Raw genomic sequence first — 144,179 nt, forward strand, 5'->3', positions numbered from 1 at the left:
GAAGCTTTTAAGTCAACTGTTTGACCACGCACATCGTTACCTTATGTACACTTCTGTGGCCCAATATAGGAGTTACATGTGTTCACAACAGCTGTGCATTCCCACGCTTGTGTAGGCTTTGTGACGTCATACGAAGTCCACGTACATAAAGCTGATTATGCTCAGCGCTTCCACTTTGGTGGTAATTACCACAATTGTGGAATTTTCATCATGCTTGTGGTAAAAATGTGGTAATATGGAAATTTTGTGTGGAAATGTTGCCAAAATGTGGAATTATAAAATTTGACATAAAACAGTATTAATAAATAAGAGCATTTAAACTGTTGTCTTTCGAAATCGAATAGATAATGCAAAAAACTACTTATAACAGCATGCAACTAACATGTTCCGCTGTTTTCGGTTTGATTTTAGAAGGCGTCCTGACTTTTGGCTTTGAACGTAGGCCGTAGGGTGATCATGTGATCATATTCATAGTCAAGACGTCACAATATTGAGAATGATGCTTTCAGTCTAAAAAAATTGCCTAATTTTAAACAAAATTGCATTAAAAGAGCAAGTTTTGCCAATGCCAAACATCTCAGCCAGGAATTAGCAACAAGAAAACGTAGAGACTTAGCTTTATTTCCGAAAAATGCCAAAGAAAACATGATCTTATCCTTTTGCTATGCCACCAGACGCCACCATTTTACAGAAATATTCGTAACCACATTTTTGTTGAAAATGCTCTCATAATGCACCAAATTCAAAGTAATTTTTCAAAATTTTCTGGGGGACGCCCCCCAGGCCCCCGCCGCTGGGTCGTCAAAACCCCCCCGTTCAAAATTCCTGGCTACGCTACTGGTCCGAGGCTGGTGAGGTTGACCTGTACTGAATACTGAGTGGAACTTTTTTGTAGAAATACTTAGAGGGGTCCTATAGGAACAATTTTAGAGATGTTGCCACGTTCCAAACCCTGGGCAACATCCGGATTTAGTTCGGTTTCCAAAGTCCGTAAATAAAATTTGGAAAAAATCTCAATTGGTCCAAACACAGGCATGTTATATATCATTTTAAAGGATTTTTTGTCCAGATTAATAATATTGAGGTCTTAAGTTATTCACAAAAAACTCTGATCACTTTATCACATTTTCTTCCATTAGTACTTGTTCATTTTGTTGGCAAATTGTGTAAAAATAGAACATGAAGACATGATATTGCATTGTGAAGTTCATTCTAAACTTCTATGGCATGTTTTCATCACTCTTGTTAGGAATATTTGCATTGAGTTTGCTTTCTCAATTTATTTATTTTCGTTTTTTCAGAAAATAAAAAGTACTTTGTCTAAATAATAATAATATGCAGAGCATGGAATCCCTTTGTATGTTTTAAAGTATATTGGATTGTTCTGATACGCATAAGCTAGTGGAGGCACAATTGACATTGACATGTAAAGAAAAAGTAAAACAAAGCAGCGAAAGAAGAGGTGATCACTTTTATGAACAATTCGATTCAAGCAATGCCTTATATTACCATCAAAACTGTTATCTTACTTATACGTCAAACAATCATATCGGGAGATATCTGAAAAGGAAGAACAAAAAGCAAGGTACGTCATATGTGAAACGTAGCAAACGATCTTCAAGTACATTTTTTTATTTCAAGAAAAATTGTCTAATGTGTGGGGAAGCATGTGACATTGAGAAGGATAAAAAGCATCCAGAAAGATGGGAAAAGAACAAAAGCTTCTTGTGCAGAATTGCTGATCGTGGAAAGGGAAAGCTATCCTAAAGACGTACTTCTTCAAGTATGCGTAATTGCATTTGAATTTTGTGTTGTCTGGAAAAAGTTTTGTCGAGTTTCAAAACAAATCTTGCTTTATACAAAGTCAATGAATTCCGAGTGTACTTTTTTTTAATTCTTTGGGATTTGGCCATGGTTCAATTAGAGATTAAAGAGTAGTATTTAGAGATTAGTATTAGATATTTGCATATTTAAAATTGGATAATATTTCTTTTAGCAATGTTTGGAACGTGGTGATGCAACTGGAGATTTAGTTAGAATCAGAATAGAAGGTGCATGTAGCGACTTGCATGCAGCAGAGGCGAGGTATCAGTGTTACTATTATTTGCAACATTTATACTGGTCAGCTGTCTGGTACTAAAGTAAATGTCAATAAATCGGTGGAGATTGGTAAAAAACAAATGGTTTCATTCCAGAAATCATTACCTGATGGTTTTCGATAGGCAATAAAGAAGGAAGTTGTTACAATGAAAAAAACAGGCAAGTCTAGAACAAAGAACAAAACAGCAGAGGTATACAACACAGATATAATTTTCTCAAGAGTCATGTATTTGTTGTCTGCTGGTCGTATCCAGTTGGAGGATCTTTTCAAGTATGAACTTGCACCCGTTCCAACAGCACTATTTAAAGACACAGGAGAAGGCAGATACTCTACATCAAAATCTGTTTTAAAAAATGCTTTGAAAGTCGAAGTCTCTACAAGGAAAATTTTTTCCTGATGCGATAGCAATTAATGGTTGTGCAATGCTTCACAGTGCAATTCATTGGCCTAAGGGAGGAAAGGTGAACGATTTCCTTGCAGGTGTTCGATGTTACATTTTTAAAAAGTTGGCGAAGTCAGATGTCTATCTAATCTATGATCGATACAAAGAATTCAGCATTAAATTTAACACCAGACAAGAGAGGTTGAATCTATTTCAATGCTCACATACACTAAACAAGTCAAGCCCATTGCCTTCCAAAGAAATCACCTTACGTGTCACTAAAACCAAAGTCCAACTTATTGAAATGGTTAAAGCAGATTTGATGGGAAATCTCCCATCAGTTTCCAACAAACTCATCATCACTTCAAAAGATGACATCCCAAAGGAACTTCATTGTGGTAGACATTCAGAAAGACACGACTTGATAACGACACAAGAAGAAGCTGATGTTATCATTCCTCGTCAGGTTTTTGCAGCAATCACTGATGGCAAATCATCAATCAAAGTTTGTTGTGAAGATACTCAAATCAAACAGTGGGAAGCAGAAGTATTCATGGAAGGATTTAAAGAAGGAAAGAATCTGATCTCCATCAAAGAGTCTGTTCGAAAGCACATAGATGTCATTCCCCAGATCATGTCCATGCATGCAATGACCGGTTGTGACAGTGTACCTATGATGTATGGTGTGGGTAAGAAGAATGCCCTAAGTGCCGTCAAAAAGTCACACCTTCTTCATCTTGGCGACGCAACAGCTGACGAGGATGAATATATCAACGAGTGCAAGAACTTTGTGGCTACTTGTTACAATAGAAAAAGCACGTGCTCTGCAGATAACAGGTAACTTTCTTCTTTATTACTCGTAAAAATGTGTCAATAATTTTTTTTCGATCAACTCTTACTAAACTATTGTGAACAGCAGCCCAAATAAGAAAACCAGTTGTTGGAAATAGCGCAAAGCGTTTCGTAATCCTAGGTTACATTCGTCAGTCATCAGATGAAACTGTGGTAATCACAACCTTAAACAAATCATAGTAATAAATAACTAAATACAATCTTGCTTTTCAGGGAAACTATTTGGCGACGTAAAACCGGGGGAGTCAAAATAACTTCCACACCACCACCTCTTTGTTCGCTACCACCAACAGATGAAGCTCTCGAACTTAACATCAAACGAGCAAGATATCAAAGACTGGTTTGAGGATCGTGTCTCGATGGTAACCCACCAAATTTGGGCCCTTGCCAGGTAGTTTAAAATAAATAAACATTTATATTTGAATTCTGTTTTAATTTCTGTGTGACTAGGCATTTATTTCATTGAAAAAGATTGCTATACAATTAAAAAAGATCATAATTTTTGTGTTTCATTCTTCTGGTTTCTTTTAGTACGGATGGGATAAAGATGAAGAAACCAAAACACTCCATCCAATTATGCTACCAACTGGAATCAAATCTGCTCCTGACGAGGTCTTAAAAATCAGTAGCTGTGGATGCACAAGTTAGTATTTGATATGTATGATATCATATAATAGCAAGTTTAAATCTTTCCATAGCTTCGATCAATGATAGTCACGTCACATGATACACGAATTCATTGTTTTACTCTTCAGTTTGGCTGCTCCATCCATTTTTAGGAGAATGAATTGACAGCCATGTTTAGTGGTAAAAACACAAGGGTTATCATGAACATGAAAAACTCTAAGACAAACTCTTTTATTTTTTCAGCTTCGAAATGTGACGCAAAAGCATGTTCCTGTTCGAAATCAAAAATTGGCTGTAACCTACCGATTTTTGTACATGCAGCGATTGCGAAAATGAATGGAATGTTGGCAATAATCCGAGTGAGAGTGACAGTGACGATGAAGTTTATCTGCTAAAGAATGACTATGTATTTTGTTAAATAAGAAGAAGAGTTCAGCAGTTTTTCAAAATAATGCTTCTCCAAATCCCTCTTTTCTTACCATTTTTTATAAAAAAATCGAGAATTGTTAATTTAAATAACTTAAATTCAAAGCGATTAGAACTTTTAAGACCTCAATATTATTAATCTGGACAAAAAATCCTTTGAAATGATATATAACATGCCTTTGTTTGGACCAATTGAGATTTTTTCTAAATTTTGTATTGGCAGATTTTCCGTATTTTACAGACTTTGGAAACCGAACGAAATCGGGATGTTGCCCAAGGTTTGGAAGGTGGCAACATCTCTAAAATTGTTCATATAGGACCCCTCTAAGTATTTCTACCAAAAAGTTCCACTCTGTATTCCAGTATAGGTTGACATTAAAAACCCACTTTCAGCCCCCGGGACCAGTCCCACTAAGATATGGAGCTTCAATGTGTATCCTCGCTAACGGTCCTTGGATTAAAGTCTACTTCATGTGAGCCTCTGGGGCCGAGGGTCTATCCTTTTACCACCCCAAACCAGGGTTGTCGGTATTTTACCCAACCCAAAAAACCCGGGTGCTTCTTTTTTAAAACCCATAAAAAACCCAGAGCATCAAATTTGTCCAGTTTTTATTGAAAAAAACGAAAAAAAAAATGAACCGAAGTACTAGCCTACAAGGCCTAGTTAAAACAAACTTCAAATTAGGACTTAAGGATGTGATTGTGAAGTAAATTTCCAAGAATAAACTGAAAACACAGTAGATATTTCTGTACAGTACGCAAAATCAAGTCATGTCACTTTGTACTACACTAAAACTCATTTATGCAAGAAGGCCTCATAGTTAAACAACCCTAGTGCATTATTTTATTGAGTTATGCCAGCATGTAGCCTACTGGGAGTGAGAAGCACTTCATTGGTAAAAAGTAGTTTTGAGGTGAAATAAGCATGAACCTACCTGTTTTGCATCTTTTTTAAATAAAACCCAAAAAAACAGTTTTTTTTTTAAAACCAGGCGGGTTGGCCTTTTTTTAAAAAAACCCGGGTTTTTCTCAACCCTGTCCCAAACTCACGATGTTCCTGGACGCGAAATTTTTTCCCAGGAACTTTCTGCTACTTTGCATAGAGTTTGTATTAATAGGCCTACCGTGTGAATGCAAAAGTTTTTTCGTTGGCGTGTTTAATTCAGTGGTTTCATTTTGTGCCTTATGTTCGTGGAAACAACGGTTCGACGCCCATCGAATTTAATTTTTTGCAGTGCACACAAGCTTTTCAAACAAGTAGGGTTAGGGTTAATTCTTAATCAATTCGGAAAATCTTACTTTTGGACTGGTGAACAGAATCAATTTCTTCTCTCAACCTTTTTAAACTTGACTAGACTAGGTGTGTCTCCAGGCTACGTTTTTTTTTTCAAGTTCAATGTTTAGATTTGGACCTGGAGGGCGAAAATTGGCTGCTGACTTTGAAAACCGCGCGAAAATGAATCGATAAATACAGCTGCGCGCGTCGCGCGGTACCCAGTAATGGCTATACTTACGGAAATATGCAAATGTGAAGAAAAGTTCGAAAGTTCGTGGAAAAACTTTCGCTTCCCAGGCTACAGTGGAAGGCTACTAGAGAGCAGCCAGTCTTTGGTTGGATAGTTTCATGGATAGTTTCATGGATAGTTTCATCATCCATGACGCGCAGACTTTCCACTCAATTAGGTGGCTTGAAGATGAAGCAGTCATTAATGATGTGGTCTGCGGTGTTTGCTGATCGCCCAGTGAGGTTATTGATAATACTCCATGCTTTGCGGCTTGAGTATGAGAAGTCGATGGTTTGGATGGCTTCGTTTCATCGCTCAAGCTTCTTTACGTCCAGCCACTCAAGTAATCTGGTGGCGGCGGTGCTAGAAGTAGTACCAGGTATAGCGTTTAGGTAGGAGCAGTAGAGAGCTTCACACTCAGAGTCCCAGTATGGTGTAAAGCTGGTTCGATGACCACGTCGTATTGTGGCCTTTGCCGCAGTTAATATGGCATTGCAGAAGTCCTGGTATGCCTCGTCTGCGTTGCATGTTTCAGGTGGTGGTAACTTTGCAGTAGACTCATTGGTCAAGAGGCTGTATTGACTCCAATCGGCTTTTTTGAAGTTCCATCGCATCACCTGTGAACTCGGGACAGGAGCCACAAGTTTTGGGGCGATGATGAGGGACGGCCGGTGTTGGGACCGCGGAATTTCTTAAGCACACGTCTGTCTGGAAGAGAGCTGTCGACACTCGCGAAGGCCAAGTCAGGATTTTTTACAATTCCTCAGCGACCGGAGTCGAAACTGGCTGGTTCCTTTGGGTTGAATAGGAGGGCAAGATGGTTTGTATGTCTCGAAGAGGGCTGTTGACACTCGCGAAGGCCAAGTCAGGATTTTTTACTATTCCCCAGCGACCGTAGTGGAAACTGGCTGGTTCCTTTGGGTTGAATAGGAGGCCCAGCCATCTAGCAATTCTCCGTCGCTGCTTGTGTTCTCGTAGCCCCAGTCGGTTTGACTGTGGGAGGGGAACGTTGAAAGGGATGATGGCAACATTCGCGAGGGTGGGGGCTTGTAGATGTTGTAGTCTGAGACGAGACAATTTATCGAAAGACAATTTATCGAACGACAGTTAATCGAACGACAGTTTATCGAAACGACTGTTTATCAAACGACGAATTTCCCGAAACAAGTTTTTGAACTTTTTTTAAAATTAAAGCAAGACTGATAATGATGATCAGACTAGCCTTAATGTTGGTAATAAGGCCCATGGGCCCCTGGGGTAGGAGAATTGTACCGTTGTGCACCTCTGGTTAAGAAAGTGAGGGTTAAAGACTTGAGTAGCCTAACCCAAAAAATTCTTGTTACACCATTAATCCAATTTGTTAGTGCAATGGAAATATCATAATTTCAGTATCAAAATACTTTAGCATCCCTACCATATCTGAAAACACCATGTTGCTTTGAAAAAAAATGGAGCATGGGGTGGGAGGGAATAGTTGTTTCTGTCTAGGCTATAGGCTACCGGTACTTGCTTATTAGTTCTGTGCCTGTGACGTCGATTAGAAGTTGTTTTTTGGTGTTGTTATTGTGAAATACACCTTTTCTATCACTTTTGGTGCAAATTCAAACCGGGCCTTATGCACAACACATGCATCTAATAAAGCCCGCTTGGGATTTATTTTATTTTCTTAATATTTCACAACTCCTTTTACTTAGAAACTTGTTTCACAGATATGTTGTTTAGATAGACCCAAAGTATCCGTATTCCAAGTTTTGTTCAAAATTATGCAATATTTAGAAAAATATTGAGGTTTGAAAATTAGCGGGCCTTATTAGCTGCAGGTGCCTTAGTTATCGCTAAAAATATGGTCAGCAATTATAGTAATAGTTTCTTTCAGAGGCACGTTAGTAAACAGACACAAATCAAAACTCACCATGCGACTATTGAGTGGACACTTAAAATCTTTTAACTTTTTCATAAATTGATTACTGGTAGTTGAGGTAAGCATGTAGGTGTTAGGTATGTAGGGTTTTACAATTTTGTCTTTTATTTGCATCAAGTTCTTTTATTTGCATCAACAGCACATGTGGAAAAAACAATACAAGATTACAATGTGAACTAGGTTGTTTTAATGTTTGCTGACGATGATGGGAGTGGCAGAATGACCGAACTGGTCATCAAGTCTGCCACACCCGTGTGGTGTCATAGCTTATTTGACATGGAACGGTGTCGGAGTTGAACGCAAATATATATTGTATACATTACAAAATAAAAAACAATACACACACGAAATTTAACAGTACAATATAAAACAGGAATACAAGAAGCGATGCAGAAATACAAAATGGCATAGGCTATACATACAACACAGCATAGGCTACTGGTAAGGAAAAAGCGAATATACAGTAATTAGCGAGATACGGTGAGAATAAGTAAAAACAGTTTGATGGCACTATATCAGTTACTTAATTTATACCCAGACATTAAGTGCAGTTTTAACTTTTTAGAAAACATACTAATTGTTTGAATTTTTCTTAGCTGTTCCGGTAATTTGTTCCAAGTGTTTGTTCCAAGAAATTTAATTGAGCGTTGACCAAGCTTTGTATGCATTCTTGGTTTAAAAAGTATATCTTTCTTAGCACCTCTGGTATTATAGTTATGAGTTTCATTACAAGGACGAAAGTACTCAGAAAAAATTGCTGGTAGATGTCCTTTATTGCTTTTATAAACAAACTTACATACTTCTATTAAAAACATGTCTTCGACTTGTAGCAAGTTGCTTTTATTGAACAGAGATTTGGTGGGAATTCTGTCCTTAATCTTGGTGAAGTTTAAACAGCGAATTATGCGATTGTGTACCAGATTTAAAGGATACAGTTCCGTTTTAGAAGCACGACCCCAACAGATGATACCATACATTAGGTGGGAGTGAACTAGAGCATAGTAAACTGCTTTTAATGTCTGGGAATTTACGCACTTTCTTAATCGATATAGAGCACCACAGCTTTGAGAAAGTTTTGTTGAGATTATATTGATGTGCTGTTTCCATGATAACGACTCATCAAATGTTATTCCTAAGTATTTGTAGGTGTTTGTGCGTTGCAAACTGGTATTTTGAAAAGTTACTTCTAGATTTGAATTTTCTCGAACAAACTTTGACCCAAACAACATGTATTTGGTTTTGCTTACATTAATTGTTAACTTGTTTGTATGCATCCAGTTTTGAATCATTAGGAGGTTAGAATTCACTTTTTCTTGCAATCTAGTAGGGCTTTTATCCTTAATACATAGTAGTGTATCATCAGCAAACAAACGAGTCTCAAATTCAGAAGCGTGATTAAGGTCATTAATGTAGATAATGAACAACAGTGGACCAAGAACTGAGCCTTGGGGTACACCACATTTGATTTCTTCATATTTAGAATTTGTAGTACCAATCTGCACAAACTGGTAACGGTGATTTAAGTAAGACTTTAATAAATTATAGGCATTTCCTCTGATGCCATAATAATCCAGTTTCTTTAAAAGGATTTCATGGTCAACAGTGTCAAATGCTTTGGCAAGGTCAATAAAGATACTACATGTAGTAAAACCATCATCGCAATTTTGTAGTAATTGTTCATAGATATCCGTAGCAGCTAATGTGGTTGAATGTCCACCTCTGAAACCAAACTGTTGTTGGGACAAAACATTGAATTTTTCAAAAAAATTTACTAACCTTTTATGAATGATTTTTTCAAAGATTTTGGAGAAACATGTTAAGATGGAAATAGGCCTGAATTGATCAACTTTGTTTTTTACTCCCCCTTTATGAAGGGGTATCACCCTTGCAATTTTATAGCTATCAGGGAATTTACCAATTGTCATAAATTCATTTATTATAGAAGCTAAGATTGGGCTTATGACACACTTCAATTTTTTTATTGTTTTAATAGTGATGCCATCTGGACCAGTTGCTTTTTTGTTATCTAAGCTGTTGACAATGCTTAAAATTTCCATTTCATCAGTATTTTCTAGGTGCAGGGAATTGAGAAGTCTGCCTCTCATCAGGGACAATGGATTAGAAGTGGTTTTTGGAACTTTGGCTGCAAGTGAAGGTCCCACTTGAGTAAAATATGTGTTAAATGTATTAGGCTACCTTTTTGCACCGGGTCGGTTGTAACTTCATGACCATTACTTAATGAAAAGTTGGTTGCGTATTGTATATTATGTTTTTTGTTTGTACGGCCAGTAATTTCATTTATTATTTTCCATGTGTTGCTAGAGTTGTTTCTTTCTTTGTTTATTGAGGTTTTATAATAATTAGACTTCGACTTCTCTTTCACATGAGTAAGCAGATTTCTATATTTTTTGTACTTGGTGTATAAATCATTACTCTTAAAGTTAGTTTTACATAGTTGCTTGAACATTTTATTCCTCGTTTTGATGGAGGATAGAATACCTCTTGACAACCATGGCCTCAGATATAACCGACTCTCTTTTTTGCTAAGTTTAGTATATGGCATATGCTTGTTGGTTTCATCATTAATAATCTGTTCCAAGGTTATTACTTTCTCTTGTGGTGTCATATTGAATGTCATGCTGTTATTAATAGATTTGGCAACATCATTTACAAACTGGTTTTCATTAAAATTCTTCATACTACGTATCCGGATGTGAGTGTCTTTAGCAGACTTGGAATAGTTGTCTTATATAGTAAATTTAGCAGCTACAGGAAAGTGGTCAGTGATATCGCTTTGAATAACAAAGGCCTGAGATTTTATATTGAGAGTGGATTTTGTATAGATATGGTCAAGCAGCGAGCTGGAATGAGATGTAATCCGTGTTGGTATGTCGATTAGGCTATTTAAATCAAAACTTTGCAAAAGATTTTTGTAGGATAAAATGTTTTCTGTTGTAGAATTTAAAATATTTATATTAATGTCACCAGCTATCACACAAAGTCTTTTAAAATTTTGTAACTTGTGTAGGGTATCGCTAAATGAATCAATAAACATTTTGATGGATGTACTGGGATGTTTGTAGATGACACCAATGATTAATTTTCCTTTGCCTTGATCGCCACAAATATTCTCAATCCATAAGTTTTCACAGCCTTCAATGTTGAGTTTTAGGTCATGTCTGACTTGGTACAGGATGTTATCCCTAATGTAAAGGCAGACTCCCCCAGCATTGGTAATGGAATCCTCGTGGACAAACTGGTACCCTGGTAGTGTTATATTACCAATTAATTTACCAGGACAGCTTCTGGTTGGAATAAGAGATTGTATCACATCTTTCACCACAAATCACATGCCTGTACTTAACATCTCATGTGATCTGTTTCCCACCGTATAATTTTACTCGTAATCATTCTTGTATCACTTGGTCAGTTTGTGCTTTTCAATGCAGAGTGTCGTTACAGTTCAAAGTCAGATTTATCTGATAATTTTTCATTTTATTTATATTGCAGATTTAACTAATTCCTGATGAGGACACACGTCCGTCACGAAAACGTTTGAGTTGATTAGGAAACCCGCTAAGGTTACTTTGTTTTGTTTGTCTATGGTTCAACAAAGCAAACTCTCTACCAAAGCTTTAATTAATTACACGTTTCCATTACAAAATTAAATATTTATGTGCATAAATGATTTTTTACAGTTTAATTTTATCAAAAACAAGCACAAATGCATATTTTGGTCAAAATGAAGTTTCAATGTAGAAATCCATTTCGTACCCCAACTAGCGGCGCAACAAAAGTTCTGATATCATGGGCAGAACTTACCAAATTTAATCATGTCGTACTATTAATTCTTCTATGAAAAGTTTAAAAATCTGTTTTAGGTCATATGTTTAAGACAAAAATTTCAATTTTTTTTACCAAGGGTCTTAAAATAAGTCTATCTGGTGTAGGCTAGTGGTGTTATATCCTAAAATCATAGCTAAAGTTAAATTTGAAAAAAAGCCGATTAACCCCCCTCCGTAATATTAGGTTTGTGGGTGAAAAGCAATCGAAAAAATACAGTTTATTTAAAAAAGAAGTTTATTCATCAGTGTTGCCTTTACTTGTCTGGAGAGCAATACAAGGGTATTTGAGGAAAGAGCTTCTGAAAGTTCACAGTAGGTTGTTATCATGGATGTGGAGGCGCTATAAAAAAAGGTCTAGCCAGGGTTGTTGGGAGGATGATTTGGGCCCGGTAGGTTACCAACGAGACACTTCACTGAAAAAAATCACTACCGGTATATCTTAATACGCGGCTTCTTCAAGTTTCCGTGGCCCTAAAACCAGAGGTGGGCAGTAGCGCGCTACTTTTGTAGCGACGCTACTAGCGGCGCTACTTTTTTGGTAAAAGTAGCGGTAGCGGCGCTACTTTTTAGTTGGAATAGCGGCTGCAGTAGCGGAGCTACTTTTATTCCAAAGTAGCGGTAGCGGCGCTACTTTTTTTCAGTTGCATTCCCGCTACTTTTTAATTTAAATTGAAAAAAATGCCTGTTTTTTTTTGCAATACTAGCGTGGTCAAGCAGCTATATAATCGGCTTGGTTGCAAAGTTTCGGTCTTTTCTAGCTGACGTTAACTTCTTCGGCGAATATCTCCGTGTGATGAAGTCTATCTGCCAGGCTTTAGACATTCTCCAGGGCGAGTCCAAGGTATATTACGGAATCTTGCTTCCAACCATCACAATTTGCGGGAAGAAGTTGACCGAGATCAGTGATCTGTGAGGAGTTGAAAGTGAAAGTCCTTGAAGGGGTGAAGAAACGATTCAACAAGTGCTTCAACAACATGAAATGCGTTATGGCATCATGTCTTCATCCCTCCTTCAAGACGTCGTGGCTACAATTTCTGCACTACGTTTCCACAGATGATGCTGACGCACTGCGAGAAAAAGTCAAGACAGATATAATTCGACTGTTGCGGGAGACATCAAGCCAGGTTGATACCGAGAAGAGTGACACCAACACCAGTCATGACTCCGAGGATGTATTTTTTGGAGTGTTGGCGCCATCCCGTGAAACGTCGGTGCAGAAGGAAGCAGCAATTGTGGACGCCTTTTTTTCGGACAAGAGCAAGTCCTTGAGCTTTTCGAATACCGAGTTAAAACATCTGTTCATTAAATACAACACCCCCATTCCTTCTAGTGCTGCGGTGGAGAGACTTTTCTCTGTCGGAAAAGATGTGCTTAAGCGGGCAGGCCTTAGTGACTCTCATTTTGAAATGCTCGTGTTTTTGAAAGATGCGTAGCAATAAATTTCCCTTAGAATGTGTTTTCTATAACGACGTTAAAATGACAGTGTAAACGAATGATAACATTCGTTTTCATGGTCATTTTTGCGTCACTAGGGACCTGAGTGTTTCCTAGTGTCATTTTAGACAAAAGTAGCGGTAGCGCGCGCTACTTTTGTAAATTGGTAGCGGGTAGCGCGCGCTACTTTGTCCCAAGTAGCGGGTGCCCACCTCTGCCTAAAACCTTCACGGACCCGAGACCAAAAGTAGCCTACCTATAAACTTTCCTCGACGCTACTGGGGCCTAGCACTGTCGGGCTTCATGCCGGCAGCGTCGACGTAAAACATGGGTCCAACAAAAGTACGTTTTTTCTAAGACACTACCTTTCAACACAACGACAAATATTAGAAATAAGGACGGTATGGCAACGCTGCTTATAGGTAATTCGTCGGACATAGCAAATCAGCTTTCTAACTTACATAGTTTCAATAGATTACCAAATTCTTCAATCTTCATGTGTTATGTCTCTTGGAAGTTCTACAACAATACTTCAGATATCGCGTGTCTTCATTATTTTCCTTTCATGATGCCTACCAGGCTTGCTTGTTACTAAACTGCGCACTACTTCACACAAAATGTCCAACTGCTCATTATTTCACTTCAAACTAGGAAAATTAATCGCATTTTTTATTGATTCAACGTCTACATTCACTTAATGCAGTGATTTCCAACCTATTTGGATTGGCGGACCACTTTTGGTGCCTTCGAAGCGGTCACGGGCCCCTAAAAAAAATTGTCTGAAATTTTGGTATATGGCTTCTCCTGATGGAATCAAATATTTCATAAGTTTCGAAGCGACACACTTGGAAGAATTTGCTGAACTGGCGACGCACATGACGATTGATGGCATCGACGAAGTTATGAGCTATAATATTGGCACACAGGATCAAACATCAGTAATCTAGGCTATATGCTGATTTAATGTTTTTCTGTAAATTTTATCAAAAATTAATAGAATTTTGCAACGGTTACAAAGAATTGATCCCTTTTTTCATTTGTGATCAATATTTCGTTGTAATCACAATCATGGTAAAACTGTGAGTGCTGATAGAAATGCAAACGTTAGTCAGCAGTCTAAGTTCATTGATCAACAATCCGTTGTCTCAAAAGAATTAAGTTGAACATAACCAACACTGCCAAATAAAAAGGTTTAACTCATTTATATGATTTTTTAGTCAGGAAACCAAACCTTGGTGCGATGTCCTTTGAGATGTAGCATTTAAGGCAGCAACTTCAAGCCCCATAAAACAACGACTCACTGACTCCAACACCGCTCGTCATAGCACATGACTAGGGAACTGTGTTCCGAAAGCTAGTGTAATTTGCTATTACCACAGCGAACTCGCGGCATTAGGCTAAAACAGGCCGTTAATATCTACATTGTGAAGTTAGTTAAAAAAGACTGCATCAAGCTAAATTAAAGACTTTATTCATAAACACCAATGCATTTTGCTCATTCAAATATTGGGAAGGCGGGGCAAAGCGGACATGTTAACTTCAAAGTGCTCTATTTGAGCAAACAAATTAGATATCCTGAACCTATTGCGCTTTTTGAATTAACATGTCACTTAACAACAACTGCCAAGAGTATAAAACTTCATGTGTTTTTATTTTTTAGTTTATTTACAAAATTGATTTTTATTGTAGGTGTCCCCGGACGTGGGCAAACGGACATAGCGTGATCGCCTTTTCTCGCAGTTCATTTTGTCAGTTAATTATCAAAATAAAACAAATTTTGTAAACTTGTTAGAAGGAATATTCATAAACAAAACCAGTTTCTCTAATCAAAAAATAAAGAGCCCAAAATGTAGATACCAAACTCATGTTCAGCAAACAAACGTTTCGAAAACTATACTGTCTTCATCTTCAGTGGTTAAATGTTTATACACATTTATAACACTGAAGATGAAGACAGTATAGTTTTCGAAACGTTTGTTTGCTGAACATGAGTTTAGTATCTACATTTTGGGCTCTTTATTTTTTGATTAGATTGACCAGGCCTTCCAACCATTTTGCTCCAAAACCAGTTAGGTTTGGTAACCAGTAAATTCATTCTAAATGAAGCTTTCGCCGCCGTAAAAGCAGCTTCATCAGTATGCTTGTTTGAATATAATCAAACTAACTGTTCGTTTAACACTGTTTGGCTAATACATCTTTGCTGTTTACAGGTCCCAAAAACAGACTGATTATCTGTTGGAAAACAATTTCCACGCTAAAAAAATATTGTTTTGTTTATGCTGTGTTGCAAGTTATATCGATATGTCCGTTTTGCCCAAACAAGCTACAGAAGAAAGTTTGTAATTATAAGCAAAATTGAAATACGAAAAAAGCTAATTTTTGGAGGATAGTGATCCATTGTTCATTAATTTTCAAAACTAAGAGAGAAGCTAAAGTTTTTAAAAAACACCTAAACATTTAAATGGACTTATTTGTGTAACAGAGCTGAGAAAACTATTTTCAACTTCTTGGCCGCCGCCGAGTGTACCCAAGGGTTTCAATTTTTTTGTGTGGTCATTCAAATAGTTTTAAAAGATAGAAAAAATGTGTTATTTTTATCGGTAGATTTTTTAAACAAGCAAATGTCCGTTTTGCCTTCCCTGAACCAATTTTGATTTTCTTGGCCAATTTTTTGGTTCTTTTTATAAAACATGGGCTATGACGCAATAAACACCAAGATAATAACTTATAAGCAATGCGTGTTGTTTTGCATCAACCTTGACAAGCGTGTACCACCTACGTCATACCACAACCGACCCAGCCAGTAAACAGAGGCTCATGTTGATCCAACATTTGCACTCGCTTAATCAACAAAAGAAGTGATTTGTTGGCTGGTAAATGACACATAATGCGAATCCATCAACTACACACCAGATCACGTCATACATGCATTATGACGCATGAACATTATTCTTGGATGATTCTGAGAAAATTCTCTTCTGCTTTTTCCATCATTCGCAACTCTGCTTGCATTTGAGCAATCTGAAACACAAAACAACACTTGACAGCGAGTTGGTTGACAAGCGTTATAAACGTGCCAAGGCCCACAGGCATTCACGGAGTTGCACAATAAGAAATTTCCGAAAACAATGTCTTTTTGATGTCACAGTCTGAGAGCAAGGACCGACGCCGATGAGCAAGGACCGCCCTTTAGGCGATGCATTATGACGTTGTTATTGCGATGTGTCGGATGAAGCGTTGAATTCAAACAGCAAGTTTTGTCAAACAACGTTAGCAAGGAAAGCAACCACAAAGCATGCTTGTTGGTTTGTCGTCGTCGTGTGAGCCTCTGGGGCCGAGGGTCTATCCTTTTACCACCCCAGATTCATGATGTTCCCGGACTACACTGGAAGGCTACTAGAGAGCAGCCAGTCTTTGGTTTCATCATCCATGACACGCAGACCTTCCACTCCGTTTGGTGGCTTGAAGATGGAACAGTCATTGATGATGTGGTCTGCGGTCTGTTCCTCGGCACCACATTCACAGCAGGAGGAAGAGGCCATTCCCCTTTGGTGCATGGTTGAACGGAAAAGCCCGATGCCCGTATGGAGACGGTTGAGGCGCACCCATGCCTGTCTTGATAGTGTCAGGCCGATGGGGCGTGTGTCAGCGTCGGAGATGAATGAATAGAGTCGGGTGGTGCTTGACTTCTATTCAGAACTCCATTTATGGTCCGCCCAAGCAGCCGCAGGGATGTCTTGTTCATCAGCTTCGTTGATAAGAAGTTGAGCGGCTGGCACAAGTGGGTGTCTTGATTTCAGTCGACGGGGTGCTCGTTTGGGAAAGCAGAGATCTTGTGGTGGAGAAGGTGGTTAGGCTCCAGTGCCCGTCGACTGAGGGACAGAGTGGCTTCTTCGCGACGAAGCTCAGCAGGTTGAATGCCAGCAAGAATTGTCCAATGGTGTGGGACGCAAGCATCCAGTCACTGTGCGCAGGGCGCTGTTTATGGCAGTGTCGATGTGGTTACGGGTTAGGTTTAGCGAGGACTGGGTTTGCTGCTTGTCGCAACCAAAGAAACAAATCTGTTTCTTAAGTATTGACTAGGACGGAGGAAGCAATGTCATATTGGCTGCATTTGCTAGTTCAAACAGTTGCTACAACTCTGCCCAATAGTTGGGAGATTCAACTTTCATTCTCTTTGTTACATGTTTCATCGAACTAAACAATTTAATGTGCAATGTGCAGCAGCAATCACAAAGTCCAGGTATCATCTATCTTCAGGATCGTTTGTTTTAGAACAATATAAATATACTGCAAAGCACACTGGGCTTGGAGTTCAACAGAATGTTACATAAAACAAGCCATGCAAGAGCATGGCAACTCAATATCTCGTGATGCAAAATTGTCTTGTCAGAAGATGCGATTACACAATAACGTCGCGTGTAGAGTGACCAATGACCGTGGGAAGTGGAAAGCCGACATGCAATCTGCCATACGTGTAACTAGCCAGTCATCTGGGGTGGGGCCTACGAGGGTAGAAATCCCTCGCAAAACCTAGACGTTAAAAACAAAACCCGATGATAATGGTAAAAGAGTGCTTTGAATTAATGCGCAGTGTTACAAGGTGTTATGATCAAAAGTAATTAATGCTTGTTCGTTAAATCAATTCCAAAAATTGCAAATAACAACATTCCAAAAAAGCTTATAACAGTGTTTAAAGTTTTGAACTGTTCAAAGCAATTAGACTAAAACTCTAAAAAGTTTAAATTTATCAAATAAGATACTCCCGTATGACATTATCACTTATCAGTTTATCGAAATCTAAATGTTAACATTACTGGATGAGTCAAGCTATCAGTGTAATGTTTATAACATTTGTGATATTCTTAAGTTGTTATTTTTACAGGGATAATTGGTCGAAATGCATTTTGAAAAATTGTTTAGAAAAAGTTCACTTTAGATCAATTCGTACAATTTTTGCAAATTTTTATAAAAGCTTTACTGAAAAGCATTAGGTGATTTTTGAGCTATGTAATCAAAAATAGCTTTTTGTACGGAAAAGTACAGAAAATCTGGCAACACCTTTGGATAACGCACCTTGCTCTAAGAACCAAAGTAGCGTAAGTTGCGCTTCCCAGTGCGTTCTTGATGTCGCTGTTAAACCGGAACAATCCACGCAATGGCACAGTTATCAATGACGCCAATGTTTTTCAGCTACTATTAAAAAGTTCATCAAAGCATTCTAAAACTTTTTTTGTAAAGAAACAAGAATAGCAGAGTGGGGCAAAAAAGAAACCCCATGCACCTCAAACTTCTTGAGTTACATGGAATATTTTCCTGTCCTGATTAATCGAAAAAAAAGGATTGAATCGTTTTCAGCGCATTTTTACTGCTTTTTTTCCAGCCTATAATAAGAGAAGAGAGCATGCCCGATGAGTGTAGAAGCAGCACTTTAATTCCAGTTTGCAAAGTGAAGGGAGACATACAAGGGTGTGGCAATTATCGTGGCATCAGAATTATCTCACATGCGTTGACACTGTGAGAGAAAATAAAACACTTTCAGAAAAAGTTTCCATTTCACAACAGCAGTTCATGCCTGGAAGGAGCAAGTCAGATGCAATGTTTGCGCAGCGTTAACTGATGAAGAAATACAAAAAGAAACAAGAAAATTTGCGTTGCGTATTTATCGACCTAGAGAAGACAAACGATTGAGTGCCAAGATAGGAGATTTGGAACTTGAGGTAACGGTCGAGCTTACATCACGAATCTGCATTTGGCCCATCTCTTTTTCTTTTATTATGAATTGCATGACAATAAATATCCAGAGAGAGGCAATGTGGAATATGCTGTTTGCAGAAAACGTTGTGCTGTGTGCACAAACGAGAGAGGAACCGGAATAGTAGCTTGATAGAGTTAGTTGGAAAGCGATGGAGGATAGAGGTATGAAAATAAGTAGGCAAAAGACAGAGCATATCAAACTCTATATGTCAACAAAAGATAAAGATGAAAGAAATGAGACAAAAATACAATTACAAGGAGAAATGGTGAAACAAGTGAAAGAGTTCAAATATGTATGTTGGTTCGACAGATCATAAGAACAGAACGAGCGACAGATGCTAGACAGGATGGGGAGTATGGAAGAAAATAACACGAGTCATGTGTGACAGAAAGGTGTCAGAAAAGCTGAAGGGGAAACTTTATACAACGATGGTAAGACCAGCAATGTTGTATAGGATGCAGGCGGTCCCCCTGCCAAAGACACACAAAGGAAAAATGCAAGTGGCTGAAATGAAAATGTTGCAATGGTCTCTGGAGTTGACAAAGCAGGACCGAGTAAGAAATTATCAGACAACGAAAGCAGGTGAAAGATCACCTGAGGAAGACACGTCTCATTAGTTGGAACATGTTGTGCAGAAAAATGAAGATTACATCAGAAAAGAAAAGCAAGAAAAACAAAAAGAAGACGAAGACTGTGCTGCGGAAGACCTTATAACAATTTAAGTAAAAGAAGAGGATGCCACTGATAGAGTGATGTGGACGGCTGCAACGTGTACCCGAGATCCCACTTGAAGTAGTAACAACGCCCAAAGAAAAATAATTCATCTAACAAGCCTTTTGCCAAAAAGGATAGTTTTCTGCTGTACGCAACCTATAAAACGAACCTATCTTTCATGGCTCCGTTTTACATGGAAGTTTCAATATGACACTAAAAAGTTCCTATGAATTATTTTAAACTTTTGTGACATCGTTGCTACTGAATAATTTGTTATTGAATTAATATATTATTGAATTATTTGCAGCAAAATTTGAACGTATTTAGAGGAAGATTTATAAAGCTTTCTAATTATTTGTTTTAGTGTCTTAGATTCTCTCAATACGGAAGCATAGTCCCAGAGACAAAGGACAAGTAATCTGTTAAAAAAGGGAACAAATAAAAATAGTGTGAGCAAGAATTTATGAAATACATGAAGTTTAAAAAAAATTGGTTAAACTGTTAGCCACTTCCTACCAGTCTCCATACAATTTAACGTCTCTTGTTCCCCGTATTGCAAGGGTTGGACGCCAACATATGTCTGATGGCATTTCTCCATGCCACCTGGTCTTGAGTGTTGACGGAAACAAAAGCTTCCAGTCGCAGATCTTCCCGAATGTTGTCTTGTCAACGCTTCCTCGGACGTCCTCGAGGGTTATTCCCACCACGGACGCTAAAGGACAAAATTTTCTTCGGCCACGCGTATTCTTCCATGCGTTGCAAGTGTCCGTACCAACGCATCCTTTTTCATCTCATGACATCTCCAAGCTGATGGATGCCAAGTCTGGATCTCAGCTCTTCCATTGTCATCCTGTCAGAAAGGCACTTAGAATAGATCCATCGTTTCATGGCATTGTTGTTGCGGCATCCGGTTTTACTCTTTGACATTGATGGGCTAGGTCTCACTTGCATACAATAGGACACATATAATACACACTTCACACACATATAATACACTTCTCTTCACACACATATAATCCACGTGACCGCGGCTACCGAAGGGAATATCCGTGTGTATAAGGATAAGAATGAATTCATGGAAACTCTTCTAAGCTGAGCACCTTCACTGCAGTGGCATTCATACAGTCTCCAATTACAGCCTGACAATACACATACACTTATACAGCCTCCCGATATAGTCTAACAAATTTCCAAAAATCAAACTTCCCTTATCGTTCATTACCTTTACCTGTTGTAACCATTGTGCCGAATCAGCAGCAAATGATGAAAAAAAAAGATTTTTATATGTGGCTGTATCTCAAAGTAGCCCAAGGTTAATTCCGATAAACTTCGCTACAATCACTTCACAATATCGGGATGTGGCTGCAGTGTGAGGATGATCTAATGAAAAGCAAACCGGCCTCATCAAGTTAAACAACTTTTGTACACCAACCCATCCTTGAAACTGTCCACAATATCACCGGTTAATCTAAACTTTCAAGGCATGGCTTTGAGTGAGTTTTCAGCAAAAGCATATCAAAGATTCTCAGTTTTATAAACGTGGTTACATCATCTGAAATATAGTCCGGAAGAAGACAGCTCATACGACGAAGAAGAATCATCTGAAATTGCATTTTCCCTTTTATCTGTTGAGTAACGAGCAAGCTTGTAAAAGGTTATTATCAAGATATAGAGTGCAGTGTGCACTGTGCATATGTGTGATTTGTGTATATTACTTAGCTACCGCGTCGACAATGCAGCAAAAGGGTCTACTCTACAACCTAAAATTTTTGGGAACTCCAAGGGTCCCACACTACTTTTGTGCAAATTTTATGATAACATGTGACACTGTTTTGTCAAATGTGAAAGATCTCAACAGTTAAATTTATTTTGTTGTCACCATTCCAGGTTTTAGTGGCAATGCCTCGCTTTATTATGAATGGTGAGTATGATTTGGTTGACCAGCTCAGGGAGATGGGACTGAGAAGTCTATTCAATGAAGGACTAGCAGACCTGTCTGGAATGAACGGAGACAGGAACTTATTCGTAGCACAAGCGCAACAAAATACATTTATTAAAGTAAGTCATGTACTTTAGCGTATGTCATCACAAGCTTCAGAGCATTGATGTCATAGGGAATTTGTACAGGTGGGCCAGAAAGGAACAGAAGCAGCAGGGACGTTCGGGGTCAGCTTACAACCACAGTCCCTTCCAGACAGGGCAGTCTTTGACAAACCGTTCCACTTCCTGATCTACGAGACTAAGACCGACAACGTCTTTTATTTATAGGAAGAATGAGCGACCCCACACGAGGATGACTACAACTTGGACTCGACCTAAGCCTGCCAAGTGCCAATGCACCGTGTGAAAACTTTTAGCTGCAAGCGTCGTGCATACCTGAACTCGAGTAATACAGATATCTATTCAAAGTTGTGCTAGCCGGACAGTGGCAGTGCTGTTGTGCGACCAGCTCATCTACCTAACCATGTACAGTTGCTCATAATTCCAGGGTAATCTTTCTGTATTGCTTGCGCTTTCATACGGTTTCCATGGCACAAGAGCTGCATTAACCCTATCTGTAGCGACACGGGGCTTTATGAGGACGCCCCACTCTAGTAGTGAAATATTTCACAGAAGGAAATGTGCTAGAAATGTGAAATTTATTGACTTTTAGTTTTTATTCTTCGCGAATTTTCTAAACCTAAACTGGTCATTTTTTTTATCTTCCTGCCCTTCACAATAAGCATTTCGTCTCAGGTGGCTAGACATTTTCTTGCAATGCTATATGAAGAGCTTGTTTCCAAAACCGCTTACATCCACTTTCGGTGATTTCGAGAAAACCACGAAAAACGTTTATGACAGTTTCGCTTGGTAAATGTAATGCGCTTTTGATTTCTGACGATGTATAACTACCTACTGATGATTAGGGTGCGGTGAAAAATTAAAATTTTAGAATTTCAACAAAAAGTATGTCTTAAATGGTGGCCCTACACCTAAAAACATGTCTGATGGTAGTTTGGAGTTGTTGCACCCCTAACTGTCCGTGCAACCTTGAAAAGTTGTATGCGGGGGGGGGCAAAAATCATAAAAAATAGCATAACTCATGATCCATGCGTCGTAGAAAGTTAATTTTTGGCTCTATGGAATCAGAAACACCATGTTTTTATTTGTTCCAAGAGAACTTTTAGCTCTAAGAGCAATAGAATTTAAGTTATGCGTAAAAATCGAATTTCAGGCCCAAGAGAACGAGAAAAGTTCAGAACAGAAATCAGAGTAAACGAAGAGAACTTTTTTCAGCTGGTTGATGCGATTTATTTTGATGGCAGAAAGGATTTAACTCTAACCTTGGTAAAAGAACAAACAGGAAAAACTTCAATGTCTACACAATTGGAAGAACACTACATTGTTGTTGTGGGTGAGCCAGAGGACTTAGTTTATTTGACACACTTTACAACAAGCAATAGTAAAGGAGAAACACTTGCTGAAAATTCGTATAATGTCTTGTCAGGAACTGATCTGGAGCATAAACTGAAAATTATTGGTTCTGATGGAACTGCTGTGAACACTGGCAATATCAATGGCTGTATTGTAAACCTGGAGAGACACCTTCAACGCCCATTGCAATGGGTAATTTGTTTACTTCATTGCAATGAACTGCCATTACGATTTTTTCCTTACTAGATGGTTGCACAAAAAGTCCTGACAGCTTTTCAGGTGCAATTGGAAAAGAAATTGGCGGTTCAGTTTCCGAATGGCTTATTGCAGAGTTTCAGCCACTTCCATATTCCGCTTTCCCGACTTTACCAAATGACGTTACTGATGATCTAAGTTCAGACCAATTCTACGCTTATAGAATTTGTTGGAGCATCATTTTAGGAGAAGTGGATGAGGATTTGAGATTTATGGAAGTAGAACCTATCGTGCACTCTCGGTGGTTAACTCTTGGATGTAGAATTCTTCGAAGATATGTTTTAACTTCAACACCATCCAAGAACCTTAAAGTTTTGGCTGAATTTTGTTTGAAAGTATATTTTTCTTCTTGGTTTGACATCAAACTGAATAACAAGATTTCTGATGACAGCAAGAATTTCTTCAGAATGTTGACGACGACGAGCGTGTTATCAAATTTTAAAATCAGCAAGTAAAAGATGAGGCCTTGAAAACTCTTCAAAGAAATGCTTATTTTGGCCACCACGAAAACACCTTGCTTGCAATGTTGTGTGAGGACGAGGAGGATGATGATATTCGAAGATTGGGTGTAAATAAAATACGAGCATTACGAGATGGCTCTACTTCTGGATGGCATCGAGAAGAGAAAGATGTGATTGTTGAAGATGTTGATAATTCCAACCAAGCAATTCGAAAATTTGTTTTACCAAAACTTAATGTCAAGGCAAAGTCATATCATGAACTTACTGATTTGGCACTCGAAAGCATCACAGAGCCACCTGCTGTCAAGGACTTAAGTGATGCTGATTTAAACGTGATGTATGACAAACCTTTGAGTTAAAAGCATCCCTGTCACAATCAAAGAGTAGAGAGACATGTCAAGCTTGTTACTGAAACTGCTGGAGCAGTAGCTGGTTTTGAAAAACGAGATGGCATGATACGCCAGCGAATCAAATCAAGAAAACTTATGAAAAAGTTTCATACTAAGCATCAATTTACTGTCGACAAACTCTCTTTGAAAATAAATTTGACAACACATCGTATAGTGTTGACTGATGCACTGCTTATGATTGTGTAATGTATTGCTTATGATTAATGTCCCACACGTTGATTAGTCAAGTGACAACATTTAAAGAGCTTAGCTTAAGTACCGGTAATTAGCCCAAACTACAGAGTTTCTTCTCCCAAAGTTATTTGAGCGCATCATACACAATTTTGCATCATTGTTTTGTAGGCTACAGTACCAGTATACTATAAGCCAGTGCTCCATTATCGAAATTTGAAGTGTAAGCATTTGTCAAGCACTGACAAATGACAGAAATGAAAATTTGTAAGTGTAAGCATTTGTCAAGCACTGACAAATGACAGAAATGAAAATTTTTCTTGTTTTAATTTTGTCATTGGTTTGTCTAAACTTGTTGTCAATTTTGTGACAGTTTTGCCCACAATATGTCTCAAATTTAGATATTTGAGCATAACTTAAATTCTATTGCTCTTAGAGCTAAAAGTTCTCTTGGAACAAATAAAAACATGGTGTTTCTGATTCCATAGAGCCAAAAATTAACTTTCTACGACGCATGGATCATGAGTTATGCTATTTTTTATGATTTTGGCCCCCCCCCGCATACAACTTTTCAAGGTTGCACGGACAGTTAGGGGTGCAACAACTCCAAACTACCATCAGACATGTTTTTAGGTGTAGGGCCACCATTTAAGACATACTTTTTGTTGAAATTCTAAAATTTTAATTTTTCACCGCACCCTACTGATGATGATGGCGTATGAGCGATCTTTCCAGGCTAGATTGGAGGGCAGGAAATCTTCAGCCACTCGGCAGTCTCGTCGTCCAGGATTCTCAGACCATGCGCACCGTGTGGAGGCCGGTGGGTTAGGCAGTGGTAGATGACATGGCCCGCGGTCTGCTCCGTGGCACCACACTCGCATTCTGATGAAGGAGCCAGGCCCCACTTGTGCATGTCCGAACGAAAGCGGCCGACGCCAGTTCGCAGGCGGTTAAGCCTGACCCACGCAAGCCTTGCGAGGGACATCCCTGGTGGACGGGGATCGGCGTTGGGTATGAAGTCACGGAGCGTGGAGGTGTGATTTTGCCACTCCGTGTTCCACATGTGGTTCGTCCAGTGTGCCGCACTTAAACTAAGTTCTTCTGCGTTCTTAAGGAGTTGTTGTGCGGCAGGCACAAAGGGGCGTCTTGATTTCAAGCGCTGCTTTATAGGTGGTGGTCTCTTGAGTGTTGCATGGAGGAGATGGTCGGGGTCCAAAGCGCGGCGAGCGAGAGAAATCGTGGCTCCTTTACGGCGTAGCTCAGCGGGTTCGATGCCTGCTAGGATGGGCAGGCAGTCCGTTGGAGTGGGACGCAGGCATCCAGTCACAGTACGCAGTGCGTCGTTAATGGCGGTATCAATCTGGTGGGTGTGAGAACTACGACACCAGACCGGCGCGCAGTACTCAGCGGTGGAATGAACAAGGGCTAGGGTAGCTGTACGAAGAGTTTTAGCACCAGCTCCCCAGCCGGAACCCGCCAATCGCCTCAAAAGTGCGACGCGTGTAGATAGTTTTTTGCGCAGTGACTTCAAGCTGATTTGAGCCATGACGTTTGTCTACCTACTGATTTGAGCCATGACGTTTGTCCAGATCTAAGGAATATTAGAATGCTTAGAATCGCCTTTTTATAAAATTAGAAATGTGGATATAAGCGGTTTTGGAAATAAACTGGAGAATAAAAATTGCCAGAATGAAAGAAATCAATTTTTGAAACCATTTTTCCAAGCTGACCACCACTAATTCATCACCACAACCCAAATCCACTTTAAACAAAGCAAAAAAACACAGTTATAAAGCTCAAGTAGGCTACTAAGCACCGTTGGTAACTGCAACAATAGGCTGCAAGCCTACAACACTGCTTATCAGTGTTGCCAGATAGTAGATGCTTCAAACTACCAAACACATTTCAAATTTTTCCAAACTGACCAGAGACTAACTGTCAACTCACCAAAAATGTTTTCCAAAATTCTGCCAACTCAAAATTTTACTGCCAAACAACGTAAAATTCTGCCAAATCTTAAATTTGGTAGTGAAATTTACCAAATGGTAACACTGCTGCTTATCACGAAACGATGACGAAAACGGTTTAACAATCAGCGATATGTCACGTGATACAATGGCTTAATATGATTGGTTAATTGTGGATATAAGTGGTTTTGGAAACAAAGTGTGATGGCGCGTAAGCGGTTTTGGAAGAAAACGCAATATTTAGTGTCGAATTTGAAGCAGAAAGAGAAGGTTTTGGAAAAAAAAGAATGGATAGTAGGTACCTATGGTAATACTCTACCTAATGACACTCTAAACTCAATTTTGGTTAAAGTGGCGCCTAAGCGGTTTTGGAACTGGGCTCTTCATATGTTAATGTAAGTGCAATATATATGTTAGTGCAATTACTTTGAAATGTAAAAACGCCTAAAAATAGCTTATATTTATGAGAAAAAGAATTTTTTTGTTTAGTTTAGCATTACTCTATGTTATAATTCAAAAAATTCAATTTTGAAGCTATTTTCGGGAAATTAAAATAAAAACCGACTTTCTGACGTTTTTTTATCTCAAATACTTATTTCAATGAATTTGTTGGGTAAAAATTTAATTTCTATACGCACAATACACATGGCTATTATCTTGTAAAATATTTTGGCTCTGTGAGTTTCATAGCTCCCGTTATTAGCGATTAATTAGCAACGAGGCTAAAATAGCCCGTGACGTGCCTTCCGCGTACGAAAACAGCTCGTATTAAGATCGGGTTAAAAGCCACCTACTGTTCTTCTAGAATAAAAGTTGACTGCCAATGACAGTTGAAAATACTGGAATGTATTTATTCTGAACACTACAATCGACAAGTACAGTGGCGCTCTCACCTTCTGAAAATCAGCTTTCTGCACAGCCTCCGGTACTTTGCTTCTGTATTCGTTTTTTGACGTTTTATCTTCCAACAGTTTCAGCTTTTTGGTTTGTTCTTCGCGCTTTGCTTGTAGCTTCTTCACTTCCTTATCAAAATCTACAACGCCCTGTCATCAAAATACATGAACAATACATGGTCATCACCACAGGAGGTGTTGTTGCAAAATAATGACTCGTTTACAAACCCATGAAGTTCAGACTAGAAACCTGAACTCGTACAAACGTTATTAGAAGCCGAAGTGGAGCAAAAAGTGATAGGTACAAAATGCTATGTGATATAAAAAAAAGAAGTGATATGGCCAAAAGTCCATGGATCGATAAATAAAATTCGTAAGAAATGCATTTGCAATCGTTTAGAGCAGTGATTTTCGAGCAATTCTCCCCAAAAAAATCGCTCGCATGATGTAAGCATAAATGTATGTTTCTTGGTAGTCGAGTGTAACAAAAATTGACAGCGATAGACACGTATTGTGCCCATGAGGCTGGGCTAATCAGTATCGCACCACTAATTCATGCCACATAGTTCTCAACCGCTGCTTTTGTTAGTCAATCAAATCCTTACCTTTGTGGAAAGAAAACAACTAAGCTAACTGTAGCCAAGGATGTGCACGGTTGAGAAGACGCGACCTTCCTGGCGTCTGTACTACCTGTCAATTATTGCTACACCTACACTCGACTGCCGAGAAACACATGTTTTTGGGAAAAGTCTTGATGGCTAGTGTGAAGGCTACACCGGTATGGTTAGCGAAACACAATGCTCGCTGTTCTATAATGAGTAGTCAGGTAGTGCTGACGTCAGGAAGATCACTCCTTCTCAACCGTGCACATCCTTGGCGACAGTTAGTTTAGTTGTTTTCTTTCCACAAAGGTAATGCTTTACAGTTTACAAAGAAGTGTAAGTATTTAGCATCATCATCATAGAACATAATTTTGTCACATTTCATATTGATTCATTCATTAAACATACAGAAGTAGTCTGTGCTAAAAATGAGAAAACACTCCCTCGAGAAACTGAAGTCATCGCGCAAAGTTAAAGGGGAGGGAGGAGGTAATTTTAATTTCAACTTAAGCCTTGATTTAAGGATACGACAGCATATTTCAAAGCCTCTGGTATAATGGTTTTAAAATTTTCATCCCACCCCGCCTCCATTCGAAAAATTACTTTTTAAATAGGCGAGGGAAGGTAAGTTGATACGTTTGTCACAATTGTAAACAAAATTTTGGTTTGGCTACAGTTCACTCAAGGTTTAAATGAAAGTTGATGAATAAAATGAAATATCTTCTGACAGGTGTCCACAACAAAGCTGGGTATGAACGACTCGGTCACGTCATGTTTACGATAGAACTAACTTAAGTGTGAAAATAAATTCGCTTATTTTGATTTACTGGTTACATTCTGTTTTTCACTGCATCTACTTTGTGGAAGTTAAGACGCGAAGGTTTTTGTTTGCAAAGTACTCAAAACTTCATCTATAAAACTGTGGAAGGCAAGTTGGTGCGCAAAGATGACTTTTTAAATAACGTTAATTAATCATTATCTAAAAATTAAATGCAGTAAAGTGCCGAAAGTTTCGTTTAAGTAACTTTCAGCAAATAGACCAACAAAATTCCGTTTATCTTTGTACATGTGACAAACGTAACTTACCTTCCCTTGCCTACGTCTAAAAAGTAATTTTCGGGATAGGATGAAAATTTCAAAAAATTATACCAGAGATCTTAAAATATCCGTTTGCATTCTAAAATCAGGGCTAAAGTTGGATTTGAAACAAAACTGTCAAAAAATCCCTCCACTCATACGCAAAATCAGTGTGAATTCAAGCGTAACCCCGGACCCAATCTACAAGATTCGACTAGACTTCTAACTCTGTATAGCCATGGGTAGCAGCCCTGCAAACGTAAGCCCGTGCATGGCGACCCAGAGCAGTATTCTCCACAACGCGGTACAATTCCCCAACACATTTTGACGAAAAAATACAATAAATATCGTAAATTGTCACTCTCGTTAAGTCAAGCTGATTTATCTTCGAACATCTTGCAATGCCTTGTCAGCACTACTAGAAGTGATTGTGACGTCACAACTGACTGACCTTAAGCATCAGGTTGACATCACATTTGTCGCTGACAAGGAAAACAGCGCACCCGGGTGGCGGGGTCCGATCAATGCCAAGAATGTTGACGTTCGATGACGATGTGAGCGTCCGAATGAGGTCAGAATAACGAACAATGACATGACGAAGTGGATCGGCACAGCGAACGTATACTGGAGATAGAGAAACATGGAATGTACAGTTGTACACAATTGCACATTAGACCAACACCAAGAACAATGCCATGGAGTCCCTTACGTTCCGCCTTGGCTTTGTTCAAATTGTATTCCGACCGAAGTGAACGAGTTGCCTTGACAACGCTCATAGCCAGTTCCACGTCAGCCTCTATCTCGTCATCTCCCCAGGAGTACTGTGATAAAAACTTTTGAAAGAAACACAATATCACTTACAAAACTTCATCAACGGTGCACTGATACTTTACCTGCGTCACTTCCGGCCACTCACACACCGACACACTTGGGTGAGTTTCATGGGGTCGTCGTGGCAACCGTTGCCATAACTCTTCACTAATAAAAGGCATCAGAGGATGGGTTAGACGAAGCGCCATCTCCAGGCATGTAAACAACACATCGAGTGATGTTGCAGTAGCGGACTTGTCAGAACCGGAAAGAACCGGCTTTAGGTGTTCCTACAACACCAAAACAAACATTGCGTTATTTTGATGGCGCTCATTCGAGGTCGGCAAAGAAATCAATTCATGACGTACTAGGTAAACGTCACAGAGGTCGTAGAGCCAGAAATTGAAGACTGCTGTCGTGTAAGCAGGAAACTCATAAGTTTCCAACCCGCGGCTGCTCGCTTGGATCGCTCGAGACAATCTGCTAAGAATCCAACAATCCATGAAGCTCTCAAGTCCACTCATCTGTAATAAACAAGCCGGGTCATATGAAGGCATTAGGGCAGGTCAATTTTTATGTTTTGCTTAGACTGGAGAGAGAGAGTAGTTGCAAAAGGTTAAGTGGATGCCGACAATATATTTAAAACCAATCCTAAAACCGCCATTCGCTTGCGCATTGAGCTAATCTGGTCCTTCTTTCCTTTAATAAGTGCGCAGACATTATGGCGTCACATGTCTATAGCAATGTCACAAGTCGGTTAGCCTTGAAATATACGCTGATTAAATTCAACAGCCCTTAAAATTGGTGCAAAGGATAAGCCTAACATTAAAACGTTTTAAACAATAGGTGGTATAACTTCTAAAAAAATACTATGCATGAGGTCTAATTAACTGGCAAAAGCACCGGTCGAGAACTATGTGGCATGAATTGGTGGTGCGATACTGATGAGCTCAGCTTCATGGGCCAGACACGGTGTCAATTTTTACTACACTCGACCGCAGAGAAACATGTTTTTGAAATAGCCATGATTGCTACACTCGACCGCTGATGAGCTCAGCTTCATGGGCCAGACACGGTGTCAATTTTTGCTACACTCGACCGCAGAGAAACATGTTTTTGAAATAGCCATGATGGCTAGTGTGGAGGCGGTCGGGTGCTTTTCAGAGGCGAGACAATGCACTAGAACAGGGTTTCCCAAACTGTGGTCCGCTGACCACTGGTGGTCCGCGACGACTGCACAGGTGGTCCGTGGCGATATGACTAGAAATTATAAAGTGACACATATACGTTGTACAGTAGGCCTACGTACCCTGTCAAAGATAATTGCCGCAGTTCTTTACAACTTTACAAATCGTACTTGTTGCACCTTCGTTGCAGTTAAAAAGCTGTTTACGAAAAATTCACGTATTCAACATTCTCATTTAACTTGTTGGAATGAGGTGGTATGGGCATGTTTTGAGAAGGGATGAAGATGATGTTTTGAGAAGAGCGCTGGAGTTGCAAGTGGAGGGTCGTATAAAACAAGGAAGACCCAAGAAAACATGGAAAAGGCATGTTGAGGAGGAAAGCAGCAAGGTGGGCTTGACAAGAAAGGAAACTTGCATACCTGGCAGGCATTTTTAACCTTCTAAATCTAAACCAATTGAACTTGTCACTTCAGGGATGAGATGCGAAAATTTTACTTACTCAAATACACAAAATAACAGCATTCATAAACTAAACATATGGAAAACAAGGATAAATGATAATGTTGTGGATATGTTTCCTGTTCTGTGTGACTACATTACCCACGAATCCTTAATTAATACAGAGTTGATTTTCTCTGACGTTACACAACATTTGGAATTGCTTTTGCACATTTCAAGAAGTACTTTTTAAAAGAGACGTATCAGAATTTTGACTGAATTTTAAACCCTTTTGTTGTTACAAAGACTGATCCGTCAGGACGCGAAGAAGAAGAATTAGCCGAATATCATCTGATCGAACTTTAATGCTTAGTTTCAATCAAACAGCTATTGCATCTTTCTGGCTGAGTGTCACAATTTCTTTCTATCTCTTACCAGAAAAAAGACTTGGAAAGGTTCAATGACGTAGTTTAATGGGTTAAACCGAAAAGCAGTCAATTAAATTCACGGATAGTTCTACTAGTGAAATGATATATATGAAAACGCTTGAAGGACTCCAACGAATGGTTCACCACTTCCAGCAATTAATCAAAGTAACAGTAAACAGCAATAGATTCCAACGCTTGCGGCTTTTGATCGAGTTTAACGTGATCCACTCACAGCTTCTGATACGATTCTAATTTCAATCAGAAATTATATTAGCATCAACTTTGCTTACTCGTATTCAATACTTCAACTCTCGATCAACAATAATCTTTGCGTCTATTAACAACTGCTACTACTACAACAATGATCTCTCATCATAATACAACTCCCCTAATAATAAAAGATTACACAAATTACACCACTATTTAATATTTATAGAAGGTTGTTTCGGTCTAGTAACTTCGAGAAGGTTACGTAATGTCACATTGTTCTGTCAAGTTGCATTAATGTAAACAAGCAGAAGCCCAAAGAAGTTTAAAGAATGTCACGTAGGGTAGTAGATTCTTACATAATAAATATTTCGCAATCGGACATCTACTGGTAAACATCCTTATGACGTCATGACAAACGTCGCTCAGAAATTATGAAAAACAACAGAACATTCCAGATTCGCATGCTTACAGACGATTCTGGAAATACGTTACATAATACAGATTTCTCATTCAAAGGTTACTTCAGGTCAATACCCGATAATAACACATCGCTCAAAATTCCATAATGAAAACAGCACATTCTGTCAAGACGCAAAGCAGCCCGACGCGAGGCCTTGCACATTGATTGTGACACTGAGTGTTGTGGAGGAATACCCATTGCTATCTCAAAAGTCAACTAAAATTTTAATTTTAGTTAATTTTAACTTTTTTCAGATTCTATTTGAATAAGAGTACTGATGAAGCCGCCTTTACAGCGGCGAAAGCTCTACCAATAAATTTTTGTAGTTACCAAACCTGGTTGATTTTTTATTGAAAATTTTAATTTGTTGCCTTTTTTCACAACCTAGATGTGTGTAACAGCATTTTCAGCTCTTATCCCAAGATACCAACGTAAAACGAACGATTTTATACGAATGGCTAATGACAGAGAAGTTTGGAAGACCATGATCGCCAACGTCTGTATCAGATCAGGCACATAATCATCATCATACCAACATGAAAACAAAATACAGGTCCAGACTTGATAATAATTCTTCACCATTTCAGAACTATAACTACGGTTTTAGAAGGCTTTTTAAAAAATCAGTAAAGTCACTCTGAAAGGCTTTCATCAGACCAACGACTTGCGCTTGAAGAGTCAAAGCGCCGTGTAGCTGGTCAATACGTCACATATATAACTGATTAACTTCCACCGAATGAGCTCGTGTGGCTTGTTGCGTCACAATGCTCTGGGCAGGAGTCGGAAAATTTCTACACCAACGCTACTATTTTCTGCTGTGCAAAGTTTCACAGGCTTTTTTCTTTAAATTTATTTTCGCGTGTCATGTGCGCGAAAGTGAATTTTCCTTGGTCTTTTCCACTGCAGACATATACAACCAAGCAACCACACGGCATTTAACATAATGGATTAAAATTGAACATAAACTATAAGCTACAAACGTTTTCGGCCATACACACGTTAGCCCTTATCAAGTAACAAAAAATAACTGCTTATCATATCTACAATGAAAATGAATGACTGATCTAAACACTGAATTGAAAAACGAAATGCAAAATGAAACGGCAGAACAGAAGAAAGGCACATCACGTGGCGTTTAAATTACACCAGGCAAAGACGCAACATATGACGTATCAAGAAAAGACGTTGAGTAGATAAGAAGCACCTGAGGCAAACAACTGTGTATTGAGGCGAGGATTGTATGATTTTATTAGCAAAGCCTCGTGGATTTTAGTGTCGAATTCGGTGAAACATTTACGCATAATTCTAAAGGACTCCAAGGATGGTTTGTTATTTGAACATGTTTGACAATCGAATATGTGATCTTTAATGGCACTTTGCTTGTTCAAATTAGTTAAATCCAAGTGCTCCCTCACTCTCGTGGCCAAATGCCGCGTAGACATACCGATGTATGTACAATTCGCGTCATGCGAACAAGTGAACTTGTACACGACATTTGAACACAAGTAGGAGGGAGTCCTAGATTTAAGCTGAAAATAATAGCCAACTTTGAACGTTTTATACACAGGAACAATATCCACGTTGAACTTCATTTTGATAAAACTTGACATATTACTGACAAAGCGTCTCGATGCTTTACCCACAAAGGGAACTGTAAGGCAGTTCTTCCATTCACGCTCGTCCGCTTGAGAGTGCGTAGAACGTGAATCCAAAAACCCCCTCAGCACCTTATTGAAAAACCATGTGGGGTAGTTGTTCGCAATAAAACAAGACCGTAAACGATTGACTTCAACATTAAAATTATCAAAATTAGAGCAAATTGCCACTGCGTCACAAAAAAATATGGCATGTCGGTAACTGAGATACCAATATCCATTCCAGACGTAGTTTTGGGCGCTGATTCCGAATCTGAACTCGGTTTTGCTCTATCACGTCAGGTTGTTGAGTTATTTACAATTTTTATTTTCTCCAAATTGGCTTATAGTTGATTATATTGGCAATTGCTAATGTGCCTCTAAATCGCTTTATTGCCTGCGAAGTTGCTTGTATTGATTAAAAAAACATGACTGTTCTACTACACAATAGAAATGAAAAACCGTCAGTTCCAGTGGCCAACAGTAGTCCAAGACCAAAGAAACATATGAAGCAATGAAGAATTTGCTAACATGCATCAGTTATGAAAACCATAAATGGCATATAGGCTACTGTATATAGTGACCTAAAAGTTGTTGGACTCTTACTTGGTTTGCAGCTGGGTTACACTAAGTACATGTGTTTCCTTTGTTTGTGGAATAGCTAGGCAGATGAACAGCACTATAGTACAGAAAAATGCAAATTTCAACCCAGGCAATTTCAATGTGCAACATCAGCCAATAGTTAATGCGAACAAAATTTTCCTTCCTCTACTCCACATAAAGCTTGGTTTGTTCAACAATTTTGTGAAAGCCATGGATAAACAAAGTGATGGATTTAAATATATTTGCGAGATATTTTCTTACAAATCTGACGCAAAGCTGAAGCAAGGAATCTTTGTTGAACCAGAAATAAGAAAATTGTTGAAAGATGAAATTTTTAAAAGCAATTTAACTCCACAAGAACTTGCGGCCTGGAACGGTTTCTTTTTGGTTGTTGAAAATGTTCTTGGTAAGCACAAAGCAACCAATTACAAAGAAATTGTCAACCAAATGCTAAAGTCATACGAAGCCATGGGGGGTTCGGATGTCGCTGAAAATGCATTTTTTGCATAGTCACCTAGATTTTTTTCCACCCAGCAATGCTGATGTCAGTGATGAACATGAAGAGAAGTTTCATCAAGACATTAAAATCATAGAAGAAAGATACCAGGGGAATGTCAGTCCTGCCATGATGGCTGACTTTTGTTGGTCTCTTCAAAGAGACACCAATGAAGACCATCGCAGGAAGCGAAGATGCCCAAAGCATTTCTAAAATGTTCGATGAGAATCTTTTTTCTGCAAAAAAATGACTGATATCTTGGTCTTATAACGTAGCCTTTATGTTAAGACGACTTTTTAAGCTAACAAAAGTTTGTTAATTGTGATATTTGTTAAGTGTTTGCGATTGCATTTAATTTGTTCGTATATGCTGCATATCAATTAACAACAAGCTTAAAAATAGCTGTCAATTGATGCAAAAATCGTAAAGTTAGGCTCCTTATTACGCATATTATTTTTCATGTTGAATTGAATTTTTATTGGCAGTGATTAAAATAAATTTCCAGACTCTTTCATGAATTTTAAAAATACTTTTTTGACTACGGCAAAAAAGAAACATTATAACAAAATTGACCCAATTTTCAAAAATTTAAAAATAATAAATTGTAAATAACTCAACAACCTGACGTGATAGAGCAAAACCGAGTTCAGATTCGGAATCAGCGCCCAAAACTACGTCTGGAATGGATATTGGTATCTCAGTTACCGACATGCCATATTTTTTTGTGATGCAGTGATTCTTTCTTACTGACTGTAATACCAAAACTTAACGAATTTTGTTGCATCTTGCTGTAATAGCCTACTCGTATAATCTAATTTAGTAACCAACCTTGCCGTATCATTATTACTCGGAGATCAAAGCCAGATATTGTGACGTAAAACGTGAACTAAATTGCGCGTGATCAGTGTACTGTAGAAGTACCTGTAGCCTACTCCTATCGATTCTTAGCGAATAATTCACCTTTGTTACGCTGATTCAATGTCATCAATCGTTGAAGCAACGTAAAAATCGAAAGTTTTCCTCCTTGAATGGAAGCTAAGGGATACAGTATTCACATTTTCTAGATGAACGCTAGAATGCGCTGGAAAATATATTATCGCAACAATTGTTCGTGCTATGCAATGACGATTTGTATCGCTAGTTCCTGTGTTATTTCTCGGCGGACAAATATGACCGATCTAGATGGTACTTCCCGCGGACATCACATGCTGTGACTTTTCGAGGCCTGAGCCTACATTATAAAGCTTGGTGATATGCAATGGCAGATAGACGTAAACAAACATCAATGCTGACAAACAAACATCAGCATTATGAATGTAAGCAATCAGTCGACTAGAAAGTTTGCCCCCCCGGCAATTTTCAAAACCCGGCGCCTATAACAAAATGATGTTTTTTCTGTTGTTGTTATAAGTCCTTTGGTTACCAAAGGACTTATAACAACAACAGAAAAAACATCATTTTGTATGATTTGACCTCCAATGAAAAGACATCAGTTGAGACACAATTTGTTTTGTCTTTCGCTCCAAGTTACTCTGCTTTCCAGGTCAGAATCCTGCGACGCAGGACACTTGTCAATTTTATGTGGGCAAACGTTGTAACTCAAATAGTTCAAAAGCAAATTGCAACGAAAGAGATACGTAGGCTACTTCAGTTTTACTGTTGTGGATCGGCCAAACTTAACTTAACAGTGAGTTTCACAGGAGATTGCAACTTTACAATGCATATAATTCCACATTATGGTCGCAATGTTTTAGGAACCCTAATCTAAGAAGTTTATCAGGGGTCGAACTAAAAAAATGCAACTTTTTGACGATTTTATGATCAAAACAAGACATTTTATGTTTTTTTTCTCTCTTTAATTTCAGATCTAATTTTAAGCTTTTAACATTTTTTTGTTAAGCTAGGACACATTGTAACAAATTTAAACAAAATGTCTACTTCCAATTACATACATTTGGATGATGACTGTTAACAATATTCAGCGTACACGGATGCTGATAGCATCTCCTACGCGTCGCTATTGAGAGAAACATGCGATGTTAAAAACTTATGTGGAGACGTGGAGTTGATTGAATCTTTATCCTCGGACTGGGAAAGCTTCTTGCAGAGCTTAATCCTGGCAGTTTCGCATACTTGTAGAGGCTTTGAATCACTGACGCAGGCCCAGTCACCGAGACTGACAGAGTGAAGTTTCCGATTGTTGAAGTCTTGTTGCCGGGAAATTATTCCATCCATTAGATGCTGCTTAATGGAGAGCAGTCCTTAACGTGCGTTGCTCAAGCGCACACCCCGAGAGTCGAACCAGCGCGGCTTGATCTTGAAGCTTCTTCGTTACAGAAGTCACGCGCTAACCAACTGAGCTATCGGGGCGGAGTTATGAAAGAGTAATAAAGTTATTCAAGATGACTAGTTCAAACCATAGCGGCCCATATAGACACACCTTGCCAACATGCGAACGTATATAGTCCAGTCGCTGAATGATTTGACCCGGAAAAAAATAATACCAAGCTGAAACTTTGTCAGGAGGTTCGATTGGTGATGTGTAGTCACCAAAAAAAAAGCCCCATGATTCTCCCTTGGGAATAGTGAGATTTGGCCATTTTTCCATATAATGGCCGCAGCCCCCATAAGCCAAAAATTCGAAATCGTCTAAAATTGATGTTTTAGACCTCATTCGAAAGATAATTTCATACTGAATCACTTTCACAAAAGAACTATGGTCAAAAAATACACACATTTGAAGTTATTAGCCATTAAATGCGGACTATAAGGCAGAATCCACCATTAGGCTTTAGCCTGGTGGATTTTTGTGAGGAGTAACAAGCAATGAATTACTCCATGGTTAAACCAGAGCTTACGAAAAAGTGTACAATTTCCCATCCGAAGTTACTCCTCAAACTGATTTAGGAAAACTTAATATATAAACAAAAAGTCTCCATAAAAGTGGAAAATTTAAACCAATTGTAGGTGTAGAAATTGCTGAATCTATAATTTTTGGAATATTTTATCCTGAATTACTCCCAAACCAACATTAACAAACATATTTTTGACATTAAAATACACCACACTGAAAAAATGTTGACCGGTAAATAGCAAAATTGTAGAAATTATGTAAAAAAATATGAAAAATGTTCCATATTTTATATTAGAATAAATCAAAGATATTCTGTCCATCATCATCGTCGTTATCTTCATCACTTGATTCGTAAACTTCGAGCATCTAAAATTAATAACATTGATCTTTATGAAATATCTGATCTGACTGCATGTCACCTGACATAACCTATAAATAGTTGAAGTCACTCCATACAACTAAAATGATGGTCACATGACTTGCTTCTGTTGTATGAATTATGGCGTTATACACTTATTTTCATCTTAATTGACTAAAAGCTTGATTGTCCAAGAAATTAGAAAACATTGAACTGAAGAACTGTTTACCTCTTTATTTTCACATCCTTCACCATGACAACCACTGCATGCTGCTATACAACTGAGGCCATGCTTCTTACATGAACATCTCTGTGTACCACACTGATTCTTCGTTGATTGGCATTTGCATCTTATAACCTGCAGGACACACTCTGGAGCAACTTTATTGTCCGTCATTATTGGAGAATAATTGTTGTCTTGAAATTTCCAGCCCCACTTCTCTTCCTTTGAAAATTTCCATATGGTTACTTGATGATGTGCACGAAGAGCATGGTAATAAGCTGCTCTGCTTGTTGGTGGCATTTTTCTGGTTCCAACACACCCTGGGTTGCCATCTCCATATACTTTCTATCACTATGTCCAAAGTAAAATTAGTAATGGAAGGTACATGAAATAACTTATTGCAGGGATGTTTAAAAGATCAATGAAATTATCTTAAACTGCCTCGCTTCTGCGTTAATTACTTAAAATGTTGCACCCTTATTCACAAATGCAATGTCTTTGAGATTCGTGCTAAAATGCTGATTTGTTATGTGGTTCTTTAACTTTCTGTAGGCTACTAGGGTAATATAAAGTGATCTTCAGTGAGAAATACATATGTAGGCCTATACACTATACAATAACTGACTGAGCCAATACTATTAAAACTAACCTGAGTTTCGTTAAGGTTTCAAATTTCTTTCCACCATACATTGCTACAAAGGTTGGTTCTGCTAACATTGCAATTTGAGCTCGGTCTTCCCAAACATCGCTCATTTTTATGGATAAATCTTTCAGTTCATCAGATTTTTTCACAAGCTTGAGAAAGCTTACTTTTCCTTTTCCAAATGGAGCCGAAACAGTATCACAGCCGGACCATGCATGAATAAACAGAGGATGCTCTCTGATTGTCTCCAGTGGTGGTGGTACAGTTTTCATGCTCCATCCCTTCTGAGCCCTTTCTTGGAAAAATACAACATCTTCAAAATCTCCCTTCCAATAATAAAGTAACATAACAATGATGTCTGTGTCGTCGGCTACATTGCTACAACAACAATAGGATTTCGTCTGCTTGCAGAAAGATTGATTGCTGTTTCCACAATTTCAGTGTCAGCATCACCATCACAGTTACCGTAGTTACTTGCTGTCCATCTTTCTTCAAACTCTCAGAAATCAAATCAATAAATAGAGCTTTGTTGTGTTCATTCGAAAGAAAACAATCTTGTGTAGCTGGTACAGAATTGATAGACGCCACTTCAACATTTGGACACTTTTTACTAGCAGTTTGTCAAATATGTTCATATGACTTTGTACAGTAGAAGCGTATTTATATCCATCAAAGATAACATGAGCAGAACCATAGTGTCTTCTAACATAAGATACATAGAGTTGAGCCAATTCAGCGAATGTTGAGTCTTTCAACCATCTGACTCTGTGAAGTAGGGCACCTCCATCAACAACATACAATCTGGTCCAATTACCAACAGCTTCTGTATCATTCATTAGTGCTGTTCTCAAAGCAGCTTTCCTCATAAGTCCATCCTTCAACAGTGAAGGAGGATATGGTATCATTTCGAATGAAAAGTAGGCTACTTCTCAACATCGTCTTCACGTTCTACAATGGCGGCCAGTCTTGTAAAATGAATGATTGGAATGACATTTACGTGTTCCTTGTCTATCTTTACAAAAATTCCAAGTAGGCTACCTCAAGTGGTTTAATGCAGGTTTTGTGTTGAATAGTTGCAGTTGCTAAATTTTGACCATCCAATGTTTTTTGAATGATTGCTCCTATCTCCTCTGATCTCTCACAATTAACCAAATCTTCTCCAGATATAGAAACCCAGCCGGATGTCAAGGAATGTAGATGCTCATCAGCAAAAGTAAATGGATTGCGTTGTTCAAGCCAATCTCTAAACATTACATAATCATCATAGTCGCGCTTGCGTCTGGAGTCACCCATATCTATGTGCTGTTCACTTGACTTTATATCTAGTGCGGAAAGCATCAACCTGCCTAATGGTGGATTCTGCCTTATAGTCCGCATTTAATGGCTAATAACTTCAAATGTGTGTATTTTTTGACCATAGTTCTTTTGTAAAAGTGATTCAGTATGAAATTATCTTTCGAATGAGGTATAAAACATCAATTTTAGACGATTTCGAATTTTTGGCTTATGGGGGCTGCGGCCATTATGGAAAAATGGCCAAAACTCGCTATTCCCAAGGGGGAATCATGGGGCTTTTTTTTTGGTGGCTCCACATCACCAATCGAACCTCCTGACAAAGTTTCAGCTTGGTATTATTTTTTCCGGGTTTGACCATTTTTTTCAGTTCAGCGACTGGACTAATAATAATGTCTGGGGGCCGGTGTAACCATGATTTTGAATTTTAGGCCAAATATATTTTATATCTCTTTGAAATGGTGAGACTCTAAATTGTCAAAGTGTGATCACTGAATCTCAGATCATTGCAAAAATCCTAGTTCAAGTTAAAAACATGACAGACTTTTTCCTGTTAACAGTGTTGCCAGACGCTCTTCGGATTTCCAACACAAGTACCAAAATCTAGTCCATTATTCGTATAGTAATAATAGCACAAAAGTAGCTCAAAATCACATCTTAGCACATCAACTAATATACAAGCCTGTCACAATGCAATGGGTGAGTATTAAAAAAGATATTGGCAACAAAACTCACCTGACAAGATATCTGTGGCTTGAACTGTTGGCCAAGACCACTAGTTGAAAACTTAAAAGCATTCCATAATTTGTTGCAAAAGAATCGGTATCCAAGAATTCTCAAAACATCCAAGTTGATATCACGTCCTGCAATACACAATGCTTGCAACTTCAAGAAAACAAACAAGACTTTTACTATTGCATTATTATTAGGAAAATGAAGAAACATAAATTTACCTTGACAGGTGTAAGCACATAGAGCAAAGCGCAAAGCGTCGGTTCCGCATTCAGGAATTCCGTTGGGGTAATCTTGTTTCTGGCCGGCTTTTGCTCTCTCAACCTCCCGAGAGTCCAAGTTTCCACTCATCAAAGTCTGGTGGAGTTCCTACAATCATCATCACTGATATAAGGAGAGTGCGCCCATGTCGATCACATAGTTCAATGTTATTCAACCGGACATACTGTATATACCCAAGCATATACTAAATCATAGATTGGATATGCAACTGAGAAAAAATCATACAGCCCAGTTCCAGATTTGTAACACCAGTTTTTTCAGATTCACCAACATGCCAACAGGCACCAGGGAAGACCTCGAATTCAATTTCGAAACGATACAAATTATATTTTTTGACATTGTCAATTTGAAATAACGCTTACCTGCGTTTGAGCAACAAATTTTCACCAAACTTAGCAGAAGCACACATCAGGCAGACAGCCATGTGCACTAGGGTGCGGCTGATGCCCCGTAAAATTTAAAACTGGATTGTAGCAACCCTAACTTTTTTTTGGAAGTGAGGCTTGGTCTACAAAGCTTAAATATGAAGTTTCAGCAAAATTGAATAAGGTCTAAGGGGTCCAGATTGCAATCAAACTTTTATAGGATTATCGATTTTCCCAAATTTCAATTTTGACATTAAATTGGGTGATTCATGTTTTTGAGTGATTTTTATATGTTCATTGTTCATGTGATACCAGCTAATTTTTGTAAATTATTGCATACTGTATTATAGTTTTTATGCTGTGAACAGCAGCTTAGGTTTCACTTAGAACTAGTGTGTCAATTTAGGGGTAATTTTGCATACTTAGTGCAATGGAATTTCTGGAAATTTTGCAGAATTATGGCAATCTTTCTAAGTTTAGGCAAAATCTGTGAATCATACTTTGCAAAAAATTTCAAAAATGGTGTCTTCAGATTGCAAATTCTTTGAATGAATACCCTGTTCAGAACAAACCATAACTGACACTGGAAAATCAGTGTTTTATACTTTTAATGCCATTTACCACAGCGCTGTGTAGGCTTTAACCATAATAAATTTAATATAAGCACTCCTTTGTTGTTTTTGAGTTAAAATTTAGATATTACGAAGTGACATTCTAACATTTGTGTTTCAGTACTCTTTCTATGATACATAATTGCATATCATTTCACCACAGGTTTTCCCCTTAAAAAGAATTACTTCCCCCACATGGTGCCTACACACAGCCTAAAGTAAGGGGCGACCTATATCTTCTTGAAGTTGTATTCAAGCACCAGTTTTAATGTCCTGCATTACAGCATGTTGTGTCAAAAACAAGAGATGTAACAAAATCTTTGCAATGCCAATCTTCAAGCAACTGCATAATAACTTTGGACACAAGTGCTCCAGCTGTTTCTGTTGAATGGGTTGGAATAATTGGAACACCCAACAATTTAATGCCACCCAACAAGATATCAAAACTCGGAGCCTTTCATCTTGCTTTTACTTGCTGGTTAAAGTCTCCAGAAGTTTTCCATCCCAATGTAAAGCACCAACAGCAGGTGGTGACCACGCGGAGAGAATTTTTTCTGAAATATGTTGCGCTGTTTCAAGTCTGTATCTGTGTGACTGAGATGGACGGAGATTTAGCTTCAAAGCATCTCCAGAACAGGCTTGAACCATAGAATGGAGAGTAAGAGATAAGGCAGTTGTGTAATGCTGTTTTTGATTGCTGCAGAGACTATCCTGGAGATTTCATTATGTCATGAGGAATGAACATGGTTGTTCCTGTTTTTGATCTTCTTTCATTAGAGCGTTTTTCCTCTATCTCACAAATCATTGAAGATGTGCATGGCTCATTGTCCTCGTCATCCTCAGCTTCTAAATCAATAGCATTATTTATGCCATTAACTCGGGTCTCCTCCTTTGCTACTCGCCTATCTTGCTGTTGTCGCCTGGTAGTGATCTTTTTAACTTTTGCTTCTAACACTTTATCTTTTCCAGCCATACTTGCTTCCCAGTTGCCTTGTATACTGATAAGGAATAGCATGTCTTCTTCATTGCTATTTTTTTTTTCATTACATTGCGTGGCCAGAAAGGAAAGGTTTCGCTAAGCTTTTTCTGAAATTCCTGTATATTTTTTAGTGGTTTGCCTTTGTCTCTCTTAATCTTCATTTGAAATTTTTGCTTGTAAAAAAAATTATATTTTCTGACATTTTTTGCTTTGCAACTGTAGAAATGTTAGCTCACAAGTAAAACGTAAAAACTTTCTCAACTGTATTGTAATTACCTGCCTTCCTGATAAAATTGTTTGAATTAATTTGAAAATCACTTGCTTGTGGGTTGGTAATGGTAACTTGCTACGTTTGATACCTTGATCTGCTTTTGTGGTAACCGTAGCGAGTAGAACATAACGAGGGTCATTGTTGTGCATGAGAAAACATAGCCTAGCAAACTTTTTTTCGATTAAATAGCCTACCAACTGAATACAAACTACACGTATTGATTCTGGATTCTGCATTCTGCAATTGATAAATACGATTCTATGAATATTTCACCACATAGCATACTAAATGTCTAAGGTAATTCACCATTCCCAAGTTGTCACAATTAAAATGGTTAGGAGCTTTGTCTTGATATAGAAGTGCTCTGTAACGACTCCTTACATTTAACCTTATTCTGAACCTGGGAACAATGCCTTAGAAATGATCTGCACTTACTAGACAGAAACTGGTGGTATTTGACTGAGCTAAACAGTGGTAAATCATTTTGAAGGTATTATGACATCACATAGGCATGTTTTCACTTTTAGCGATTCTCAAGGTAAAGCTGACAAGTAGTGACCAGGAAGATTTCAGTCACTCACATTTAATAAAAGTTGTGTATTGTACTGGTTAGGCTAACACACAGACTATGTTGTTCTACTGCTTAATACTTGCATTCTCCAGCAATTACATCAAGCATATTTTGCAATAGGTTGTCACATTACTTCTCAAAATAGTGTTTGGCTATCTGCTTGCAAAACCTTACTTGTTAAAAAATAGTATTTATATGGAACATAATAGCCTACTGTGTGAAACATTGCAACTGTGGAGCCAAGATGAACTTAAAAACAGAATTTAGCATGATAAATGAAGGACTATGTACTATGTAGCACTGTAAAACTACCCGATTATGGAAATTAAGTACCAAATTTCTCAATTTTTAATTCAAATCTGGACCCCCTAAACATTTATAGATTGGTCTTAAACTTCATAAATATTGTTTTTGTACCAAGTGTCACCTATAAAAAAAAGTTGGGGTGTTTTGCTTCAGGTCGGGGCATCAGCCGCACCCTGATGTGCACACTTTACAAGTATGACGTGGGTGTTGCTTCAGGATCACTGGCACTTAGTGCACTCCTACAAGCAACTAATTGCATTTATAAATTCCGCTCAAATAGGCCTTTTAGGCCAAACGGAAAGAGATACAAGAGTACGAAAAAAATGCAGAAAGCTATGACAAACATAATAATAATGTTTTATTTTGCACCCATTACGACAGTGGTTCTCAAACTGTGGTACGCGTACCACTAGTGGTACGCGAGAGCTTTTTAAGTGGTACGCAAAGAGTTCGACGTTTTTGTTGTTGTATTTAGTCTACTTTATACAATTTGCCGCACTTTGCAGTAGCCAAAACCACTGCAAATACATAATGTCACAATTACTTCAACTGTGCAATAATTTCACGTTGATACTATTGCGTCACAAATGCACAATAAAGCAAATCATAAGTGTCTCGGTTCTGATCATAAGTGTCTCCTTTTCCACACAGAGGTCCGCTGGCTTTCCCGTGGAAATGTGACAATGAGGGTCTTTGAACTTAGGTATGAATTACTGACATTTTTCAAAGAGAAAAACCACGACTTTAAAAATGATTTGGAGAACGTTGAGTTTATCTCACGGCTGGCCTACTTGTCGGATATTTTCCAGGCTCTTAACTTTGTGAATCTTTTGTTCCAAGGATCGAACAACAATATCAATGTTTTTATTACAAAGCTGGAAGCATTCATTTGTAAACTAGATATTTGGACTAAAAACGTGGAGAGCAAACAGTACGGAATGTTCAAACTCCTTACCACTCTTCCAGTGGACCCCAGTCATAAATTATCTCAAGAAATTGGTGATCACCTTAAGCTGCTCAAAACGGAATTAATGCATTATTTCCCAGATTTAGTAAGTTGCACCTACACTGTCAATCCATTCTGCATCGTACCAGCTCTTCTAACCGTAGGAACGGGAGAACAAGAAGAGATAATTGATATTCAAGTTGACGAGACAGCAAAAGCAAAGCAGAAAGAATGCTCTCCTATAGATTTCTGGCTAATCGTGGGTTCCACTTACCCAACATTGGCCCGAAATGCTGTTCCTCAGTTACTCGTTCTCCCTTCTACATGGGAGTGTGAGCATTGAGCAAGGGTTCTCGGCCTTGATGGCTATTAAGTCCAAGAGCCGAAATCGTCTAACTGCGCTTGGACATGATTTCCAATGTGCTGAGAGTAAGGTTGTAACCCGGATAGACATGCTTGTGCAGAGGAAACAGTTGCATCAATCGCATTAAATTGTATTTTCTTGCTATTCATTGGTGTTATTGTATGGTATAGTAATACAGTAACTAATAAATACCAGCCAGGTGGTACGCACTACGCAGTGTATTAAAAAACAAATGAGCGGTACGCGATTGGAAAATTTTTGAGAAACACTGCATTACGACAATATACAGAGTACACTGCGATAGAACAGACAACGAGTAGCAGCGAAGTGACATATTAGTCCGAGTATGTTGCTCCCATTATATTTGGTATGCCATTAACTAATTAAGTGTCTTTGCCGAGACACAGGCGCGTGCCCTGGAGCGGTGTCGAACCCGCGTCCTTTCGAACGTCGCGCAGACGTTTTCACCACTTCAGAGCACGCAATCGGACAGTCGAGAAAAAATTCGAAAAAACAACAACACAATTTGTCCAAGCTTATAGACATGTATAACATCTGTTATAGAACAGATGAAAATAATGGAGAAACGGAGATAAAAAGTTGCATTAGTCAGGAAAGTAGAGAAGCATGGGAAGATTACATGGAAAACGTTATGAATGAGGAAAATGTATGGGTTAATATCCAGGATTGTGTAATCGGGCGAAAACATCTACGTCGTAGACTACTACTCCGACTCCTCGATTTATAAATGGCCCACTCCGACTTCAGTGTTGCCAGATTTGTAAGAGTTGCCCGATCGTTTTTTTTGTTTTAATTTTTTTATATTTAAATTTTACTTAAGCTGTGATCGAAATTGATACGGCGGCTTTCACAAAAACTGACAAGAACAAACACTCCTATTTTCTGGTAAAGGTTTAGAGCACAATACGGCAAACAAAAAAAAGAATATATTAAAAAATAAAAATACTAACGAAAATTTTATTTATTTTTATAATTAATTTAAGATTTGATGAAAAGTTTAATAACAAAGTTTTGTTTTGAAATTTTTAAAACTTTTTATTGTTTATCGTTTTGTATCAAGCCGGAGTCAGAGTTGGTATTTTTTAAATGACTCCGATTCCGGACACGCCAAAATCCCACCAACCTCACAGCCCTGATAATATCAAAGTTAGTGAAGGGGCTGTTATGAATCCATACTCATTCATCACAAATCCTCAAATTAAGGTTTAATAAACAAAACACACGATATAGCTGAACATAAACATAGCGGTTAACATCAACATAATAAGGTAGCAGGTATTAACTTAAATAAAGAGATTGTACACTACAGCTTACAAACTAAAGATTACATGCAACTGAAATGTCTTCACTACTAAACAATCTGCTGTATGAAGCTACGCTGCTAGAACACAAGTGAAATGTCGCAGCAGGTATTTGATTGTTTAAACGAGCAATTACCTACGTCATAGTACCGCAAGGAGAAGCAACAGAAATGATTGGGCACGAGGCAAAATACGAATGGTCAGTTGTAATCTACAACATACATTCTCCCCTGCCAAGAAATCGAGTTCAAACGGGTATTTGTATCATTCATACATCAAACGATCAGGAGGACGCCTTATGCGGGAAGAACGCCTCAGCATTGATTCTTCTCTTGTGTTAGGCTCTTCATTGACTTCAGAATGACGATCAACTTCGGTGTTTGGTTCAGCACCTCTCACGTTGCTGTGATGCATTTTATCAACGGGTGAATCGCTTGCAACGGTTTCATCATTGTACGATTGATCATTAATGAAAACAGAAGTGTCAGAATCAGTAGCACTATTTTCGAAAGCATTTCTTTCTCCCACAGGAGCAACATCACGCACTGATACAGTAGTCTGGCGACCATTCGGTAATCTCACAAAAGCATACGTTGGAGTAGCATGAATTAATTCTACTTCATCTACAGCAGGTTCATATTTGCTCGTGCGAACGTGGCGCTTCAATAGAACAGGACCAGGAGTACTGAGCTATGTGGGACTTGATGATCCCAGCCTGGAACGCCGACTAAACTTCATAAAGCGCTCGTGGGGTGATACATTGATCGCAGTACAGAGCAGTGAACGTACGGAATGTAATACGTCAGGCAAAACACTTTCCCATTTTGAAACGGGCAAATTGCGCGTTCTTAATGCAAGTTGCACTGCGGTCCAAATAATATTATTATATTTTTCACATTGACCATTACATCGAGGGTTATATATTGAAGTTTTGCTGAGAACTATTCCTTTGCTGTGCGCAAATGATATAAATTCGTTTGACATAAATGCAGGCCCTCTGTCAGAATGAATATATGAGCAAAGGCCAAACAAAGAAAACAATTGCGATAAACATGAAATAACAGTTCAGGCATTCATATTTGCACAAGGAAACGCAAATGGAAACCTCGAGTACTCGTCGATTACAGTCAATATATATTTGTTTCTTGTGGCTGAAGGCAATGCGCCTTTGAAATCAATATTTAGGCGTTCCATAGCTTGAGTAGCTTTTATAAGCGGAGTTTGAATCGGCTTGTGGAAACGAGGTTTAATTTCAGCACAAACATTACAATCTGAGATCATTTTACGTATCTCACCGAGCGAATAAGGTAGATTCTTTGTTTTGATACAATGGTGCATTCTTGTTACCCCAGGGTGGCAAAGACTCGCAAGAATCTCGTACAAATAATTGCTAGACAAACTTGCACAATACGCTCTTGATAAGGTATCGGGTGCCACGTTAAGTTTTCCTGGTCGATAAACTATGTCATATTGATACTGTGAAAGTTCAACACGCCATCTCAAAATTTTACTGTTTTTCAACTTACTATGACTTTTGCAATCATACATAAACGCGATTGATCGCTGATCAGTTACAAGTTTGAAACGCCGCGCGGCCAGCAAATGGCTCCATTTCCGTATTGCTTCAACAATAGCAGCGGCCTCTTTTTCTATCGAAGAGTGATGCTTTTCGGTTTTTGTCAACGATCGGGAAAAAAATGCAACCGGTCTATCTCGTTGATTTAAGGTTGCTGATTAGGCAACATCTGAAGCATCAGTTTCGACTACAAACATGGCTTCTTCATAGATTACTCCAAGTGTCACAGTGGCCAATTCTGACTTAAGCTCTTCAAACGCTTTTAAAGTATCACCATTTAAAGGAAAGTCGCTGTTTTCTATTAACGGTTTAATTTTGTCAGAATAATGAGACACCCATTTGGCATAATATGCGAAAAGTCCGATAACACACTGCTGCTCTTTGTTATTTGTTGGAGAAGGGAGCTCTAAAAGAGTTTTCACTCGGTCAGGATCTGATTTTAAACACCCTTTAGAAAATTGATAACCCAACAACTGTATGCAGTCAGTCGAATATTCACATTTCGACTCATTAAATGTCAAATTACACTCTTTAGCTACTTGCAAAAACTTCGACAAATTTTCATCATGTTCTTGCTGCGTTTTACCACCGATTGTAATATCATCAAGATAAGCGAACGTACCTTTGCAGTCATTAGACTTGATAATATCGTCCACAATTCGCTGGAAACATGGCACTGCATTTGTCAGCCCAAATGGTATTCTTTTCCACTGCCACAGTGAACCGTCAGCTTGAAACGCAGTAAATATCCTGTCGCATTTGGGTAGTTCTACTTGATGGTATGCACTTGTCATATCGATAGTCGAATACACATTAAACTTTGCAACATTTTGCACCACGTCCTGCATCCGTGGCAGCGGATACGCATCAATTCTAGTGAATTTATTTATAGTCTGGCTATAGTCAATGACCATTCGCCTTTTATGGTTATCTTGGGTAACCACAAGCAGGCTGCGCACGCCATGGAGAGTTACTTGGCTCGATAAGTCCTTCCTTCAACAGTCGTTTTACTTCTGATCCTATGAACTCTTTATCTTGCATTGAATAATGCCGTTCTTTGGTTGCAACTGGATGGCAATCCTCCGTTAGATGCTGGAATAGGTTGACAGGAGTTGACGTCTTTACAGATTGCAACAATCCGAGATGTAACGTGGGCTTCGAACCTCCGAAGTAAATGCTGACTCTTTTATGCTGTTCCATAAAGTCTTGACCGAGTGTGACATCAGTTAGCAAATTTTCCAGCACCATTACATCCACTTTTTGGTATAGTTGACCACCAAGGTTCACGTCAACTTTACATATGCCTACACCTTTAGAGCTGCATCCTTTTACTGCTAAACCAATCCGCTGATCAGTCTCTTTAAGGTTTAGTTGCAATTGTTGACTAAACGACTTACTTATGTGCGATAACGACGATCCCGTGTCCATTAAAGCATTGGCAGAAATACCGTTAATCGTGACAGGAATGATGACTTTCGTATCAATAGATTTTGAAGTCTTTTGAGGGGTTATGTGCATCTAACAGGTTGAAGAACAAGGACTTTTATTCATAGAAAGTTTAGGTGATCGACACATTTTGGAGAAATGTCCTTTCTTAGCACAACGATAGCACTCAACTTCCTTAGCTGGGCAAAATTGTCGAGAATGCCGTTTATTTCCACAATATGGACATCTTACTGAAACGGTAGCTGCAACAGTATCTTGCTTTCTTTCAAGGTTATCTTTAGGTTCGGATATAACAGCAATTTGATGCGAATGCAGTGTCGAGGGTTCTGCAACTATTCGTCCAGCGTTTTTTTTTAGCATCTTCCAACGACCGAGCTTTCTCGAAAGCAGCTTGTAGAACAAGGTTTGTTTCTTCCAATAAACGTTGCTTAATTTCTTGTGATGTCAATCCGCCGATAAAGGCATCAAGAATAGATTCCTCTCTGTGCTGAACGGCCGACACAGCTTCGAAATTGCAGTCAGCACTCAAGCGCTTGAGCTTTTGATAATATTCATCAAGTGTCTGGTTGACCTCTTGCTTGCAAGATTTAAGCAAATAACGCGCATAAATTCGATGAGGAGCTTTGTCATATGCACTTTGAAGTTGAGTAATTGCAGCTTCAAACATGCCAACTTCTGAAATGACCTCATAAGCTGCACTATCAAGATGATTGACAAGAAGACCGAGTTTATCTGCATCCGAAATACCTTCGTACTTCTGAATATAATAGGTAAATGACCTATCCTATACCAGTGCGACCAAAGCTTCCTGGCTTCGCTACTGTGAGGATCGGCAGTAAACAGTTTTGGTCTGAAGTCTTTAAGATCCATTCTGTGTCTGTTTATTAAATTGTTATGAATCCATACTCATTCATCACAAATCCTCAAATTAAGGTTTAATAAACAAAACACACGATATAGCTGAACATAAACATAGCGGTTAACATCAACATAATAAGGTAGTAGGTATTAACTTAAATAAAGAGATTGTACACTACAGCTTACAAACTAAAGATTACATGCAACTGAAATGTCTTCACTACTAAACAATCTGCTGTATGAAGCTACGCTGCTAGAACACAAGTGAAATGTCGCAGCAGGTATTTGATTGTTTAAACGAGCAATTACCTACGTCATAGTACCGCAAGGAGAAGCAATAGAAATGATTGGGCACGAGGCAAAATACGAATGGTCAGTTGTAATCTACAACAGGGGCCTGTGCAAATGGTTATTCAAAAAGAAATGCGAAACCAATGGTAAAAAGAAACAACATAAAGCGGCCGGTGCATCAGATGTGAATGCAAAGATGATAAAAGCAAGTGGACAGCTGGGGTTGAAGTGCTGATACAACGAGTTTTAGGGAAAATGTTGAAAAATTTATGGAATTGAATTACATGCAACTAGCGAATGACATAATCATTAAAACGCATTTCTCTCAAAAACAGCTTTGTAGGAATTGGCTCCTTCTTGAATCCACGTATTCAATTTTAAGTAGCGATTAGGTTAGTTTAGAATAAATTAATGTCAAGTTACATTTGTTTTAACTAATAAATGAGCAAAGCCAAAGTTTTCCCATGTCCAATTTAAATACGATCACCGCCGAGGTACAACTTTCAGATATTACAACTTGCCAAGTCTGTCAATTCCTTTTAGTTTTAGATAAACGGTTTGAAATTTGATATTTCTCGAATGCAAAGACAACGTTTTAAACGTTACTGGAATTAGCGAATATCAAAGAAAATCTAGCGTTTAAGGATTCTATCGTACAAGAAGGTCAGGTGCATGAATGATCAGCATGTCAAACAATCAGATTTAAAAGCATATGCACGAAACATCGCAGTTTTACTTTCGCATTAACTTGCTTTTGTGAGGTCTTCCTTCGAGCCGGTTAGCTTACCAGGACACTACACAAGCATGTTGAAAAAGATTTAAGTGACATTTAGTTTAGTGAATTTTTGGTTTAATTGGTTCAGTTACAACTGGATTGGTATTTGTGCTGCAAATTTTAAAGACCGTTCTAAGTCCATGTGCTGTGCTACAAATTATAGCAATTCCACTCAGCTGGGGAGAGAGAAGCCCCGGATTCTCTATTAAAACTGGAAATCGAAAAGACTAGAAACAACCATGCAACATTTAAAACGCACATGATCAAAATTGAAGAATTGCTTCGTTCACAGTTGAGTGCATGCTGTGCTATGGCAATCCTGTTTTAAGATATTAGCTCCAAACTTAGCAGTTACAGCGGAGTGCTTTGAAATGTTGGCATAAGAGCAAAACACGCAAGTAAATTTTGTATCTATCGCCACAGGAAAACAGCTTTTATGAAATAAATCAATCGTGTCGCGATAGTGCACAAAAGGGAGCACACAGGGTCGTGACTTTAATACAACGTCAGTACCAGCATAAGAAAACGTAACAATCAAACTGTTTATCACCATGGAAACTCACCTCCAAAGTGATCCCGTCGATGACGTCAACAGGGTCGATGACATTGCCAAGAGATTTGCTCATCTTCCGCCCGTGGGCGTCACGCACCATCGCGTGCAAGTACACTTCCTTGAAAGGTAGTTTCCCAGTCAACATAATGCTAAACATTACCATCCGGGCCACCCAGAAAAAGATGATGTCATGTCCGGTCTCAAGGAGCGTGCCAGGAAAGAAAGTCGCCAAGTCGTCAGTCTGTAGGAAACATAGAAATGACGAACGCATTAAGTGTTGCCCTACCGCGGAAAGAAGATACAGTTATTTCAAAACAATCCAATTACGTCTCATTTATTCTTGAAACAACACATACACAATACACATCAATGTACTGTATTTAGTGACATCCAATGCATACACAGGCCTCTACTCTCTTATTTTTCAGGCGGCCAAGCATGACCGATTGACCGTCCAGAGTTTCGTTCCAGCAGCCAAAATAAAAAATCCCTCATAACAGAAAATAGCGCTTTCGGACCAGAAGGTTAAAGTGTATTCCAAATAAGCATCAAGATTGCTTATTATCGCACTTTTGTGTTCACTCAGGTATGAACAACGCAAACAAGGCCGTGAAAAATGTTTAAAGTTGTATTTAAACAATAAATACTATTAATACTACAAAAAGTGCTCAATGCCAAGCAAAAAAAGCCAAGCAGAGCAAATTACATCAAATATAGTTATAACTACTTTCTAAACTCTTGACAGCCTGTTTCACCTGAAAAGGGGGATCATCAGAAGGTCCTTATTCAAATAGAACCCAAAATTTATAAAAAAATTTATAGGAATTTCACTCAGCTGGGAAGTGGAAAGCCACGGATTCTCTTTTAAAACCGGAAATCGAAAAGACTAGAAACAACCATGCAACATAACGAAGATGATCAAAATTGAAGAATTGCTTCGCCTACAGTTGAGCGCACGCTGTGCTATGGCAATCCTGTTGTTATGCTTTGTTGTTGTTTATAAATTCTGTTGTTGTATATAATGCAAATTCTATTTGAATAAGGACCTTCTGATGATCCCCCTTTTAGACAGGCTGTAGAGGTTTTAGAAAATAATAATTATATTTGATATAGTTGTATTCTAAATGCACTGCTTTCCAGGTCGACGCTCAGCCTTTCAGCGAAACTTTTCTCGTCGGCACAGGAGAGACTCATCCTTGTTTGTGTTGGTATAAAAAGGTTGCTATTGCGAGTGAAGAAAAAAGGTTCAAATACCAACTTGACATGTTGGCTTGTGGAAGCCGGCAACCAAACATGGCCTACGGTGCTTTCGGAGGCCATGACCGCGATGGCCGCCGGGAGCTTACAGGCCTCTCTCCATTTTGCTTCATAGATCTAATATTGCATATTTTTAATTTCAAGTTAATTTTCTCGTTAATTCATTAACATTGGAAGTATTAAGAAGCAAATCTCTCAAACACAAATAAGCTTAAAACTTTGAAAAGATGACAACACTGTCATTCAAGCTGGTTGTCGCCAGAGGTGGGCAATAACGCGCTACTTTTGTAGCGCCGCTACTTTTTTGGTGAAAGTAGCGGTAGCGGCGCTACTTTTTAGTTGAAGTAACGTCTTCAGTAGCGGCGCTACTTTTTTTCCAAAGTAGCGGTAGCCGGAGAGGCGCTACTTTTTGCCCACCTCTGGTTGTCGCACAAGTAACTTATCGCGCACTACCTGATCAGGCCAACCAAATATTGAGAAAGGAAGCAGACCAGACGAATACCACGTGTCCAGCACGTCGCCATCTTGCCGAAGTGATATTTTAGAGGCCGAAACTTTAAACTTGAATGCAGCTTTTTCCTTCGCCTCTTCTTCACTCATTGCAGATATCCAGTACTCTCCATCGCCTTCCTGTGACAGGATGACATAATAAAATTACAGCATGCCACTTACCCATGATGCATAATCGTACTGACATTTGAACCGAAGAAACCACCAATCCATTCAGGACCAACTATTCACACAAATCGTCAGCATGCGTCTACGTCACTCATTGGCATCAGGAGAAACATAGTGACGTACTTGGCCCTTGGGAACTGTGGGGTCATCGATTGAGACAAAGTAAGCAGGTATCCGATGGCCCCACCACAACTGCCGCGAGATGCACCAGTCCCGGATGTTATTAAGCCAATGGTACCAAGTCTTGCGGTGCGTATCTGGGGTGATCTTGAGCTCTCCCTCCTGGACAGCCAGAACGGACTTTCGTGCGGCCTCCTTACAATCCATGAACCACTGGACCTTGATAAGTGGCTCCACTATATCCTTCGATCGACTGCGTTTCAAATAGAACAAATTATCACCAACCTAGCATCTCAGTAAACGTAAAGAGAATTGAGTGGCCCATTCGACAGAAAGTCACATGTTCAAACAATTTTATACATTTAACAAATAAGCGATAAAAAAAGGAACTTGTCGAGTTTCTTTGCAGAGTGACAAAACATTGAATGTGTAATGTGCATGCTTTGAAGAGCATGAGTGAAGGACGGAAAGATCCATCTGCGGAATGTCTCATCCTGTAGTGGTCTTGGAAAACCAACGATTGAAGCTACTAATGTTCGAGTTTTGTGATATCCAAATGATCAGACCATGGCCACAGGCCATGCCAATGTGCGAAATTCAGATCTGACTGGAGGCCTATCTGCAAAGCTCGACAGCAGTCAAAATTGCTAGCATAGATTGATAGTCTATTAGTGAATATTTCATGTGATTTTGGGCTACTGTTGTGCTATTTTACCATAGAAATATTGGAATAAAAATTTTGACACTTCTGTTGGAAATCGGAAGAGCATCTGGCAAGCCTGGTAACGAGGAAAGAATTTATCATGCTTTTAACATGAAACTAAGAGTTTTGCAATTATTTGAGATTCAGTGATCACATTTTATCATTTTCTATTTTCAAAACTATTATCATATTAAAGAAATATAAAGTACATTTGGCCTAAAGTTCAAAGTCAAAATTGCACCAGCCTCCATTCATTATAGGTTTGCAAGTTGGCAAGGCCTGTGTACTTTGTAGTGTGTATACAGATTGCTATGAATCAGACTAACTGTCTTTTGCATGTACGACACCGAGCTGTGCTTGATGACATGCTTGAAGGTGGAAACCTGCCCTTTCAGTCAAATTAAACAAAATGTTTACTAGCAGGCACATTGGATGCCAAGCAACGGATCCAATGCAAACATGCTTTGACACTTCGACCAATAACTTTATCAATGGATTTCCAAGAGCAAAGTCACAGTAGAAACAAGTTGGCTTGCCAATGCAAGCGGCGTACAGTATAAGTACAGTACAAATCAGTACACATCGTACAGTACAAATGAAACTCAATTTGTTTAACTGCTTCAAATATAACCTGCAAATCGGCACAACCATCGGATTGTCCTTAGTTTCTCTGTAGAGATTTTTAGCCTTCAGGGCATCCAGAACAGCAGTGCGAGCCGTAAATCGTTTCATTCCGTCAAATGATGTTCCAGTGTTCGTCACAAAACCACTGTCGGTAAAAATGGTGATAAATTCGAGATTGTGTCGCTGAAAAACAAAGTTGAAATATGATGAGACACCGTCGATGCAACAACAAGCCGTGATCATGACAAAAAAGCACAAGAAACGTGACAGCACCACATGAAAGAACAAGATCATAATTGCTATGTAGAAGTATAACCTTTCCACAATCATAATCATTGGGATCATGAGCTGGAGTAATTTTGACAGCTCCTGTTCCAAAATCTCGTTCCACCATCTCATCGCAAATTATTTGGATGCGGCGATCACAAAGAGGATGCTGAACATACTTCCCATGGAGGTGCTGCGTTCAAAGAGAGATAGAATAAAAAATACAACCAACAACGCTGAAATACAACACATCTTAACAAATCGTTACTGCACTTTATAGCGATCGTCTTGTGGGTGAACTGCAACTGCAGTGTCTCCAAGCATCGTTTCAATCCTGGTTGTCGCCACAACAAGCTCCTCCCCCGGATCCCCATCAATAACAGGATAAGCAAATGAGATCAGGACTCCAAACTCAATCTTTTCGCTGTATCCGGGGACGGTCAACAGAGTCCTCCCGCTCAGTTCCTGTTTGTTCACCTGAAGACAAAGTAAAAAGTCAGGTTCGTGTACCATGGGGATCATGGGAGGTTCACGACAAATAAAAGATAATCAAATTGCTAGCTCTGCACAACACATACCTCAATGTCTGATATCGCAGAACGAAGTGCGCAAGACCAGTTGATAAGACGATTGCTTCTGAAAATGATGCCTCTGTCATGAAGCTTGATGAAAGAATGTTTCACAGCATTGCTTAGGTTGTTGTTCATCGTAAAGTATGACCGATCCCAGTCCAGTGAAGACCCAAGCCTCTTCAACTGGTGATAAATGGTGTTGCCTTTCCTGTATTAATTACTTCGTTAGAAAAACACATTACTGTTTCTCCCATGAGGCTGGGGCTGGGCCCATCAGTAACATACCACCGACTATCGCCTCTACCAGTCAATGGAATCCTTTCCTTTGTACAAAGAAAACAATCAAGCCAGCAAGCGTAAAGGGAGAAGATTGTGTAGAAAGGAGCGTTCTTCCTTCTAGTGAGTACTAAGGCTTGTGTTCAGTCAAGAACGCTCCTTTCTGCACAAAACAGGATACCTTGTTATTGATGACAAAAACTTGTAAAAGTTATTTAGTTTCGAGAAAAGAATCGAAGCATAGATTTGCTCTGTCAACAATGACATAGCAACGATGACAACATCGACTCACTCATTCTTCCACTTCCACACTTCATCAACAAAAGCCTCACGACCCAGATCATGGCGTGAAATATTTTTCTCTCTCCACAGTTTCTTTTCCACAACCACCTGCAGAATTGTTCAAGTAACACACTGAAAATCTTAACAATGGCTAAGTCGTTTAGAAGCACAATGGGCTGCTTTTATGCAGTGTTCAATATCCTTTGCAAGTGATGAATTTATTGAAAGTATCACAGTATAAAATTTTGGAAAGCGAGCGCCTTACCCGCTGCACTATCTCACCGCGATTTGAGGTACAAAACTTATAAATAGCAAGTGAAGGTCGCCCATAGCTCGAAGCTGCAGGTTTTCGTCAGACTCTCTTCAGCAACTGTTGTGAGAATAAAATAAACTGAATGTGGGTAGGCTATTTGTATTTATGGTAGAAAGAAGAAAACAAAATGTAAATTTGGCTGAACAGAGTAATTCAAATTAACCAGAAGCTTTAAGTCATAATATGTCTTAAAGCTCCTTCGTTTGATTTGAATTTGCTCAGCCAAATTTACATTTCATTTTTCTTCTTGCTACCGTAAATACTTCACCACATTCTGTTTATTTTGTGGTAATGCTTTTGGTGTTTCAGGTCACTGAGAATTTCGGGGAGCCAATTGGTCGGCTTGCAGTGAAGCAAAACGTCAATCCGCCAGTGTACAACTGTGCATGTAGTCTTAGTCACATATATTTTGCTTCCAAGCTACACAGGATAACCACTCTACACCTAATATTTATGGACTTCCTTTATTCATCTGTCACTTCTTTTATCTCCTCATTCTTCAATGTAGTTTCCTGTCCACTGAGTGTTCGGTCATATTTGTATCGTTCCTTGGTCTTCCCATCGTTTCTAAAACACTTCCTGCTGCTCATCAATCATACAACTTACAACGATGAAAGTTGGCTTTCATGCCAAACACGGAGATCGTATGGTTACGTCATAAATAGTAGGACTTTTGCCACATTTTGCATCGCATAGTAATTGCCATATATGGTCGCAGATCAGATATGGCGATTACATGTCAGTTTAGTGCTATCTTTTAGAGTTAGACGGAAATAAACAAAAACATATTGTTTCTCAATAACTGTTTTCTGTTACAGTTAGCCCTTAACAATGTAAGAAACCGACCCTTCCGGTTATACACAGTAAACTATTCTGGACTAACTTGCAATTGATTATTATTATTCAAATAGAACTTTAAATTATACTAAATTTTTATCATTAATTGTCAACCTGCTCGGCGACTTCGTGGTTAGTGCGTCCGCCTCTGAATCGGTAAGCATGGTTCGATACCCTCTCGGGTCATACCTAATTTTTAAAAAATGGTAATGAATCTAATTCCTTGGCGCTGAGCAATGGAATCGATTGGGGTAATAATGTAAATAGTTGCGCCTCAATACGGCTGCATTGACACTGTCTGAGCACTTTGTAAAGCGCTAAGGAGCAACGCATTCTGCGATTGATATAGCGCTATATACTGTAAAAACAAGCATTATTATTATTAAATACTACAGAACAAATGAAATAGTTTTAGCTGGTCATGTTTCATTTAGTGCTGTCAAAAATTGCGCTACCATTTTTTTTTTCGGAACTGGGTAGAATTACCACAATTTCTGAGAAAAAGTTCGCCAGTACTTTGCCTGTTATAAGTATTATTCTAAACATTGCTCTCTTCACTTCCTGCCCTGCAACTTCTTTAACGAGCATTATACAAACCCTACGGCTGCGAACAAAAATGAGATACAAAGATCAGCTAAAAGTCTCCCTCAACCAAGCTAACATTGATTTGGTATCGTGGAAACAACTTTCCACTGGAGGAAGTCCATCTGGAGGAAGGAAACTGGGGATGGAATTTTGCAAAGAAAACAGAAATGCACAGGCTGAGGAAAAACAAAAGATTAGAACAGGCTAAAAAAACCATGTTCCAACCCTCCATACAATGTGACTTTGCTCACGTCTTTTCCATCATAGACTGGGCCTCAAAATCACAACCGACATCACCATCCAAAGCCAATCCGACTAAAGACAAAACCAATGCTCAGATACGAGCTGGATCCCACAATCAAACCAGCGGGTTGTCTCATTGATTCTTGTAAGCAAAATATTCCTTTTAAAACATTGTCTATCAACTCCAACTTCAACAGTCTGTCTTTGGTTACATGACATTTTACAACGTCGCTCAATCCAACCACAGTGACAATGTCAATCAAACAAAACTTAACCTGAGTGGCGATGCCAGCGTGGTCCGTGCCTGGATTCCACAGCACAGTTTCTCCTCGCATCCTATGCCACCTAATCACAAATTACTGGTTAGCAAAGCAAAAACATAAAAATAGCTTGTAAACTTATGAAAAATTAGTGTCTGGTGGCGCCCACGTGATCAGCAGGGCAAGCAAATAGCAAGATCGATTATAATTTGACAAGTATTGAATATAAATAAATACTATGACGACTATTCTCAGTCATATTTTATAATGACTTAAGTTGGCGTTTGTTAACAATGTTTTGGTCTGGCAAAAAATATACGACTTCTCGGTTTTCAAAAGGCTGACTCTCACTTTAATCTTGATAAATTTTTCGGGGTTGTCAACTTTTTTTAAATTTTAATTTTTTTTTATTTTTAAAAATTAATTTCATAAAACTGACAAGAACAAACGCTTCTATATTCTGGTAAAGCACAAAAAGATTGCAAACAAAAATTTTATTGGTCATTGTTTTCTATCAAACCAGAGTCGAAATTGACCTTGTTTTTAACGACTCCGACATGCCAAAATCCCTCCGACTCCAAAGCTTGCTAAGACCTCAAAAGCAAGACATTTACACACAATTACAATGAAATTGTCATTCTGAACTATGGCAAGAACTCTCAAGTATGTGCTGAAAGATTTTCTAATCACGAAGCAACCTGGATAAGATGTCTTGTATGGTATTTGTTAGAGCATGACCGAGATGGAGGGAGCCTGTGACGTTAGGTGGTGGTAAACAGATCATGAATGTTCCTTTTGTGTTTTCTTCATAAACATTTTCCCGCTGAAACACATAATTAGCTGGTAAAATATAGTTACTGCTCTCTAAAACTTCTACAGCCTGTTTCACCCTAAAAGGGGGATCATCAGAAGGTCCTGAAAAATACGCGCAAGCAATAAATCGGTAATACCTGAAAAGATATTAAATATTATAACCTTAATTTAATCTGCAAAAAAAACGTCAGAATTACAAAGGACTAACTCCATCGGTTACAACAAAAGCCTCAATTAAGACGTCTAAATGGAAACCAAGCAGATTGATAGCAACACCTGTGACACCACTAAGAAGCAAAATGCAATCAAGATAAGGTAACCTGCAGAAATCAAATAAAATTTATTTTATTTTGAAGTATTTGAACTTGAATTTGTTCCGATGACGACATTTACCCACCAGTTCAGAACGTTTGCTTAGAAGGTGATTACAATCGGCCTATAGAATGGCCAGTTTTTTCAACAAGACAGAGGCCAAAATTATTGCAACCACCTCCATTGTAAGGCCGAGCACAGCTATGGATTGGTCACGTTATTTTAGGATCAAAACCCCTGAGATTTTTGTGCGGCCCACTAGCATTTTCACTCCAAGTAGTATTTTGAACTTTGAATCTTAGCCTAATTAAAACGTACCAGTCAGCTTTTAGGGGCGCAGTAAATAGTATGGGAGCAACAGGATTATATATAACTATAACCCTATAAGACTCGAAGAATTAAAGCACGCGTTTAGTACTTGGATAGCCTAGTGTAAGTTGAACTTTGAACCTAAGCCTAATTAAAATGTACCAGTCAGCTTTTAGGGCCGCAGTAATAGTATAGTATGGGTAAAAAAATATATATATAACTATAAGACTCAAAATAACTATTTTTATATAATATTAATAAAATAATGTTTAAAACTTCAAACTTCATGGCTTCATGGATGTTCAATGTACAGACAAATACTTTGTAGCTGAAGTATTTGATAACATACTTTGTCTTATATGCCAAAAAAATTGCAGTATACAAGGAATACAATATCAAACGTCATTATGATTCAAAACATGAGTGTGTAAAAAATATTATGCATGTGGGGCAGCATACATATTGTTGCGAGCAGTTATTTTCATCTATGAAAAACATCAATACTGCAGAAAGAAACTGACCGACCGAGACTGACCGACAAACACTTAGCAAACATCCTACGAATCAAGACAAGGTCCTTTAATGGAAATGTTGACAACCTCTTAGCTGGAAAACAATGTCAAAAATCTCATTGACTTTGTATTGTAGAAATAAATTTTTGTTTCTTTCTATGTGTGTGTTATTTTTATTATTATTATTATATTTATTCCTATTTTCAAAGATGAAATTAATGGTTTTTAATTGTTTCTTTACGTACCCATTTTTCTTGAAATTTAATAGGTTCTGCGCATCCCTGGTTCTGCGGCCCATTGAATTATTTCAAGTGACAATGCGGCCCACTATAATAAAAGGTTGGACGTCCCTGTTTTATAAGGTTCTTTTCTTTGGCTTGAGGCTGCTGTTATGATTGGGGTCTGTTGAGTCTATGCGTTGTCAGATTAAAATTCAAAGTTAAAGTTGAAATAAAATGAACAATATCACACCAAATCAGAAAAATCAATTTATTAATATATACGGTAGATTCTATCTGAATAAAACTATACTGAAGAAGCCACACTTGTTAGAGCTCGACCGATATATCGGTCAGCCGATATTTATCGGCCGATGTCAGGAGTAACCGATATATTGTATCAGCTATTTTTCGCCGATAAACATACATGCCTTTAGAAGAAACACAAGTTGCTCAAACGCGCATTTAAACTCTCTCGTTTTAATTACGTGCACGCGGCTGCACACAATCCACTTTTGCACGCAGCACGTGAGTATGCTTTTGAATGTCTTATTTTGTGCACGTGGAAGGGCGCTCTTCTAGTTGCCTATTTCATTGGTGCTGCCTGGTTGTGCTTCCGTTTATCGGGCTAGTGGCGGTGACACCGGTCTTTGTGCGAATCCTAGCAGAAATTCCTGTCGTGTTGGACTGATTTGCGATGACAAAAGATGTTCTCTTCTAGGCATGAATGCTGAGAAACTATGCTTTTTGAACTACAATTTGAAACTGTTGAACTTTGATTATTGAACTGAACACAAAACAGTATTGTATTTGGTTGTTTTTTTGTTTGGTGTTTTTTTGTGATTAGTGTTAAGAATGATTTTTTTATTACAGCAACCAATGCATAAACTTTATTGGACTGGTTTGTTGCTTAATAACTTTGTTGGTAACAAATTTTTCGTAGCTGATATATATCGGACCTTGAAATATATCGGTATCGGCCTAAAAATTTTATGAATATCGGTATCGGCCTGAAAGAGTGATATCGGTCGAGCTCTAACACTTGTGTGGCGCAAGCTCTATATATTAAATTTAAGGATGTGCCGATTAATCAGAATCGGCAGGTATCGGCAATTTTTGGAGAATTGGCATCGCAATCGGCATCGGAAAAAATTGCCGATTCTTTCTGATTCTTAAATCTTTCTAAGTTCAAAAGTAGCGCGAGCGCGTGGAAATACCGATCAAACAACGGCTTCTTTGAACAACCGCATCAGCGTCAACGAGCATTCGGAGAGCGGCAGTCTAAATTATGACGATTGTCCGCCATTTTGTAAACTCTTGTTTAGTAGGCACCAGATCAAAATACTTTCTTTGTTTGAAATGACGAAAAACGTTCAAGGAGAAAATCAGACCAGATAAAATATAAAAGTTGAATGATTACACAACGGTTAGAAGTTAAAGGAGAAATGGATTATTACGTAATAGTTATTATTTTAGTGCCGCTGGCAGCATGAAAACAATACTAATTTCTTCACAAGATGTTTTTCTTTTTTCGCCTATTGATGCACTTCGAATGCAAGGCTGGTGTGTTACTTTTTTATAGGTTTTTGTATATTTTCTTTTACACTCTAGTCTTTTTCTTCTTGTTTCTGGTACCTTCTTGAATTCTGCGAGAAAAATACTGCAAACCGCACAAGCTAATATTTTGCACACTGCATTAAGCTACGTTGATTTTGCACTCTGTGAGCGATGGCAATTTTTCTCTTTTAACTGATTTCCGCGACAAATAAAACGCGTGTCTATCACCACTTTGTAGCGCGCAAGAAGTGAAGAACTACCGTAAAAAATCACGCTGTCTAGAGCAGGCGACAAAGTGAACGCTTTTAGACATTTCAAAGGCAGCAACTTGTAACAAAATCGCAACCACTTGTAAAGCGCCAACTAAAAGCAGCTTTAATCATTTAACCAAAAAATCGGAATCGGTATCGGCAAATATTTAAGAATCGGCATCGGCAAAAATTTTGTAATTGGCACATCATTTTATTAATAAATTGATTTTTCTGATTTGGTGTGATATTGTTTACTTTGTTTCAATGTTTTGTCACACTGCGCATCCTGCTGGATCATCAGTTGAATCATAAGAAAGTTTGATGAAAAGTTTAGCATCAAAGTTTTGTTTTGGAATTGTAAAGTCGAAAGGTCAAAATTGACTTATTTCAAAGTTATTGTGAGATTTTGTGCTTGGTTTCTCATGTAAATATCCTTTACATAATTCATTACATTATACATTCGACAAAGTTAGCCGCATTTCTTCCTCGACTGTAAGTAGGCTTTCTGTTTTTTTTTGTTTTGATGTTGGTCAAACGAAAATCCAATCTCGCATAGGTATGATGTAGAAAAGTGTAGTAAAATTACACATGCCTTTTCTCCAATGCAAGGAAATCATTTTAAATTTTTATCCAAATTGATCGAGCGGCACCTTCTTGTGCAACACCTTTATATTTAAGTGTTTACACATGCATATTAGTTTCTTTCTCTTTAAATTTCAAAGTAAGATAGTCTAGTGATAAAGATGAATATTTTACCGAGGCATAATTTTCTGTGCGTGTAGCGCTGGCTTTTCTTGAAGACAGATTAATGTAATAGGTTGCGGCATCCCACAGTACTGTAAATGGCACCTATTCCTTTTTTTATACACAACTAAATATATAAGTTTGATTGTGCAGCTGATTCGGTGCATTTTGGGCATGTTAAAAATCTAGAGATTGTGAAGTTATAGTTCTATTTTACATGTCCACTATGAATTTAAAGCTTCACATTCAGATTCCTTTGTTACAATGTAGTTACTTACCCCATATTCCGGTTTAAAGAATCCCATTTTGACCCACCAATCATACCAAGCAGCTTCGACATATTGCGGGCTATAACTGTCCGGTAGTTTTCCTGTCAAAAGATACAGCATCAGTTAATTTGCATATAACAAAAATGAGCATCACAAAGTAGCCTGTCCTCACCTGAAATGTCTTTTTTCTCCCCTTCTGGTGTCGCTTTATCATATTTTACAACAAAAACCTTCTTTTCGTTTTTCTCTGCATTTTTTTTGGCTTTATTCTGAAAAAGAAATTTATGAGATATGTTTGATAAGCCATTACAACGTAAGTGCCATCATTATGACACCCAACATGCAAGGATGCCATCACTAGGGTGTAGCAGTTGTCCCAAGGTATGTGAAATGTCTAGTAAAAAAAAGGTTCTTGCCTCTTTCCAAGCAGAAACAACACTTTATTTACAGCTTGCCTGAGGATATCCTCGTATCTAAACATTCCCAAAATAAATTGTTCAGGATGTGCAAAAAGGTAATTTTTTGCACAACTTCAAAGGCAATATCAGAATTTTTTGTTTGGAAATGTTATTATCCTATGTAACAAATTGCAAAAGTTTTCTGATCTATATAATTTTGTTTCATTTCAAACCAGGATGAAAAATATATCAGCAACCAAATTTTGTTAGCAACACTAAAGTGGTTCAGGGATTTTCTGTTGCAGTCATAGACTCCTTTAATTAAGGACTGGCACCTCCCATGTTCGGGGTTTGTAACTTGAGTCTGAAGGATTAACTTAAGTCCTGCGCTAAAATGACTTCTAGAAAAGCTAGAGACACAATCTTGGGATCCAAATTAGGGTTTTTGAGGATGGCGAGTTCAATGGTGTTACTTTCAACACCATCTGAGGTCATTTTCAAGATAAGAATATTAGATTCGTATATTGCTTAAAAAAAGATGGCAAATAATAACTTTAGAGCGCCCTGTCCGTTAGACTTACGTGATCCTAATTTATCAGAAGCATACAAGAGATGGAGGCAGCATCTAGAAGTTTATTTAAATGCAAGTGGAGCTTATGAAAAAGCAGAAAAAATAAAAGCAGCCATCATACTTCACTGTGCAGGACCACAATTTATAGAAGCATTTCTTCAGATGAACTTCGATGAAAAGGACGATAAGAACAAACCAGACATAGTTTTGAAAAAGATTGAAGAATATTGCCTTCCTAAACAAAACACAGTCATGGAAAGTTATAGATTTTGGAAAGTGCAATATCAACAGCCTTTCGACTAGGGATGTGCCGATTACAGAATTTTTGCCGATGCCGATTCCGATTCTTAAATATTTGCCGATTCCGATGCCGATACCAATTCCGATGCCGATTCTTTGGTTAAATGATTAAAGCTGCTTTTAGTTGGCGCTTTACAAGTGGTTGCGATTTTGTTACAAGTTGCTGCCTTTGAAGTGTCTAAAAGCGTTCACTTTGTCGCCTGCTCTAGACAGCGTGATTTTTTACGGTAGTTCTTCACTTCTTGCGCGCTACAAAGTGGTGATAGACACGCGTTTTATTTGTCGCGGAAATCAGTCAAAAGAGAAAAATCGCCATCGCTCACAGAGTGCAAAATAAACGTAGCTTAACGCAGTGTGCAAAATATTATCTTGTGCGGTTTGCAGTATTTTTCTCGCAGAATTCAAGAAGGTGCCAGAAACAAGAAGAAAAAAAGACGAAAGTGTAAAAGAAAATGAACGCAGCGGTATTGAATACACAAAAATCTTTAAAAAAGTAACACACCAGCCTTGCATTCAAAGTGCATCAATAGGCGAAAAAAGAAAAACATCTTGTGAAGAAATTAGTATTGTTTTCGAATGCAGAGTTGCAGCCAATCTTGTTGCTTAGCAAACACTTGAAGATTACCGGGTAGCTGGTTTGATTACGTTTGCGCAATCACACGATTGTTTGTTGAACGCATTAAGCGTTATAGGCTTATATAATATACTTGGAGTTCACTTCTCTCTGCTTAGTAACTTAACATTAAGCAACTTTCAGTGACTACGAATTTTACAACGATTAAACAATAATTTCAAAGAACATTTCCGCTTTTTAATATTCAAAATTAAAGACACGTAAATTAAAATGCAATAACATCAACTTTTCTCCAGTTGCTGCAGTAAGTCTGGTCCGTTGAGGCGTAAAAATGTTGCCACCTGTGCTAAAAGTTCGTTCGCTTTCGATCGACGATGGTGGTGACGAAAGCAATTTATTTGCAATTTTTAACAATGATGGATTTATGTAGCCAGTGCGGGGATGACGAAATAAATTAAGAATTCTCTTCCGTTACAGAACTTAAAGCAGGTGATTGATACAGGAGAAAATAATCGCACAAGAACATAATAAATTGACGTCTACAATGTTTAAAAACAATGACAACTTCTAACTGTACACGATGTCATTTCTCTTTTTGCTGCGCTAAAAATGTGTGCATTAAGGTATATTCTACAGATCAAAGAAAACTCCCTAATTTTGCCGAATGCCCACTAGAGCTGGAACAGTATTTGGCTGTAACATAGTCCGTTTCATGGGTTGAACAAACAATCGAGTGATTATTGCGCAAACGAGGTAATCTTTTTTCACGTGTTTACTAAGTGACAAGATTAATTCACTGCAATTCAGCGTCTGAAAAGATATAACTTGCAACTTCACACGTTGTTTTCCATTGACGCCCTTTGTTTTTTTCTACAGCGTTTTGAATCTTTCAGACAGTTGCTCTCATTTTCTTAGCAGTTTATACTCCCTCGCTTTTTCTCTTCTTGCTTTTAGCGCCTCGCATACTGCAAGATAATAACTATTACGTAATAATCTATTTCTCCTGTAACTTCTAACCGTTGTGTAATCATTCAACTTTTATATTTTATCTGGTCTGATTTTTTCTTTGAACGTTTTTCGTCATTTCAAAGAAAGAAAATATTTTGATCTCGTGCCTACTAAACGAAAGTTTACAAAATGGCGTACAATCGTCATAATTTAGACTACCGCTCTCCGAATGCTAGTTGAGGCTGATGCGGTTGTTCAAAGAAGCCGTTCTTTGATCGGTATTTCCACGCGCTCGCGCTACTTTTGATTAGGAAACTTTGATAAAGAATCGGAAAGAATCGGCAATTTTTTTCCGATGCCGATTCCGATTCTCCAAAAATTGCCGATACCTGCCGATTCCGATGCCGATTAATCGGCACATCCTTACTTTCGACACATTCCTAACTGAACTCAGACAACGAGCTGAAGGATGTAGCTTCAAAGAAGCAGACAGAATGATTAGGGACAAAATCGTCTTTTCTATTCCAGACAAATTACAACAAGTTTTGTTAAGAGATCCGGATTTAAATTTAGAAAAAAACTATTCAAATATGCAGGTTGGACGAAACATCACAAAAACAAGCTAATGAAATGTCTCTTCAAAAATCTGAAACAACAATCCAGAAAGTGCAGAATCCAACACCATCGAAACCACAACACAACTTTATCAAGAACTGTCCACGATGCAGAGAATCTCATCGCCGAAGGAACTGCCCTGCATATGGAAAAAAGTGCTTGAAATGCAACAAGATGAATCACTTCAGTACAGTCTGTCGCACTCGTATTCACTCTATGAAAAAGACGAACAACTACAAGGAAGAGCAAAAAGGTAACTGCGAAACTGATGACGATTTTTTATGTTATGCGTTGAAAAATAACGAGACTTGCTTAATGGTGAAACTCAACATTAATAGACAAGACGTCAAATTCCACTTAGATACTGGCGCTGATGTCAACGTTATTCGTGAAGAGAATGTTCACAAACATCAAATAACTTTTAAACCCAATGCTCTAACCATGTGGAACTCTACCCAAGTAAAATCGATTGGTGAAACAGTTTTGCATGTAGTGAATCCTAAAAATAAGGAAGTTTATAAATTACAATTCACTGTTGTAGAAAACAAGTTTGGCTGTTGGCTAGGACTAAAGTCTATACGAGATATGGATCTTATTAAAGTAAACTTCGATAAATTTATATCTCAAGTTAAACAACCTGACCAATTAGGAGATTTAGGCACAGCAAATTTAATTGTTGATCCAAACGTGAAACCTCGAATATCACCATGCCGAAAACTTCCCTTTGCCATTCAAGATCAGGTCAAAGAAGAAATCGAACGTCTCGTGAAGCGGAACATTCTATCACCGATTGACAAACCTACACAATGGGTAAGCCAAATGGCTGTGTTAAAGAAACCTAATGGAAAATAACGAGTTTGCATTGCTCCACAACCATTAAACGCCGCTCTACAGCGTGAGCATTACAAACTACCTACCATTGATGACGTGCTCCCAAAGATGAATAAAGCAGAGCTAAAACATTCAACAAACTGGATGTAAAAGAAGCTTATTGGCACATCAAGCTGGATGAAGAGTCAAGAAATCTCACAACCATGATCACTCTATTTGGACGATATCAATGGAATAGATTACCTTTCGCACGAAAAGTGAGTAGCAAAATATTTCAAAAACGTCTCAATCATGCCCTTGTTGATCTCTCCGGTGTGATAACGGTAGCCGATGACATTGTTGTAGTAGGTTGTGGCAACACGAGTGAACAACCTGAAGTTGATCACGAAACCAATATCAAGAAACTGCAAAAACGTTGTCAAGAGCAAAACATCATTCTCAAAATGAAAAAACAGTAATCAAGCAAGAAGATATCACTTTTATGGGTCACCGAATAACTAAAGAAGGCATTTTAGCCGATAAAGCAAAAGTTGAAACAATCATGAAAATGCCTGCCCCAACGGATATTCACGGTGTGAAAAGATTTACTGGTATGATTCAATACTTGGCAAGATTTATGCCTAACTTGGCGAATGACCTGGAACCAATCAGAGCCCTCCTAAGAAAAGGTGCAGAGTGGAATTTGTCAAGTGAGGCCGAAGAAGCTTTTCAAACAATCAAAAAGAAAGTGTCTGAAACATCACTGTTAGCTTACTTAGATCCCGAAAAAGAGCTTTGTCTTCAAGTAGACAGCAGCAAAGATGGTTTAGGAGCCGTACTTATGCAAGAAGGCAAACCTATTGAGTATGCCTCAAGATGCTTAACATCCGCAGAACGTAATTGGGCTCAAATAGAAAAAGAAGCTCTTGCTGTAGTATTTGGCTTGGAACGATTTGACCAGTACACTTATGGCAATACGATTCTGGTGGAAAATGATCACAAGCCTCTGAAAATCATCCTAAACAAGCCTCTAAGTCAAGCCCCAAGAAGATTACAAGCATTGATGCTACGACTGCACAGATATAATTTTACTTTTCAGTATGTTCCAGGAAAACAACTTATTTTAGCTGACACGTTAAGTCGAGCTTACTTAGATATTCCTCTCGTCAATGTCAACTCGATATCAGTCGACGGATTTGGAGATATACCCGATCTTCTGGTAGAAGAAGTAAGAAAAGCTTCCAATGAAGATCCCGACATCCAGAAACTATTAGAAGTTGTTCAAAGCGGATGGCCAGATCACCAAAATGAACTCGAGGTATCTCTAAGTTGCCACGATGGCATTGTCATAAAAGGACAGAGACTTTTAATACCAAACACTCTCAGACATGAAATGAAACAGCACCTTCATAAAGCACACTTAGGATGTGACAGTATGATGCGCCGTGCTCGAAACACCATTTTTTGGAAAGGCATGTGTAAAGAAATTTCTGAAATTGCTAATTCATGTGATGTTTGCCAAGAATTTAAGCCAAAAAATCAAAAAGAAACTTTAATTAAACATGCCGAAGGTAAAACGCCGTTTGAAAAAGTTGGTGTGGACATTTGTTACTATCAAAACAAAAACTACTTAATCACTGTTGATTATTTTAGTAATTTTTTTGAAGTTGATGTTTTACCAAACTTAACTAGTAGTCAAGTGATTGCATGTATGAAGAAATCGTTTGCTCGTTATGGTATACCTGTACAGTATAAATGTACAGTATAATATGCGACTCTGGTACTCAATTTACTTCCTATGAATTTCTTAAATTTACGAAAGAATGGGGTATCATCACACACAACACCTCATCTCCAGGACATCAACAAAGCAATGGGAAAGCTGAATCGCCTGAAAAATTGTAAAAAACTTGATTAAAAAATGTATTCGTGACAATTCAGACACTCATTTGGCATTTCTTGAATTTAGAAATACTCCACAACAAAGTACTAATTGTAGCCCCGCTGAACTTGTGTTTGGTCGAGCAACTCACTCTATCATTCCTTCTGTTAACTCTACCCAATGTACTTTGGATCGTTCGAAAAGGATGAACCGTCAAAAGCAGGTGAAACAATCCTACGACAAAAATGCAAAGGATTTAAGTGTCCTCTATCCAAATCAATCTGTTTATTTTCAACATTCGGATCAGCCTGGCTGGTTTAAAGGAACTGTAATAAAACAATTATATATTTGATCGTACTAATTGATCATCACGAGTGATGGTGCCACTGACAAGAGAAACAGAGTTCATGTGCGGTCTAATCATTGTAAAAAGACGTGTGATGAATCTTCGTATTATTAGGGGGAGGGTGGGGTAAGATGAGCAGCTTTTTGCTTAAGTCGCTTTTACAAAAAAACGGTTTGTTTTGGAAAATTTTAATAAGGTGAACTTAAAGCACCAATGAATCAGCTATATTTTAGATTTAGTTTTATCACCTTGCGATTTTTATATTTTTTTATATTGATACTTATTTGCGTGTTGCTCAACTTACCCTGGCATAAACTGTATGGGGTAAATTGAGCAATGACCTGGGGTAAGTTGTGCAATTCGATTAAGTTGAAGCATTTCCCTGTCAGTTTGTTTGTATTATTACGAGGCATTATGCTTTCCCAGTAAACATTTTTCTTTGGCCCAACGTTGGCTGACGGTTGTTCGGGTTGGCTGAGGGTAGTGTAGTTTTGCCAACTTTGGAAATATTTTAATTGATAATACCTACGAAGAATTATTTAAGTTTGCTTTATTGTATTCCTTTTACAATTGTAATGGGACAATGAAAATGCAAAAAAACTTAGAATTAGAAAGTCGGTCGTGCTAGTGTTGGTGTGCAGTTGTACAAAACGTTGGGCCAACGTCATAATTTGCGGATGTACTACGGTAATATCTCAATTTTTTTACATTATTGTTTTAAGGAAAAAAAAAAATTGAAATGTTTTTCGAAATCATGCATTACTATGAGGATCACTAATTCTGAACAAAAACACTAATTCGCAAATCAGGGCTGTAGTTTCATCTCGCACTTTTTGCGTGCTCGGTTCCTTTTTTGTTTTCGTTTTTTTCATTTTATTTTTGAAACAAAATATGACAACACTGAGCTGAATAATTGTACCACAGTTCCCTTTACCATGTGTTCGTAGGTAAGCACTTTAACCATAGACATCTTATAACAACTAGACTGCGCTTGTCGCATCTCGATTGAGAAAGTTAAAAAAAATGTCCGCCATTGTTAGTGGCTAGTGAGCCAATCAGAAGCTACTTTGTCTGTGACGTGCGATAGTAAAAAACGCGCGAAAACCCCAATGGAGGACATTTGCATTAATTAGCTTCAAAGCTGATGGCGTGACGACATTTGTAATTTTGTATTGGCTGAAATTTGCAGTTTTGCACATTTCATTAGCTTCATAGCTGGCAGCTTAGTGCAGGAAAACGCAAGTAGCGCACATCATGAAACTCAGGTAAGGTTTGTTTCAGTTGACTCAGATATATTCTTCAGGGTAAACTATTAATACTACAAAAAGTGCTTATATTTGATTTAGATCTTAAAAGCATATATTTTAACAAAAAGTAGTGATATTTGAAGTTCAACAGTTGTCAGCTACATGGCGTGTGTTTGCACTGTGTTTACTTGCCAGTGCATACAATTATTACACTGGACAACATCAAGTTTTTTCCTCAAATAAAAATATATGACTTAGATCAGTGTTTCCCAAACTTCTTTTTAATAGCGCCCCCCTGGACAACGAACAGAGTATCAAACGCCCCCTTCGACAAAAAAAGTAAAATCAAAGTTATTTTCCATTCATCACAACTTAAAGTCCAACTTTAATGAGACGGATGAGGTTGGTGCAATGTCATCAGTCATCGGGTTTCAGTTTGGATAGGAACAATCTTAAGTCTCCCAGTCTAACTATGTCAAGACTTTTGTTATCTAGCAGCGTTTTCACAGCACTGAAAACTCCACCAAGTATGAGCTGGGAAAGGCAATGATAAAAGCACGTGAGGGTATTTCTCTTTGATTTGGTTCTGTAGCCAGAACGATTGATACGAGATATTGAACTTCGGTTTGAGTGCAAAATCGCCTTGCAATGTTATCAGTAGGGCCATTTAAAGTCATTAAAGTCATATTTTTTTCTATGCATCAGTAAGTCGTGAAATCAATTTTAACGCAAAAACCGCATCCCTATGAGGTATATTAAGAAAGTTATGAAGTCATATAAAGTCATATTTTCCTGGTTAGGTCATATATCAGCTTTTTAAATTATATAGTCATATTTTTGAGTTATAAAGTCATACCGTTGTATACTTTAAATAAAAAGTACCAATTTAAGCGGTGAAGCAATTAAGCACTAAGAAAGTAAGGCAATTTCTGATTGAACGAAGGCAAACTGTAGGATTAGCCTACATAACACTTACAGTCACAGACCTATATTTTATGAGGTCACACATTGAGGTCAACTTAATACTCAAAATGGAAAGTTGTACGTACACCATCAAAGAGGCCCATGCTGATCTAAATGCCCTTGATTTCAGAAAAGATCCGCTTGAGCTCAAAAATTACATTAAGAAGCGATCGGACAAAAACGATGTAAAACAAATTATGGAGCTACCAAGACAAGACATTTCACCAGCGTTTTATGCAAAACTGCAGAAGTGTCAACCCACATCAGCGTCTGTGGAGCGCTCATTTTCCTTACTAAAGTCATTTTTACGTCTAAATCGTAACTTCAAAGACTCTAACATTCCACACTACATGAAACTGTACTACAACAGTGGTTTAAAATAAAAATGGATGTGTATTACTCTTATGTTGCGTATGTTTTACTCTTTAGTTCCATGAGTGACGTTGTTCGTATGTAAAAATAAACGATATTCACATAAAGTCATATAAAGTCATATTTTCCAAAAAATAAAGTCATATTATTGATTTTTTAAGCTCATATAAAAATGGCCCAAGTTATCAGTTCCTCCTCAAGAATTCCATGTTCGGAAATATCACAGAATGGGTCGATTATCCAGTCATGGATTTCTAACTGGAATACATTCTGGAATCGAACTCCCATGCCTTTGTGTACTTCTTCGAGATGATTGCTGCACGTCTCTACATCAACATCAGATATGCCTTTGTCACTGGTATCAAGTTGATGCAAACTGGATAATGGGAAAAATTCTCGTCTAGCTAAATTTCGCTGATACAACACGAGCGTATTTCGTTACCCTGAAGGGATAATTTTAATTCATTAAATTTGGAAAATATGTCTGACAAGTTTCATTTCTCACAACCAGGACGTCATTCGCAAGGCCAGGGTCACAACTATTTAGAAATTCTACGATTGTTTCAAACAGCGAATAAAATCGTGCAAGGCAATTTCTCTTGGAAAGCCATCGTACTTCGATGTGGAGTAGTAAGCGCTCAAAAGCTTCACCATTCTCATTGCACAATCGTTTGAATAAGCGTGTATTCAGAGCGTGCACTTTAATTTTATTCACTGCTTTGATGACAGTCTTCAAAGATAAATTAAGACGAACGCTAGATCAAAATACTCTCGGACTGTAAGATCGGATTTGCGTAATCGCAGTGTTTCAAATTGTCATGCATTACGTTATGACCTCAACTAACTTGTAAGGCAATGCGAAGCGACATTGCCAACCTAATTGCCACAATATCTGCCACAGAGCTCTTATAGTCACCGTCTTCTTTTGTATTTCTTTGAAGCAAAACATGACAAAAAATGCTTTGCAATCCTCTTCTTGTAACTGCCCCGATTTACTCTCAGCGCCCCCCAATCGCCCACTTTATAGCCAGCGTCCCCTTCATGGTTGCAAACGCCCCCAGGGGGGCGCTGGTGCCCACTTTGGGAACCACTGACTTAGATCTTTGCTTTCTCAAACTCCGGTTCTGGCAAATTTCCATTGCAGGCTTTGACTATCCTGGAACTTCAAATTTATCTAATTCTAGATTTTCGTCACCAACGACTTTGAAATTTTTCAAAATCAAGGACAAAATTCCCCATTTGGTTATGTATTTCTGTGTTTCAAAATTTTTGAAAACTACGCACAATTTGTCACAAAAATATCATTAACAGCACAGAATTAGGTCATCAAAAAGTTCACCTATATTATCAAACAATTTTACATGGAGACATGTCAGTTTTACAGCTGTGCATGTTTCACAGTACGATCACAATTTGACAATATGCTAATGACTCCATATTAAAATAAGCTGTGGCTATATTTACACTATATAGTGTAATAATAGCCTGAATAGTGTTGCCAGATAAGAAATTCTGCCCTAATTTGAGAAAAGTTAAGCTATGTAAAACAAAAACTTGTATTTTGGAAAAATTTTTATTCCCGGGCAAAGATCAAAATCCTAATTTTATTCCTAACTCTAACCTTTACCTTAACCCTTCCTAACTTTAATCCTAACTCTGGCAACACTTGATTGTGGAAAAATAGCCACTTCCATTAAAATAATCTTTGGAGAAAGTAAGATCTTCTGCGGACCGGCTTTTGACAACCACTTCTTTACATCATATTGTGTTTCAGTTTATATCAGAACTTTCTGTAGGTGTTAGTTATATAATTATCATACTAATGCAATGTACCGGTACCAAGTTGTGCAACTTTGTAAAGAGCGGAACATGCCTGTGGAAGTAATATGTTCACTTTGGTCAAACCGTGAAAAACATTTGTCAAAATGGCCACCTTGTGCATCGAAATTGCGCTACAAAGGTTTGTTGGAATCAATGGCCACCCTTAAAAGTGATTGAGCAGAATACAGTGTTACTATTCTTTATGAAACAGGTGGGCTACATCTTAATATATTACATGTTATATGACTGAAGTTTAATTTGCGAACTCTATGTTCTGATGTTTTCTATAAAATAGCAAATTGTGTTAAAATGCTTGATTTACCATTATTTTGCACATTCTCCAGTGTCCACTGCTGTTCAGTTGAATTATCTGCATTTTTATACCGATTGTCTGGCCTAGTGGTTAGCATGTGCACCCTCTGTTTGTAGGTATCGGGTTCAAGTTCGGACTGAGTCACACCAAGATGATAAATTGGTACTTCATTCTTGCTAGCTGTGTTGTGTTAGAATGAAGTAAGGGAAAGTTTCACACATCGTGCTGCCAGTGACTCGCTCCTGCTGCAGTAATCTTACTCGAGTAGCTGTGCGGCCCGGATACAAAGCATGCGGCGATGGGCTTTACTGACCACTCACGACACCTGAACTTAGTACTTATAATGAGACTTAGTTTTATCTATATTTTGATACATATTATATTAGATGACTTGCGAAGGGCTGAAAGATGGTGTAAAGAATACACATTACGAAGTGATGTTGAATTGTCATCAACAGATGACAATGAATCACAATTTTCATCCAAAGGTGTTTTGCACGAAAAGAGAAAACACAGGTATGTCTATCTAATGTTTGACATATATAATTGTTAACATGAAACAGCGATTAACTGTTGTAATACTTCCTATAAGGTTTTACGATATGAAACAAGTTAGACCATAATCAGATTAGTATGTACACTTAGTACAGATTACGTTGTTGCATTGTTTCATTGCCCTCCTAAAAAACAAAGTGCTTTTCCCCCACAGTCTGCAGTCCTGAAGAAAACGGCTGACCTGAAGAAAGCGGACATAAAGAATTATCTGCTTCTGTAAAAATTTCTTCCTTGTTTGTTGATTGTCGCTAGTTTTTCTGTCCTCTTTTCTGAAAACTTTAAAGTGTTTTTGTCCATTTTAAATATATATCCTAATCGTCATGTGTGGCACCTTGAAAAAGATTCTCACCCGGATTTAGTCTCCCTTCCTATTGTCATCTCCCGAGTAACTGACCAAACTTGGTATCGGAGTGGAACCCATGATTGTCCTCACAGCGGTTGTGTTGCAAAAGTAAGAACAGTGCTTTTTATTGGAAAGCAAGCTTTAGCCAACCAGACATCGTGGTTAAGGTTATCAATATTGGGTTACAAGCACAAATCTAAGCCCAACTACTAGTAGATATTAAGTATACAGATGCTCACTGTAACAGGATTTACGTTTGCTTACAGAAGGAAAAGTGTTCACTTATCTTCAAACAATTCTGACAGAGCAACGTCAAATGAGGATGTTCCTCTTCCTGCTACAACCATAGCGGAATTAAAAACCGTAAACAGCATGCTGGAGAATGAGGAGACCTATCAGATTGTGGTTAGTGAACACGATATGTTCTTAGTTCTTACTGCGCATTACCTATCTAAAGTCACCCACATTTTTGGTAATACATGAGTTGTATGTGTGGGGAGTTAGTTTTTCTATTTAGCCTAAAATGAGTTTAAACTTGAATGAATAAATTCTAAACCATTTAATGTCTGCCTCAACAGGCTAATTGCACAATTCATCGCACATAATCACATGGTACACACCAATATATATGATATACAAAAAAATTCATGCCATTGTACGCTGGTAGCCTGGTACGCACCGCGACTGTTTGATGGGGCAGTTTTAACGATCTCGGCTTATGCATTTCAACATCCATCTGTTCTATTGCAGTTCAAACAACTGTGTCGTATAGGAGGAAGAAGCCTATACGACACGGTTAATCGATTGATGCCTCAGGTGCTGTTAAACGAAGTCGCAAGTTACGTCTCGCGGACCGGGAAGGGGAAAAATAAATTAAGTGAAGAGAAAAAGTTTTCTTTTGATTCCATGCAAAACTTAAAGAACATGGTCGTAGGTAAGTAGTTTGTTTAAGTTTTGTATTCACCTTTTGTTGGTATGATATCGTCTCCAGAAAGAATACTTACTGTTCATGATTAATTTTCAATGAAATAACAACCTTGGATATAACATAAGTTTTGCAGCATCTGAAGTTTACCTTTTTCGTAATCTTTTTTGTCAATTTGCTGTTTACTATCCCTGATTAATGCCTCAGTCTAGATCCAGTTTAAAAACACCTGCTGTTTACTCGTGTGCAATAAAAAAGATGAGATTAGAAAGTTGATCTGGCCGATTTCGCAGGGAAGGGTGGCCTTCTCTGCGAAAAGCTCCGGAAGGCCGACCTTCCCGGGTTCGGCGGCTATGCTTATGGTGATGTCCTCGCTTTTATTTTCATTACAGCTCTCCTGATGTTCGTGCCACGCACGTGAGACAGACTGTAGAGTGTAGAGCAACGTTCTTAACCTTTTCTGACCCGTTACCCCACTTAAGCACGGTGGGCATCTTAAATCTATTATTTGTCTATTAAATCCCATAACCTTGTCCATTTGCCCTGCAAGCAGTTCAAGGCGTTTATGTCAGAGAAAAAGTCGCACAAATAAGCAACCTTCGACAAGAACACGTTGTTCTGCATCTTCTCGTGAAGACTTCCAAACAGCAGCATAAAATTAATTCCATTCGTACCAATTTTATTAGTCTTTGGCAATCAATTGAATGGAATAGCCAAACCCAACAATGATTTAAGTTTGATTAAAAATTGGTAACAATTTGCACTGTCCTGCTCATTGCCCTCTGGAAGACCTCAAACTTCCCCAGATTGAGTAATTACCCACAGGTTAAGAGCCGCTGGCCACTGCTGTAGATGATTGTGTAAAAATAAAAATCGATGTAACATTATTTGTTTACAAAACTGCTTTACTTATAGATGTTGTCCAGAGCAATACGAAATCATGCACTCTACAAGAAATTGACCACAAACTGGGCGACTGGTTTAAGACGTGGGAAGACCGCGATGGGGGCCGGCTTAAACGTCTTGCTAAAAAAAGTACTGCGGGTATGTTCATTTGTTCTCTCCGTCACTGACAAATCGTTACTATTTCAATAAGGGCAATAAAAGCATTTTTATTTACTAAACCAGCGATTAGTTTATTACTGGAGCAGAACTTCAAGAAATATGCACACATTTTAAGACTTAACTTCGAAGATCTATCAAACGATAACAATAATAAGTTGCACTGGTTAGAGAAAGGAAACTGCATTAACACGATTAACGAATGTGCATTAATGTTAGAGGTTAGTAGAACATAACGGTATACCCATTCCCCAGCCCATCGTATAGGCTACGAATTACAGAATTAAAACATACTGAGGAATGTTAGGATGTATTAAAAAAATGCTTGTTATTGTAAAATAACCGGGTGTTGCATACACATATCCATGAGATATGTAGCAATTAGAGTCTGTTCTTTCACGGTGCTGTAAACACGATCTAATTTGCACTGTACGGTATATTTTCTTTACATATGTTGCATATTGTTTTATAGGTACTTGCGTTTGAGGCCGCCACAGATCACGTTGTAACATCCAGGCGCAGTCTTCTGATGAGGCATGAAGTACCTCAGTCCACTGTGTTTTTAGACTTTTGTGCATGTCTTGTCGTAGCTGTCAATTGTGCATGGGTGGTGCATTTTACCATTCGAATAAATGTATTTTTCAACAACTTTACGTTTGTTTACATCATTGACTTAAATTTGCTCAGTATAAGAAGATGGTCACCGTATTGGCATATGGATCATCAGGACAGTGTCAACTTGAAATTGCAGGTTAAGTTTAACCAACGTTGCTCAACTACAACGATTAGTGCAAAATATGTATGGCCAACTGCAACGAAAGGTGCAAAGTGCGTTTGGCCAGCGTAGGTACCAACGATGAACTACGTTGGCAGTAGAGTTGGGATTACGTAGGCCCAAAGATTTTAAAATAAGTCGGCTCAACTGCGACGAATGGTGCAAAATACGTTGGGCCATCGTAGGGTACCAACGATTAACTACATTGGGTGTAGAGTTGGGATAACGTTGGCCCAAATATTTTAAAGAAGTTGTCCCAACTGCGATGAATGGTGCAAAATACGTTGGTCCATCGTAGGGTACCAACGATTAACTACGTTGGGTGTAGAGTTGGGATAACGTTGGCCCAAATATTTTAAAGAAGTTGTCCCAACTGCGATGAATGGTGCAAAATACGTTGGGCCATCGTAGGGTACCAACGATTAACTACGTTGGGTGTAGAGTTGGGATAACGTTGGCCCAAATATTTTAAAGAAGTTGTCCCAACTGCGACGAATGGTGCAAGATACGTTGGGTCAACTTCGGCCACAACGTAGTGCCAACGGAGGAGCATTATTTTACCAACTGTCACACTACGTTGGGCCGAAGTACAATGTTTGCTGGGTTACAACACAACACTGCTTTTTTTATCCAATACGAACCTAAAAAGACACAAATTCAGCAGTTCAAACATTAAATAAGCTAAGGCTATTTCTTTTGGGGTAAGTTGAGCAACTGCTCCAAGATACGTCAACTAGCATTGCACATTTTACCCCATCCTGATTTTTCTGACAAAATTACAAATATTTAAAAAACTACAAGACTAACCAACCTGAAGGTTTTATTGAATATCCTCACACTTTATACTTACCAATACAAAAAAACAGATTTGATTTACGTGTAACAATAAAGTTATTCAGTTTTTGGCAAAAAAATAAAAATTTCGATTTTTCGACATAAACAATATAATTGCGTGCCATTGTAAAATGCAACTCGCAGTGGACATAACAAATACATTGAATGAAGTGAGAATAAAAAAAAAATAATTCCGCCGACTCGTTTTTCCAAAAACAGGGGTTGCTCATCTTACCCCATTGCACACTTTACCCCAGTCTCCCCTACTACCCACTACCAGAAGCCAGTCAACATGGTGAGCCTTGCAAGCCACAACATGAACAGCAGATGGAGTCTGTCCGAGAGCGTCCTCGGAGAAGTCGAAATCCTCCCGCAAGATTCGCTGATTATGTGTATTATTAATGTTATTTTGTATGTTTATTGCATTGCTTGTACTCCTCATAATTTTGGAAACGTAATTCTCTATTCTTAAAGAAAGAAGGATGTTGATGGAACCTCAAGCACCAACGTAAATTGTGTGATGTCATAATTGGTAGGCGCCGTGTTCTTAGTTCTGTGTTCAGTGTAATTATTCTTTAGTTGCACCTAGTACAGTTGACACGTAATATTTGCTCTCCCTCTCACTCTTTTGTTAACAGATCTCCAAGCCCAGTAAGAAACTTTGTGTTTCTGTTTCCTTTGAGCTTTGACCCTTCGAGCTAGAATAGTTTTCGAGATATGACAAGACCTTTATTTCTTTTAGGACTGGGTGGCATGGCCGTTAAAGGGGGTTACCTCCAAAATTTTTGGAAATCATTTCTAGGTCCATTTGGCAAATTTTAAAACTCCTTTTTTAATTTAAAAAAAAGTATTTTTCAACCCACCCTAATCGATATTATAAGAATCCTTGACATTCGTTTCAAAGTTTTTCTTGTAACTTTGAAAAAGATATAGCCTACATAGGGCTAAACATTCAACCCATTCTCAAGTACTTCTTTAGTAGTCTTAAATGGCTTTTTACACCTGAGTTGAGAAAAACTTTTTTACACTTGAGTTGAGAAAAAAGAATCAAAGCACAAACACTGTATCCTTCACAACCAAATTTATTATGTCTGAAAACGAAACGCTACCCAGTATTAACGATGAATACAGGCAATCCATTAGTATAAAATGAAGTAAGTAGTCTACTAGTTTACAATTACATTAATATATATAGAAAAACTTATCGTGAAATAAAAAGTCACCATTTATTGAAGAAGATTACGACAAATTGGCTTACTACTATAAAGTTTTTGTTAAAAACTGGTCTTGCCAAATCGGACGAAACAAGTCCATTTGAAATCATTGCAATTGCAGATGGCTCCCTACACATACATCTATATCCAACCATTTTTCTCGTCACCCATACACTTTTTCTTACAATCTGTTGACTAATCAAGTATTGAAACATTAATATAGTGCAGTGACAGAGTTGGAAAAACCCGTTTTTTTTCAATGAAACCCAGCCCGCCCGGGGTTTTATGAGTAAAAACAGGCTTTTAATAAAAAAAAAAAACAAGAAAGAGTTTTATGGGCAAAAATGGGTTTAGCAAGCACGAATAGCCGACATTTTTTTTGGTTTAGGAATGAGTTGACTATTATTTATACGGGTCTGCTACTATTCGGTGAGTCTGATTCGGTGAGTTCCTAACCTCTAACCCTAACCCCTAACCCTAAAACGGCAATAATAATTAGGCTACGGTACCCAATAATTTAAAAAAAAAATTGAAAAAAATCACCGAATAGGGATCGGACTCACCGAAACGGGCCATTCCGTATTTATGCAATATAGTGTAGTCATCTAAGCTCAAAAAAGGGCCAACCTGAAAAAAATTCGTAACTTAACAAATTTGGTACCAAAAGAAGCGTAATTTTATGTAGATTAACATATCCAAAATCCTCTTTAATCGGCTTTGAGCAAAAAAATTTGATTGCAAATTTAGTAAAGGTAGGTATTTCTATCTAATTTTGTCAAAACTCACTTTTTCGATTTTCAAATGAAGTGAATACTGAGAAGTTTGGATATTTACCAGGAATATTACGTATCTTTTCTAGCAATAATTGCAGCGTTCATCTAATGAATGCGAAAGGAAAAGCAGAAATAGATACGTTGTTTATTGCTTCACTGACGTTTCGCGCATCATGGCATTGCGCATCTTCAGAGCGAATGATGTACAAAAACAAAATTTCGGATTTATATAGCCTACTGTAGTGACGACAGAAAAAAAATAAAATTAATAAACAACAATTTGTATGTGTAATGCAATGCAAAGTCTTCTTATATAATTGTAACGACCAGAAATCTCTTGATCACATGCTGTATTTACTCAACATTATCATTTGTGATTGACCAGTCGAGGAAAGCCAACACGGGAACACCATGCATCACCTTCGACCAGCCGTTGTGGTTGAAAGCAGTAGAAATAATAGCAGAAAAGTTCCTGAAGATTCTTTGCCGTCTTGGAGGGTTCCACAGTCCACACTTTGATAAGTTACTTAGGAAGCATCGGTAATACAATGAAAGGATCCGGTATTGTACAATGCTTGCAAGTGGTTTATGGTGAAAATGCGGTTCAACACATGATTTCAGACAAGGCGATAGCGAGAGCAGTAAGAGGCCATTTTCTCTTACAAAGTGCTCTTCGATTAACAATCATTGGCAGACTCCTACAAGAAGAGATCATATCGGAAAACGATTTGAAAAAAACTGAAGGCCATCTACCACAATCTTATCAATGATGAGATCCCACCTGATGAAATCAACAACTGTGAAGTATTAGAGAAGTTAAACAGTGTTATGGAACAGATGATGAGTGTAGACTTGGTGCTCTTTCCCGTACAGCCAAGCTTTGGGTACAATATATCCGCTATATCAACACCGTTAAATAATTCATTGCTGCGGAAAGGACTGGTAACTGGAAAAATCATCTAGCTGCTACTGTACAAATGTTAAATTTATTTGCTGCAACAGGTCATATCAACTACGCAAAGAGTGTCAGACTTTATCTGCAAATGATGAATGACCTCCCATCAACATTCCCAGATTTGCATGAACAGTTCACGCTCAACAGATATCACGTTGTCTGACAAAGCGCTCGATTTTGGAACGGAATTTGGACTGATCTGTCGATTGAACAGGTGTTGATGCGCTCACTGAAAACACATGGTGGCTTAACCCGTGGAAGAGGGATAACAGAAAATGTAATGCTGACCTGGGTAGTGGGTACACACGATGCATGTTTGCGCTTCAATACATGACGCTATGACAACATTAACTGGGAACACACATAAAACAAGCAATCAACATGCAGAATTAGGAACAAGCCGTATGAAGCGAGACAATGATGATTTGGTGAAGATTCGATCTTGGATTGAAAGCCATAACCTCTTCTATGAAAGTGAGCTTGTACTAAGAAATATTGCAACAGGAGTTACAGCAACAGAAGGAGATGGAATCAATTGTGATGATGCAGAAAGTGTTGGTGAAGCAATCCAGCATTAACTAGACGGTGTTTCGTATTCAAAAGCAAAAATTAAGAAGAGAGATCAGATCAAGACGCTGGAAGCACTAGAGATTGGTGTAAGAATCGACAAGGAGAAAGTGCATGTCGACCCATTGCTCCTATTTTCCAGGTTGCTTGTGTTGATTGAGAGAGAAGAGGATATACAAAGCTATTTCCAGTATGAGCTGAAAGCCGTTCCTACCTCGCTGTGTCAGAATTCGATGATGCGAAAATCAAGCAAAGCAAAACTGGGACAGGCTTTAAAGAAAGATGTCACATCCTTCACCTACATATGGGATCAATCATTTCATATACTGGGTGGAGGTGCTCTGCTGCATAAAGTAAAGTGGCTCAAAAATCGTCCATATCGGTCAATTTTGGATCAATACACAAAGTATGTGAACAAGAAATATGGACGATCGTGTATAGTTTTTGATGGATATGAAAACGGTCCCTACGTAAAAGATCATGAACACAAACGAAGAACAGGGAAAATGAGTGCCTTTATAAGTTTGGATAACTTAGAAATGATCCCAACATTCAACCAAGAAGTATTTTTGAAGAACGAGCAGAATAAATCACAGTTCATATCTTTCCTATCAGACGAGCTGCAAAGAAAAGGTCATGATGTTCGAAACAGTTTGGGAGATGCGGACACTCAAATCGTTTCAGCAGCATTGGAGTATGCAGAAGATAACAACAAAGATGTGGTTGTAGTAGCAGCTGACACTGATATTCTAGTGTTGTTGATGTTTCACTGGAAAAATGGTATGCATCTCGACATGCTTTCTGATGCTAGCAACAAAGATGACAAAGAAATCTGGAAAATTGAAGATTTGGTCAAATCAACTGGAGATGTCATTACAAGTCATATTTTGTTCATCCACGCTTGGTCGGGTTGCGATACTAAGTGTGCATTGTTTGTTTTTGGCAACTAGGAACTTTCATGATAAACTTGGTTTTACTTGCTTGAATGATGTAAATGTTACTTTACAAAATATTGTATGTAGATAAGCCTTATCGTATTCTTTTTAATATAATTGTACACAATGAACATGTTCGGAATTGCCTTCGTTTTTTACTAATTTTTCGGTTAAGCTATGCACAGGCTACTTGTATCTATAATCTTTTATGTCAGGAAAAACCCTGAAGAAGTTTGGGACAAGGGAGGTGTTCTAAGAAACTGCTAAAGTATTCGAAGACGATAACAGCCACTGCAGAGGAAGTAGAACAAAAAGGACTTAAGTTGTTAATGTTTAGGTAACTTAAAAAGTTACATTAGTATTATAACGACAATGTCAAGTTCCTACCACCAAATCATCAATAAAAGTTTAAGAAGTGTGTTCAGTTTTAATATACAATTTTTATCTTTTTAGCTATGGTGGAAAAGAAAACTGGGCGATGGAAGATTTGCGCTACCATCAGTTTATGAAGGCAGCAGCAACATCTAAAACGACAATCAAGCCACAGTCTCTCGCTCTAACCAAAAATGTTGCAAAGTATCATTTTCTTCAAATCTATCTGCAGCTGCAGGTGATTGAATCGAAAACACTGATGAGCGTTGAACTAAATCCGCTCGATTGGGGCTGGAAATTATCCAATGGGAGTTACGATCCTATTCTGACAGATTTGAGTGCAGCTCCTGATAACATTCTTCGCTTTGTACGATGTAACTGTAACGTCACTAAGAAAAGTCCTTGCAGTACCAACGTTTGCAGCTGCAGGCGGCACGGGCTACCATGTGTTTCTGCGTGTGGTAATTGCAATGGAGTGGATTGTGAAAATTATGACAAAGACGAAGTTTCATCAGACGAAGACAGCGTTGGAAGTGACGAGGAAGCGGATAGAAACATATTTGATGTTGAAAAATAAATATCAGATTCAAATTTGGTAAAAATTATTCAAAATCTAGCTTTTTTGAAGTGTTGGTTGCAAAAAAAAAGCGATTTACAAGTCAGGAAAAGAAATGATGAAAACAAAACAATTTTAATTAATTTCAAACGCCTTCTACTGATATGATATGTTTGGTTTGACATGTAGATTGTTCATAAGTATTTGCAAAGATTGATATTGAATTTTACTATTTACCTTATAAATAACAGTGATATTCGTGATCGTTCATAAAACATTCCTTTTAACCAGTGCATTATGACGCCATTGCTACTGCAAGTATTACAATTTTTCATTGATTTTCTAACTGCTCTGAAAGGTTTACCCAAGTAAGTGAACACAAAACAATATGCACAAACCAACGATTGCATTCACTGGAAATTCTCAATTGTCAACATTTACATTTTCTGCACTAGATGGCGCAACATGTGTTTTAAGTAGCCCATCACTCCCCATTAAACTTATTGTATTCAACAAAGTAAAAAACGAAAAGAAAAAGTGGCTTTACTGGGAGTATTCTTACATTCCATTCATCCCCTAGTATTGAAGAGTAATTACGATATTCCAATTATTCTTGTGACGTCATCATGCCGTCACATCCAGATTTTTTTTTACCAAAATGTTCTCACAAAGCTACAGATTGCGATATTTGAAAAAACAAATCAGAAATCAGTATGGAAGTATTAGAAAAGATGATTATAGTTCATTTCCGTTAGGGGGCGCTAGACGCAAATTTCAAATGCCCCCCATTCCATTTGCTCAAACCCGATTGAAGAGGATTTTGGATATGATGATCTACATAAAATTTCGCTTCTTTTGGTACCAAATTTGTTAAGTTACGAATTTTTTCCGGGTCAAACCCTAATATGACTACACTAATAGGCATTCATATGAAAACATCATGCTCCTAGGCAGCGAGTTAAGAAATTGATTACGCATATACTCAAATATAAGTCAACTTCGCGTATAGGTCGATCTCTACTTTTTGGCTGAAAATCGATGCCAGTTTTATTTAGTGCAGTGCTCTTCAACCTTTTTGTTCGTGGTACACCTTTTTTAAATTTTTAATAACTTTGTATACCTCACAAATAGCAATGTTTAATTGTGCACAGGAAGTAAAAAAAACTAATAATTAATTAATAGTTTGTTAAAGTGATTATAGTAGTCTTGAACTGGGCACAAGAAACTATGCATGCAAAAGTGCAAAACATGTCAAAATTGAAGTTGATTTAATGGCTAGCTTGTTGTTATATTGACATAACGTGGTGTTAGCTCTTTCTCTATTCCTTCCCGCATTAAAGAATCCATGTCAAGTATCGTTTCGTTTGTTTGACTTGATCTCAACAAGACTGGAAAATCCTTCTTCACACAAATAAGTGGTAGGCAATAGGCATCTGCACCAAGACATACCAATTCTACCATACTAATTCTCACTCACTCAAGCGCTTCATCTCAGTGAAACTAGCAATATTTCCAAGTAAAAAGAAAAATGTCTGACAAAAGGCGGACACATGCCCGTCATCATCATCATCAGTCGTTATCTCCGCCTGCGGCAGATTGCGCATCAACATGGCTTATTTGTTTCCAAGAGTGGCGATTTTGAGCCAACTCGCCCAGTGTCGTCAAGTGGAGTCCGGTCCATGATTGAATGTTGTCTTGCCATCGTTTTGGTTGTCTGCCACGTTTTCTTTTTCCTTCTACTTTGCCTTCTGTGCAAACTTTGCTGATTCCGAATTGTGATCTTTTAGTGTGGCCGAACAGTTTTAAAACTTTTGATTTTATTATTGCTGCAATTGGATGTAGTTTTGTCATAATTAGAAGATCTTCTATTTTTGTGTGATCAAGTAGCCTTTTGTTGGTCATGCTTCTCATGATGTGATTTTGGAAGGTAGTGAGTTTTTTTCATCGTTGATGATGTCCAATTTACGCATTCTAGACCGTATAGCACGACTGGTAAAACGTAGGTGTTGAAAATTTTTGCTTTCAGTTTGATTGGGAGTCTATTGGATGTTAGAATCTTTTTGTTCTTTTCAAATGCTGCCCAAGCCTAAGCCAATTCGGTGTTGCACTGCAGTCTTTCCATCGTTGGTTGCGGATAGTCGGTGGCCAAGATATATCAATTCTGGTACTTGTTCTATTTGTTTTCCATAGAGTGAGATTGAGTGTGTTGTTAGTTTTGTCGGTTGTCATACATTTGGTTTTGGACACATTTATTTGGAGGCCGAATTTAGCAGCATTTTTTGACAGAGCATCTAGGTATTCCTGCATTTTCAGTTTAGAATTATTCAAAATGTGCGTAGCTCAAGTTGGATATTACATGACCGCCGATGGTGAATCCAGTTGTACACTCATTTTCTGTTTCTGAGATTATTGCCCGTACTTGCGCATTAATGACACAACAATCCCAAAGTCAAATGCGAACCACACGGCACACGCATCCAAAATGAGCGTATCTGTTTCAAAAGCACAAAGCAGGTTGGCGAGAAACCGCACACCAATAGGTCCGGTTAAAAGTTTACAAATATGCCAAATGCCAATTGCTGTCTCTGTTGTGACTTCCACTATCACAGATCTAAGCTGTATGTGTATCAGGGTTGAAAAAAACCCGGGTTTTTTTAAAAAAAGCCCAACCCGCCCGGGTTTTTTTAAAAAAAACCGAGTTTTTTTGGGTTTTATTGGTTTTTTTTAAAAAAGATGCAAAAAAAGGTAGATCATGCTTATTTCCCCTCAAAACTACTTTTTACGAATGAAGTGCAAAGGCACTTGACTTATATCACTCACAGTACATGCTTGCATAACTCAATAAAATAATGCACTAGGGCTGTTGTTGCTTGAATGTTGCATCATCCATTAATTTCAAGATCAAGTTGGATGTTGCATCATCCACTGATTTCTATACCAAGTTGATGCTACCGTGGTAGAAATCACATTATTGCATCATTTGCTTTAGATTTGAAGGCAAGGAGCATTTATGCCATCATGTTTAAACATTTTTCATCATTTATACTTATATTATATATAGTAATGTATGAGCAATTGAGCGATTGCGTGGCCAATGGCCATGTAGGCAAATGCTCTGAAACAGCCATGCGTTAGAATCCAGAATCTGTAATAGGTAAATAGCCTCCTAAATTGCATTTCACATCATATATACAGACTATTATACAGTAGAGTAGTACTTTTACCAGTTTAATTATAAGGCCTTCTTTTATAAATGAGTTTTAATGTACTAGTATACACAAAGTGGCATTACTTGATTTTTATGTACTGTATCATACAATATCCACTGCGTTTTCAGTTTATTCTTGGAAATTTACTTCACAATCACATCCTTAAGTCCTAATTTAAAGTTTGTTTTAAGTGCCTTGTAGTGTTTTTGTTCATTTTTTTAATTTTCTAATAAAAACTGGACAAATATGATGCTCTGGGTTTTTTTATGTTTTTTTTTGGGTTTTTTTAAGTGGGTTTTTTTGGGTCGGGTAAAATACCGACAACCCTGATGTGTATACCCTTCGTATACCCTTCTCCAGCTGTATACCCTAGTTTTGATCTGGTATACACTTGGTGAATAGCACTGCTAGTGTATAAGTCAACTAGCTTCATTACATGACATAAAAGTTTTTCAATTGTGTGACGTTTTCGGCATGAAAATCATCGAAGCAAATGTAAGAACATCAAAGTGACAATATTTATAATTGTGACCAAGACCATACAACGTCTTCTCTTTTTATCATTTTTTGATTTAAATCTCACACAATACGAGTGTCTTTGCTTCAAGAATGTCATACAGAGTTTTAATCTCACATTTTGCAGGCCTACTTTTGTTCCAAGTTCATGGTTTTGATCTTTTCGTCAAGGCGGCAAGCTGTTTTTAATGTTTTGTTTGTCGTATGCAGGCTTACGCCCATTGATTGAAGATTCTAAGAGATCATGGCAATACTGTGTGGTTTCTATTCGCATCTTACGTACAGGTGTACAATGTAGGCTACATGACATATTGCAGTAATCTGAAAGTAACATAAAGCCCCGAACGCATAGATACAATGCGCCAGCATTCTTTGTCTTTGTCTGACTGTCCAATGAAACTGCACTTGCCATGATGCCAGTTGAAGTGCAGGCCAACTGTTATAGTTTTTTTGCAAGGTAAAGTGATTGTTATAATTATGATGCTGACACAAAGCAAACTTCACTAGTTGCCAGTAACTGGTGATGGACTTACGACTAAAATTTCATGGATAGTCATTGGACATAAGTCCAAAAAAATATCTATATGTTGGACATAAGTCCAAATGTTTTATAAAAAAAATGTCTTACGTCTATGCATGGACATAAGTTTATATGGAATTAAAACTTGGAAAAATATGTTGACATAAGCCAACGGTATCTCTGTTTTTAGGGCAGACTGTACAGCTTAGCAGATTTGCTCATAATATGGGCATTATGTCCAATTAGCAAAAAAATGCAAGAAGTCAAAATCATGAAAAGTGGACTTAAGTCAGTCGTTAATTAAAGCGGCAATATGTTGAGTTTAATTACGATTTCTTTAAAATTGTTGGACGCAGGGCAGGGGCAATTTCAAGATGAAAAATCGTCATATTTTTTTGTTCGAGATAAATTTGACCCAAACGAGCTGAAATTTGAACTGACGTGCTTTGTCACAAAACCACTACAGGAAAAAAGGTAGGAATGATTGGACCAAGTATTTTCGGGGGCGCCTGCAACACCTTAATCACGTTACTTTTACGTTGAAATAATTTTAAGATTTCAAACGAACCATAAGCTTATAGGCTACACAATCAATAAACTTTACAAAGCAACAATAAGAGTCCATTACTTGGTTATTTTGGCTGTCCAACTTCTTTTGCTTCGCATTAAACTTTTCTAACTTTTCACGCTTCTTTGCTTCTTTTTTAAGTTGAGCAGCAGATTTAGGTTTCATACTTTTTTCTGAAGTTCCAGCTCTGCAAAGGCAAAAACAATTATCCATTAATCATTGAAAGATACCCTCAGGTCCATTAATGAACATTCACGTAATTTCGCGTCATTGATTTGTGTTTTTTCCAAGGCAATTAAGTGTCATGTGATTTTTCCTCTCCTCTGCCTTACCGTGTCGTTCTTATGCGCTTCTTGTTTCGATTTTGTGCATGTAGATCAGTCTTGTAATTTCAATTTATGTAGAAGATCAGTCAGTTGGTTACTTCATAAGGGCTAACATGGGTACAGCGGAAAACGTTAGTAATTTTAAGTATATTTTCCTGTTATTATATTATGTTAAATGCCGTGTGTTTGCAAGGTTGCATGTCTGCAATTGGACAACACCTCCTGGATAACGAAAAATGTGCTGTGAACCTTAGAGTCAAAACGTTTTCAATTTTTGCTAAAGACTGTTCTTTGCTCTACCTTGCAGCACTAGAAGCAATGTTTATAAAAACTCTTGATCTAGTCTTATGCCGCCGAAAGGAATTCATTATTTTTGGTTCTTCATACATACACGATTTTGTAGAATTTTTAAAAATCTTGAATGTTTCAGCAAAGACAGAGCATTTTTTTCTTTTCGAAATATGCGTTGGATTTTGAAACCTTCTTGTTAAAGATTGGTGATCTAATGTTCGGTTCTTAGCTGGAAAGGGAGCAATTGCATATTAAAAAATTAACGACCTAAATCTTCTTTGAAACAATCCCATTTAAGCATTGCTGGTCCAAGACACTTCCAAAGAACAATACTGATAACAACAATGTACAAAAAAAATCTTTTTTCAAGTTAATTTCACTTTGAAAACCGTTTTGGTGTAATTTGAGGAAAGTCGAACAATGAATCAAAAAAATTGAACAAATGCAAATGGTTGCAATAAGTATTTCTTGTAAGAGAATCTTCACAAAATTGAAAATAGTAAATCAAGCATTCAAGCAACTACCTAGCTGGAAATTCAGTGCAGACGTTTTTCTTCGGTTCCTCAAACGCTGGAGCATTCATACAAAGTGGCACCTCCCCCGATATGGTACCAAGCAACTCGGCACGAAATTGTGGCTGATTGACAATTGTTTTGAACCACCTTGTGGCGTTGGCGTATTGATGTTGCAGAGACTCATCAATCACCTGAAGTTTACAAAATAATCATACATTGCAAGAACTCATTTATAAAATATCAAAACTACTTTGTACCCTACTAGTGTGAAATATATTATTATTATTGCAAACTCATAGCTGGCAAACTACTTGTAAGTGATGTGACAAAAATACCAACGCTTTAGACATGAAACAATGTGAATGGTAATCCTGCAAGCTGCATCCTAGCATAAAAATCTTTAAAGAAAATCATGACCGTTAGGCACAGAAGAGACTTGAACTACTTCTCTTCAAAGTATGAGAACAGCCTAACACCACTCACGAGCTGGTAAGAAAGTAGCAAAGCAGAGGCACAGGCAATGTCAGCTTGTGTGATCCTGTTTCCAACGAGAAACATATTCACCAACAGATGTTTGTCTAATACTTCTAGGCACCTTTCCACGTGACTTTTTGCTTGAGTTACTTCCTGTCAAAAGTATAGTCAAAGAAAGCAAATTAAATTACACACTTTTTACAGAGGTTATAAATAAAAAGCTGGAAGGGTGTAGTGTACGTGCAAGCTACATAATGCCTTATGGTGGGGAACAACATAGAACAAAAGTTCTAAGTACTCTAACTCCCTCAAAATATGGAAACACAGGCAAAAACACCAAAACTTTACTTTTAGCTCTTAAAAATAACGTTTACCCCTTTAAAAATAGAGGATGAAAATTTTGGGAATTTTCAAAAAAAATTCGAAAAGTAGTACGTACACATACTACTTTTTGTCGAGTCAATAATAAAGCCTCTCTTGCTTTACTGTCACGTTATCCAAAGTCGTAATATCTTTAATACAATTTCGTCAAGGTTAATCGTCAAAATCAATATTTATGTGGGAAGTATCACCTAAAAGTACAGTTTAGAGAAAACAGCTTGGAGTGAGTTATTAAAATTGAAAATCAACAGGACTAAGCCAACCAGGAGAGGAAAGAAAGCAGGACAGTGTTTCAGAAGACCAATTTAAGTTGTATGCACAAAGTCATCTAGTAGGCTTATAACATTTTATCGCAATCAAAATGACTTGAACTTAACTAATCTTATTCCTGTCCAACATTTTCCCACTTCTGGTAAATTTTATGCCTCCTTAATTATTGAAAGTTTAAATGCAAGACCAATCAAAATAAATCACTTTCCTCAACTGGCTTTATTTTTGACTCCAAAATTGACGTGTGTGCCCTGACTGAGCCTTGGTTAGGAAGTTCAATTGAAGGCCATGTGCTAAGTAACATCACTTAAGGTTATGACATTTTGCATGTTTCCAGAGCTCAAGGAAAGCGTAGTGGTGGTGTGGGTTTCTTGTACAATGTCTCTGAAAACTTGACAAGAGTAAAAGTTTAGCTAGCTATCAGTTTGAACATATGGAATGTATTTCAAAGCATGGTAATATTCCAGTATTAATTTGTATAATTTCTCAACTTCTTCCTTCCATAAAGAATGGATTTAAAACGAGCATATTATTTAAAGAGTGGTCTAACTATTTGAAACAATTGTCTTTATGTAATAATGAAATTATTGTTACTGGAGATATAAATTTGCATCTTGATAATATTGGTTCAGTGGATGTTGTGCAATTTAACAATATTTCATCTACATTTGGATTGAAACAATTGATCAATCTCATGTAAAAGGTCACACACTAGACTTCATGTTAGTGCGATCTCATACAAACATTGTTGTTGATAAACCACTGTCCACTTGTCATTGATCCATGTCTGTCCAATGCTCAGGGTAATTCCTCTTCTGGCCATTTAGCTTTAACATTAAAAATAAATCTATTCAAACCACCTTGCCCTAAGAAGCAAGAAAAATTTTGCAAATGGAAGAACATTATTGATAACGCCTTTGCTTCTGATGTCTGTCCTGCTTTGCAATCTTTAAAATTGAACCGTTTGTGTGAAGAACTTGCTAATGATCATGCTCCCATCTGTTACCAATTGCTTACACTCAGAACAAATTCTCTCTGGTTTATTATGGAACTCAGGAAAGAAAAACAAATTCGAAAAAAGCTTGAACACAAATGGAGAAAAACTAAATTATCTATTCGAGATATTTACACAAAAACAATGCAAATATGTGAGCATGTTAGTACTTAAAGCCAGGAAAAATTACTATCTCAAGCAAATCAGTTTTTACAATAAATCAGTTATTTCCGTTACTTGAGAAAGGCTAACTTGAGCAAACGTTCGTAGTTTATAGTTTTATGTTCACTCTAAGTCTAATGTATGATGTTAAATGCCGTGTGGTTGCTTGGTTTTATCTGTCTATGGTTAAATTCCAAAAATGTATGAAAATATTTCAAATTAGTTGTACTATAATATAATATGTCGGCTTCAGCTCGTGTCCGAGCATTAGTTTGTCTTCAAATTGAATTTGGCTTTGGATGGTGATGTCGTATGTGGCTTTGGAGGCCCAATCTATGATGGCACATTGTATTGAGGGTGGAGGACATGGTAGTTTTAGCTTTTCTTTCTAGTGTTTCGTTTTTCTTGGGCTTTTTATATCCTTTCTTTTTTCGAAAATCTCCGTGCCTTCCCTAGTTCTTTTTCTCCAGAGTGATCTGTCACTAGCAAGTTCTTCCCATGAATCCAGATCAATGTTTGCATGGTTGAGAGAGACTTGCAGTTGATCTTTGTATCTCATTTTTGGTCTTCCGGGGGGTTCTTTCCACTTTCTCTAGTTCAGCATAAAGCATCATTTGAGGGAGCCTCGTTGGGTCCATTTGCACGACATGTCCTGTCCAGCGAAGGCGGTGTTGCAATATGGTGGCTTCTGAACTGGGCAACCTAGCGTGATCAAGGATTGCAACGTTGGTGAGACAATCTTCCCAACGAGTGTCTAGCATTTGCCTCTGCTGGAAATTTTCAAGACGTTTGATGTCAGAGCAGTATAATCTCCAGGTTTCACAAGCATAGAGAAGGGTGGAAACTGAATCAAAAAAAATGTGGGTTTATTGTATTTTCTCCGAAACGATGTATTTCAAAGTTTAACGACATTTTTTGATAGATAATAAAAATACAGGCATTTTACAATTGTTGGTGATTGAAGTGTACAAATTTTCCACTTCAGATGCCAAAAAGCTTTGGAACTGATACAGTACCTGCCATACTACACTGCACCAGTACCTGTTTATTAAATGTTTTTACTCCCAGAAGAGGAAAGGTCCATTTACACACCACTGGGTGGAGCTCGTCAGCAAATTCAATCCATTGATAAATTTGAGAATTTTCTTTCAAGGTAGATCCCCACAAGGGACGTCCGCCAAGCAAACGAGAAATTGAATTGCTTTCTTTGTATACAATGCCATCTTTCACAAACCTAAATGTAGACAAAAATGTTATGAGGCTTGAATACAAAAAAAGATGAACAAAAGATAGCCTAGTCAAAAAGCATAGATCATAACAAAACAAAAAAGTTCAGAACATGATACCCCAAGACACAAAATTTAAATGACGCTAGATTTGGCTAAACTATTTCTTGTGTTACTGTTGAAGTTGCAGTTTTCAAGACATCATGTGCCATAGAGTGGTTCAAAAAAACACAAATTTCTCAGAATCTTCCTCCACAAGGCTTAAAATGTGCCATTTCCCCATTGAAGTGCCCTTGCAAAAAATTAGACTGATTGGAGGTCGTTTAAAGGTCAATCAGATTTTCACTTTTTTACCACATTCTGCCTATGTCAAACCCTATCGCACATAGGCCGGTATTGTGTGCAAGACTTAAAGAGGGGTAAATATCCCCTATTATCTTGAAAACTACAGCAGAGAATGAGCTAGACGTTTGTATGATGCAGAATTAAACTTAGAGTGTATGTATACTATGTAAACAGTATTTATTAACTTAACACCCATCTTATTTCCATACTAAACTATCGGCAATTCGGCATCTACCATTATTATTGAAAAAAGTTCACTCGAAACCAGCAGTTAGTCTCATCAGCCATCACTTCAATCATTTTCAAAGGTTAAATAAGTTTAAACATAATACAGTTTTCCTTTATCACAAAGAGACATCGACATCACGATAAATGAATTAAAATACAATGTTACCATCAAGGACTGTGGTGTTAAATCAGATATGACATTCGGCCACTGTTTTCGTCAGTCTCATTTCAGGCTTTGTTGAGACTGAGGGACTGAGGGTTGCTTTGGTTAGCACCGGAAACGTTTTCCTGTGGATCGTTACTAACTGCAGTAGGTACTGTTCTGACTCTCATCTTTGGTTAGAGCTGAATTGTAGGACTGAATTAGTGCAATTCCTCACTCGGCTGTGTCATTAACCACTTCAGGAGACTGAAATGGCTTTAAATTTATTGTATGCTTGGTCTGAGCTGATGCCCAAAGACTGCCAAGGCATGCTCCTGCTTCTTTGTTACCATTTGTGCACAGCAGACCAAATAGCTTTAGTGACCGACTTGTTATAAATGACTCTATTGGAGATTGATGGTCGAATCCTGTCCCGTCCAGCCGCTTCAGAATTTCTGAATGTGGTAGTCATGCCAAGTTTGTCACCATTGCTGTTTTGGTTTTGTCATCAACACGATCACCAAACAGCGCTAACAGAGCAAGATGCTCAGAAAAATACCACAAGTGACGATGAAGAGCCCTCAGAACTGTTTTCTTAATATAACATATTGGGTAGTGGTGAAGGAGGTCGAGAAGTTTCTAATCGTTGTTGGGAACTCTTGCAGCTAATGGAGCCTCGTGCTAGTACCGTGCATAAACAAGAGCCACAAAGAGACAAAACTGGGATAAAAAAGTGAGCCTAGTTTTATGCAGGTGACTAACTGACTATCCTGTCAAATATGTTACTGTAAGCACAATTATTACTCTGGAATGCAAAATATTGTGAATAAGAAAGTTTTGCCTTTGAATATCTTTGAACAGAAGAATATTGAAAAAAATGATGTTTTATGCATCCTGTGGTAAAAAAGTGAAAATCTGATTGACCTCTAAACAACCTCCAATCAGTCTAATTTTTTGCAAGAGCACTTCTATGGAGAAATGGCACATTTTAAGCCTTGTGGAGGAAGATTCCGAGAAACTTGTGTTTTTTTGAACCACTCTAATGTGCCAGTATAGAAAACTTAAAATTTCTAAATGACAAACTATTTGTTTGTAAGTGTCGTAACATTGATGAAGTTTGCATTTACGCATTTATCTAGACTCCAACTGTTTAGTGGCGAGAATTATTTTTGCTGCGATGGTCCAAAACAGACCAGCTTGGTGCCTGGAGTTGAATTGATCTGCCCCAATAGCTCAGTTGGTTAGCGCGTGACTTCTGGAACAAAGAAACTTTAAGATCAAGAGCCGCTGGTTCGACTCTCGGGGTGTGCGCTTGAGCAACGCACGTTAAGGATTGCTCTCCATTCAGCAGCATCTAATGGATGGAATAATTCCCCGGCAACAAGACTTCAACAATCAGAAACTTCACTCTGCCAATTTCGGTGACCGGGCCTGTGTCAGTGATTGAAAGCCTAGCTACAAGTATGCGAAACTGCCAGGATTAAGCTCTGCAAGAAGCTTTCCAAGTCCGAGGATAAAGATTCAATTTGTTACATCACATGCTGACCTTGTGATTGCTGCTGAGCGTCTTGCTAAATTGGATTCTCAGCAAGGAAAGCTGGGCTTGAATCTATGGGTTTCACATCAATATCAAGACTAAGATCTTATACAGGGTGTTTCAAAAATTTGACATCATTATACAGTCTTGTACCTTTGCCAATTATAGTATAGCCTATATGATCTCAAATATTTTAACAGTATGTGCAGATACAACACAAAATTTTATCTTTTAGTTTTCAGGCGTTGTTCTTTTTAGATGTAGAAATGCTATACAATAGCATAGAAAAAGCATTTTGTGTACTGGAGTATGCTAGAACACAGTCGAATAAGACTGTGCAGCATGCATTTGCACGACGATTTGGAAGAAAAGGGCCAGATCCTTTTACTTTGCACAAGCAACTTTCTTGTTTGAACTTTTTATGCCATGTCCAAATCTCCTTTCCAGTTGGCCCTTTTCTTGGGCCATTGCGAGTATTGGTGTCTAATACTTGCAGTACAGAACAACTAACTTAAATCCTTATAGATCAAGGGTCAGCAACATTTTAACAGCCGCAGGCCAAAAAACTGTTCACAAGGATTCGGTAAGCCTGAGAATAGTAATTTGTTATAAACAAATTTATTGTGGCATAACTGGCATATTTCATCCTTGGACAGAGAAAAAATTTTTAGAAACGTTTATCATAGTACGGTAGTTTTTCATACTTGTAAATCGTTTCCTTTACTGTTCTTATGACTTTAAATCAGAGGTGACGAACCTGCGGCTCGTCAAAGGAATTTTGTGCGGCCCACAAAACAATTTGACAATCGCTCATGCATTAAAGACAAAAGACATCTCAAAGCTGTTTTATGCCTTCATAGGTACACCTTTCCTTTGCTACAGGTCGAGGCTGACAGATGAAAATCTTGGTGTGCAGTTGAGAGTTGCCACATCGTCTGTTCAACCTAATATTGAACGCTTAGTAAAGCAAAAAACTTTCCAAAAATCCCACTAAGCAAAAAAATTCAATGCTTCAATGTTAGTTTTTAACATTTTATGCTTCAATGCTGCATTAGATAACTTCAGCTGTATGATTCGCATGGGCTTATGTATGCTGTTTGAAAAAGAAATTTCATTAACTGATTTGTTGTTTCGGAGCATAATGGTCAAAACATTTCTTCAACTTGAGCAAAAAGGATAGAGCCAAAAAAGAAAGAAATCATACTCATATGGTGATCCACATTAAATAACTCATTAGGTGGAAAAAGTATGTTAATTTTGGGTTGATTCAACGTTCAAGTCAGCACAAATCGATTTAATTTTCCTGGCGGGTTATATCACGTAACAACAATGCCCAATAAGAAATTTACGTTTGTTTTACATTAATTCGACATCTAGCGACGTTGAATTATCATGACATAACGTTAATTCCTCAATCAGGTAACGGTAACAAATCAATAGCTCCCTGCGAGAAGATTGCCTCGATTCACGTATACACTCACATAATTTCGGCACAATTAGGATACCGCGAGCAACACAAAGTCTGTTGGATAAAGAACTAGTCAGAATCGGAATCATCAGAGGATGAGGTTGTCGCGTCATCACTGGAATATATACTTGAAGACGTAAAACTGCCCTTTCATGAATGCGCGATGCCATATGATCGGAAGCATTACTTTTCTTTACTGCCGAAGAACCATTTATCCAATTTTGTACCACTTATTATATTCGCAACGACACCGGTAAAAAATAAGTATTCAATGAAAGAATAACTTTTGCATAACAATTAAGCCAGTATTTGTAAGGTTGCAAACTTTTTACAGTTCACAAGAGCATTCTCAGCGCATAAAATAGCTTGCCTGATGCTCTGGGCTACCGCCGTGTGACACGGTGAAGAAGTGCATAAAATTTTGTTTGATTAAAGCATACGGCAATTGCCGCCGCAATCCAAGGTTTGTTAATTTGGCGACGGCAATGTTTTTGCCGTCGTAGATGGAAGCTAATTTCGAGGGCTGATAGTCGTGGACTCATCTCTGTCATGTGTGAATCGTGAAATCAATTATGAATCATGTGTAAATTTCTAATTGCATACTGTTTTTGTGTGAATTTGCCTAAATTTTATGGTCGAGTTTGAGAACCATTTCTTCATAAGGATGCAAAACTTCCAAAATTAAAAATCAGAAGAAGCTTTCCCAGTCTGTGGATACAGATTTCCACAATCGCTGAGACACATTTTCTAACTTCAACTCATCAATAATGTTATGGTTCATCAAAGATTCATTTAACTATGGTTCCATAAAGTAAACTCTAGAGAGTTAGAGCTACCAAAGCTTTATCATTATTTTAAATGCACAGATTGATGACATTAGCAATTACCACCACACATAAACAGACTTACATTGGAAAAGTTGTTGAAGTGGTTGATACTTCCCTTTGCAAGTCAAAAGTACTATAACCTGCTGCTACAGTTGCTTTTAGGCAGAAATAATTCATACTGTTTGTTGGTAAAAGAAGCTTCATCTTTAAAAAGCAATAGTTTTAATGACTTATATAATTTACAAATCTGAAACAGCAAAATTTAAAACTCAGGTTATATAAACAACTATTATACAAAGTATCTTTTACAGGCATAACATGGTGTGTATTGTAATGGCTTGAGCGTTGCTTAGATGCTTACTTGACAATGTAAATACCAACGACTTGTTTTAGGCTGATGCTGTGAGTTGGCTGTGGTAACTACTAGCTTTCGGAACACAGTTTCCTAGTCATGTGCTGTGACAAGTGGTGTTGAAGTCAGGGTGTCATTTGTTTTATGCAATTCCTTTCTTTGGCTAGAGGCTGCTGTGTGGATTGCTATCTGTTAAGTTTATGTGTTATCAGCAGATGTCATTGTAAAATTTTCGTCCAAACAGTAATGTAATAGATTAGGTGACATAATTCCTCCCTTTCACCAGTCACCACGGTTGTTGATCTTTGAACTTTTTAGAGGGCAATTACATCACATCGTTCCCTTTTCCAGAGAGACATTCTCTTTTCCTAATCTATCAATTACCCAATTCGACAAAAATTTTACAATGACATCACCGGTAGCACGTAAACTCGACAGTTAGCCTAAGCCAAACAACCGCATAAAACAACACGCTGACACCATTCATCGAAAGCTAACTAGTTCAAACCGCTATTACCACAGCAAACTCACAGTATCAGGTCAAAACTGGTCATTATTATTTACATTATGAAGACAATTTATTACTGTGTTACCTGCAACAGGCTAGGGTGGCATCTGACATAGATGACCTTACAGGTCTTTCGTTGCCATCCTGTTGTGCTGATAGACTATCAATTTGTATGTACTTTTTGTTTGTTTATCGCCAGCAAAACAATAAACTGAACTGAACAACATAGCATTATTGTAGTTTTTCCCATCCAGTTGAATAACCTCCTTTAGTGATTCACTATTTCTATAATGCTTCAGGTAGTTTTCTAAGCCTCTGCATTCTGCGAGTGCGCAAAACTGCCAAGATTAAACTTTCAGCAGGTTTTTGATTGATAGCATAGGCTCTATGTACTTGGTTAAGCACACAACTCTGCCTTAGAAGAAATAGTAAGACGAAGAAAAGATGGTTTACTCTCGGGGTGCACTTGACACACTGCAAGCTCTTCATTAGGGTGGAGTGAAAAAAATAAAAATCACTAATTCAAAAAACGTCCCCTCTCAATAGTTGCCTTTGGTCCCAAAACTAAGTTTAAAAGTGGTTTTGGGAAGTTGCCTAGAATACTCAGGTGACAACCTTGACGCAAACGTCATGCGGGGGTCAAACTCCATAAAAATGCAATAACTCTGTGAGCGGTGATGCTAGAGAGCTACTTTTGATACCAAAAGAAGCGGAATGTGCACTTTCCTATCTGTCTCAAAAGAAGTTTTTTTCGAAATTTCACTAGATATATGGTTATTTTCACAAAATGTAATTTTCAGGTCAAATATGAATAACACATAGCATTCTGCACAGTTTAACATCACCATAACATAATCACTCCACAAGAAATCAGCATAATGAGTATGATGTATCTCTAACCAATGAAACACACATTTGATTGGTTTTAGAGCAAGCACAAGCACAAAATGGTAACAAACAAATATGAAATTGGGTTTCATAATATTACAATAGCCTAGACGACAGACGTTAAATGCCAGTTTTATGCAGGGGGAAATGGTATCGGCAGGAGGACCTAAGATTGAAATTGCTTTTTGGTATTATTGCTTCATCAGTTTTCGTGACCGAATCTTTAGCCTGATCAGACCGCCACGTCTGTTGAAGCCAGCTACTGCTGATGAAGCTTCGGTTACAAGCTTTATGTGGCGCTCCACAGCTTAATTGTGGCATGGGTGGTGCATAATAAGCTTTTCTTCTCTGATTTTTTCGATGTCGCAGTTACTCAGGTGTCGAATTTCTGGTGGTTCGTTGGTTTGGTAAGACTTTAAGTTCACAAGTTTGTAGTAAGATTTAGCATGAACGTTGATTGCTGGAACATTGAATTTTCTTACATGGACAGAAGCTACCGATTCTTCCCCATCGAATGGCTCGTTTTGGACTGGTGCTGCTTCGCTTTCAGGCACTTCATTTTCGATTGAAAATTGTTCAATGACCCCTCTCAAACTAAGGATTTTGCAGGGGTCCCACTCAAGATTTTTCTATTTTTATTATGATTTTATGCCAAAAAAGTCAAAATTTTTATGATTTTTTATGAATTTTTTTGGTTATTTTATGATTTTTTTATGATTTTTTATCAAAATTTTATGCTTTTTTTATGATTTTACATCAGAGCTCGATGTTTTGTTATATTTAATTTTTTAAACTATTTCTTTTTACACTTTAAGGATAAGAAGCGATTAAGGCAAAACAATCAATGCAAGTCATCACGTCAAAGCAAACATAGGCTACAGCTTTTGAGTGGAAGTAGAAAACATAATATACTGTAAGAATGTTATAATTTACATTATTTCAATATGGTTAACTTGTTTAGCTCAGTTCAGAGTAAGCTGCATAAAAATCAAAAAAAAATGTAAAAATATACTGTTGTAAAGCTCAACCCTGTGGTATTGTTGTGTCTTGCCTGTCTTTGGAATATATAATGTGTGAAGAAAGTGAAATATGTGATGCAATGGTGCTTTACAATAAACGAAACAACTGTTTAGAAAGCTGCAATACCATAGTGTAGAACATGGCTACTATGTCATTAAATCAAATGCAAGAACAGTAGAATACCTAGTTACAAATAGATACAGACCTATATTTTAACACTAATAGGGACTTTTCTAAAATATGAATGGCCACTATACAGTATATGGTTAATGCAAACTAAAGCTGATCTAGCCCTATTTCAGATCTCGAACCGAGTCATGACCTTACTTTAAATAAGTTCAGGCTTTACTCTAAACTTAAAATAAACCTCCATCATAACCAATGATCCTTACTCGACTAGTAGCCAAAGTGACCCTTTGGAAAACTACAGCGGCCATTCATAGTATCTTCACAACACTGAATTGGAAAATGATGGGATGATGATGATAAAATTTCTGATAGGATGTAAACAAACTTTTCAGACATTTTCCTGTTTAATTGTACCATAAAATTCAAATAATTAGCCAGAATCGAAATATAATTAAGTACAAAAGACATAAGCCATACTAAATCAAGAAAATGCAAACAAGAGAGAGAGAGATAGTGATTGCAAGTCAGCATAATTTAGGCTACTTCACACTCACAGCAAGGCAGTTGAAACATTTCATGAACAAAATAGAAATAAATGAAATAAGACTGAAGATTGCGTTCGTTCAATTTCAAAGTAAACTTAATTTATTGAGACAAAGTTAATTGGTAAAGAATTCACTTTTACGATCTTTTCTTTTTAATTTCCGTTTGGAGCCTAGTATTAGCAAGCACTTTCTCACATTTTCTTTTACGATCACGGCCGATGTCAATTCTTGCTTCAGCTGCTTGAAGAACTTTCCGATCCAACGCTTTGTTTGACAATGCCTCCTGAAGCTTTGCATGCCCATCTCCAATAATTTCAACTGCAGCTTTAATGCTTGCTTCAGTTTTTTAAATTTCATATTCATTTTTTTCGATTCCCTTTTGTTTTTCTGCCATGTTGGCTGCAAACTGTAGCCTGAGCAATTTCTCTTTCCTCAATTTTTCTTCTAGAGCTCTTTTCTGCTCAAGGTCAGCCATATACTTTGCACGAGCAGCGAACACCCCTCACTTCTGAAACTAGTGTTCAGTTCAGTTGTTTTTATTTCTGACCATCATATCAAAACAATACACGTCAGCATAGCAAAGGTCGAGAAAAGGGTAGAAGCGACAAAACGCGAACGTTAAAACGTGCTTGAGACCGAAGTAAGTTATGGAAATGGGAAAGTTTACCTCATCATCATACCGATTTAGTTCATCTTTAAGAGAACTTCTATGTGAATCAATCAAATGTTTATTAATGGAGTAACCTCTTTCAGAACTGGCATACCGTGACTTAGTGTTAGAACACATTTTGCAAGACTAAATAGTTGCGGATATTTTTTTATCCCAGCATCATCTAACAGGCCTCCAACTTTTGTCTAATAGACATAGGCTAATAGTCAATTCTCTTGCAGGAGGACACTTTTGGTAGGGGTGTTACTGTTAAACCATATTTGATTAGTGCTTGAGTCCAGTAAGAAGATTGGTGTATTTGTTACTTTCAAGATCAGTCTTTTTGTAAAACTCATCTAGAATATCCTTAAATTGATACCGCAACCACTGCAGTCTTGCCTTATCATAAAGCTCTTCTCTTGAAACAGATACATCAATTGCAAAAGCATTTGCACGACACTTTTTAAGGCAAATGTAGGAAGTAATGTCAGAGGTCCCACTCATGATTTAAGGACATGCCCGCCGTGAATTTTGAGGCCTGAGTAACACATTGCTTGCAAGTGGCCTCAATAGTTTCCTTGCCTAGCCCTACGCTTTTTTCCAAAACATTGCTGTCAAATTATCCTTTCACCATTTTCCCACAATAACTGCAATGTCTTAAAATCTTGTCAGCGTTTACTTGTCTATGTCTAATGACGTTTAAAACGTGCAATGAAAGTATTTTTACATGCTCAGTTTTCTATCACAACTAAATTTTATGATTTTTTATGATTGTGTCTAAATTTTATGCTATTTTATGATTTTTTCCAAATCAAGCAAAATTTTATGACTTTTTATGATTTTATGCCGAGTGGGACCCCTGATTTTGTTCACAGCTAAATGACGAACTGTCTCATCATCATCTGCCAACATCCCCAAGAGAATCTTTTCTTGGTGCGCAAAGAATGCATTTCGCTTAAGGACATCCAGTGCAATCTTCTTGACTTTATTGTTCAGAAATTTGAAGACTCTTTGTAGCATGTTGAAGAAGTTTTTCGGTCCATCTGTGATCGTGTGGTAGTGCTTGATTTCAAACCATGCCGGAAAGTAAACCCTAATGCAAAATTCTACGATTGTTGTCAATGTTGTGGTTGGTCGTTGTACAGAAACATAGAAACGGGGTATGCGACAGGCCAAGGTCAGCCAACTTGCATAGGAAAGCCCTCCAACTTCGAGATCTTCATCAACAGTGCCCAACATTACGGCCATGCAGATTCTGTACCCATAACATTCGTCATTTAGCTGTGAACAAAAACCTTAGTTTGAGAGGGATCATTGAACAATTTTCAATCGAAAATGAAGTGCCTGAAAGCGAAGCAGCACCAGTCCAAAACGAGCCATTCGATGGGGAAGAATCCATAGCTTCTGTCCATGTGAGAAAACTCAATCATGCTAAATCTTACTACAAACTTGTGAACTTAAATTCTGACCAAACCAATGAACCACCAGCAATTCGACACCTGAGTAACTGCGACACCGAAAAAATCAGTGAAGAAAAGCTCATTATGCGCCACCCATGCCACAATTAAGCTGTGGAGCGCCACATAAAGCTTGTAACTGAAGCTTCATCAGCAATAGCTGGCTTCAACAGACGTGACGGTCTGATCAGGCTAAAGATTCGGTCACGAAAACTGATGAAGCAATACAATACCAAAATGCAATTTCAACCTCCATCCTGTGCTTGTGCTTGCTCTAAAACCACTCAAATGTGTGTTTCATTGGTTAGAGATATATCATACTCATTATGCTGATTTCTTGTGGAGTGATTATGTTATGGCGATGTTAAACCGTGCATAATGCTATGTGTTATTCATATTTGACCTGAAAATTACATTTTGTGAAAATAACCATATATCTAGTGAAATTTCGAAAAAAACTTCTTTTGAGACAGATAGGAAAGTGCACATTCTGCTTCTTTTGGCATCAAAAGTAGCTCTCTGGCATCACCGCTCACAGAGTTATGGCATTTTTATGGGGTTTGACCCCCGCATGACCTTTGCGTCAAGGTTGTCACCTGAGTATTCTAGGCAACTTCCCAAAACCACTTTTAAACTTAGTTTTGGGACCAAAGGCAACTATTGAGCGGAATGGCCCGTTTCGGTGAGTCCGATTCGTTGAGTCCGATTCGGTTAGTCCGATTCGGTGAGTCCGATTCGGTGAGTCCGATCCCTTAACAGGGGATTTTTTCAATTTTTTTTTTAAATTATCGGGTACCGTAGCCTAATTATCATTGCCGTTTTAGGGTTAGGGGTTAGGAGTTAAGGTTAGGGGTTAGAAGTTAGGAACTCACCGAATCAGACTCACCGAATCGGACTCACCGAATCGGACTCACCGAATCAAACTCACCGAATCGGACTCACCGAATAGTAGCAGACCCACTATTGAGAGGGGACGTTTTTTAAATTAGTGATTTTTATTTTTTTCACTCCACCCTACTCTTCATTCAGTGAAACCTAGTTGATAGAATAATACATAGATAATACTTTCAGTCTTTCACTTCCTAGTTGTGCTGAACTCAAATACAAGTTAACCACAAATGCCTTTCTCTTACGGTCAACTCGTACGTGAGTTTTTGGCAGGCGACATTCTCTTGTGGTGAACTCACATTACAGATTTGGACTTGACATTGACCAAGCTTCTGTACACTACTGTATTAAGTGTGACATGGTGAAGAAAACATTGGCAACTTTGATCACCCGTATTCTGATAAAGTTAGTAAATAATTGTACTTCAGCTACCCTACTTAAATAGTTTTCAAAACTCGTAGCATTGTAGCAAGCAATAAATGTCAAATTCACCAGGGTGCCCTCAGTTTCATAGTGAGTTAACAAATATTGCGCACATTTCTCTTATGTTTTATCAAAGTTTGAATAAGACAATGATACAGAATAAGAGGGCAATACAGAATAAGAAGGCAAACAGACAGGTAATTCGTTTATGAAAACTTAATAGGTAGAAAATTATGCAGATGAAACTTATTTTGCATATATATTTTTGAACTAAACTACAGAGTATGGTAAATGATAAAACTATGGTTGAAAAGGCAATGCAGAAAAGTTAAAGATTTTAGAGAGTTACTGTATGTTCTCATAGTTTGTTAACAAGTACCTTGTCTAAAAGTTGTATACAATGATAAGTATGATATATATACAATCAAGCCTCGAAATTTGTACTTTTTTCCGGCGGTCAAGCATGTCCTACCGGACTGGCCCTTTCAACGGACATTTAGTATCTCAAGCGAACATATTTTACATGTAGATTTTGCACAAAATCACACTACAGTATTGTGCAGTCGTGTTTGTAGAAGAAGATTTTCTACAACAGAATATCTCTGCAATAGTTAATGGCTTAATTAACCAACCCTGAAGTATACTGGAGCAGATTGCTTGCAAATAAATCAGTGCGTTAATGACAGTCGTGTAATGACGCAACAAACACAATTGAAAACAACAATCCAAATTTCCTTATTACAAAAGCAACTACGATCACTTATTCCGTGGTTTTCGCGTTATAGAATCGTTGTGCCAAGCGATTACTGCCGACGCGGGGTTGTAAATCTCCATGTCAGGACCGTCCAGACAAATGCGCATTAGTGACTCAATAGTGTTAGCCCTCAATAGCATTAGTGTTAACTAACTAACACAATAGTGTTAGTCTAACGGGTTTGCTACTATTCGGTGAGTCCGATTCGGTGAGTCCGATTCGGTGAGTCTGATTCGGTGAGTTCCTAACCTCTAACCCTAACTCCTAACCCCTAACCCTAAAACGGCAATGATAATTAGGCCACGGTACCCGATAATTAAAAAAAAAAATTGAAAAAATCCCCCGTTAGGGGATCGGACTCACCGAATCGGACTCACCGAAACAGACTCACCGAAACGGGCCATTCCGTAGTCTAACATCCTCCCTTCTGTGCAGAAATTCTACTTCTATCAGTATCAGCGTGAATAAGGTCGCCACATTCGCCTAAGAAACGTGCGGAGCCCAGCTGAGACTTGCTTCTCTGTGATGTTTCTTTTTAACAAACGATCAATGTAACGCAATAATCCTCATTGTTAAAATTAGAATACATAATCCTGCCGAAAAGTTCAGACAACTTTATTTCAAGGCAACATTGCAAGGCGTTGAAATGATGTAAAAATGGCTACTTTTGCCATCAGGTCGTTAACCAAGCCACTCTAACGTGATCTTTAAAGCAATTGCCTGTACTATTATTGTTTCAGCTCCGTATTTGTTTGCGTTAAACAAACAATTGTAACAATTCAAATTTAAAATATATTTTTGCTGCATTAGCTCTATTTTTGTCAAGAATTTTGCGACGGTCATTTATGACTGACCAATGAGTCGGTTTCAGCAGACATTCAAGGTCATTCCGGAGGTCATGTCCGCCATGACCGCCGGAATTTCGAGGCCTGTACAATGATTAATCAAATATAGCCTAGGCTATAACTTTGTTTTTACTTTTTATAAATTAAAAATAGTTTCACTTGCACCAGTGTTGCCAGATTGTCTTGTAAGTTTAAATTTAGCACGATTACGAAAATCTAGTTAACATTTTGATGATGTTGCCAGTGGCAAAAAGGTAGAACAAAATTATGTAAAATACAGTCAAAGACTAGCCTATGTTTTGCAACTTATTAACTATATACATATACAATTTAGACGAGCGGCTCTTACTTTAACAACTTAGCCTGTTATAAAAGTATAAACAAGTTTGCCTTAAATCCAATTGAAAACTTGCACGATTATTTACTTAACTCCGGCGTTTGTATACTATCCTCACAAAGGGCTCAAAATAGTGCCTCATGGCAATGTTTAGCATCTTTTCAAAGGATCCATTCTGGAATAAACTTTTGGGTAGATGTCAAAATTGGCAATGTTGTCTATCCACCATAGTATTGCCAAGGATGGGCATTTTTGTATATTTGAAGAATATTCGAGAATCGAATCTATTCTAAAAAAATTATATCAAAGCCGATTCGATATATTTCTGCCAAAGAAAATGAAGCAGATGCTAAACAAAATCAAGGTTTTGTTTTGGGCAAAATTTGAACAATAAAACATAAAATAATTGCTGTGCAGTGCTTAGGCTATAGCTTTCCAAACCTTTTCCTCTTAAAAGATATGTCAATTTGATAGACTTGGCTAGCTCTGTAAATTAATAATGTGGAGACCAGGCCTGGAAAAAATGGGGAATCCGGGAATGACATTCCCGGGAAATTTGCTGGTTTGCGGGAAATTTTTACCGTAAGAATCACGTTACTACGTCTTCATACGAACGTCGCAAATGCGTATTTACAAGAAACGTTATTTACAAAATAAAGTTTGGTATTGTGATGTCATAATTGTAAATTCCAGTATACCAATGGTAGGCTTACTGCTATTTTGCATTCATCAAATGTTGGCGTGTGCACAACGGGAAAAAATTCAGCAGTCAATGGATGCTTTTAGCGGATTAGCCTTTGCAGTGAAAGTGTTAATTTAATTTCTCAGCGGGAAGTTTTTCCCTTCTATCCACTTAGGGTCGGCGTTTTTGCTTACGTCATGGTGCCATGCCAACGGCGTTTTTTTTTTTGCAAAATTTTTTGTTGGTGTTTCGACTGTAATATGAATTCAACGTGTCCAGGCTTTGAATCAACGTGGAAAGACTCATTGAACAGCCAGTTTGAACTGAATTTCTCAAACCTGCTTGTAAACACACCAGCTTGTAAACACAAAACCATAACAATGATTTATTGAACCCAAACTATTTCTGATAGATAATAGAAGCTTTAGGGAATTCACCGAAGCGATACAAGCTGTAATGCTGTATACGACCGTAAACGTTGTTCCAAAGTTAAGCAACAAAAATTTGCGTGTATAGACGCTTGCCCGGTGACGTAAGCAAAACGCGCCCGCGTCTATTAACGCTTGCCGATGCTAAGCGGCTATTCGACTGCCCGTGTTGGCGTTATTATTACTATTGGCATAACTCAAGTTAGCCCTATATTCACTTCAGTTCAGCGTGTATTTTCAGTAATTCTTGGTGATAAACTAAAGGCAGCTACGCCAACGTTTAAATCAAAGCTTCCGATTAGGTATGGCTATTGCAGGGTGTCTATGCGAAAAGACAGACTTAGCGAACATACCCGTCAGCAACATCGAGGTTTTCCTATTAAAGAATATGGTCAACGGAAATGTTTTCCTCATCCACTCGGAAAAGACCACATCCCCAAGACGAGGGGAACAATCAAGGGCAACAACAAAAATAACAAAACAGGTGTTATTGCTAGTAGTAAAGAAGTCGAAGACAGTGGCGTCGAGTTATTGGAAGCGCAACCCACGGAAATCGTAACAACGGATAACCAGCCTGAAACGCGTCATCTTACAATTGGAGCTGAATCGCAAAATAATTCTGAAATGAACGAAAAGATAGACAAGATACTCGATAAACTCACAGAAATGAAATTGTTAGCAGACACGTCAACGCAATCTCGCCCAATTGTTGCAATAAAATCTGGAATATACAACGAAGTTTCTGCTGTAAAAATATTACTTCAAAGTAGTAAATCTATTCAAAGAGTAAGCGAAATTGCGAAACTTACTGTGGATGTAGACAACAACATTTTAATATGTGATTCTTGTTCTACCGACATTAGTGTTAGAGTTCGATGTGGTGCTGGAGTATTTTATTACGACTTTTCACTTGGAATTGACTTTGCTGACAATAACCAGCCAGTTGGTTTCACTAAAAAAAATCCATAGCAAGACACATAGCTGCAGATGCGCACCAAGAAAATTTGATTCGCATTACGGTTGTCAAGTACGTAACAGGCGGCTCGTGATAGCGTATTGTTTCATGACATTCACACGGTAGTCAGTGAGTCAGTGGATCTAATTTGTAAGCATGCGGCGTCTAATTTATTATACCTATTGTTGTTCCAATTTATTCCGATCAACGTGGGCATATCAGGCACAAACAGTGCGTCATGCCTGCTTACGAATAAAATACGATACCAAGATTGTTTAATGGAACTATGAAGCTACAAATGGCCGTCTATAATATATTTTTGCGAGAGGTATTTCGCCAGAAAACATGTAAATGTGTAATTATGATGTCATTATCGTGATTGTAAACCACGGGAAATTTTTTCACAAAAAAACAGATTCCCGGGAAGCCAAGCATTTTTTCCAGCCCTGGTGGAGACTCATGCAATACAGTTGCTATTTCAATACCCCAGTGATAAACAGCGCGACATTGATCTTGTCCACCGACACGATTTTGTTTTGCTCCCCTTGATAATACAATTATGCAAACTAAGTGAAACAAAGCAACCAGTACCAGACTTTTTCATACTGACTTAATAGCTGCAAGCATTAAAACAATATAATAAGATGAATTTTGCTATCTAGTGCGAAAGAATTAATGCTTGTTATGTTGTTGTTACGGCTGTGTCTTTAGCAAGACACTAAGCCCACCCCGATAGCTCAGTTGGTTAGAGCATGACTTCGTGAACGAAGAAGCTTCAAGATAAAGCGGTGCTGGTTCGACTCTCGGGTTGTACGCTTGAGCAATGAGCGTTAAAGACTGCTTTCCATTCAGCGACATGGTTCGACCTTGACAACAAGACTTCAACGATCGGCAACTTCACTCTGTCAATCTCGATGACCAGGCTTTCCTAGTCCGAGGATAAAGATTCATTCAGTCACTTAAAAGGCATGCCATCCATTACGGAGTACCGCCCCTTTGACTACAGCCCTTGATTTCTCTCATGACTATGAGCAGTATGCTCCTCTGGAGAAATGCCTACGGCCTTCCTTAGGGCTATGGCGTACTTAACTGAACTTTGTAGACAGAAAATTGTTTGAAAACAATCTATTGCAATTAAAAGGCAGTGGCTATGCAACCGGCACCGGTCGCTTAATCTGAAACACTATTCGACCAGTAATGACGTATTCTCTTTTCTTTTTCTCTTTCAAAGCAAAAGACGATCGAAGAGAAAAGTGCCTATAGCCTATAAGTTCTAAATTCAACTGAGTCTGTGGCGCGTGCGATCTTTCTCGGGCTGGTGTTCGCGAGTAAATGAGTTCGATACTACCTCACAGCGCTTTTTTTCAACTAAATTTTGATCCTAAGTGAACTCAATCATTAGGCTGCTGCATTTTTGTGGTCAATTTTTAATTCGAGTAGCTTTTTTATGTCTTTTCAAATATAAGTAATAAAGTTAGAGTATTTTTAATTTGCTGGAATTTGAGAATTTCTCTGGATACATTTTCGTTTGTCATAAGAGAATGTGACCGTGTTTGCCGAACGACGCATTACATTTCTGCTCTCAACAAGTTAATTTGGTGGCTGTAAAAAGTTACAATACTTCTTTAAAAAAAAATGATTTCATCAAGGCAGTGTTTTTTAGCAGGCAATTTTAGTTTAAAATAAAGCGCTTCTGGGCAGTATCGAACTCATACCCTTGGGGATACCAGCCCGAGAAACATCGCACGCACCGCGGACATTGACAAACTTGACATTGATGAAACCATTTTTTTTGAAGAAGTATTGTATATAACTTTTTACAGCCACCAAACTAACTGGTTGAGAGCAGAAATGTAATGCGTCGTTTGGCAAACACGGTCAGTCGGTCACATCCTCTTATGACGAACAGAAAATTAACCAGAGAAATTCTCAAATTCCAGCAAATTAAAAATACTTTAACTTTATTACTTATATTTGAGAAGACATAAAAAAGCTACTCGAATTAAAAATTGGTCACAAAAATGCAGCAGCCTAACGATTGAGTTCACTTAGGATCAAAATTTAGTTTAAAAAAAAAGCGCTGTGGAGTAGTATCAAACTCATTCACTCGCAAACACCAGCCCGAGAAAAATCGCAGGCGCCACGGACTCAGTTGAATAAAATTGTCGAATTTAGAACTTATATAGGCACTTTTTCTATTCTTCTCGTCTTTTGCTTAGAAAGAGAAAAAATCAATCAATCATTTTATTTTTTGTCATTAACGCATCCGGGACGAAAAAGATACTAACTACAAAAATTGATATAAACCTACCAGCACGTTAACAAACGGGAAAAGGTGGCAAAACCTTGAAAGGTTTAAAACGTGCCTGAATGAAAAATTATGTAGTAGGCTATATCGTTGAGGTAAAACCAAACCGGTTTATGTCCACTTTTAGGTTTTTTTGTTTTATTGCAGTTTCTTGGTTTTTGAACATAGCTCTTTCCAACACTCCGGGTTTCAGCCTTGTATGTAATCAAATTCAAGGTGAAGCTATGGACATACTCCCAAATGTCTTGCATACTTTGAAAGCAAAACTGAGCTATGTGCAACTGTGGACATAAATTATGGACAATTGGACATAACCCCCTTATGATGGAATCGTGCCAAGGATCTATGTCCAATTTTCCATTCAGGTCATGATGCAAAGTCAAAAAAATTGCAAAGATTAAGTCCTTTTCATAGAATCATAACCTATTTGAATTGCCAAACAACATTCGTGTGAAAATAACTTGTGCAGTGCACCTGAATTAATATAGTATGATAACTGGTGTATCATCATGCCTTCGTGATATTGTTAATCCTTCCTTTCCTGGTCAGGTGGTTAATATGACCAGTCTGGTTGACAGTCATTGTACTGATAGTCCTGTGATCATGGTTCACTTCTTGCTCAATGCTCAAGTCACATTTGTGGTAGAGTGACAGAAAACCTATTGCTGCATTAAAACCTTAGCTGCTATAAAGCGACATTTAATATGACTGATCAAACAGTTTTTTTCTTTGTCAATGGTGAAACGGTATTGACACTAAAGGTCCCAGATGGCAATTTAGGTATTGATAGAAGCTGCGTTTCTCCTTGATAAGAAACTAGTACAGCAAGGCAGTCGACTCTTTTGTTGCCAGTTAAATCTGGAAGAAGTTTTCCGTCCCAGTGCACAATAAAAGATGCAGTAGGAGAAAAATTTTGCAAGATCTCTTCCGCCAACTGTTTTCTGTGCTGCCGGCAGCTTTGCCTGATTGTTGACAGATTCAAAGCAAGGTCTCCAATTTTATGACCAAGGCTTTTAGCTGTTGAAGAGATGATAAACATAGCTGCACGATCAGAGACATTAGTACAGTCTGAATTTATTGCAAGATCAGCTGACATGATCTCTTTTCTCCCCCGTTTATTTGGATGTGGAGATCTGGATAGACATGTGGCATCATGATGATGAACATTTGAGAATTAAGCAATACACATTTGTGTCTTAGTGTGGAACAGTGTCTTGTGATTGCTGTTAAAATACTGTGATTAAGACTTAAGACTGCTTTCAGATGTTTTCACCTCTGCACAAAGTTGTTTGGAGCTGTTTCGAAAAGTTTACTCCATACCGCATCACACCCCTTGTACATAGTGTATGGAGAAATTTCAGGGGCCTTGGGGAACCTCTAAACATTAATATTTTTCAAAAACATTTCACACAAGGTATCCAAAATGGAATCTTTTGGGATGGTGAGACCAAAAATTTCAAAAGTCAAAAAATAAGGACCACCCTAATGTGTAGTGGTGGAATGATGATTTTCTCTCTGGCAATTAGAGGTTCATTGATGATGATTGTTAGCTTCATCAACTCTCATGGAATCTCTAGATGGCCACCCTTTTTTCACGAAGTGATAATTACGAGCTCGGTTGTCCCTCAAGCAGATGAAACATGGATATTTTGTGTAGCCGCTTGCTGGCCAAGTAAAAAATTTACCATTTTCAAATCTACATAAATTAACTATTGGTGTGAGTAGTAATCCAGTTTCTGTAATATACCGGTATACCATTTTAATGTTAAATTGTACTCTTCTTTTAGTTTTGTTGAATGGCCAATTGGGAGATATACAGATCTGTTACCGTTATATAACAATACACACTTTAAACTTCTTTTCGAACTGTCTATGAACAAGCGCCACTCTTGAGCTCTATATTGTGATACTCCCATTTTCAGCAGAAACCCTTTGACGTCTTTGCAGTAAACAAATTCATCTTCTTGGCAAAAATATGGAAGCAATTTTTTTTCTCTAGCATGATAAAATGTTCCAGTAAAATGTTCCAGTGAAGCTCCAGTACCAAGACAGTTTTTGTCTTTGAGTCGAGATGTCAACATAGGTTGAGATCCCTGATGAGATCACTCAGCTCCTCCTGTTTGAATGTCTCTGGAATAGCTGAACTACTTTCAAACACACTTCCACTGCTGTCAATTGCAGAGCTTTCTACTTCATGACACTCATCATATTCCATGGCTATGTCAGGTAAATCACTAAAATATCGATATCTCAAAAACTGGAGCCAATTCAGAGAAACGGATGTTAGTTTTGATTCAGTGGCCCAAAATTGCCCAGAAAGCATCAAAATATCTTAAGCACCCAAAAAAAAAATTTTTTTGGCCAGTGTAATTTAAACACTGTAAAAGTGATATATCTCTAGGCTATATCATTTATTCAATGCAAAACAAAGTAAAATTATTGTAACTATAATAAGTGCAATCTGCCGAGCATTACACTTACAAAGCGATACGCTACCATCCTATACGATATATTTCTGTTTGAAGGCACCAGCTCTTCACCACATACCGTACACAAATTGTTGAAATATACTACAAAACTCCATTTGCAGATGACTACATAATTGCAAACAATACCATGCTCTTTCAAAAGCACCACATCAAATCCAATCCTGGCAGTGTAACGGGCTACGTCCAGTTTGTGTTTTACAGGTCAGTTACTGGGCTATGTCCAAAAAAAGTGTGTAAAAAAATGGGGGGTGGCACACAATTTTGAAAAACATCTAGTTGTGTGCAAACCAAGGAGAGCATAGTACGGTTGTAAGTAATGTGGCACTGGTGTTTGATCTATTTGAAATATCAAAAATATTCAAAAAAATAAGTTTTTTGCGTTTATCTCAGTTTGATGATTTTGGACATAACACCATTTGGTTTTACCTCAACGATATATCAATAGTTAGCACGCCCACAAAACCCCAAAAACAAATAGCAAAAAATAAAACAAAAACAGCGAGCACACATGTAGCAATGAATGACAGCCTAATGAAAAGTGTTGTGGATTGAATTTGCCAGAAAAAGAAAAGAGAATCCGTCATTACCGGTCAAATAGTGTTTCAGATTAAGAGACCGGAGCCGGTCAAATAGCCACTGCCCAATTAAAATGAATAGCAATCATTTTTGATAGAGTTCAGGAAAACATTAAAGTAATATCCAAATTAACAGTAGTCCACCTCCATATCCAGTTGTTAGAATACAGTAGCTTAAATCCAAATCTTATCGCTGAAGTCAAATCAGGGAGGATTTAAAACAAGTCCATCTTCATGTTCAACTCTACTGATCAGATCAGCAAATTTCACAAGCTGGACTGCTTGAGCTGAACACCAGTTTTGCCATGCACTACAGAATAATTTTCATACCACTGCTTCACAATTTTCCGAATTGTCTAGTTATTTCACCAGCATTTATTCATTGCCTTTTCTTTCCAGCACCTTAAAGTTTTCCAATTCCAATTGTTGTCCTCCAACCGCCTTAATATTTTCTCGAAATTGAGGCAATTACTTTAAGTATAGGCCTAGCCACTTCCTTACTTTTAAACGCACTTTATGGTGTTTCCAACTTTATGGTTTTGCATGTTCATTGCATCACTTGTAATTCACTCATGCGTAGTTAATTATACTTAGCCTACGTCACTTTGTTGATTGAAACTTGACTAGCGGTTCTTAACCGGGTCCATGGATCTCAAGAGGTCCGTGGATCATTTACAGAAGATCGAAAAAATTTAACGAGTTTGCAGCATAATTGATAATTAATTAATTAATTTATGACATGAAAAATTGTTTATGCTTTATTTGTGTACAGGTATTGGCGTATTGCAGTGACTCTCAAACTTTGCGTTGCGATACTCTGGTGCATCGTTTGAAATTTAACAGGACGTCAAACAAAAACTTGGTTTCCTAACAACAAATTTTTCGAAGAGCTGATTTGTAGTCATAGGCGCCGGGTTTTGAAAATTGCCGGGGGTGGGCAAACTTTCTAGTCGACTGATTGCTTACATTTAAAATTTGTTGGCAGCAGTGGCCGAGTGGTTAGCGCGTAGGGCTCGCAGTCGAGAGCCTGCATGTTCGACTCCAGCCACCCGCACTTGCTGTTGTTTCTTTGGGCAAGAAACTTCACGATAATTGCCTTTACCCAGTGATCGATTTCGAGTAATGGGTAGTACCAAATTTAAGTGATAAGTAGAGTAGACAATCGGAAACAGACATCGCCGTCGGCTGCAGCGTGGGTCAGGTGTACGTCGGAAGGCGTACACCGGACCAATGCATAGCGTTCAAATCCGCTTTCCCGCAGTGCAGGATAACGATATGAAAAACAAACAAAAAAACAAAATGCTGATGTTTGTTTGTCAGCATTGATGTTTGTTTGCGTCTATCTGCCGTTGTATATCACCAAGCTTTATAATGTAGGCTCAAGCCTCGAAATTCACGGCGGACATGTCCGTCGTCACAGCATGTGATGTCCGCGGGAAGTACCATCTAAATCGGTCATATTTGTCCGCCGAGAAATAACACAGGAACTAGCGATACAAATCGTCATTGCATAGCACGAACAATTGTTGCGATAATATGTTTTCCAGCGCATTCTAGCGCTCATCTAGAAAATGTGAATACTGTATCCCTTAGCTTCCATTCAAGGAGGAAAACTTTCGCTTTTTACGTTGTTTCAACGATTGATGACATTGAATCAGCGTAACAAAAGTGAATTATTCGCTAAGAATCGATAGGAGTAGGCTACAGGTACTTCTACAGTACACTAATCACGCGCAATTTAGTTCACGTTTTACGTCACAATGTCTGGCTTTGATCTCCGAATAATAATGATACGGCAAGGTTGGTTACTAAATTAGATTATACGAGTAGGCTATTACAGCAAGATGCAACAAAATTTGTTAAGTTTTGGTATTACAGTCAGTAAGAAAGAAAAGACCCAAGGAAAATTCACGTTTGCTCACATGACACGCAAAAATAAACTTAAAGAAAAAAGCCTGTGAAACTTTGCACAACAGAAAATAGTAGCGTTGGTGTAGAAATTTTCCGACTCCTGCCCAGAGCATTGTGACGCAACAAGCCACACGACCTCGTTCGGTGGAAGTTAATCAGTTATAAGCTATATGTGACGTATTGACCAGCTACACGGCGCTTTGACTCTTCAAGCGCAAGTCGTTGGTATGATGAAAGCCTTTCAGAGTGAATTTACTGATTTTTTAAAAAGCCTTCTAAAACCGTAGTTGTAGTTGATTAAGCATGACGATCGACGGCTAAAACTGGTGTGTCCGCCGTGAGACTTAATTTGTCCGCCAAGATAGCTGCTCAGACCGGACGGCGGACACGTTTGTCCGCCGTCAACAAAAACGAATTTCGAGGCCTGTAGACTACTTCGAATTATATGCTGGTCACATTGAACTTTAGCTCTTAATACGCGTAGATACTAAACTGAGCAAACCGCACCTTGTTATTGACACTCCCAAGAAAAACAAAGCAGAAGAAATCAAGAAAAACGTTTTTCAATCATTGTCACTATGCTTCAACGGCACGATGCTGGCGTTTATCAGCTACCGTACTTCTGTTTCTTTTGTTATCTTCGGAGCAGCGCTCTTGTTGCAACAAGTAGGCTAGATCTTTTAATTGAGATCGATCCGCAAGGATTTTTTAAAAAATAATTTGCGGGGGGCAACCACCTCGAGCTAAATTCACGGGGGGGCGCCGCCCCTCCACCCCCCCCCCCCGGAGTCAGCGCCTATGTTTGTGGTAGATAGCTTGAAAATTGCGAGGAAAAGATCACACTTAACTAGAGATGTACCGATATATCAGTATCGGTATCGGTGATATCGGCCACTTTTTGAGTATCGGTATCGGTATCGGCAAAATTTGGCCGATACTGTGGCCGATACTAAACATGTAAAAAAGGCGCTTGCTGCGGATTTTCCACAGAATAAAGATACAGATTTTTTAAAGTTGTAACTAACGTCACATTGATATAGAAAAATAACAACCTGTTCAAATTGCTGATATCTCACACTCCCATGACTTCTTGCGCGTGCCTTTTGGCATTGGTTGCTTGCAGTGATTCTTTCACTCAAACAAAACGTTTTGTTTCAGCAGTTTTGCGTTGTTCGATTCTTAAGTTGTGAAAGAGACTCAATTTCTCCAATATGTGTTTCTTTTTTACTCTCAGCAGAGTGTAAAACTTGTAAAAGTTTTTCATCCATACGACGTCATGAATGAAATTATATCTCAAATCGGGGTAATGACGTGACACCATCTAAACATTTTATCGAATAATAAATTAACAAATTCGATTGTCACAAGTGGTTTGGTTGTGGTAAACAAATACGTTTTAACTTTGAAGTGCATTGAAACAAAATATCCATTAGGCTACCGGTAATCGATATGTAATATAGGCTATGTACGGTAGTCAAATTCCATATCAAGAATAAGTCCATATTTTTAAGGTTTACGTCAGCTCCAGAGATCAGTAGGCACAACAAGACCTTTTACTGATTGGTTCAGTGAGGATTCGTGGTCCCATTGCTCTCCTTTTTAGTGAATAGACTCGTTTTCAATTCATTCTTATAAGACATTACGTAATGAAAAAATATGTGATTAGGTTGGAAGACATTACGTCATGTCTTTTCAATACAAATTGAAGTTTAACATTTATTCTTTTGTTCATAGTCGCCCACCTTCAAAGCGGTATTACAAAGAACAATTTTCGTTATGGGAGGCATCAAGAATATGTCGACATGACTTTTAAGGTTTACGTCAGCTCCGGAGATCAGTAACATATAGGCCTAAGGTTGTTCTCTTTGATGCAACAACACCATTGATTGATTGGTTTAGTGAAGATTCGTAGTTCCATTGCTTTCATTTTAAATGATTATACTGATTTTCAATTTATTTCTACAAGACATTACGTAATGAAAAAATATGTGATAACTAAGAATGGAAGACTGTCACACAGTGGCGTATCGTGACCACTTTGACAGGGTGTTCAGTGACGGCAAAGCAACAGCGGGGGGTCTGGGGGGCCTCCCCCAGAAAATTTTTAATATTAACATTGAATTTGGTGCGTTCAGAGAGCATTTTCAGCACAAATTCTGAACACGAACAGAACTGACAAAAATAATGTCGGAATGGAGAAGAATAGAAAATAGATATTTATTTGACAGCGCATTGAATGAAAGACTTAATAATATCAAACATTAAGTTGCATTTCTAAAGTCACATACTTCAGTTCACTTTTTATTTCCGACCATCAAAACGAACAAGATTACTTGCCATAACACAGCAGAAGTCTAAAAAAACGCGAAAGTTAAAGCGTGCTCGAGATGGAAATGATTTACTTCATGCAAGGATTAGGCACGGTCGCAACACCTTGAGAAATGTACAAGCGAATTAAAAACAAACAGGTGAAAGTTAAAACAATAGCAAAGCAACTCCATAATAAAACAAGAAAAGAAAGTTGATTGCTATGTTGGTCGGCTGTAGCCTACTTTTATCCGCCGTACTACTTAGTAAAAACGAAAATGTTTTACATTACGTGTTATTGCTTTAAGTTGCATTGTAATTTACGTTGTTGCTGATTACTTCGTTGCTGATTGCTTTGTTACGTTGCCTTAAGTTCCTTTGTCGTTTTTACTGGTGTTCATTTTCAGTCTCAATTCAGTTTGCAGTTTATGTCGTCAGAACAACCTAGTTGCATTTTAGCGTAATAAACTTCTTAATAGAGGAATTGTAGATGGTTTCACTACATTTTATTACGCTAATAAAGTATGGATCTAAAAGACTTGCGCCCTAGACTCTTAGCTGCGGACCCGCAAAGTAAAGACGCTAAACGACAATGGGTGCATTGGTACAAGTCTTTTACAATTTATCTAGAAAAGCTCGGAGAAGTTTCAGCTGAAGACAAGTTGAATTTGCTTATAAATCATATAGACGTTAGTTAGTTTCACGGAATGTTCCTATGTGCTTTGTACGATTATTGAAGCATTGGTATAAAGAACAAATAATGAGAATAAAGTGGGGGAATCAAATTTCTGACTCCTTCCATGTCACCAACGGAGTAAGGCAGGGAGGGGTTTTAAGTCCTTACCTGTTTTCTTTGTATATAGATGACTTATCGACTGAATTGAATTCCCTAGATGTCGGATGTAATACTGGTTCATCTCACTTGAATCACCTATTGTTTGCAGATGACTTGTGTGTATTTAGTCCAAGTGCTAAAGGTACCCAAAAACTCATTGATGTATGTGAATCCTATGCTTCTAGACATGACATTATTTTCAACTGTAACAAAACTGTTGGATTGGTCCATCAATGTCGCAAATTTAAAGTTTTGACTTCTCCATGCATGCGGCTGTACAATACACAAATTAAATTTGTTGAACAAGTGAAATATTTAGGTATACTGATTGATGATACCATCAGTGATGACGCAGATATTAAAAGGCAAGTGCGATCTCTTTATGTCGCTGCCAATCAGCTTAGATCCAAGTTTGGAAATTGCTCTACCGAAGTTAAAAATGTAATGTACCAATCATATTGTATGCCAATGTATGGTTCGCAACTATGGTGTAACTATAAAACTTCTACTTTAAATCGCATACGAGTTGCTTACAACGACTCGTACAGAATTATCCACAATTTGTCAAGATGCGACAGTGCTAGAGTGTATCAGGTACAGAACGACGTGTTAACATTTGATGCTCTATTAAGAAAAAATTGCTATGCATTTGTAGAACGTTGCAAAAGATCAATTAATCCACTTTTGCGCAATGTTATGTCTTCTGATTGCTACTTTAATTCTACATTTTATATTCACTACAACAGTATTTTGTACGTTGTTTGATGTAGCCTGCTTGATGTTGTGTTAGTCTGATATTTTGTGTGATGACTGTTAAAAATTTGAATTCTATGGACTTTGAGTCTGATTGCAAATAAATAATAATAATAATAATATATGAACTGGTGTGTGAGACAACAAATTATGATGAAGCTATCGAACAACTGAAGCGCCTTTTTGAAAAGGTTTCTAACCCCATGTTTTCTCGATTTGTTTTAAAAACTAGGAAGCAGAAGCCAGATGAATCACTAGACGAGTACATGCAGACCTTAAAGCGATTGAGCCTTTCCTGTGACTTTCGGGCCGTATCGGCAGTTGCGCATAAAGAGGAAGCTATACGTGACTCGTTTATCGCTGGGATTTCGTCAAATCACATTAAACAACGCTTGCTAGAGGACAAAAATGCTTCGCTACAACAAACTTTTGATAAAGCTCGATCCTTAGATGATGCCCAAACGTTTTGCAATCGTGTCGAAATGACTGCGAGCCAGACTCCGTCTTCACTTGATTGTGGCGCAACAGCTTTTGAAACACGTCCTACCTTTAAAATTGAAGATTCTTCAGATAAGGAAGAAAGCCCAGATGTTAGCGCCGCGTTGGTTGAAAAGTGTAACTATTGCGGAAATAGGCGACATAGTAGAAGATATTGCCCTGCTCGTGAAGTTATTTGTTTCAAATGTTCTAAAAAAGGTCATTTCTCAAAAGTTTGTCGTCTTTCCAGGGTAAATCGAAAACCTATTTATTCATCTGCTTCTACTCCACGAGATGTCATTATGAATATGACAACCGAATCTTTCGACACCCACGCAAAGGTCAACGTCCCTGTTACAGTTAACGGAGTTCAAGCCAATGCTCTCATCGACACTGGCTCTACCCTTTGTCACATGAGCGACCGTTTAAGAAAGCGTCTAAAACTAAATCTTGAAGAAAGTGAATGCCGCATTGGTTTAGCCGTGAAAGGATGTTCATCGCAAAGTTTAGGAATCTGTAACGTAAAAGTCGCGCTTTTTGGACAAGAGTATGATAATGTAGGAGTCACTGTTTTGAAAAATTTGCTCACCGACTTAATTATCGGACAAACTTTTATGAAACAGCACAAAAGCGTGAACATTCAATTTGGAGGGCCTATGCCAACGTTACAGATCGGAGCATTAGAAGCTATTAAAACGTCTACTTCAATACAGCTTTTCAAACACTTAAGGAAGGAGTGCCATCCGATTGCTACAAAGCCTAGAAAGTATTCTCAAGCTGATAGAAGTTTTATCTCTTCAGAGGTGCAGCGACTTTATAAGGAAGGTTTAATTGAGCCGAGTCGTTCGCCATGGCGAGCACAACCTCTTGTGGTCACTCAAGAAAATCACAAAAAGCGTATGGTCATCGATTTTAGCCAAACCATAAACAAATTCACTTGTTTGGACGCGTATCCTTTACCTCTTATGTCAGACGTAGTGAACAATGTTGCTAGGAACAGCATCTATACAACGCTAGATTTAAAAAGTGCGTACCACCAGGTAGAAGTTCCTCTGCAAGATCGAAATTACACTGCTTTCGAAACCGATGGAAGCTTGTGGCAATGGAAGAGAACGCCGTTTGGTCTAACGAATGCAGTACCTGGTTTTCAACGGATAATGGACAATATTATCAAAGACTACGAGTGCAAAGGTACGTACGCTTATCTTGACAATATTACCATTTGCGGGAAAACCCAAGAAGAGCACGATCAAAATTTATCAAAATTTCTTGCAGTAGCTCGAGAATGCAATCTAACTTTCAATGAAGCAAAAAGTACTTATTCGGCAGATACAATCGACTTGCTTGGATATAGAATCTCTAAAGGTACTTTAAGTCCTAACCCCGAAAGAGTGGAATCTTTACTAAAAATCCCGCCTCCAAAAAGTAGTAAACAACAGCAGAGGATTGTCGGTTTATTTGCGTATTATGCGCAATGGATTTCGCGTTATTCTGACAAGATTCAGCCTCTAATTCGAAACACTACTTTTCCTCTGAATGATGCAGCCCTAAACTCTTTCGCGACGTTGAAAGCTGAATTGGCTCAAGTTACGCTTGGGGTGATAGATGAAGAAATTTCATTTACAGTAGAAACTGACGCATCAGACATTGCCATTTCAGCCACTTTAAATCAGAACGGGCGACCCGTAGCTTTTTTTTCCAGGACACTCAACAAAAGTGAAAAAGTTCACTCAAGCATAGAGAAAGAAGCGACGGCAATTATCGAAGCCATTCGAAAATGGAGCCATTTTCTAGCGGGACGCCGATTCAAACTTGTCACAGATCAAAAATCGGTGGCATTCATGTACAACAGCAACAACCATGGCAAGGTAAAAAACGCAAAAATTTTGAGATGGCGACTGGAACTATCACAGTACGATTATGAAATTGTTTATCGAGCAGGGAAGTATAATACTGCTCCCGACACTTTATCTAGAGTGTATTGTGCAACTATGATGGACAATTCGTTGTATGAAATTCATGCGGCCTTATGCCACCCTGGAGTAACTCGCATGCATCATTATGTTAAAACAAAGAATTTGCCTTATTCTATTGATGACATCCGTAAAATGACATCCGCTTGTGAAATTTGTGCTGAGTTGAAACCTAAGTTCTACAAGGCAATTGAAATTCCATTGATAAAAGCTACGCAACCTATGGAGCGCTTAAGCATCGATTTCAAAGGACCTTTACCTTCTGCTACGAATAACAAATACATTCTGACTGTAGTAGATGAGTACTCTCGATTTCCTTTCGCCTTTCCTTGCAGTAAAGTAGACACTGAAACTGTAATCTCGTGCATGTCTAGTCTTTTTGCAATGTTTGGTAAATGTGGTTATGTGCATTCGGATAGAGGTGCATCGTTTATGTCTAAGGATTTTGTGTCTTACATGTACAGTTTGCGTATTCCTACCAGCAGAACCTCTATATACAATCCACGGGCTAATGGCCAATGCGAAAGATACAACGACGTAATTTGGACTTCTGTAAAACTTGCTTTGAAAACTCGAGATCTTCCTATTTCTAAATGGGAGTGTGTTCTACCTGATGTTTTACATTCTATGCGCTCTTTATTATGTACTGCAACAAACGTGACGCCACACGAGCGATTTTTTAATTTTCAGCGTCGTTCAAGTCTAGGTCTTTCCATACCTACTTGGGTTAAATGTCCTCAAAAGGTTTTATTGAGACGACACGTTCGTGCTAGCAAGTATGAACCGCTTGTCGAAGAAGTGGAAATGACTCATGCAACTCCGAACTACGCGCACGTTCGTTTCGCGAACGGACGCGAAACCACCGTGTCAATTCGTGACATCGCTCCAACTGCTCGTGGTAGCCTTGACGAGTCGACTCTTAGTTTTCCGGATCCCGGGAGTCCAAACGAAGGGATAAACAATCCATCTGTGGAATTTCCCGAACAAATAACAACTAATAATAAGTCTGTCAATGAAGATGCACCTGCCCCGTCATCGGAAACTCATATACCGACTGATTCCAGCGAGCGCCCCATGCCCCGGCGCTCATCTCGTTCAAGGCGACCGCCAAACAGATTTGTAAATTAATTAAATGTATTTAATGTATCAGCGCCTTTAATTTTTGTTGATCCCTATTGATAATCTATGGAAGGGGTGAATGACGTGTTATTGCTTTAAGTTGCATTGTAATTTACGTTGTTGCTGATTACTTCGTTGCTGATTGCTTTGTTACGTTGCCTTAAGTTCCTTTGTCGTTTTTACTGGTGTTCATTTTCAGTCTCAATTCAGTTTGCAGTTTATGTCGTCAGAACAACCTAGTTGCATTTTAGCGTAATAAACTTCTTAATAGAGGAATTGTAGATGGTTTCACTACAACCTCGACTACAGAAGAAAAAGTCATCTATAGCATAATTCGATTCTTCTTGTTTGTGCAATAAATTTTTGAATTACATCGTCGTAGAAAGCTTGCTTTTGCTTCAGTTCTAGCAAAAGTTGTTTCCAACGCTGATCACCTCAAACTCTAATCCAACAAGCTAAAACTTGCTATTGCCTGGGATTCCCCCAATGACGCGCCAAGGTGTGCAGATCAGCGAGTGCACAGCCTGGCTGACCTAAAACCATTGCTGTTTTCGCTGCCTTGTGACGTCATTTTTCTTAATTGTTTATTTTAAATAACACTCGCCAAGCTGTCAGTGCACAGTGCACACCCAGCTTACAGGTAATGACCGAAAAAAATTAAAGGCAATGACCTCAAACGTTGGAATATTAAAATTAGAAGGGGACGAGTTTTGCAATTGAAAAGAAAGCAATCAGCAATCAGCATGCAGCAAGGTGTTAGAATATCATGAAAGTAAAGAACATCGACAACCGATGGAAATTTTCTTTTTTTCTGGATTTCTTGGGGTGTGCAGTGCACACCTTGAACACCCTGAATATACGCCACTGCTGTCACAATCAAGGTGCAATGCCTCGCGATGGCTTGCTTTGTATCTTCAACGAGCGTGTTGTTTTGGTTGTAGAATTCTGGTGCGATGTGTTATTATCGGTTATGACCTGAAGTAACCTCTGATTACGAAATCTGTATTATGTAAAATGTGTTTTTTGGAATCATTTTCCCTACGTGACATTCTAGAGACTTCTGTTGTTTACATTTAAATGCTGCTTGATAGAACAATGGTTCTTTATGATGTAACCTTACGTAACCTTCTCGAAGTTACTGGACTGAAAAACCAACTATAAATAGTGGTGTAGTTTGTGTAATGTTTATTATTATGATTATTATGAGTTGATTATGAGAGTTGTGTTATGAGTTGTGGATTGGTAGTTGATGCAGAAATTATTGGTGATTGAGACTTGAAGTAATTGTTTCACAGTTCAGTTCATTTATTTGTCACAAACACAAACATGAAAAGAATACAAAGTATACAATAATAATCGGTTGTGTGTCATATGACGAGGAGACTGCGAAAAGACCAAACGGTCATCTAGTCAGCAGCCACCTCAAGAATAGACACAATTGAATACAAGTAGATGAGAATTGGTGCTGATATAAATTGTGTTCGAAATTAGAGTTATTTGAGAAGCCGTTCGTTAAAGTCCTTCAAGAAGTTAGATTATCATTCCACTAGTAGAATTATTCGACATTTAATTGACTGCTTTTCGGTTTGACCCATTAAACTACGTCATTGAACCTTTCCAAGTCTTTTTCCTGGTAAGAGATAGAAAGAAATCGTGACATGTCTTTTCTATTACGTCATGTCTTTTCAATTCAAAATGAAGTTTAAAAATTATTCTTTTGTTCATAGTCGCAATCCACCTTCAAAGCGGTATTACAAAGAACAATTTTCGTTAAGGGGGGCATCAAGAATAAGTCGACATAACTTTTAAGGCTTACGTCGGCTCCGGAGATCAGTAACATATAAGGTTGTCCTCTTAGACGCAACAAGACCATTGATTGATTGGTTTAGTGAGGATTCGTAGTCCCATTGCTTTCATTTTGAATTATTATACTGATTTTCAATTTATTCCTACAAGACATTACGTAATGAAAAAATATGTGATAACTAAGAATGGAAGACATTACGTCATGTCTTTTCAATTCAAAATGAAGTTTATTCATAGTCGTAATCCTCTTTCAAAGCGGTATTACAAAGAACAATGTTATGGCGCAACATGCAGCATTTCAATGAAGTTCGGGAACTGTGTTTTTTTCTTGTTCATCTGCGCTTTAAATACCAGTCATTCTCCGTTGTTCATCCACTAAGCAGTTTAGATCAACTGTGGTTAGCCTGCTTGCAACAGGAGTTATACTGTACAGACAGCGGTGTAGCGTAACTATGGCGTGACTTATTTAATTATGGGGCACTACAGAAGCAAAAATATTTAACTTGACATGAAAATTTAGCCTCGGGCGATTTTTGCTCTGTATCCTAACATTCAAAATTTTACTTATTACCCTATTTATTATAGCCTACTCGAGTATAGTTCGAGATTTTCACAAGTGATTTTCACCGCAAAAAGCCAGGTTCGACTTATACATTGGACAAGCTGTTTCCAGCTCGGCAGCCTTCAAAATTAACGCATTTTTGCTGTGACAAAATTGTTGCTGACCTATAAACTTAAAACATGATTATCAAATTATCATGCAATTGAAAACAAGCTGTAAAGAATGTTAACGGAATATTAAATGACAAACTAAACAAGTCTTTAAGTTTCCGATTGCACTGCTACACTGTTGTTAACTGATAATAAAGAATGAATCAACACGAAAGAAAACAAGTATAAGTCAAGCCAGGCAATCCGCAAAGTCACACTGCGCTGTTATCAAGAGAGATGGTGGTGTGTGATGACACGTGCTACACCACACCAAGTAGTAGTAGTAGTAGTAGTAGTAGTAGTAGGCATCCTTCCATCTTTTCAGATGATGGTAGCACTCTGGGTACGGCAGCTTCTCATATGGCTCTGAAGTCCAATCCTGGCGTGGCAGTCTCGTCCACAGTTTGGACATATGAAATCAGAGGAGTTCTGGGGCTGCTGTCTCTCTTTTCTTCTTTGTCTTCTTTCCTCTAGTTGCTTCCTCCGCCTCGACTAACCCTTTGCTAGACCCGCACTGACTTCGTAGCGCCATCTGTTGCGATTTGCTGCGATCAGTTCCCAGCTGGCAGGGTCTATGTCAGTCTGCTTCATGTCTCGTTTGCAAACGTCTCTGTAACGCAGTGCGGGTCGTCCTACTGGGCGTTTCCCTGTGGCAAGTTCACTGTACAGAATGTCCTTTGGAATGCGCCCATCCTTCATTCTGGATACATGCCCCAACCAGCGTAGACGTCGCTGGCAGAGGAGAAGGTGTATGCTCAGGGAGCAAGAACGTTCCAGAACAGTGGTGTTGGGTATTCTGTCCTTCCAGGAAATACCAAGAATGCGCCTCAAGCAACGAAGGTGAAAGCTTTCAAGGCGGTTTTCTTGTCTGGCGTAAGTGGTCCAGGACTCACTACCGTACAGCAGAGTACTAAGAACACACGCACGGTACACTTTGAGTTTTGTGTTAAGTGTCAAAAGATTATTGTCCCACACTCTCCTCCCGAGTTGAGTCATCACTCCTGCAGCCCTGGCTATCCGTCTGTCGATTTCCTTATCTAAGGACAGGTTGCTGGTGACCGTTGAACCAAGGTAGGTGAAGTGGTCTGTCACTTCGAGCACTTCTGGTCCTATGGTGATGACAGGTGGCTTGGGGACATCTTGGCCCATGACTACTGTTTTCTTGATGCTGATGGTCAGTGCGAATTCCTTACAGGCGTGTGCAAACTGGTTGAGCAACTGCTGCAGCTCGTGCTCGGCGTGTGCTGACAGTGCTGCGTCGTCGGCAAACAACAGTTCTCTAATCAGCACTGTGCGAACCTTCGTCTTGGCTCTCAGTCGGGCCAGGTTGAACAGTTTCCCATCACTGCGGGTGTGTAGGTGGACACCTTGTGTGGAGTGACCGAATGCAAACTTCAGTAACAGAGAGAAGAAAATCCCAAACAAAGTCGGCGCAAGGACACATCCTTGTTTCACACCAGACCGAATTGCGAAGGGTTCAGAGGTCTCCCCGTCGTAACTGACCACACCCTGCATGTCCTTGTGGAAGGAGATGATGATGCTAAGCAGCTGTGGGGGACAGCCAATCTTCTGCAGTAGCTGAAAAAGGCCTCTCCTGCTGACAAGGTCAAAAGCCTTCGTCAGGTCAATAAAGGCGATGTATAACGGCCTCTGCTGCTCACGGCACTTCTCTTGAAGCTGTCGTACGGAGAAAATCATGTCTGTTGTCGACCTCTGGGCGCGAAACCCGCACTGAGATTCAGGGTAGACCCTGTCGGCCAATACCTGAAGGCGCCTAAGGACCACCTTGGCAAAGACTTTTCCCACGATGCTAAGCAGAGAGATGCCTCTGTAGCTGTTACAATCAGTGCGATCCCCCTTGTTCTTGTACGGAGTAATGATCTTGGAGTTGCGCATGGACTGCGGTACTTGGCCCTCTTTCCAACAAAGACACAGTAGCTCGTGCAGTAGTTTTAGCAGGACAGGTTTCCCACACTTTATGACCTCGGCTGGAATGTTATCCTCTCCCGGTGCTTTCCCACTTTGCATAGAGTCAATGGCTTTACTCAGTTCTTCTAAAGTAGGTTCTGCATCAAGCTCTGCTATAACAGGTAAATCTTCAATGTTGCCTAGCACTTCTTGAGAGACTGAGTTTTCTGTTGAATATAGTCCCAGGTAATGTTCCACCCAGCGTGCCATCTGCTTGTTCTTGTCTGTAAGGATCTCGCCAGTCGATGCTTTAAAGGGGGCACACTTTTTGATTGGTTTTCCTGTTGCTTGCTTGATGCCCTCATACATTTTTCTTATGTTGCCACTGTCTGATGCAAACTGGATACGTTCTGACAGCAGAAGCCAGTGGTTGTTAGCACAGCGGCGTGAGGTTTGCTGAGCTTTGGTTGAGGTTTGCTGAGATGGTGGTGTGTGATGACACGTGCTACACCACACCAAGTAACGCAACAGAAATAGAGAAGAGCAATTATCACTATAAAAAAACACAAAAATGTGACGCAAATCGGCAACATCACAAGACATAGATGTTCTTTGACTTGTCAGCAGCAAGTGGGGATAACTATGGGAGTTCGTTGCGCAGCGTACTTACTCTGCCATGACATTGTTTAAGCTTAATAATAATAATCACAATATTAAATCACAAGCTGATAGAACCAGCTTACTATAAAAACAACCAAGTTACATGGGTTTTTTAAACGTTTAGTAGCCTAACATAAAGAAGATGCAAAATTATACGTTTTTGCTACCTGGGTAGTCTTGGCCCGGCAAAAGCTTCTCAACCAAACAACATTGCACATTACTTGTCTAATAGTTTTTGTTCGACTACACAAATGACTTGGTTTACATCTTATTATGAATTATGATAGCCTATTTGGAGAGTTTACGCAAACCCTAAAATATTAATGTTTCAGAAACCCCAATTATGATGTAATGTTTCTTCCCTTATACCCCAGTCCTCAATTACGGTGGCCTTTCATTACCAAAACCTACTATTATGACACAACAATGCGGTTGAGATTGAATTTTTGAATCTTTAATAAACTATGCCAATTCAAGGCTTTTTTTAATAGTTCTATATGCAAATAAGGTCAAACTTGGCGGTGGGATGGTGCAACGGATAAGGCGTTGGCTTTCCAATTATGCAAACCTGGTTCAACTCCCGGCTTCAGCTGGTTGTTGATAAACACCGCTCACCTATACCCAGGGTGTAATAAATTGGGTGTGCATAGTTGCTGAAGTAAAGGCGGCCGAGAGAGAGGAACTGGCCACCCTACTCTCCTTAGTGCCGAAGGCTTAGTATAATGAGAATCTTATATCTTCTCATTCCCCAAAGCTCAGTATCTGAGTATGGGACCTTTAAAAAAAAAGGTCAAACTTAGCATTTGATACAATTCCTTGCAAATACCAAAATTGCTTCTATTTGTAACACTAGACTAAAGTATCGGCCAAAATATCGGTATCGGCCTAAAAAAGTGATATCGGTATCGGTATCGGCCAAAATATTGGTATCGGTACATCTCTACAGTCTACACTTAAGCCGGGTTCACACTGAGCTTGTCTAGCATTTAGTATATAGCACAGGGCTGCTCAACTGGCGGACCGCGATCCGCATCCGGACCTACTAGATGTTGATAGTGGACCTTGATCTTTTAGAAAGAATAACATCATTGCCACGTTTCAAGGCTTCTTTAAACAGATTTCTACTTGGAGGAAGCAATCTTTACTGTGATATTACGCTGCTGAGGGGGCTTCACGCTCCCCAGACGCCCCAACACCTTCTCAGAAATCCAAGTCGAGTTACATATTACCTAAAAAAGTGGTTTGGTACAGATAATTTAACTTTCGTGGTTGCGTGTGAAATAACCTATTCACTGGACCGCTAAAAATATTCAACTTGTGAAACTGGACCTTTGTTAACATTATAGGCTAGTTGAGTAACCCTGATATAGCGGGTGGGCGTATTTTCATGTCTGACGTGTTTCGGCTTAATGATTTGCGCTGACATGTTCACATTGGGTTCCATAGAAACAAGATGGCGTATTGAAGCCCTTGAGTAAGTAGGCTTGTTCAAATATCCGTTGATACGTTTTCAAAGTTATGACAAAACCAAAACCCGACATTGCATTTATATTCGCTTTGATGCTTCGTCAACAAGAAAACGTAGCCTACGGAAGTATTTTTTTGAAAAGTAGCCTATGCAAGAAGACTACTTGCAAATAACAATGAACTTTTTCTTCTGACATAGACCTAGGCAACTTTAAAAAAAGTTTGTTTATTGTTCTTTACAAGTAGCCTAGTCTAATTCTAGACCTACTTCGTGGCCAGCCCGATAGGGCTAACCAACAAAACAAACTGAAGTACAGTAGTTTACGGTATTTTGGATAAATTTATACATGATTGATTGATTAAATCAAATGTAGTTATTACTATTTGAAGCCTTTACAAATTGTTTCACCTAACGGATCATCAGAAGGTCTGTAAAAACATGTAAACAGTAAAGAATCGATAATTCTGAAAAGATATTAAATATTACAACTGTAATTTAATCTGCCAAAAACAATCTCTAAACCTGTACTTCCTGAGGAGATATTAAATATTACAACTGTAATTTAATCTGCAAAAAAAACCTCTAAACCTGAATTCCTGAAAAGATATTAAATATTATAACCGTAATCCAATCTGCAGAAAAAAACTCCAGAATTACTAAGGACAGCCTCCATCCGCCACGATAAAGTTTCAATCAATTTGTCCCAATGGAAACCAAGCAACATGATGGCAACATCTATGACATCACAAATAAGCAAAATGCTTGTTATGATCGGCGCAACCTGTAGTAATCTGAACAGAATGAACAAAAATTGTTTTTAAACCTGTAAAAATTAAATGAGATTTGCAACCTGTAAAAATGTAATGAAATTCAATTTTTTCAAAATTCTAACCTGTAAAAATCCCAAGGAATTGTGATGATGTAACCTGTAGTGTCCTGAACAAATGAAATAAAATCTGTTTATAAACCTGTAAAAATTAAATGAGATTTATAGCCTGTAAAAATCAAATAAAATTTTAAAAACCTGTGAAAATCAAAAGGAATTTATTTTATTTTGAAGTACTTGAGTTTAAATTTGTTTCTATGACGACATTTGCCGATCAGTTCCGAACGCTTGTTCAAAAGGTGGCCACTATCAGCCTTCAGAATGGCCAGCTTTTCAGCCAAACATAGGCCACAATTGTTACGACCACCACCACTATAAGGCCGAGCACAGCTGTGGATGGACCAAGTTATTTTAGGATCAACACCCTTGTCCTTAAGGTCCCAAACTGCCTTAGATAGTTCGGTACTGTTTCGTTTAGACCTATCCATGAAGGTACATTTATGGTTGGAAAAACGTTTTTTAAAAGTAGTTTCGCAACAACCAATGTAATTAAGAACCTTCGGGCTGTTATCAATGGTAGCTTTGTAAACAATGGCCTTCTGCAAACATTGCCCATTCAAAGGACAATCTGGCCTCACCCTACAATTGCAACCAGGCTGCGATGGTATATTATCAGCCTGCAATATTGCTTTATTGTGGGAGGATATGACGCTTGCAACATTCGGAGTACAACTGTAGCTCAGCTTAATAGTATTACGGTTGAATATTTTGTGCAATCTATGATGGGGTGGAAAGTGTATGGAAACAAGTTTGAAAAATTCCTTACCAATATTGCTATCAACCTGCAAGCTGAAAGGAGGGTTAAACCATAAAATTTTCCGGCTCCTTTTCCTAGATGTTCGTAAGTTATTAGCAGGGTTGTACTACTAACTTATACAAAGTTAAAACCCAGGATTATAAAAAATTGCTTAATGATAATGTATCGGCAAAATACAAAAAGGTGAATCCTGCTATCAATGACACGATCAATACTGAGGCTAAAAAGATTGCCAAGGCGTTAAAGGTTGATGATCGGGTTGAAAAAGTATCAAGCAACCCAGCGTTTATTACGCTAAAAGATCATAAACCAAATTTTACATCGAACCCTAAATGCAGGTTGATTAACCCTTCCAAGTCCCAGATTGGCCGTATAAGTAAACAATACTTGGACTCTATTAACGTAACCATCCGTGATGCATCACGATTAACAATCAGATTAACATCACAATAACTTACTTCGATCACAAGCACGTTTTAACGTTCGCGTTTTGTCGCTTCTACCTTTTTCTTGACCTTTGCTATGTTGATGTGTATTGTTTTGATATGATGGTCAGAAATAAAAAAACAACTGAACTGAACTGAACGACTGAATCAATGGAAAAACACAGACTCTGTGTTATCCTGGTTTAAGGCTATTCCATCTAAACGTCAATGCACCTTTATGAAATTTGACATTGTTGATTTTTATGCATCCATTACGGAGGAACTTTTGTGTAAAGCAATTGAGTTTGCCAAACCATTTATGGATTTGGATGATTGTATCATACAAACAATTTTCCATGCTAGGAAATCGTTGCTTTTTGATGGTGGTGAAACTTGGGCTAAGAAAGATGGTTTGTTTGACGTTACAATGGGCTCATTTGATGGTGCTGAGATTTGTGAGTTGGTCGGCTTGTTTCTTTTGAACGAACTTTCTGCTATTGTTGACAGAGACATGCTTGGCTTATATCGTGATGATGGTCTGGCTACTTTGCGTAATTTATCCGGCCCTAAGATTGATCGTTTGAGAAAGAATGTCATTCAATTATTTAAACAACATGGCTTAAATATTACTGTGGATACTGGTCTAATTGAAACTGATTTTCTTGACGTCACTTTGAATTTGCTATCTGGTAAATTCTGGCCTTATAGAAAACCCAATAATGATCCAATTTACATCCATGCCCAGTCCAATCACCCACCCAACATTAAGAGACAAATCCCGACTATGATTTCAAAGCGATTGTCCGCCACATCATTTGGCCAAAATGAATTTGATAAGACCGCATCTGTTTATAACGATGCCCTTTTGAAAAGTGGTTTTGCGGAGAGAGTTTGCTACAACCCTGCTAATAACTTACGAACATCTAGGAAAAGCAGCCGGAAAATTTTATGGTTTAACCCTCCTTTCAGCTTGCAGGTTGATAGCAATATTGGTAAGGAATTTTTCAAACTTGTTTCCATACACTTTCCACCCCATCATAGATTGCACAAAATATTCAACCGTAATACTATTAAGCTGAGCTACAGTTGTACTCCGAATGTTGCAAGCGTCATATCCTCCCACAATAAAGCAATATTGCAGGCTGATAATATACCATCGCAGCCTGGTTGCAATTGTAGGGTGAGGCCAGATTGTCCTTTGAATGGGCAATGTTTGCAGAAGGCCATTGTTTACAAAGCTACCATTGATAACAGCCCGAAGGTTCTTAATTACATTGGTTGTTGCGAAACTACTTTTAAAAAACGTTTTTCCAACCATAAATGTACCTTCATGGATAGGTCTAAACGAAACAGTACCGAACTATCTAAGGCAGTTTGGGACCTTAAGGACAAGGGTGTTGATCCTAAAATAACTTGGTCCATCCACAGCTGTGCTCGGCCTTATAGTGGTGGTAATCGTAACAATTGTGGCCTATGTTTGGCTGAAAAGCTGGCCATTCTGAAGGCTGATAGTGGCCACCTTTTGAACAAGCGTTCGGAACTGATCGGCAAATGTCGTCATAAAAACAAATTTAAACTCAAGTACTTCAAAATAAAATAAATTCCTTTTGATTTAGGTCGAACCCTGCCGGGCCCCGGTGCAGATGTTGCTGCCGGGCCCCCCCAACGCGACATGTCGTGTGATATCTCACAAATCACAAGAAAAATTTGCGGTACGATAATTATATGCAGTGCAATTAATCCACAAGACCAATGCACACATGGTATTCCGGACAGTGTTTCTATTTCAAAACCAGATCTGTTTAAAAAATAATACAAGGATTACATTAGGTTTAACACTCCATTATTTCGCAAAGAATGCAGTATTGTACTGTAGTGGTGTTTACAACTTTAAATTCACAGATACATACTAGTTACATACAAAGAAAAAAATTGCAATACTATCCGGCATGGCTGACAAAGCATTGTATATGTGTGCAATGTGCATATAACATTAACATACAATATCATTTCTGACCTTAAATTCTGCAGAGACTAGGGGAGCAAACTTAGGATGAATGCATTGCTATTGATTCATGACATTAAGAAATACCAAGTTCATTTCAGGATCAATAGGCTGTTGCTTCTTATATTCACTCCTTTGGTTTTCTTTGCTTGTTTGAGTGAAACTGGATTTAAGCAGGATTGAGGGTCAGCTTCTCTTCATATCCACAGCAAGTGGTCAGTACTCAGTAGAAAACAAAGTTGAATATATTTCTATCTTCAGGTGCTACCAATGTATATGTACCTACATCCATCACTATACTATGTATAGAGACTTTACAGACACCCTGCATAACTACAGAATGCTTGTTTTAAGTCAATATTGACACTGTTCCTGAAATTCAAGAATAAGATTGGAATGGCCTGGCCAGACAAGACTGCTAAGAAATAAATAGTGAAAACAAACAAAAAAGAAAACCTAAGAAATATAAAAAATATTTGTTTGTATACTAAGCACATTTTTAAAAATCTGCACCTTTCTGCAGGGGTACCTCTAAATACCCATTGTCAGGCATTGTCAGGCATTGTCAGGCATTGTCAGGCATTGTCGGGCATTGTCGGCTTCTCGGGGGGTTGTGAAGCATTTCTAGGGGTTGTCGAGCATTTTCAGGAGTTGTCAGGCATTGTAGAGTAGCTACTTTCAGGCATTGTTGGGAATTTTCAGGCATTGTCTAGGATTTCCAGGCATTGTCGATCATGATCAGTGGTTGACGGGTTTGTTAGGCATTATAGAACATTTTCAGGCATTGTCGAACATTTTCAGGGGTTGTCGAGCATTTGCAGGGGTTGTCAGGCATTGTAGAGTAGCTACTTTCAGGCATTGTTGGGAATTTCCAAGCATTGTCTAGGATTTCCAGGCATTGTCTAGGATTTAAAGGCATTGTCGATCATTATCAGTGGTTGACGGGTTTGTTAGGCATTATAGAACATTTTCAAGCATTTTCGAACATTTTCAGGGGTTGTGGAGCATTTTCAGGGGTTGTCAGGCATTGTAGAGTAGCTACTTTCAGGCATTGTTGAGAATTTACAAGCATTGTCTAGGATTTCCAGGCATTGTCTAGGATTTCCAGGCATTGTCGATCATTATCAGTGGTTGACGGGTTTGTTAGGCATTATAGAACATTTTCAGGCATTGTCGAACATTTTCAGGTGTTTTCGAGCATTTTCAGGGGTTGTCAGGCATTGTAGAGTAGCTACTTTCAGGCATTGTTTTGAATTTCCAGGCATTGTCTAGGATTTCCAGGCATTGTCGCTCATTATCAGTAATTGACGGGTTTGTTAGGCATTATAGAACATTTTCAGGCATTGTCGAACATTTTCAGGTGTTTTCGAGCATTTGCAGGGGTTGTCAGGCATTGTAGAGTAGCTACTTTCAGGCATTGTCTAGGATTTCCAAGCATTGTCGATCATGATCAGTGGTTGACGGGTTTGTTAGGCATTATAACACATTTTCAGGCATTGTCGAACATTTTCAGGGGTTGTGGAGCATTTTCAGGGGTTGTCAGGCATTGTAGAGTAGCTATTTCAGGCATTGTTTTGAATTTCCAAGCATTGTCTAGGATTTCCAGGCATTGTCTAGGATTTCCAGGCATTGTCGATCATTATTAGTGGTTGACGGGTTTGTTAGGCATTATAGAACATTTTCAGGCATTGTCGAACATTTTCAGGTGTTTTCGAGCATTTTCAGGGGTTGTCAGGCATTGTAGAGTAGCTACTTTTAGGCATTGTTTTGAATTTCCAGGCATTGTCTAGGATTTCCAGGCATTGTCTAGGATTTCCAGGCATTGTCGCTCATTATCAGTGGTTGACGGGTTTGTTAGGCATTATAGAACATTTTCAGGCATTGTCGAACATTTTCAGGTGTTTTCGAGCATTTTCAGGGATTGTCAGGCATTGTAGAGTAGCTACTTTCAGGCATTGTTTTGAATTTCCAGGCATTGTCTAGGATTTCCAGGCATTGTCTAGGATTTCCAGGCATTGTCGATCATTATCAGTGGTTGACGGGTTTGTTAGGCATTATAGAATATTTTCAGGCATTGTCGAGCATTTTCAGGGGTTGTCAGGCATTGTAGAGTAGCTACTTTCAAGCATTGTTGGGAATTTCCAAGCATTGTCTAGGATTTCCAGGCATTGTCTGAATACGCCAGATTCCGACTCCAAAGCCATGTTTAACACTGCGCATCCACGATTATCGTGTTTTTTATTTCCATTATCTTGAATCGTCATATAATCATAAAAAGCTCTGCATTTTACTTGGTGTTTTGACTAAACATGTGCCAACTCGAGATGCGATTTTTTCAAATTGCGAACTGTAAAATTGGAATAAGAAAGACATTAGCTTATAAAAGTTAGACTTTCCACTCTATCTTCATTGTGAGATTCAGTTTGTTTTTATTTCTTCGATGCAGCTTGAAATATGAAGATCGCGGGTAGGCTATGCTGTACAGTAGGCCAGGGGTTCCCAATAACCGGGTCGCGACCCAGTATGTCCTGAGCCATAGAATAAACTAATTACAGTTAAACAAGATCAAGCGGCGCTGGTTCGGCTCTCGGGGTGTGTATTTGACTGAGCAACGCATTTCAGTTTAGCTCTCCATTTAGTGACACCAAGTAGATGGAATAATTCACCGACAAGAACACTTCAACACCGACAAGAACACAAGCGAAAATTCCACTCCGTCAATCTCAGTGACCGGCTGGTTCAAAGCCTCTACAAGTACGCGAAACTGTCAGGATTAAGCTCTCAAAGAAGCTTTCCCAGTCCGAGGATAAAGATCAATCAATCAACTACCCAACAATAAAATTGAAGTATAAGGTGAAATGTGCATTGTATAAGCTATATACGAAAGGTGGGGGCACCTGAAATGGATTTTCGAAATTTTACTTTAAGCTCATACAATAGCCTATACTACTATACAAACTTTTAACAAATAAATTATTGAAATCCTTCTGTAGTCGAGAAAGAAAATATATTTAAAAAGTAACTTTAATTTTAAATCAAAATTTGTCACTCAAACTTCTAAAAATCTATTTTTAATTTGATGATGTTGATCAATTACGAGGTGTGCGACTTCATAAATAAATCATTATTGGGCCTAAAAGTGCATCAAAATGCGATCAAAACAACGTAAATTTAGTCAAAATTTTCTGGGGAGCAATCCTCACAGACTCCCTGCTAAACTAGCTTCATTTTCCGACCTCAACTGTTACATTGTCTATTATATTTTACAAATCTTGCTCAAAGTGTGTTTAAACCGCAATAAAAAATTGGACCTGGGCTATACGTAGATGTCAAACTTTGTTTTTCCTATTGCCGGTCCGCAAGGCTATTTTTATTTAAAAACGGTTCGTGAGAGCAAAAAGGTTGGGGACCGCTGCAGTAGGCTATTTCGATTATCATGCGTATGGTGCTGATACCATACTCAAGTCCTACTTTGGATGGGGGTGAAATACCACAGGGTGAGAAAAGTCAGCTTCTATCGTAGCCTATAACCAGAAAATACAGTATGGCAGCTCATCTTCGACTATTTAGGGTAGGCCTATAACAATGTAGTAATGAAGTAGCCTATGGCAATGCATTAAAATCAATCAATTGAGAATTAAAACGAAGTTCCTCCAACCCAGCCTCTATGCTGGCGATTTTAATTGCCACCACGTTCACTGGGGCTACAACACCACCAACACAGACGGAGAAAGCCTGGCCTCATGGTCAGCCAATAATAACCTCACCCTACTGCACGATCCCAAGGGTGCAGCGAGCTTCTTCTCCGAGCGCTGGAACACTGGTACAAACCCCGACCTGGCTTCGTGAGTGATGACCCCGATAATGGCCAACCGGAGAAACGTGTGCTAGAGAAGTTCCCCAAGTCCCAACACCGACCCTCGCTTATCACGGCTCTAACGCTCACAATGCCTGTCCCGAGCAAGCCTGTTAAGCGATGGAACTTCAGAATGGCTAACTGGGAGTACTATAGCCTCCTCACCAACGAAGCCAGGCAGTATCTTCCATCACCACACACCAAGAACGTGGAAGAAGCTTACTAGGACTTTTGTGATGCAATAACATCAGCGGCAAAACACTCTATCCCCCGCGGCCGACGAAAGAACTACATGCCGTGCTGGGACAAGGAGTGCGAAAGCCTCTTCTCCGACTTCCTCCACGCCCCTCAGGGCAATGACACCAACAGTTCAGCCACAGCCCTGTTGGCAAAGCTGGACTCAAAGAGGAAGGAGCGCTGAACAGAAGCCGTTGAATCAATCAACTTCACGCACTCCAGTCGCATAGCATGGAGTACATTGAACAACCTAACTGGCAGATCACATGCCTCTCGTCAACAACGTCCCGTTTCAGCAAATTCTATCGCCTCACAACTTGTGGAGAACGGGAAATACAAACCGAGAGACCGTGAATGAGACAGATTCGTCTTACAAGAAATGACGGACCTCTGGAGGGTAACAACCCCAGACGGAGACAACATCTCGGGTGAGTTCACCACGGACGAATTTTCCGCCGCCCTCCAGCACATAAAGCCAGGTAAAGCCCCGGACCCTGACCACCTATGCCCGGAGTTGATACTCCATGCTGCTGCCTTCTCAAAGTCCTGGTTAAAAGACTTCCTTTCCTGCTGCTTGCGCCACCTGAGAATTCCCAGGATCTGGAGAAGAGCCCTTGTGGTTGCAGTTCCTAAGCCAAAGAAGCCCCCAGGGGACCCGAAGAGCTACTGCCCAATGTCACTGCTCTGCATCCCCTTCAAGATCCTCGAGAGACTCATCTACGCCCGTGTCGAACCAATAAAAGATCCGCAGCTCCCCCGTGAACAAGCTGGCTTCCGACACGGACGATCAACCGTAGATCAGGTCACACTTATGACCCAAGACATTGAGGACAGCTTCTCGGCTAAGAAGAAGGCTGGCGCCGTGTTGTCGATCTCACGGCTGTCTAATGCCTATGATACTGTATGGCATAGCGGCCTTACTTGCGAGTTACTCCGTCTGCTCCCTGACAGACACATGGTTCATATGATGATGGAACTTGTGCAAAACCGCAGTTTTACCCTCACAACTGGTAGCGGTCATCGAAGCAGACTATGCCGACTCAAAATCGACGTCCCACAGGGCTCAGTCTTGGCTCCTCTCCTGTTCAACACATAGCCTACACCTACGACATGCCCCCACCATCTCCACGAAATATGCTTACGCAGACGACCTGGCACTCCTGCACTCAGAGGGAAATTGGCAGTCAGTGGAGAGGAACCTCAGCCAAGACATGCAAACACTATCAGCATACCTCCAGAAATGGAAGCTACAGCTCAGCAAGGCTAAGACAGTGTCGGCGGCCTTCCACCTTAACAACTGGGAAGCACAGCGCGAGATAAACATCAACATTGACGGGGAACGCCTTCCCTACTTGCCGAACCTACTTATCTCGGCATAACCCTGAACAGGTCACTCACGTACGGCCGACACTTGGAGTCACTGCGCAAAAAAATATCTACATGCTTCGCACTTTTGAGGCGATTGGCGGGTTCCTGCTTGGGAGCTGGTGCCAAAACTCTTCGTACAACTACCCTAGCCCTTGTTCATTCCACTGCTGAGTACTGCGCACCAGTCTGGTGCCGTAGTTCTCACACCCACCATATTAATACCGCCATCAACGATGCGCTGCGTACTGTGACTGGATGCCTGCGTCCCACCCCGACAGACTAAGTCTACCTATCCTAGCAGGCATCCAATCTGCTGAGCAACGTCGTAAAGCAGCCACGATTCCTCTCGCTCGCCGCGCTCTGGACCCCGACCATCCCCTCCATGCAACATTCAAGCGACCACCACCTATAAAGCAGCGACTGAAATCAAGACGCCCCTTTGTGCCTGCCGCACAACAACTACTTAAGAACGAAGAAGAACTTGGGTTAAGTGGGGAACACTGGACGAACCACATGTGGAACACGGAGTGGCAAAACCATATACCTCCACGCTCCGTGACTTCATACCCGACGCCGATCCCCGTCCACCGGGGATGTCCCTCGCAAGGCTTGCGTGGATCAGGCTTAACCGCCTGCGAACTGGCGTCGGCCGCTTTCGTTCGGACATGCACAAGTGGGGCCTGGCTCCTCCATCAGAATGCGAGTGTGGCGCCACAGAACAGACCGCAGACCATGTCATTCACCACTGCCTAATCCACCGGCCTCCACACGGTGCGCATGGCCTAAGGGTCTTGAACGACGAGACTGTTGAGTGGCTGATGACTTCCTGCCCTCCAATCTAGCTTGGAAAGACCTGCTCATACGTCGATGATGATGATGATTCAAACACGATGAATGTCTTTAGCCAATTCACTTTCTAACTTCGCAATGTTTGCAAAAACTTTGAAAAAATATCAGGCAGTAGTACCATTTTTGGTTACTGTTTAGGTACCACAAATGGGAAGCCTCTGCTCCACATTTTTATTTGAATTTCGTCTGCCACGAGAGCCAAATTATCCTTAAATAGTTGACTCTCTTCCTCATGGTAGACCCCAATTTTATCCGCTCTGCCTACAGGCAGACCGGGTATAAGAGTCAAGTACCTGCGCCGAGGTCGCGTGAGGGAGACGTCCCAGTCAGCAAAGGTTCGTGGGGCCCACTTGGGCTGCATATGGGTTACCCACATTGTATTGCGTGGGCCCCAGTACCTATGTGTCCACGGTTTGCAGAAATGTCCCAAGTGGGCAGCCCACCTACGTCTAATGGGTGGGCAGCTTACCATGAAACCATTATTAAAATGTAAACCGCCGTCGCATTGTATCGTTGTATATATTCAATTTTTATGATTATTGCATTTTAATATAGCATTTTTAGTCATGGTGGGTAGCCCATTTCATGCCCACAGAAAGCCCAGAAAGTTTATTTCAAGAAATGAAAATAAATTCCCAGATACATTTTCATGATATGATAACATTATTAAGATAAATTCAATAAAAGATGTCGGGAATCGGTTGTAAAGAAAAAAATATGAAGTAGGCCGCGCACTTGGGGCCTAATCGGAAACATCAGATAAACTCACCTTAAGCCCACAAGCCCACGAATGCCCATGGAAATCCCACGTGGGCCCCACGAACCCTTGCTGACTGGGGTGGGCGCCGTCCGGCGGTCAATTACTGCCGGTTCCAGCGTCCACACGCGACGGGTCGCCCGGCCCGTCGCAAGCCATCTTTCTGGGCAATGCAGAAAGAGCCTGTCTCCCTGGCCCGCTCCGCCATTCTAAATTTGCGGACGGGTCATGTAACGTTTTCGATCCACACTCTCCCTCCACAGGTACCTCGACTTCCCAGCCTGGCCCCGCGACCTAAGCTGGTGAACTTCCCCTCCGGGTGCATCGCCACCCCATAATCACGCCGCTTCCCGCCTCCACGGGGCGTGGCAGGCCGGTTCTTTAAAGTCTCTGACCTGGCTATGTTTATTGTGTTCTTCTCGCCGTGTCAATTATTTTGTACTCGTGCATCGTTGATCAAAATAAAACAGTTCATCATCTAGGCCCTATATGCACCAACTACAAAAGTAAAGGTTTTCAAATTCCTTTCTTCAGAAACATCATTACAGCCCAGTGGGCTACTTTGTAACCAGCATGCCGTGGCACAGTAGTGTGCCGAGCGGCGGCACTAGGTGTAGCCAACGGAATGATAATTGATTTTGAGATGTTTCTATTCTTGGACTAAAAAACCTTCTTTGAAAGCTTAATTCTTGTAGTTTCCCATAGCCTACTTATAGAGGCTTTGAACCACCGCCGCTGGCCCGGTCACCTAGATTGGCAGAGTGAAGTTTCCGTTTGCTGAAGTGTTGTTATTATTCCATCCAGTAAGTGTAGCTGAATGGAGCTCTTCTTCATGATGCAATACCTTCAATAGCTTGCTCTCCTCCATGATGAGACACCCACCCCATGACTATAACGCACACCTCCAGACCATCAGCACTCTTGATAACGCACCAAGGCCGATCAACATAGCAACTGTTTATTATTTTTTGTTTTTACCAATATAAATTTAAAAAATTTTTCTTGCTCTTTTTTCCTCGTCGTTTTTCTAAATATTGAAACTCTTCGAAGGTGTTGGATGGATGGATGGTCATTTTATTTTTGTTTGGATGCGAAACGCCGAAACATACATAAAACAAAAACTGACAGTGTGCATCCAATGAGAGAGTGCGA

The 144,179-nt window shown here is 38.6% G+C and overlaps 1 protein-coding gene and 1 pseudogene across 1 annotated transcript; one reads left to right on the forward strand and one right to left on the reverse strand.

Moving 5' to 3' along the window:
• Window positions 1–14,547: 14,547 nt before the first annotated feature.
• On the reverse strand, window positions 14,548–99,961 carry LOC145775244 (valine--tRNA ligase-like). Its single transcript, XM_082586497.1, has 25 exons — window positions 99,810–99,961; window positions 94,996–95,188; window positions 92,157–92,300; window positions 91,683–91,864; window positions 90,602–90,728; window positions 64,875–64,971; window positions 64,712–64,803; window positions 60,416–60,540; window positions 59,733–59,802; window positions 57,490–57,587; window positions 56,928–57,129; window positions 56,623–56,826; window positions 56,399–56,542; window positions 56,090–56,265; window positions 54,759–55,008; window positions 54,411–54,587; window positions 52,711–52,941; window positions 41,406–41,553; window positions 41,188–41,315; window positions 29,994–30,149; window positions 29,709–29,915; window positions 29,525–29,636; window positions 29,267–29,439; window positions 27,137–27,286; window positions 14,548–16,114 (listed from the first exon to the last, which is right to left on the reverse strand). The coding sequence occupies exons 1-25, from the start codon at window positions 99,929–99,931 to the stop codon at window positions 16,040–16,042; spliced, it is 3,783 nt and encodes a 1,260-aa protein (XP_082442623.1). The 5' UTR covers window positions 99,932–99,961; the 3' UTR covers window positions 14,548–16,039.
• LOC145775246 (zinc finger BED domain-containing protein 5-like) lies at window positions 45,508–46,006 on the forward strand (annotated as a pseudogene).
• Window positions 99,962–144,179: the final 44,218 nt, after the last annotated feature.

This window comes from Aplidium turbinatum, chromosome 8, assembly GCF_918807975.1.
Source record: "Aplidium turbinatum chromosome 8, kaAplTurb1.1, whole genome shotgun sequence".
NCBI classification, from domain to species: Eukaryota; Metazoa; Chordata; class Ascidiacea; order Aplousobranchia; family Polyclinidae; genus Aplidium; species Aplidium turbinatum.

Bases quoted from the DNA above. Each gene is read 5' to 3' on its own strand.
- LOC145775244 (XM_082586497.1), bottom strand. From the start codon at position 99,931: ATGAAGCTTCTTTTACCAACAAACAGTATGAATTATTTCTGCCTAAAA. The intron at 55,009-56,089 runs GTTATATTTGAA...TTTGAAACGCAG, and splicing joins ATGGTTGTGCCGATTTGCAG to TCGATCGAAGGATATAGTGG. The intron at 41,554-52,710 runs GTGAGTTTCCAT...TGATGATTGTAG, and splicing joins TCGACGGGATCACTTTGGAG to GAACTCCACCAGACTTTGAT.